Below are 144,179 nucleotides of genomic sequence, written 5' to 3'. Positions count from 1 at the left end.
GAATTAATCATTCTCTAAACACACAAAACAGCACGAGTCAGCTAACAAGAGGCCCCTGCTGCTTGACCACAGCATGTCAATGTCAATAACAGCAACATTTACTGGACTCAACACCAGCGCACAATGAGGGCTACAATTTGGAGGCTGGGTACTCCTTAAGATACTGCTACTCAGAGTCTAACCTGGGTTCCTCGTATGTTAAAGTGTCTCGTACGTGTTAAAACTCTGAGCACACAGCATCAAGGCTGCGGTCCACCTAAAGTCTCACCTAGCAGCGTGTGGACCTGCAGCAGGCAGCCTTGCTTTAGAAACAGATGATAAATAAATCAAAGTGCACTAAGCACTGCTTCCACATGGCAATCGCCTCCTTCATAGCGTCTGCACCTCATCAATCACGCCATTGTCTGCTTGAAAGGCGAGCCTTGTAAATGTCATATCCACTCAAACCCAAGGAGAGGCGGATCAGAATGCAGCTCGTTTTTTTTTTCCTTTTTTTTTTTTTTTTTAATTGGATAGTGTAATTAAACTAAAAAACCCAGCTAGGCTGCCTTCTGACAGGACGGATGAAGACCCCTTTTAATAGGGCTATGAAACATATTTGTTAAAAGGATGAGGCAATATGTACCATATGATTGGGTGCCCTTATGTGTCAGACTTTTCATTTATGATTAAAGCAGCAAAAAAAGGTGTCTTAAGGAAAAAATGTGGTTCTTAAATGTGATTCTGTATGAGAGTAATTAATGCATTTTTCAGTCCAAATTATAACATTCTTGGAGCCAGTTGAAAAAGTGAGCCCTCATATATCCTCTGCACCAATCAGATGCATATATCAAAGCATATGTTCAGCAGCATTTGTGAAACATTCATCTTGGGACCAAGCGATTAAGAGAGGTAGAGCTTGTTCTTGATTAAAGTAACAACCGAGAGAGGCCAAGCTATAATATTGATTACATGCACAAACGGGATACGGGTCACTTTGCTACCCACACATGCTTTCTATTTAATTTCATTAGCTGCGTTCTTTCCTGATGTACTAATGTTACACAAACACCACAGGAATACATGCACGCACGCACTAAACAAAAACACTCACTGTCACACGTCCGGGGTCATAAAAGCACCGACACACTCCACGCACAAACACACACAGGCATGCACACTCAATATCCGTGTGCTTTAGAGTTGATTTTGATGGTTTGCCGGTGAGAACCTGGCTCCAGAGGTCCCTCCTGAGAGGCAGAGTAAGGCCTCCGTACGAAAGATCGATAGGACAGGGGAGCACAAATAAATCAGCGTGCTCTACTGACGTCTGTCATAAAGCTCCCGCCACAGTCGCAGCTCTTAGGTTTATGGCAGCGTTGAGTGTTATTGCAATCTTTTGATAGCTTTGGTTAATTTATCTGATTACAAGAGCACCCAAAGAACAAGCTGCAGTCAACCTTTCATGAGTGTTGCATCTAAGCAGTTGTGGGGTTTTAGTGTTTATACACAGCCGTAAATGTGGCGTGGTGTTGGTTAGCAATGAGGTGTGCCACTCTCTCCTCTCAGGGAAAAAACATTAGAGGCTTACTTCGTAAATGCAGCTGTGTGGTGGAGGTTTGAAGCTGCTACAATCAAAAGTCCAATGTTATCAATGAATTTGGTGACAATGTTTAATATGACAGAGGTAGCTTGTGTAATGGACCCTTCAGGAAACAACACCTGGCCCTGCTGTTTCTATCTGCTGTACGGAGCCTGAAAGTTGCCGCTAACTCTCTGGTTTGGCTACAACCAACAGTGTCAGTGTTTTGTTTAGTAACAGTAACAGATTGTCAAGATATCAAAAACATTAAGCGCCAATCCCAAATCTAGACCTTAGCTCTTGTTTTAGCTCGTACAGGTCTGGGGAAGTGGTGTTTCAATGCTCTGTAGGATCCTGGGGAAAGGCTACACAGACCTTGAAACAAAGACAAACCAGCTCTCACTTAACACCAAGAGGTATAACAAATCACCCGTGATATCAGTATTTGTATCAGATATCAAATTCTTTGCTACTTCATGTTTTGAATTGTTGATTGTATTTTGAAATCACTCTTATAACGATCAAGCTAACTCTGCTTTAGCTAAAGCTACAGCTAATAATAGCTATACCAATGTCAGACCAGGATGTCAAATTCTCAGCAAACTGACTTCATTAAAACGAACTGCATTTAATGAATGGTTAGACTCCCAAGCTGTGTTCAGGAGCTGCATTAGCTACATAAGCTGTGAAAAGCAAAGCTACGTAATGTAGCTTCTGAATACTGTAAAGTTAGCTTAATGTTCACTTTTCATAGCTTAGCTGTCTCATCACTCGTGTAAGGCAGTACATCGTAGGGAAGTCTGTTTGTTGTGAGTTTGTCACCCTAATCTGACATCAGTTTATCATCACTTTGTAGAAATGTGTTCGTTATACATGTGAATAAACAGTCAGCAAGTTTCTAGGGGTGATAGCGTAGCAGGAATTGAGTGACTGAGAGATGGTTTTTACCCCTTCCTCTTGGCCCTATAAACAGAGGGTCAAGAGGAAGGGGGTAAGAGTGACATTTGGGAATGGCCCTAAATCCTGTTTGTGCTTTTAGGGAGCAATGCTGTAGAGTTTGTGTACATTCTTTTGCTAATCCTGCGCTGGTACAAGCCATGAATGCAAAATACGAGAGACCTCCAGTTGTTAGCTGATTTACCTCTTACATCAAACTTTACCAGTGGAGTCCTAAACATGGACGCATCTGGATGAGCACTAAACATCAACTCATCTTTCTTACAGGATAAGAAATAACCAATCCTTTCTGTGATATTCTCATTTTACACTGTCGGCCATGAGGAGGCACAAGCATTAGAGGGACACAAGTTCAGTATCAGTTTTCACCTCACTGTGCATTTCTCATGCTTTGTTCCTTAATGTGAATCACATGATAGGTTTTGGGAATTGAAATGAAGAAATAACTTAAACAAACTGAGTCTTTGACATCAAACAGTGAGTACCATCATACAACATTAAAACCCCAGCATGACTCCTAAAGACACACGGACTCACAAAGAAATGCATTTACTGAAATCAAAAGAGGATTGAGGTCAGGGTGAACATTTTAACACGTCCATGTGTGAATCGGTAATGCTTACAGTTCCCTTCTTTCTTCAGCCCTGGTTTCACACAGAGCACACGTATTCCACTTTATCATTCCACTGTTATTTGTTGCTCAGAACAGCTATGAAACCCTTTCAGACAATATGAAAGTGAAAACTGTAGACCTTATCCAAAAGGGGCACTTGGCGAAAGTGAATGAACACGTCAGCTACCTCATGGTTTTAAATGAAACTGCATAAAGGCTCGCCCTGCCATTCTGTCTGCTGGCAGCCAGTGTGAATTGTGCTGGAAAATCTATTTTAGAGAGCCGAGCCTTTCAATTCAAAGGGAAAAGAGTGACTGCTGTAGCGACATCAATCAAACCAGGACGCTGCGGTGGCTTTGCTACACAAGTGGAGGGTCCAGAGTTCACGGCTTAAAACAGGCAATATAAAAAAAGGTGGAGAGAAGCGGCTGAGTGGGGGCAGACTGTTGTTGGTCTCTGCTATCTCCTCAGTGGAAGTGCTGGAGAGGTAACCCCCCCTCCTGTATTAGCTGGACTTCATTAATCTTCATGCCATCTTCTTTAACTAGTCATGTAGAACGGCTCAATAGAAGGCCGTATAATGGGGAAGGCCCAGTGCCAATTACTAGGTTAACATAGTGTTCAGCCCCAGTGCAACAAAGGAATGAGATGGAGGAGGAGAGCCGGCTCACTGGGAGAGATGCACAGCATTCGAATTGACGAGAGATGCAAAACTGAAGCAGCTGCAGTGTTATCTGACCTGTAGAAAAACTCAAAGGTGCCAATAAAAACACATAAAATACTATATTTATGACACTCTTAATAAATCGTATACCAAGCCTTCACTGTAATGAGTTATTTAAGACTTAACTAAAGTCATCAAAAAAGTGCTGGTTAATATCACCAGATCACGTTTTATGAAGGTTTATTTTATCTACACTCACATGGTTTTGTAAAATGTTGTGACACATGCTGTGGGAACGGGTAGAAGTTTTGGATTATTGACTTTATATAGAGTGGACAGCATGGTTCCTCCATTTACCATTGTACAATTTTGAAGCCGTTTTTTTACAGTCTATGTTTGGGATCAACGTTATGAATGAGACAGCATCAGTAACTTTTTGTACATTAGCTGCGGTGAGCAAAACCGTAGATAGATGTAGGGCTGCAAAGTACGACAGAAGATTAGGGCCACCAAAAAAAAGGTTGACTTGTAAGATTAAAGTTCATAAACTCACCAGAAAAAAAGTCATTAATTTACCTCTATAGCTAAAAGCTATCAGGAGATCGCCTGTACAAAGACAAAGACCGTGAAACATTGTGTGAAGTTATACTTTAATAAAGGTTTCACAAATAAGTAATTATTATATCTTTTAGCATAACATCATAATTATTGCAAGTATGATTATGATTATGATGTTATGCTGATGTTGTGTGCTGCCTTTGCAAGGTCCTTATGGACCCTGAAAAATTAGCTAAGAAACTGGGGCTTTCTTAAGAACTCTGAGAGAGTTAGAAAGGTATTCCTAAATTCTGCTTTCCCCGATCAATAAGTCATCAGTAGACCAGTGCTTTTACAAATCAACACTTCTCTGTGAGCTACAAATGTAGCTTTATGACTTTTTTTATCGTAAATTTATGACTTTGTTCTTGTATAGGTAGAACATTTACTTTGATTTTTATGAGTTTCCTGAAAATTTCCATGGGGAATTTTAGCTCCAGATTATTTGAAATTTTCAGATGTTTTGTTTCCATCAACTCAAATTAAATTTTGCTGAGGTTTTCAAAATTGATCTTGGTTGAAACAACACTATTAAATGCAGATTCAACTGTGTAGAAAATTAAAAAGCAAACAATTCCAAGTGCTTCTGATCATCATCAACCACTACTTTATTGGTCCACAGCTTTTCCATTGAGACCCCATTTCTAGATGTGGGCTCTAGAAGTCCTGTCAAGGTAAAGTTTGATGATAGCACTGAGGTTAATGTATTAGGTGGTATGGCTCGACTTTAAGTAATGGACACAAACAAACAACAAACAAATGCTCATCAAATATGTATCACTTTTGAAATCTCGCTATGACAAATATCAGTGGCGAGGTTTCATGTCACGTTTAACGATGATTGACAGCTGCCATTCTTGTGTGTTTTTTTTTCGGGGATTGTAAAATATGTCAGGAGGTAAAGTCAAGAAGTGATTAGACTCATGAGAGAAAAAGCCTAGTTATTATTTTTGTCACCCAGCTCCACCCAGATTCTCCCAGAATCCCTCATCTGCGCAGACTCCGGCTGCAAACTGCTTCAATGGCTGCGCCTGTGACGGGGGTATTTAGGCTTCAAAACCGTACAATGGTTAATGGCTGAGTCATGCTGTCCACTCTGTATACAGTCTATGATCTTGACCTGGATGTGGGTAAGCAGTGTTTTCAGAATAAAACTCACTGTGATGCATTTAATCTTTACTTACTTTAGATTTTTTCAGTGAAAATATAGAAATATTTCTGCAGTGTGCATCTCCTCTGACCCCAGAGGTTCTTTACTTTTGAAATTACAAATTTAGGAAAATGAAATTGTTATGGTGGTGGTGAGGTTTGTTTCTGTGGCTCATAGCTCAAATGAAAATTTCATGTTATGTGGACTGTCTCCGATATGATGCTGCTTGCTAACTCAGAGCATCAAAATAACGCCAATAACAGCCGGGTTTCTTCAAAAAGTAAAGTCCTTTTGGACTTCTTTTGAGTTTTGTTTTTCTTTCACTCTGCTTCTCAGACACAGTGAGTATCACTCCTGTCGTCTTCAGCATGCATTTACTTTGTTTTTATTCTTCATTTGACCAGAGGGGAAGTTTGCTGTGCAAACGACTTGTCATGACTGCTGTCAGAACAAGTACAGTGTTAAACTGTAGTTATTTAATTCCATGTGATTAAAATGGGACTGGGTCCGTTTGGGAAGGGCCTGCAGGCTACGGCTTTATTTAGAGGACCAAGATTAAACTCGAGTAAAATGGAAATGTCACACCGTCATGGAAGATGCTGCAGGAGTTGTGAGAAGGATAATATTATTGTGATGTGAAGTGATAATTCCGCCCTGTCCACCCTCATTATCCAGCAGCCCAGTGTATTTCTGGCTCGCAGCTGTATGTGAGACCGTGTGTGTGCGTGTGTGCGTGTACATGCCCTTTCCCTTTCTGCACACACTCACTGCAAATTTTCTAAACAGGAAACATGAGGATACGTTTGGCATCATTGCTGCTTTATACTTGTCAAGGCACTCAAACCAGGGTAGCAGTGCATGTGTGTTGGGAACAACAAAGGGTGTGGCTTTGCATGAGTGTGTTTCTGTGCTCATTTACTTCATCATACTGCGTGTGCGTCCACTCAAATACACTTGGTGTCAAAAGTAGTTCCCTACATTCCTTACACCTTCTGCAGCGACCATGACATGAAAACAAAGCAGAGGAGTCCCGTCCTGAATTACATGCAGAGGAGCGACCAAACCGTGGAGTAACAACACACAGCAACAACACATCCAGATACAACACAAAGAAATTGAACAAGAGGATGATCTGGAGAGGCTCCACATTCATGCAGACCCCAGCAGGATGAGATAAGGTATATTTTTGTCTGGCAAGATAAGAGAGAGAAAGCAAACATATTACAGGGCTCAAAATTCTATATCTATAGCTCCTTTTGGTGAGTCCAATAATTCATTCATTCATGGCCTCTGTTTCCTCTGTGAACATGTGCCTCATACATACATCACTGCGCTGATAAAGATCGCAGACAGAATTGGTAATACGCTGTGAATGGGACACTGCAGCGCTGATTAAATAACTTCGGTGGCACACTAAAATTGAAGCGGCCGCGGGATGAAAGGGGACTTATCGGGGGCTTTATTAAAGGCAGCAGAGGATGATTTTAGAGTTAGGGTGATGTACACAATTTAAGGCTCACAGTGCTGAGACACTGCGGAGGGATTTAAAAGAGAAAACAAAAATGGCCTTTCCTGACCTCTGTCAACGTATTTCCCCCCAAAGCACACACACATAAAGCAGGAAATATTATCCTATATGTGAGGGGAATGAAAGAAATCTGAGACTAGGACAAGTGAGGAGGACTCTGAAAGTGTCCTGAATCTGTTTTTAACATCAGAAAGTTTTTTCTTGGTTGTATTTTGATTTATAACTTTTCTTTTAGCATCTATTCTTATTAGAAGTTGTAAAATATTTTTCTTCTTGTAGAAGTTTCAAAAAATTTAACTTAGTTTACTTTAAATCATCTTTAATAATTTATGTTTTGAGTTGATTTTGGCACCCCCTCTGGCCAACGTAGGTACTGCGATTTCTTGTCCTCTACAAATGTAACTAGTCCTCTCATGCCAAAATAATCTTTCTGCTTACATCTAACAGTGAAATATAACACTCATTAGGCCTCATTCACTAATAAATGTGTAGAAATGTTCTTACTCTGCGAACAAGTTCAGAGTTTACTCAAAATCACAGTCAGAATCATGACACATGCGCACCAGACAATTTCCTTTTCACCACCGTGCACAAGTAAGTGAATCAGAATCCTTCTAAATTGACAGGTGTGTGTCCGCAACCTGCAATCAGCAAACTACCACAACACAATTCATCTGTATAAGGACAGCCTACTCCGCCATCCCCTCACCAGGAGTCTTTACCAGGTGATCAATAATCAGCTGGCTCTCCTTGGTGCTGAGAGGGAAATCGCAATGGGTATCCAAAACATAAACCACACATATTAAAATAGTTGCTGGATATTTTTGTAAACAAATAAATAAACATGAGTGAACAGTGATGCTGTGTGTATGTAATAAGTCATGAGGAGAAACAGTTTTTTCATGTCTTCATTCAGTTTGCATTTTGAAACGTGCTTTAAAACTGATCTCCATTAGAGACGCTGCATTTGCCATACCCAACGGTTTAATTAACTTCAAAACTGTGACACTTTAAAATCAACATTGTGATTTTTTGAATTAGCAAAGTAAGTATTTAATTCATGATTCATTATTATATGTATGATAAGGGTGAATATGCGTCAGTTTCATTTCTATTTAATACATTTAGTCAATTCACTGTTGTCATTATTGAATTCTATTAAAAGCAGTTTGCCAAAATTAGTTAAAATATGTCATGCATTTAGTTAAAAGAGTATGTGTTTACATTATCTGAGAGAGTTGGTCATCATTATTTGTGTGTACCCATGGTCTTATGAGGTTCTTCATTTGTTTGCAGAGTGAACAAATTTAAGAAAGCAAATAATGATGAATCACAAACATTCGTACGTACCATTTAAACACAAATTTGTGCGTATGCAGTGTTTGTGAATGAGGCCCACTGAGAGCCCACTGTGTGAAAATAAACTGTGTATGTCTTTGTTTGGTGACAAAGGTTTCAGGCTTGAAGAAAAGATTAGAGAAAGATTGTCTTAAAATATAAAGCATCATTGTTTGAGAATCCTCCCAGTTAGGGATGTGTGTGTTTAAGTGGCAATATATATTAATTTGTTTAATAATAAAATCTCAAAGTTTTTCAATTTGGCATATTTAGTCTTCAACATATAACCTTACAATGCTGTGCTTGGTACTACAAATGGAATTTGGTCGGTACCGGAAAAATTACCTAATTCTATGCCCATCCCTACTCACAGTAGTTTTTAAACCAACCTTTTGATGCTCTTACAGTTATGATTTGTGGTATCACTAACTTCACAACCAGAGAGTTGAGGCTCCTTTGAATTAAACTCATATAATCTCATCTAAACTGCAGATTCCTTCTGAGCTCACGTCTGATTTCCTGAGTTTTCACATTACAGATGAGAATGAGTCAACCTTTATTTGATTTTGTGTGGTAATGACCAGAGTTGGGGTCCGTTACTCAAAAAAGTAAAGAGTTACCCGTTACTCGTTACTATTGAAAAAAGTAGTGCCTTACACTACTTGATTACTCCATGGAAATAGAAACAAAGTTACACTACTCGTTACACTACTCGTTACACTACTCGTTACACTACTTTATCCCCCTGATACATCTTTATATGCTTCAAGAGATTCGCGGTTGTGTTCCATGCAGTATTCAGCCTCTTATTTCCTGGGCATAACTTGCATTTTACGGTCACGCTCTTCTCCTTCTGCTCTACAAAATCCAAATAATGTGCATATGAACTGTCACAGTAAAATTGGTTGCCTTATATAAATCTGTGCCCCACTGACAACACTGCACTCCCTCCCACTGAAAATGCCCCTTTTAAAGGATAATTTCATTTTATACAGCTTTTACATTATTTATAGAATGAAGTAGAACAAAATATTCACCCAGAAGGCTTTCCTGATCCAAACAGCGCTTCGGGAGATATTTAGATCCAAAATCGTGCAGCGGACGACCATATAATGGGATCCATCGGGGCATAGACAGCGCCGCTCCTAAAACTGCATATATCGTCCAAAAACTTGTGTTTTTCACCAATATTCCATCATTGTCTGCTCCAAGTTCGTGCTCTGTTGCAGCAGTGTCACTCCAGACAGCGCTGTTTGGCTGTAATGACCTCTGGACTCACGAAGACTTTGTTTACGCTTGTCCCTCAACGAAAGGACTCAGCTCTCCAGAAAGTACTGCGCATGCGCAGTCGGCTCTCCAGAGTACTGCGCATGCGCAGTACTCCTTCCTTTGAGGAGCAAATGTAAACAAAGTCTTCGTGAGTTCAGAGGTCGTTACAGCCAAACAGCGCTGTCTGGAGTGACACTGCTGCAACAGAGCACTAATTTGGAGCAGACCATGATGGAATATTGGTGAAAAACACAAGTTTTTGGATGATTAATCTAGTTTTAGGAGCAGCGCTGTCTATGCGGCCCCCGACGGATCCCACTATACGGACGGGCGCTGTATTGCAAATGTACGTCTACCACAGTACTAAAGCAGAGGCAAAGATGTTTTTTACAGTGTTTACAACATTTTTTTTTTTTTTTTTTGCAATTCCTGTTCTTTACCCAGTTTGACCGCAATTTCACCAAGGATTGCCAGGAAATGTTCATCACACAGTTATCATGGTGATATCTGTGTGATGAATCATATAAATGCCAGGACATTAGGAGCGCCAGTTTTTCCGAGCATCTCTTAGAAAATGTCTGCATGAAGCGGCGTGGACATGTGAAGCCAAGATCACGCTTAACACAACCTTCTTTACTGCTGTGGTGTTTCTGAACAAAAGCACTTAATTCATATTTCAATGGATGTACAGTTTCTGCAATGTTTTTAAAAGTGCATTTAGTCTTACATTTTTCAGTCTAGTTGCTTTTGTTACCTGTATGCGGCTTAAACTCATAGATCGGTGCAGAACAGTATTAAAAGCCCTTAATCCTTAGATGTTTATATGATAAGAAACTTCCAATGAGGTAACCTCAAATGGTGAATACAGATAGACACCTCAGAGGACTCGCTGTCATGATACACATGTACATTTACTACTGGATGTCAAAACACCTGAAGTCTAACTGCAGCTTCAAGCTAACGTTTCAGGATGTAAGAAAAAGCATGAACGTTATCCTCAGCACTCTGGACTTCAGCATTAAACATTTTAATAGGAGGCTTTTCTTCCTCTTCTTTGTGCTTTATTGAATCCGGTCCCTGTAGAATTCCTGACAGACAATAAAAGTTTAAATTTTTTATTTCCTTTTTTCTGCACAGAGCCAACGTGTAAAATTTCACTCAAATCAGAATCTATTTACACTGAAGAGAGAGAGAGATCCTCAGTGGAGTTTAGCGGCTGCAGTTAATCTGCTCTGATGGTCTAACAGGGTTTGTCTGCACAGTATCTCCACAGCCAAATCATACAGTCTGAGAGTGCATCAAACGAACAGATGGCAGTGACACGAATTAAAAGCACAGAACAATAGTAGAATATAAACCAGAAATGACACCCAAAGTGGCTGTTGATTTATAGCCGCAGCCAGTTTGGTACTGGGCTTCCATGTATATTAGTGCTACAAATCTGGGTCCATTTAGCAGGGAGATGCTCATACATACATCACCGACTCCTGCTCCAAGCCAAGGTCAGTCCTTATTGCATCAATCTTTTCAGCAGAGGCTACTCCACACAGCAGCAGTTTTGTAACTGTCGCAGCTGTAATGGAATCTTTTTTCTTGCGCTTCATCTTTCTCTTATCACATGAAATATATATTCAACTTCTCTTCTTTCCCTCATTCTCCTCCTGATTCTTTTTATTTTATCTGTAAAACATTCCCCGGGACCTCATTCCTTTTCTTGGGGAGGGGGGGTACACACTCCAAGAAGCACAGATTTTTAACCCTTTCAGGTCTTCATCCAAGCAGGACTACAGACATATGAAGAAATCATAGAGCACATAAAAAATGAAAATATGCTTAGTTTGTGGCCGAAAAAACATGTTGATGTCTGCAAAGATAGTGGCTAGTTTACCTTAGCATAAAGATTGAAACCGGAGGGATTACAAATTGTTTATTAAACTAAATCAGTTCTATTCATTGCCCTGAAAATCTGCAGATTAATCACAAAGCAAAGTTTTAGGTTTCATAAGTTATATGTGAGGTCATACAGCAACTATGAATCTACAGCCAGATTCCTAGTAGCTTGTTTTATGACTTATAACACAGGAAAAAGTTAGCTTAGCCCAATTTAAAGACAACAAAATCCACCTACCAGCAACTCTGAACTACTGACTGTGTCATAGCTTATTGAAGTGTCTGTGATGTTAATTTTAATGTCCTCAGCTCAATCTATGAGACACATCACCCATTTGTTAGACAGGAATTTACTCTAAGAACAGTTTTTTAACCCCTTCAGCTCTCCTTTCGGACATTAAAGCATTATAAAGTAATAACTAGGGCGATAAAAAAGATGCAGAACAGAATAAACAAACAGTTGTTGCTTTTTTGCAGAGATTTGTACGATAATTGAGTTGTATGTGAATCCATAGACGCTCATTGGCTAACAGAGGGAAACTGTTAGCATGTCTCTGAAAACAACAAATATCAGCCTACCACTCCTCTGAATCATTTATGTTGTTTAATCTTGTTTCTTAAAACACACAGCAAACAGACATGACAAGTTAATGTGAATCAAGTCAAACAGTCAGGGCTGATTGTTCCTAGTCACTTCAACCAAACCACAAAGCATTAAACAATCTGCAGAGTATGATAAAAGAAACCATTCAGCTTTTGAGGAAAACATGTTGTTGAATTTTTGCCAAAGTAAATAAAAAGTTGTATTAAATTAAATTAAATTAAATTAAATTAAATTAAATCAAATTAAATAATTAAATTGAATTGAATTAAATTAAATTATATTTAATTTAATCTAATTTAATTTAATTATTTTGTTTTATTTTATTTTATTTTAACACTTTTATGTTTTAACATCATGTAAAAGTAGATGCTGCTTAACTTAACTTAGCATTACTCTTACTCACTGTGGGACTACAATGTTGCACTTTTCAAGAGCAACAAATCAACAACACATCTGTTGTTTTCTTAGTACAGCTTACAGAGTTTTTTCTGTTTTTGCTCAAAAAATGGGGAATGAGCTCCCTCTCTATATAGACAAGCCCCCTCACTGTCCATTTTTAAAACACTTCTTAAAATTCATTTTTATTCCTTGGCTTTTAACCCAATTTGAGACTCTGCTCCAGTTTTAGTGTTTTACTGTTTGTTTTTAGTTTTTAGTAATTGTATTTATCGTGCTTAAATCATTTTTAAGTACAATGAAACAATTATTTTGTGCCTGCACCTTTGTTTTATTTATTTATTTATTTTTTATTAAGTCACTGATTTATGCCTGCACCATCTTTTATGAACAGCACTTTGTTTCGGGTGTGGTTATTTTTAGAGTGTTTTATAAATTAAGTTAAGTTGAGCTTATTTTGTATTTCAAGTACAGATAACTGAAACATCACACTTTTGTATTCAAGCAACATTTATGTGATCATGACCACAACGTTATTATTAATTTTTCACAACAAATTATTGAAGATTTTCTAGTCCAAACTGTTTCCAAAGAAAATGAATAACTAATCCAATTATTGTTTCTTAAAAAAGGAAAATTATCCCTGAATGGCAGATTTTTCTTGAGACATCAGGAGTATGTTTGTTTTTGTCTGTGTGAAACAGTTGGATGTTCATAAACATGTTATTTTCAGAATAAGTTATGATATAATGGTTATTATTCTCTCTTCAAACAACCACAACAAAATGAAAATGTTAAACGCATGTGTAAATGTAGATTTGTCTCATTTATAAGATGCTTTGACTCAGTGACAAGACGTTTATTAAAATCCCTCTGCCCTCGTCTGTATACATTATTCACAAAGTCATTTCCCAAAGGTTTGACGTACAAAGAAGCACTTAACATCCACTCAGAGTGAGAACTGGGTCTTTTTTAAAACATGAAATGTCACTTTTCCTGGATTTTATCTTAAATGTCATAAAAACAGAGCTTCCTCTGTTTGTATTCCTGCCTGATGGATGAGGCTGAATCACTCATAAAGAAGAGAGGAGTTAAATGTGAGGTGCCAGTGTGAGACGTTCATGCTGAGTCAGTTTCTGTTGTCCTGATTACTCACGCTACAGCTTCACGTAGTACTTTAATAAATGAAGAAATAATCAAATCAATCATTTTAAATAGCGCTGGACCATTTACAGCGACGGCAGGAGGAAAAAAAAGAGCAGACTTTTAATTGATGAACTTGACCTGCTTTTCCCTGATAACAAATTTCATTTGTTCTATAAAAATTATGCTCGAGTGACATTATTTGACGGGATCTTTATCACCTGCAGAGTAAATAAGAGTAATTTATGCTGTTTAATTTTGAGCGTGGATTATAAATCAGGCTTCTATCGTACATTACAGAGCTTGCATTGATGAGGGGAGAGTGAGAGCGCTGGCCAGCTGATTGGGTTGTTAAGGTAGCAGTGCAAAGAAACAGCAACAGCAGAGCCTGGTTCTCTCAGCATGGGTCTGTGCTCGGGCAGATTGATGCTCATGATAAATGATGATAAACACCCAGCACAGCCGACTGCTGAAAGATAGACTTCTAAATAAATTATAAAGTATGCATCATTAAAAAGCACACACTGGTGTGATGCAGACACACATTACAGGTGTGTGTGTATTGTCTCCCCTGCAAATAATGTGGTGCAGGTACATAATCATCACTGTAAATCCAGTTGTGCGTTCATGCTACATTGCGTTTGCAGTAATAACAACGTGATCAAATGACATAATAAAGTGCAATGTGTAATAATAATAAAAAAAGCTGAAGATATATCGTGCTCTGATGTGACAGAATGTAATGTAAATTAATACGGACATAATTCCATCTGCACAGGCTGATTACAGGCGTCGCTCTCCTGCAGGTGAAGCCTCGCAGCGTGATGAAGCTCTCACACCGGCAGAAGAAGAGCCTCAGATCCTCTGTCACTGAGATGGCTTCTGACAAACATCAGTCTGCAGTGATGAAGACATGACAGCTGTCAGTCATCGCTTAATGATGGGAGCAGAGCAGCCTGCTCGCTGGGAGTTTGACCTGTGAGGGCCACAAAGACACACACACACACACACACACACACGCGCACACACACACACACACACACACACACACACACACACACACACACACACACACACACACACACGGATTGATCTATCAGCTTTTATTAGCAGATGCATAAATATAACAGTGGGTAGGAGGTTCATGAGTTATAGTTAGAGTTCAACACTATGGTTTGCTTGCTAAGGATGAAAACACAGACTGCATAAATCACTGACACAGTATCAGAGGTATCAACTACTGGTTTCTGAAGAGGTTTTAAAGAGCTGAGAGACGGCTGGAAATATTGACTTGATCTAGTTTTCTGCTAAGCTAGAGATCAATTGAGTTGTGTCACTGTGTTAGGAGATTGTGTGAATTCATTTGTGTTTTTGTGATTACACTCAGGAGTAAGTGCACAGCAAGAACAAGGCAGTGTGTTTTGGTACGCTAACAAACAAACAAAAAAAAAAAATTGAAAAAAATTGAAAAAAAACTGAAATTGAAATTTCAGGAAATTCATGAATAGATCAGACAAATTTGCCCTGATAAGTAAAGATCTGAGCATAAACTGTTTTCATATTGCATCACTTCTCTCACAATTGTTTTCAGTGTATATGGATAAGGAGCATGTTTTGGTTATTTATTACTATCATTTAGCTTAGATTTCGGAAGAAGTATCTTAACCCCTTGATGCCTGTTGTCTCAAATTTGCAACACACCCTGATGGTCTCGATGCAGCTGAGATGACCTTTGTATCCCACTAATACCTATTGATTGACATTCTACACATAACAAGGGTCATATCAAATGCACTATGTCACAATACATTGGTCAGAGGGTGAACTTGTTATATCTCTATATACCATATAACTTATTTATAACTATTGCATGTGCTATATTCAAATTCACAATCTCCACTCAATTCTGTAAGAATGCAAAAACACACAAAAATGTTTTTATAGATGTAAAAATCAGTTTACACGGTGAGGACTTCAGGGACTAGTATCATCTTTCAAGGGTTAGCTGCTTATTGAGCATCTTAGCAGGAAGCACAGTGGCTGAGATGAGGCTGTAGCCTGGTAAAAAGCAACAATTGGGAGGTTCATAAGTCAGATCAGCCATCCCTCTGTAACTCCTGTACAGTTAAGTCAAAATGTCTGGATGATTTTTAAACCAGCTGTGTGATATTCAATTCTGTTGTGAAAATACACATTACAAAATAGACTCCTGTGAGTTTACCTCTGTGTTTGGAGTCAGCCTCAAATTCATTTTTTTGCCCACTTGGCTTTATCTTTTAACCCTGGAGAAGATGCTGCTTGGGTAATCAACTGTAAATGTTAATCATAGCTTTTTGTTATTGGTAGCTTTGTTAAATCTGTTGTTATTAGGATGGTAATGTCTATTTCAAAGATGGAGAAATATGCCTATTAATTTTTCTACCAAGGGTTGAATAGTTACATTAAAACCACCAACATGTTTGTGGCTCATATATTAATCCACAGGCAGCTAATAAATTAGCTTAGCATAACTCAACAACTGAGACTTAGCATTGATGATATTGATGCTCAGATGATTAATAAATAATGTGACTTAAACACACCTTCTTGTGTAACTTTATATTATATACCTTATATAATATATTTATATTCCTGCTCTATAGGTCATTAACTGTGATATAAAAATTTGAGCCAAGTGTTATTCCTTCTGGTTGGGGGAGAATTAGTGAATGAATAAAAAATTGAATTAATCCAATAAAACTTAAAAATATCAGATTGTGTTCCAAACACGAGGTGCCTATGGCAGATTAAAGGAGATTGTTTTGGTCACTTGTTTTGTTTTTGAATTGATTTTTACGGACTGAACAAAATTCTGACATGTACAATTCTTGACTTTTTTCTATTAATGTGGTCAAACTCAAATGAATTTTTAACGGAGCAGTGGTTTCAGTCTCATCATCTAAACCATCCTATTCCAAAAGTTGTCTCCTAAAGTCCTTTCCCTCTCCCTTTCAGACCGTCCACCATGAAGACCACCATCTGTAATCTGTTAATTCTCTGCAGCAGAGTCCTGCTCTGAGGTCTGGACACTGCCGCAGCACAGAGCATTGTGTATTCAGATGAAGAAGGATTAATAACGCTCTTCCTCCTCCCGTCTCGTCCTGCAGAGCTTTATGAGTTCCTTCGATCCCTGCCTTCAGAAGCCATTAGCGCTCTTCCTCTTGAGAGATAGAAGGCAGAGAAGCCTGCAGCCACAGTGAGAGTCCTCTTCCTGCTCTAACTAGAAATGACACAATGTCAATAAGTATACTGATTATTCTGCCCATTTGTTTTGCGCAATGCAGTTAACGAGCTTTATTATACAAAAGACATTGTGCAAACCCAATAACCATTCTTTATCATTTGCTTTGATGAGAGTAATAGAGTGGCTGATGTGGACAGCCGGCTCTGTGGAAACTTCTGTTCAGGAGCCCACGATGGATGGTTTCACCCGTCTGAAGCTGCTGTACGAGGATAAGGCAAACAGGATGTGTGTGTTGGGATAAAGAAACCGGCCTCAGTCCACTCCATCGTTTTGAAGTGTTTGTGTTCTAACATCAACTGTCCTCCCAATCCACCATTTATCTTCCCTGAACTGTCCTAACCTTTTCAAGCTCTCACTCATGACAGATCTCAGACACAGCGGGCCAAGCCTCACCATGAGCCTGCTACAGTATCATACACACAACTGTCAGTATAAAGAGGAGCCTACACATGGCCTGGCACGCTGGATTGGCCTCCTCGTATTCAGCCACATAAATCTGAGCAGCATCAGACAGGTGGGAGGAGGCTCTGGCAGATGTAGGCATGAGGGATGGAGGTAGTGATGCTTCAGACAGGTCCTCTTCACCACCTCTGGCCCTGATTCCCCGCACAGAGAGGAAGGGTGGTGGGAGTCAGAGCTTCAGCTGCAAAATCCAGGTCCCAAGTTCTACCTGTGAGATGTTTGATGAAGAAGATAATATTTAGATGCTGTTTGAAAAAATAAAATAAATAAAAATAAAAAAATGTATTTAGAAAGAAGGGAAGAAAAGAATAAAACACTATTTTTCAGCATTTTACAACAAAGAGGAAAAATGTAGAAGAAACTTTTGGTCCCACTTTACTTCAGAGGTCCGCAAATTTAATCACATTTAGGTAATAAATGGACAAAGTTTTTTCTTATTTCTTTGAAATTAGCCCTAAAATATTGTGATAATTTGGTGCACACAACACATAACATAACTTGTGGCCAGATTCTGTTTTGCAGTGTGCCTGTCTATCATAATCACGTAAGGCCAGTTTACAATCCCACTCATGGTGAATATCACATCTGAAGCCTTCAGTTGTATCATGCAATTATAAAGGTTTATCATTTTGTATGTGATCTCAATTATGCATATCAACAAACTGGGTACTCAAGAACTTAGTGAAATTAAATAAATAGTTAACTATCAACTGCTTATTAGGAAACTGAATTATTCACTTAACATTTCAAAGGTAATTACCAGAGGAAACAATGAATCTAACTTCTGTATTCAAGAACTAAGCAGCTATTTATCACCTGCTTCTCTGGAAAACTTATGCAAAAAAAAAAAACTTATGTATTGCAATTTTTTCAAAGAAAACCGGAAAAAACAGTAACTCACCAATTGTTACTCTTGACAATAAATGTGGATATTCTTTTAAAGAAGTTATGTGCTAATTTCAAAGAAGTTATGTCAAAGAAGTAAGAAACAAAATTGTCCTAGTATTACCTAAGTGTGATGAAATTTGTAGTAAAGTGTAACCAAACTTTTCATGTGAAAGTGAAATCTTATGAATATAAAGGATTGTGTATTGGTATGGAATTAGATTTGTACCAAAAAAGAATCAAACAAAACTTATTGAATTTCAACCAAAAATAGGATTTTGAGAGATATGATTTAACTCAAGCTAAAAAATAAAAAGTCACCTCAAAACTACAACTTATTACTTGCACTGCCTTACTTTTGTTTTGCGCTGCCTGAGTTTTTGTTTGTGATTCTGGCACAAACCTCTCTGGTGGGTGGGCTTTATGAGGAACACCTCCTTATTGGCTAATTTGGTTTTGTGTTTCAGATCAGTGCCCTGGACGCTGCTGTTAACAGGATGACAACAGGTAGTGTTAAGAGACAAATGTTTCATTGTTTACATTAATTTCTACCCAAGAAAGAAAGTCTAACTTTCATGTAAGTAAATTTGTAATATCAGCACAACAGAAGTAAATAAAATGGCTATTGTTAGCATGTACGACATTAAAGCTAGCAGCACATCTTTAGTAAGTTATTACTGTACTGTAACCAGGGGAGCTGAACACAGCAAAAACTCATGCAGCGCAAACAACAAAAAAGAGTTTGCTTGAGTTAAATTATAGCTCTCAAAGTCCTATTTTTTGTTTGTAACTCAAGAAGTTTTGTTTGATTATTTTTATTTCCACAAATCTGATTCCTTTTATTGTGAGTGGTTTGTAGTGCAAAAATCAACCCTTACATAAATGGCTGTGCAGTGAGAGCCATTTTCACTTTTACATTTAGATTTGATATCAGTTGCAACCTCAGAGACAAGTATTTAGCACAGTCAAACATACACTTGATGTGTCCAGCGAATGCATCACATGGTTCAATATTGAATATTTAATCTCATATTGTATCATATCATGTTTCCCCATGTAGTATTGTATCCTATTCTGTCATACTTTGCAATAAAATACCATACCATATTTTTACTCCTTCCTGTTGAATTCCATCGCAGTGTATCGATTACACTGTATCATACTGTATTCTAAATACAGAGTCAAGTTTTCCTTATGTCATTTTAATGTGTATACAGATGGATGACATTTTGTCTGTCATGATCAGGCCAGCTGACAGTCTGGTTAATATAAACCAGAAAAATAACCATGACTATATGAGGTTAGAAATACAGTGCAAAACAAAACTTAAGGTTAAAGTTGCAAAAGTAGCAGAACAACTAGGCACAGTAGTAGTAGTCACTATGTTGAAGTACATATCCATACACACAGTAAACAAATGCCAATATTTCCTTAAATGTCTATTATTGGAGTGATATTAGTGGGTTTATCCAGTATTTACCCAAGGAATAAAGAAATAATAAGTCATTTTTCCTCTCTTTTCTCTATCTGTATAAGACCATCTCTGAGACACGTCAGGTAATTAGTTTAACATTTATCACTTTGATGCAATAATTCTCATTCATTAACAACTTCAAACAGCCAATTGAAAATAGACGTGAATTCATCTTTTTTCTTTTTCATTAATTAAAAAGGAAAACTCTTCTTTGGAGCCTTTTCCCTCAGCTCAGTATTGTTGACTATTCTCAGCAGATATTTTTATTCATTCATTTTAAGTTTTTGGCCGCCTGCAGAAAAGTTGGAGGCTTCATTTTTGAGCTGTCTTTGAAATGAAGTGAAAATTCCTTTGTCTACTGTACCAACAAGCTGAGAGAAAAGATAGAAACATGAGATCTCTTCTTGGATTCCTGCTTTCCTGTGGGGATAGCTGAGAACGTCATTTCTAACCGGGAGCCTTAAATGAGCAGTTGTGAAGCGTGCTTGATTGACCGAACCTTACAGCTTGTCATCTAATCAGCGAGCTAACCAAGTCCGTGCTCTACTTACCTTGTCTCTCACTCTCTGCTGTTGTTGTTGTTGGAAAGCTGATGGACCAATCCTCTTCTCTTCTTTCACAGCTACAGCAACAATGCCAACGTGTGAGAGGTGCGGATGATTCACTGGACTGGATGTGCCAATTTTAGTGTGTGACTAGTTTTTCATTACATGTTAAGAAAAATAAGAAAGAAATGAAAAGGCCAAGAGGAAGTGTTCCAAAATAACCAAGATCTTAATGTGCAAGGCCATGAAATGTAGCGCGGCTCCATGTCACTTACATTCACATTTCACAACGTGGCAACTTGTCATGCCGCACAGCTCCAGTCACATGCGTGGTCCTCTCCTGTGGGCACAAACACTGAGTGTATGTGGGTGAGTTACAACAGACTCTGGCTTGTTTACTTATTTTCATGTGAGCGATATGACAGGCTGACTGACAATGATCTACTGAGTTTCGTTGGCCCTTCTCTACCGTCCGGCAACTATCTGACAAACTTAATTAACATTATTAAACCAGGCTATAGGCCTTTTGTAAAAGCTCTTGTTTGACAAAGGCATGAAGATAACATTCATACTCTGAGTCAAGTTTGGAAGAGAAACAGGGAGTGAGACAAAGAAAGTCACATACTCCATAATATTCAAACTCTGAAATCATTGTTTAAATATAAAATAACAGATGTAAAAACACAATGATGGAATTAAACGTTTACTTTGATGTAAAAATATTTACAAGTAACACACTTTCCTGTCTTCGTCAAAACATTCTGTCTTGTTTTTTTTCTTTTCTTTTTTTTTTTTTTTTTTTACTAAGACAGTACCAAAAGTCTTGGGAATAAGAAAAAAATTGATGTTTGTCTTTTATTTGACAAACAAACAAACAAACAAAACTATTTTTGAACAAGGAGCTGTACATTTGTCGAAGCTTATGAAAGCAGCCAAACGAGTGGTGTGCCAGTTTGAAAAATGTGCAAAGTTTAACTTCTTTCCTTGAAATCTTTCATCTAGATTTCCTTCTCGTGAAATCTAGGTGATAATTTTTGGGGATTAAATTCCCTCAAGAAGATTGTTTCTCATAACGTAAGACAGGCATCCTTTAGTCTGTCATTTTATTTTTAAGTCATACATTATTGTGCTATTTTTCCATAAGTGGAACCAAATTCATGTTTTGGGTTTTTCATTAAATTTTGTTTAATGTCTTTTGGTCGTATTTTCCATTATAACCATTATCTATTTTACAACCAAACATATGCTTCAGTGTGAACTTAACTTTTTTATTTCCTTGTCCAACCAAAACAAACTTAAGCAACAAACCAAACAATTACTTTCTCCTCTTTTGGAAACCATTAACAGCATTCACTAATGTGTGCTTGTGTCATAATATTCAATTGTTGCCACAAAGCTCTGTCACTAAGCCAGTTTTGCTCTCCTCTTTTTAAAACATAGCTTTTTTTTATTTAATGTGAACCTCACATCGTCCATTAAATCAAGAGGAGATTTTACATCTATGCTGATGATATGCTGCTTTTTATCACATTTCTTGTTCATAAATATGCTGGCTATTATTAGATTTCTGCTAACATACTGTAAACAAGGGCCACAGGTCAATCATCATGGACAGAATAATTCCTAGTCTCAAATGTTTATGTCATTAGCCAATCACATCTTATGAAAGTTATTCAGTCTTTCATTGATCCAGTTTATGAAGCTGACCAGCACTTATCTACACTTTTGAATTTTGACATGTGAAATTATATTCCCCTGGAAAGCTGCATTAGCTCCACAAAGCACCAAATGTGTCAGGTTGGCAGTGAGGATGTTTGCTCTGAGGCGTGGTGGGGGGTGGGGACTGTTTCCAGCCATCTTCTTGATGGGTTTGCATTTCAAAAGACCTTGGTTCAATCCATTAGGGGCACAGGAAAACAAGATGTTGCTCTCCAGTTGGACTAATTAGGTTTTTTTAAGGGAACCTTCCATATCCTGAAATTGCTGAGGGGATCCAGATGTGTAACTAGGCTAATGACTGATTTGCTAACAAAGAAAAATGGGCTTTGATCCTAAAGCAGTTCAACAAGTCACTTTCTGTGAGGTGGTGGTGAATTGTCAGTGACTATGTGGCTCCACAGACCCACAGTACACAGCCAGCCTCATGCTCACTGAGTTTAAAGCATATGCAAGCCTACCCTATCAGACTCACGCTAAATAGTGTGATTACAAGTCCATTTACATGGCGCTACATCCTCAGCCCGGAGATGGAGGAGATGAAAAGTGACCACGAGAGGATGGGAGTGGCCCGGGGGGTGAAGGGTGAGAAGGCGCGGCAGTGTTGTGCTGAAGCCGTGTGTCTGCTTTGAGGAGGAGTAGAGCTGACAGAGGCCACCTCAAGAGACTCTTCACTCTCCATCAAAGCGCTGAGAAGAAGAGGCAGGGTCTGTCAGGGGTTCCCAATTCCTAGCGAGCACCCACATGCTGCACCTCCCACCCTAAACACCTTTAGTCAGTCTCGCAAAAGCTCTTCGTGCTGCCACAAAGCCTCCAGACTCATTGGCAATGCATGACCAATCCCCAGCTCAGGCTCCCAAACATCAGCAGAGTTTAGCACCTAGAACATGACAGACACGTCCGGGGGCTTCGTTTCCTCTCAGTCTGCAAACAGTGGGATCATATGTAGCTCAGCATGCACAGTGCCATACAATCTCATGATCGTATATACAGTGCTGTTTGCATTAAAACATCAAACTATATTATACTGTAATTGATAAAAAACCTCGACTACTGAGATAGAAAAGATAAGATTTCTCTCTGTGGAAGCAGCCTGAACATATCCGGACAACCAATTTGACTTGTTCCCCCTGCAAATTGAGATTCCTTCACCTGCCTCCACCCCCTCCTCTTGAACAGGGGCCATCAGTTTTAATTTTCCTAACTTTCGCTTTTCCGTCAAAATTGGGTGGGAGGGAAAAAAAAGGAGGGATATAGAAGCCGAGACCACCATTCCAAGTTTTATCTGGTCCACAAAATGCCGTTATCTTAGCGCGGTGTCAAGAACTCTATCTCTTTTTTTCCAGGTGACAGGCCCAGACGAGAGATAAGATTGGAAAAGAATCCCACTCCACTGAGTAAATAAATAATCAATACTCATCTAAATGTAAATGAGAAAGTAGCCCCCTTTGATAGGAGGGTTTTTATCAACCAACCAATTTTCTACAGGCACTCACTGGGCCTCAACCAAATCACCATCATTCAGCTCCCATGTAATGGATAAGAAAGGGGGTGGGTGGGTGGGTGGGTGGTGTTGGTAGGGGGAGGGCTACTGGGGGGAAGAAGAGAGGAAGGGTCATCTGAGATCAGCCGCGATCAGAGGGCTGCATCAAAAGCACAGCACCAGTGTCTACTGTATGCACGTGTTCACTTTGTGTGGGGACTGTTGTGAGCATGGTGGGATTGTTCTGGTTATTGCATGGGGAACAACGTGGGAGGCATGTGACCTAACAAAAGATAAAAATACAGAATGTTGATTTCTTCAACAGGAGACAGATTCTTCATTTGGGAATGAAATCTAGCATGCACTTTTTGTTGCTTTGTTGCAAAAATCACACTTTCTACAGCAGAGGTCAGATGTTACAAGTTTCATAAGGCATCTTCTTTACATTTACTATCAATGTGAAATCAAACATAATGATCACACACGATGCACCAGACTTAGTGAAATCTTTTTCATGCCAGATCACAAAATTCGGAGTAAAAAAAGATTAAGAATGTGGCATAACTTGATCATTTGGCCTCAACTAACTGTTCCATAATAATCTGTAAAAGGTAATTTTCCCATGTGGACCTCACCATTCACATCCACCGCTCTCAAGTTGTATTCCAGCAGGATTTCCATCAAACAACAGCAGACACAGGTCTGATTATTCCCCCACACTCTCTCCTGTTAACATTTTTGATTCCTCTGCACTTTTCCAACCCCCTTTTTTCCTTTTTTTTTTCTTGATGTTCTTCATACAGGACAACATTTGCATTTTGCTGTCATCAGAAAACACTGCTCTGACTTTAAATTGATCCAATAAAAACCCTCAAATACCATTTTCCTCATCCTCATTGCATTAGGTTTTATTTCATAACTCATAGATGTCAATAATGGAAACCATTATAAAGCAGTATACTCAATAACAGAATTTCCCTGCTTGAAATGCATGCAGTATTGATTTCGTGTTTTTCTGGGTCCATAAGGGCAAGTAGCGTGGCGGAGGTTGTTTTACTGTACTCGGTAGAAAACAACATGAGAGCTGCACAGCCAAGAAAACACAACTTAAAGACTCTAACAAAAGAAATATGATTAAAAAACTCTTCTTTAAAATCAAATTAAAGCTAAATAGTACATGTCAATAATAATCTGTGGTGAATTAGTCCATTTTAGAAATAAATGCATATACTATGCACATTATTTTCAATTCAAAGTCACATTAAGCAATCAAACAAAATTCTCCCTTGCAGATGAAAAGTCAATCACATGCTACTTAAACTGTCCCCACTCCTGTGTTTGAGTTTCTGTAGCTGCACTGTGTGAGTTCTGAAGAAGAAAATGCTTATTTTTCAATTACTGTCCACTGTTTGATAAAGTATAAAATGAAATAGGACAGCAGTATTTTTACAACATCTGTGCAGTGTCTGAGACGGGTACTGTACTGATTTAGGCTCCAGGTGAAGCTGTGGTCTGTGGCCCGGGCTGCGTTTGATTTTTATTGTGCTGAATTGGAATGACAGAGCAAAGCATTTCACAGAGTGTGTCTTCCATTTCTTCCCTGGGATCCCTCCAAGCTAGCCGCTCGCGTCCCAGGGGAAACAGACCCATCCAGCTAATATGCCATAAGCTGACAGGCCTTCTCTGAAATGTGTGTTAAAGAGGCGCGTTTGGAAACATAAAGGCATTCTTCAGAAGCTGACGCAATTCCTTAAAAAAAGAAAAAAGAAAATCACACCTCTCAGTGCATGCAGAATGCTCATCTGTTAAAACAGGGCTGTGAGTTTAAGCATACCCACATGCAAACAATACCCCATTGTCTTAGTGAGCTGATTGAACATTTTCGATTAAAACAAGTGATATTAACACACAAAAAGGTACGAAATGGGCCTCTAAATTCAGCACACGGAGGCAACAAAGTCACAGTGATGCTTTAAGTAGAAAAAAACATCCAGCAAATGGACTTTGCAGTATTATATGCCTCTGACTCACTGATATCTATGCAATTTAGCAAGTACACGAAATTGCCCCAAGTTTTCCAACCTCAGCTGTAATCCGCTCAAGACGGATTTGCAGACTATTCCTCCAAACCGTTTTAAATCAGACAGAAATGCGAAGGGGGGGAGAAAAAAAAACACTTTAAACGGAAATCTTGACAGGATGGTGCAACATTAATGTTACACTGCAGCTGCTTTTGTTTAAATCCAGCGCATTCACACCTCTTAAAAACATTGCATCACTGCCGGTTTATAATCTGTGTGCAGTTTTACTCTTTGATGGGCTTAAAGAATAAAAATGCAGCTTCTTGACTTATTTTCATGAGAATTACAGAATATGAGTATTTATCACGCAACACAAGACGAGCTGAAGTGTAACATTTAGACTCCATCCACACCCTCAGAGACATCCTGCTGTGCCGTTATTGAATTTACACAAAAAAAAACATTCAAGCCAGAACTTTTAAGCACAAGGGGCAATATTGCTGTTTCATGGAGCAATCTTTCACAAGCACATTGTTCAACAACAGAATCAGCGGCCGTTTAAGGACCAATACCGCAGACCATAACGCCTTTATCGCTGGTGTTGTCAACTCAATTTTCAGATTCCAGCCCACACTCTGGCTCCTCTATTGAAGTGTCATCTGATCTGCTGAATTACTGACAAGGCCACAGTCGTCACGGCATCGCTCTGCCTTTCTGTCTCAACAGCAGCCATCAGCAGCTGCATTACGCTCACCTTAGAGCAGAAATAACAGCTCTGTGCATGGGAACAAAAAAAAAGCAGTTTGTTGCCATTGTGCAGTCAGACTCTCAGTAAGTGTCTTTATCTGAAAGGAGGATTTCTGCTGATTTCTGTGCTCATAAGACAAAACATTTTTATTTGTTAAGAAATCTGAGTCTGGATCAGGACGGCTGAACTTCTCAGTATCCAGTAACTTTTGACTACTCAAGTTTTTCTTACTTTTCTCTTTTCCAAACCTTGAGATTAAGTTTTAGCTTGGAAACAAATCGGAACACTGATGTCTCTTTGTGAACTCCCAAAACAATCAAGACCAACAGCAAAAGGCAGAAAATTTCAATCTGGATATTTCTAATGCATATTACTCCTGGAACCTGGGGTATGCCTTGTTTCCACTTGTGTATGTGCCTTCTCAGCACTTAAAGTGCCTTTACATTGCATTAAATTACAGTGTAAGCAGATGTAGCATGGCCTTAGACCCAGCTCTCTTATTAGGTCAACATATGTGAGCTTACTTTAGCCCCCGTTTCCACCGAGCGGTTTGGTTTGGATCAGTACAGTTTGGTTGGGGTTGGTTTGGTAAAGCACGATCCTGTTTGCGTTTTTACAGCCAACCGTGCCCCCTCATGATAGGCGGTGTCTAAGCCCGATGCCAATAGCCCGATGCCAATAGCCCTGTTAGTTATGTAATAGTGTGACGCTATGGCAGCGCAACACAGTGTACTCCGCTGATAAATCCAATGAAGAAGAAAAACACAACACAGTAAACAAAGAGCAACAATGGAAGACATCCAGCAATTTGTCTCCTTAGTGATTTCTGCGTGACTCTTTGTTAAGACGCACAATCAAGTTTTGTTTCAGTGAAGGCTGTATCCTAGCAGGAGAAATACAGCAACTGCTGCATGTTAAGTAAAAGTGAAAATGTAAAGTGACGATTCTTTCTATCAATAAACAGATTTCAGTGTTGTAGCTCCACCCTCTGGGGTCAGATCGGTTTAGCCTGGCACCCAAGTGGAAGGGTCCCAAAAAGTGGGACAGTTCGTGCCGTGCAGAAACGACCTGAACTGAATAGCTAGGTTGAAATGGCGCTTGTGTGAGCAGAAGAAGTGTGGCCTTGGACCCAGCAAGTCCTCTTAATAGGTCAATGGTAGTGAGCTCTCATTAAGACCAGGATGACCCATCTCCTGAAAGATTCAGCAACATCACCTGCAGCTTTGGTCCCACTGGAAGCAGGATTACTGGGAGAGACCCTCTGGGAAAATATCGCCCTGAATGACAAACAAAATCCAGGGACAGCCAATGTGACCCATAAAGATCACTAATATGACTGCTGGAGCGCCAATAAGAAAAAAACAAGGTAAAGAATGTCAGCAATCAATCAAATCAAGGGTAAACTTGTCAGGCACTGGTTGGAAAAAAGTTCCTGACAAGGATGCTTGGACTGTTATGTTTGTTTACTGAGTGATATCTTCATGTCCATATTTTGAAGCTTATGTGACTCGTTCTTTGACAGGCTGGATAGAAGAATAAGCTGCTGTTCCCACCACAAGGATACTGTGGTTAATGGTTTGACATTTGGCACAGTGACATAAACACACTGAACTCAAACACTTCTTACTTTGTGCAAAATGACTTTCATCACAAAGGAGAAGAGTTTAGCTTCCACCAGATGAAGCACTTCCTTAAGATCTCTCGCTCCAGCTGTTAGAGAAGCACCCTGAGCTCGAACCACAGTTTGCACTCTGGGTAACAGGTTCAGGTCAGACAAGTTTAAGACCTTTGCAACATGCAGATCAACATTTATTTTGAGACTCGTCTGCTCAGTGCCGCTTTGTAAAACCATCTCACACAAGTTCAGTCCCATTTCTTTTCATGTGATAATCTGGAGGAGTTCTCAGATTAGGGGTGCCCTCTGTGCCTTTTTCTTTTTTTCTAAGTAATTGCACTTTGTGCCTCAGGCACCATCACTTTCACATCTTGAGAGACCTCCAGTGTGTAACTCACTTATAGGCTCAAATCCCTCCAAGACTGTTAGCACCTCTATTATTCATTATGAGACGGCCAGTCTGTACGGAGGCACTTAGGCTGAGAGAGGTTCAAGACCTTGTATGAAAGACCAAAATAAGTACCAAATGCTGAACATGCAGGAAAGCCCTGTTAATGTCTCTCAGTGCTCTAATTTTACCACTGTTTCCTTTGTTTTATCTCTCAAACAAAACTTGTGTTACTTTCTATTTCAAGGTTTTCAGTGATCCAAGGGCCACTGGAAGTGCTTAAGAACGATGTTTCAATCACCCACTGTACATTGCCTTTCAAGTTAGGACAGTTACACCTCTGTCGTGCTTTATGTGTAATGCCAACTGGTGGGGAAAATTCTTTCTGCCCCTAAGCCGGGGTCTGGACAGCTAGCAGCTAGCGATTGGTGTAAAATTTTGCAGTTGTCTGTGTAATTGGGTGTATCTGAGTGAGCGAACCCTGAGTGAGTATCCTGCTGTTTGTTGACCTGTTGTACCAGTAAGGTAGTGTAGGATCTCACACCAAGTCTCCAATATTTGACCGCTCTGAGGTACAATGCCAACAAGAGTTAGCTACTGTTACTTTAGACTGTAAAGTAAATGGACATAGACTCCGTAATGTCACCTGTTTGTTTCTGAGACAGATTTTTGAAGCTGGCGTGGCCATATTGGAAACGGGGCGGGCTTTGAGTCTCCACAGTAACAGCTATTGGGCGCCCGTCAGTCATGTGAGCTGAGCTGTGCCTCTGATTGGGAGAATTTGCGATCTTGATATCCTCTAAACTGCCGAGTTAGAACAAAAAAACCCTCACGCCCCATGGAGTGTGTGCTGATACTGAAATTAGCGATTCAAATGGGAGACTTTTTTTGTACCAGGCTGTCATATTGATGTGTTGTCACCGTGTTCATTTGAAAAGTCAGATCTACAAAATGTGCACGTAGCATATCCCGTCCCCGGATAAACGGGAATTCTCTTTTCCGCTCATTCTGGGATTTACACGAATACTTTCTCTTGTACTCATTTCTTCTTCTGCTTCTTCTTCTTCTTCTTCTATTCTGTTTGCTGCGCTTGACTTCGAGCCGAGGTGTAACCGTTATTAAAATGGCGCCCGGTCAGAAGAGAAGGATGGTGTGGCAATATTATTGTCCGGGTGGAAATCGGGAGAAATTTGTGAGAATTGTGGGCCTGGGAGATTTTCGGGAGGGGCACTGAAATTCGGGAGTCTCCCGGGAAAATCGGGAGGGTTTGCATGTATGCTTTAAGATTCCATTTTTTGTAGAAAGTAATTTAAACATGTAAAAAGTAAACAGTAGAGTCACTAGATAAGGAAAACAGTGAATATAGGTTTAAAGAACATTACGATGCCAGAGTTCTTCTGATCAAAGATTCCAGATAATTCCCTGTTAACTTCTGTTTCAGCGAGGTGTCGAGAGAAGTATGGAAGCTAACTCAAAGCCTCAGGTTATATAACTCGCAGTATCTACAATTCTGGGTATCAACAGCTACCATCAAGATGGTCTAATCTCATTGGGATTTGAGTGAACTGACCCTTTAAGTCATGTTTCTGTGCGTACAGAACTTGTTTCACAGGCGGTTCCTTCTCCACACCTCTGCTCCTGGTAATGGCGTCTCCTCGCAGCACTCCTGATGCTCAGGTGAGTGTTCTCCTGGTGTGAATTGCAGACCTTGTGCTGAACATTGATGCACTGCCTCCATTACCGCCCTGCCTCCTTCCGAGGAGTCGACGCTATTGTTTATGACACTGACACATGCAGTAATGGGTATTTCACTTCTGCACCTATACTGAGTGCGTGTTGGAACTGGAAACACAGATAAATATGGTGCGTATCCACAACATCAGTAAATTTCTGTTTCATCAACTGAAGCATTAGACTGATCACCAGAAAAACCAGAGAGCGGTGGGAGCTGCTATTATAAAACTGAAATCATAACATTGTCTTTAAAGAGCAGAAACGATCCCAGGGGTAAAACAGCAGCTTCAACAAAATTACTTTTACTCAGTGCTTGGCCTTTGTGCTATTTCTGTGGCTTAAACATTCAGGGAATTCAAGGCGCAAAACTTCTGAAAAGATCCAACTGGAACCTCTCTTCAGGAAAATCATCAAACATGTAAAGATGTGTCTCCAGGGATTTGAGGAACTTCACACGTACTGTACGAGTCAGATGAATCCTGCTGTACAGTGCGTCCCTGCAGACTGGGGGAACATGGCAGCTGTCACTAACAAGGAAAGTCACATGCCACTCTTCTCCTTTATGTTCAAATACAAACACAGGCTCTGGTGTATTAGAGCCAGATATTTTCAATTATCTGGTGTCAACCTTTATCTCCCGCTGTACGGCTGGATTGATGCTTCTCCGTTTTCATATTTCAAACGCCGTCGTACTTCAGAGGGGAAGGAGGAGGAGGAGATCACAACAGTTTCATCCAACTTTTATGTTGGTGTTTTTAGATTGTGCTAGCCTCGGGGTATGTGCCGCACACTGTAAAACTCTTTAACAATGCTTTTAGCCGCACTGTGATTGTAAATAAGAACGAAAGCTCTCAGGAAATGTTTGTCTTGAAGAAATCTTGTTCACCACACAGGTCATTCATTTCAAATGCAGGAATTATCAGCACAGATAAAAGAATGATCAAGTTTACAGACGGAGACAGAACCCTGTGTAGTCACAGAGTAAATGGTATATATTTGTATTGCTGTGTAGCTGCAGCACAGCATGCTTTTACATCTCCTCAGTAGTTTTCTATTAAAGTACAACAAAAAGCCTTTTTTCCTGTTTACATAGCCAGCTTGTGCACATACAATTACAATAATAGGCAGCCACCGAGTCTGCTAATGTGCTCCTCTGGATGATGGGGCATGCAGAGACTTGCTGAGGAGCAGACAACGTGGCATAAACAGAGAAAGCTCCAGAATATCCTCATTTTTCCCGGCCCTGTTTAGTACACGGGTGTGCAGCCACCCCAGGAGCAGAGAGGTTACCCCACATCTGGAGAAATGAGTTTGACCCTCTCAAAGGGCACAGGAAGTTGCCCCTGAAAGCTGCAAACAAAAGCAGCAGTGGCGAGCCGGAGCCCAGAGCGCCATTCATCGCGGCTAATGACTTGTTCATTAAGAGTGATGATGGATAAAGACTTCTCACGCTGAGATGAAATCAAGATTTATATGCGTTGTTTCCTCACCCAACTTGTGGGAAGATCATCATCATTTAATTCTATCTCTGCGGCCGGTGATGGGCATCCAGAGAGCGGGCTATCAAACGGTGCAGTCAGCTGGCAAAATCCAAAACGTGCCGTTGGCACATCTGGAGCTTGCCGTCGCAGCTGAGGGTGAGCAATGGCTGCTGGCGGGAGGCCAAATTACAGGCAGAGACGCTTCAGGACTCCACAGCCTCCACCCTGGCTTCTCCTCGTTTAGATCATCATCATTATTTATTTGCTTATTTATTATTTTTTTCCATTATGTGTGCTGTGTTGCATTTCAACAGCACTTTTTATTTTTTTTTTCTTCAGCATCAGCGTATTATCACAGAGAACGAGACCCTGGACCCACCTCTCTCTGTAGGTTCTTATCTGGAGCTGGAAATAGGCCCCAAGACACTTCATCAGTGTCCTTCACCCAGCTATCTGCTGCTCCCAACTTTTATTAAAACTTCAGCCTTTATCAGCTCCCGGGTAATTCAGGCATGACAAATTGGGCACCAGATGCCACCTCCATTTGAGGCCGCTGTACATCTCTCGCTCCCCTATCAAGACAATGGGAGGTGGCGGGCTGCAACATGGTGGGATATCCACCTTCAGCCCCCACATCAGGTTACCTCAACAAACTTCCAACATCCATCTGCAAGCGGGAAAAAAACAGAGCATGCAATTGTAAAAGTTAGGAAATGAGCATGCATCTGCTTTACTTAAATGCACTGCCACTCACTGTGGCTTTTTTAAATCTGCCATCTCATGAAGAAAGGTTACTGAATAATTGAGTTTTCTGCAGCAACCCAGTGCCAGCCTTCTCTTTGTTTGACTTGGTTCAGAATCAAAAAGGATTGTTACCATTAAGAGTAGTAGTATGTTTATTTTTTTACATTTAAAATTATGATATGGGCATTTTTCCCTTTTTATTGGACAGGACAACTGAAGACAGACAGGAAATGTTGGGGGGAAGAGAGTTGGAGGGATGGGGGCAAAGGGTCCTGACTGTGACTTGAATAAGAAACTAAGGGCTGCAACCTCTTTACATGGGGTGCATGCTTAACCAATAAGCTAAAATTACCCCATTTTATAGATTTTAACTGCAAAAGAAAATAATTTTTGGATTGGATCAAAATAAGTATAGCAGTAATTAGGCTAAATCCTGCGTCCTTAGTAACCAATGACAAACTGTATTTTCCACACATCTAAGGTTTATTGCAATGTATTTGAGACAGTAGTAATACTTTACCAAAACACAGCCTACACAGCTCGCATCTGTTTAAAGTCTAAAGAGAGCAAACATCAACAGTGCCGTGCTAGCATAGAACGTAATGCTATTTTAGCTAGCTGGCAGGTTCTTTTTCATTTTTATTATGATACCTGTGGTGGGATGTTTTTTTGTTTTTTTTTTTACAGCTGTTCTTCTCCAAAACTTAGCCTACATATACCGGTACACACCATGAACGCCACCATCAACTTCTGATTTAGCACTAACAAAGATCACAAACAAGAAAAATTTGATGCTAGCTTAGAGTATAGCACTTTCTAAGCTAGCTTTGAACCAGCTATCATTGTTTATCCTTATAAATGTTGAAACTACATTAGTAAGTAAAAGCAAAAAAATAAAATCAGCATCATGTTCAGAATCAGGGTCTCTGCTTCGTCAAGAAGGATCATGAAAAGAGCCAAAGCTAACACAAACTTAGCTCACTATATTAGTTGTTAAACATAAGAGATAACAAAGTTAATCTCTTTCACAGGTGGGCGGTGCTCTGTATCAAGTGATACTCAAGTTGTGTGGATAAAAAAATGGTACCAGGAAGAACACACTGTTACAGAATACATTGCCTACGCCTATGCTTTTATACTATGTAGTACAGAAAAATGTAAATCCATTTTTATATTAAAGACTGACACGTTTTATTAAGCCACATGAAATTCATTATTGGATGTATGAGTTCCTCAACGTAAAGTTTTAAGCAACAATCTGTCTTTGTCATGAGAGTATGAGCCATTCAATCACTGGAAACCACAAATAAACAAAGACTCCTTCGAGAGCACTGTGTTCCCGGGCCAGAAATCCACAATTAGCTTTCCATGGTGCCTCTGAATGCACTCATCTTGATGACATGGACAAGAGGAGCACTGGACAGCTCATATTTACTGCCTCCTCCTCCTGCACATTTCATTTTAGGCATGTTTAAAGATAGGACATAATTTATGATGCATTTAAAAAGAGGGAATGTGGAGCACAGTAGTACGCTCTGTTAAATAAAACCACAGCAGCTCCAGGGTATAGAAAAAGAATCCGTCAATGCCATTAGTTCATTTATATCACAAAGATTAATAAACTTAGAGCTGACTGTGATTCCTGAAACAGACAATACACATCCACTCACATGTGAGATAACCTCATTCTTACTTTAAAAAAGGTTTTCAAGTCGACAGCATTCATCACCCTGCACATGCTGGAGCTGGTGGGATCACTTATGGAGCTGGTGAATGGTATTCATAGTGATGGGGACAGTATTCATGGGATATGCTCTCTACCTAGACCTGCACATCATCTGCTCCTTGGGGGATTGAGCGAGGGTCCTGCCTGTAAATAAGAATCCATGATAGAGGGGCAGCGGGCGTGAAGCATGAGATTGGAAACCAAAGGCATCACACTGGGCTGTTGGATCTTAGTGATGTTTAGCAACACATAACTCTGCACACGGACCCTGAATTTGGCATGAGCTTGCACACACTTGTGCACTTGTGGGGCCGGGACTGGGGGTGGGGGGGCATCCATGTGAGCACCATCTCCCACATCATATCCTCTCTTTTACTAATATATAAAGCCATTCCAATTAGCTTGTAATAATCAAAGCCTGATGAAAAACGCAGCAGCATAGATCCACCCTCATTATTCCAACTGGGTTCCATTTTAATTCCTCTCTAACATCCACGTTTGGTCCTTCCAAGCCCAACGCAGCAGTGCGGGCCAAGATGCCAGCTGTGTATCAGGGCTAAAATGTGTTTTAAGAGCTGCTGCAGGATGGTAATGTGTTGTGCAACCTGCCAGCCCATGAGCATCCTGAGGCAAATGGGAGAAGCAGTGGTTAAAAAGCAGGCTTTTTTGGGCTGGAGCCAGGGAGTAATCTACCACATAAAGGCATGGCATAACCGGGGGCTATCATACGGGATATGCCTCCCAAAAGACATAATTTCTCTTTTTTGTAGGAGACCTCCCGTTATTTGGTGCCAATGGAATTTGGCAACAAAGCCTGCTTTAGTCAATTAACATTTGAAATTAAAAAGCACTTTACATGACCGTGTTAAGTAAATTAGCAAACAATAGAGTCATTTGTCAGTAGTGTTACAACCATCCCCAAAAAAGGAAAACACCCACAGTGAAGAGGAACTGCACACTGACCTCAAACACAAGACTAGGATGTGTTTCTCTTTGCACACATTTACCTGTTTGTTTGAAAAATATACCAATTCCCTCGCTGGAAAGCCTTCCATTTTGCCAATTTGTTATGTCAAATAAGTTTGCTGGGTGAACTGGACTTGGGTACAGAAGTGTGTGATGAATAGTGTCCATTAAGCAGGAATCTTGCAAACCTTAAAGTGAAAACATACCTAAAACAAGAACATCATTAGGAAAATGAGCAAAGACCTGAACCTGGAGTGTTTCTGAGCAGAGATGAATGATGGCATCACACCTCAGTCCATTATAGACTCTATTTATACACAGGGACACAGAGGAGCAACACTAGTTAGAGGCTTCTCTCCAATTAGGTTATTACTGGTCTGGGAGCCTTTTTACTCAAGGAAATTTCAGAATAGAAATTGTGTCTTTAATCAAGCAAGGGGATCTGTCATAGAATAGGACTCTTTATTGCTGTTTCTTTAAGGTTGGATTCAACTTGTTCACTTCTTCAAGCTATATATAAATCTCTACTTTTGCATTCCGAACTGAACTCAGTACTCTACTTTGATAAACATTTAATGCATTGATTGCATGCTTAAGAAAAAGCCACAATTAGTTTTATTATGTGAGGAATATATGTAGCTGTAATGTCAGTGTTACTTGTTATTTGGGTGCGGTTAGTGCAGTGGGCATTAATGCACCTCACATTTTAAGAATGGGGTCAACACTGGGAGCAAATCATTGAATAAACAATGTAGGAAGGCAGAAAATGAAGAAGTTTGGTGAATTTACAATTTTCGTTTAACTTTTCCTTTTGCCTTTTATTTCCCTTGAGCATCAAAGTTTTAAACCTTAGAAGAAGTTAAAGCATCTGGTCTGGGTTCCGGTCCAAACTGCGGCCTTTTCCAGAATATCACCCTCCACATTGACCCTTATTCCTGCTTGTCCACTATCCTGTCCTCTCTAAATTAAACACATATAGAAAGATAAAATCAAATAGATAAATAAATATATAAATAAAAATGTAGGCTTAATCCATTTGAAAAAACAATACAGCAGTTGTTGCTGAACAGGCCGTAGTGGTTAACACTGCTGCCTCACAGCCACAAGGTTCCAGGTTGGGCTCCCATTGGGCAGAGCCCATCGCAACCCCAAAAATGGAGTAGAATGCACCTTAATAATCTCCAAAGGGAAATTTAGTCACAGCAGCAATACAAGAAAGTGTATAATACAACAAAACACTCATTGATATATGAATAGAGTAATTTCACCAGTTAGCAACAACATGCTACAGGCTGCTGACAGGTGAAATTTTCTGTGAAAAAAATGCTACCATGGTTACATGTAGGATCTCTGGACAACCAGGAGTAAGTAAAAAAGAAAGTAAAAATACCACTGCAAATGCAATGCAAAAAAGAGAACCAAAAAGAGAAGAAATAAAAATTAAAAAACCAACAAGGAAAAGAGAGCTGCTGCAAGGGGCGATGCCTATCACTGCCTGAGAAAAAAAAAAGAAAGAAAAAATATAATGAATAGATAGATACATAAGTTAGAAAGTTAGATTTGCATTAGCAGGTATATAATATATAGGAATTACATGAGAATGAACACAACATTGAGTATGGTGTAGCATATTGACATGATTGAACAGATTTTGAGCTGTAACCATCCGGCTCAATGGCACTAAGGAATAAAGTCAGGCTTTTAACAGACAGACAACACATGTTAGCAGGATCATCTCAGTATCTATTTTCATTCTTTCATGGTGTTTAACCATTCATGTTCACCACTATCTTAGTCCATTTATATCCTTCTATCAGCAGGTTATGGTAAAGGTTAAGAGCAGCAGTCTAAAACCTGGGGGTGATGGGGGATATACTTTGGCCCCTCTCACACAGTCTGGCTGACAGGTCAGCGAGCTGCCCTGGAATTCCCCACTCCCCTCCTCCTCCTCCTCCTCTTCCTCCTCCAGCAGGACATGGTGGCCTCAGTTGAAGTGGAGCGAGGAATAAAGGATTGCCCTCTGTATTTTTTCATTAGACTTTTCTTTTGTTACTGAATACATAAATCCATTGTGGCAAGATGCAATATGTATCATGGCGCTCCACCTGCGGACGTCTCATAATGGCTGCCATGTCCCTCCAGTCAGGGATGATAAGTGAACCCCCCGTGAATGTTAATGATAGTGATCATTCTGAACCAGCCCGCCTCTCCGTCTTCGCTCACAGCCCGGGTGTCACACGCAGGGTGGCAAGGTTCAAGGGACTAAAATGAAAACAAACACTCAGGGAGATGTATAAAGAAATAAAGATGGAAATGAATGAATGAGGGGCTGAATGAATGAATGCAGAGCAGCACCTGGGAGAAAACCCTGGGTGGTCATATCATGCAGGTGTTTGGTGTTTTTGAATGAATTTAACTTTACACACACATTTAGTTTCATACCACCGATTAATTATTGTGCAATTTAATGTAAAGTCCACGCTGCAGTAACCCGGCTTATGCAGTGATAGTAATACGACAGACTTATTTCATTATTTACAGGGCCAGTAAACACCGGGGAGCAGGTGGGTTCAAACAGATGTGGCTGTTTACATGAGCGCAATAGTCTGGCCTTCATATCTGGTCATTGCTCGTAAACAGCTTTGACAACATGCACACTTTCAGGGCCAGACAAAGGCTCCAGTCAGCTAATCAAAAGTGACAATACTGAAATCACAATGAGCCTTTTTCTATCAAGCACTACAAGGCAAATAGGAGATGAGTTTAAGTATCACAATAATCCTCAACAGCACCCCAACAACACAGATAACCTGCAGGGTGGGAGGATGCTGCTGCTTGTTATCAAAATTAACACTTCAGTGGTCTGATGTGCAGGGGCGTGTCCTGATTTTTGGTGGTGGCCAAGGAGATGCTCTGATAAAGGCAAAGGTAGCATGAAGAACAGTATTGTACAAGCCTGCCCTACTACATTTAAAGCATTTATTGTCCTTATTTGTAATTTTTGCAGTATTATAGGTATCATAAAGTTTTTATTTCTCTGAGTAAAGTAAGGCGCAAATGTCACAGCAGAGGGTACAAACAAAAGAAAATGTGCAACAAATTGCTGGTTGAAGAGGTTTTACCACCATTGTCTGGGTTTAGCCATTGCAATATCATTAGTTTGTTTCTCTGATGCATACATTAAGCTTCAGGTTCAGCAATTTGCTGCCACCATGATGGCTTTACCGAACCAAAAATTACCTCATTGAGCCTGTTAATACCACGATGTACCTTTGCATTACATTAGCCAAGGGCTCACATAGCCTGTCCGGCACCTCTAAGAGGGAACTACTGGGGTGTGTAAGAGCCGAAATTTGATTAAAAAATTAAAAATAAAACCTGAAGTTTTATAACTGTTTAATAATGTAAAAAAAAGTGCTGGGCACAAAGTGTATTAAAAGAGTGTAATAAAATCCAAAATATGAAAAGAGGCCGAGCCGGAAATGCAATAACTTTTTGGGTCAGTTATTAAATTTGAAGTTTTACTACATTTTTTATACAACATCTCAAGCTCAGCATTTGTGTTACACTATCCGTCAGTTGTTAAATTTTGGGTTTTATTCCTTTTTTTCTCTTTTTAATTCCATTTTGGGTTGTTGTCATAAATCAGACACTAACAGGGTACAAAGGCCGAGCAGTCTGGGAGAAGCCCCCAAGAGGGTGGTGTCCACCCTGTGGGCTGTTGTGTGGCCCTGTCATTTCCCAGTCTCTCCCTGTTTCCTACTTTATAAACTGTCTTCTTCTGTCTGATTAAAGGAATGAAAACTCCCCCAAAAAACAAACGGGAAAAAAAAAAGACTATTGATACAGCAACAACGTTTTGAGTGTGTTTGTCAAGCTGCAGGTGGGCGGGCCTTCCAGGACACTTGGCCAATGGCTAACAAGATGCGTAAACTGCAGTCTTGACAATCTGAGGCTAACATATCCATTCTTTTAATCTTCGCAATAATTGCAACTGCTGCACAAGATTTATCAGCTGACAACTTCAGAGAGTGAAGCAGAACTGGGAAAAGCTTCCAAGTGAAGTAGAAAGTTTGGCTCTTCACCAAGACCAGTTTTATTTTTTCTATAGGCTGACAAAAGGAGTGTCCAATCATACTTGAAAAGGGGGCTCATGCCACTCTTGGTCACCCTCAGCAGCGCCCCTACAAATGTGAAATAGACTATGAAGTTAAGTCTGTGCAACTTTCTCTATATTGTCCCCCTCTAAGGTTGTCTGCTTGTTCTGACCAACTCTGCAGCCTCTCCAAGCAGCACACCCAGCTCAAGTATCAGGCCGAGGGAGAAAGCAAACATGGAGTCCATGCCAGCTCATCCCCCCTCTCTACATCTCATCGCTTCCTCCTTGTCTAACTTTGCCAAAGTCCTTGTAACTTGCCAAATCCGGTCATGCCTGCTTAGCTTGCTGGACTGATTGTGCCAGAAAAGAAAATAAGACACAGATGTATACAAACTCTTGGTGGTGCCAGTGGAGAGACAGCTAATGGCTTCATCTCGACCCTCCAATTGTAGCCGGGCACAGGTGGGGATAATTAGAAATCTCCCTCTCTCCTCTCACAGTCCATTGTTTTACAGTTGTGACAGCCCAAACTGAGGCTACACTACGAAATCCTTTATGAAATTCAGGAGAAAAAATATCCATAAACTCTTTGCTCTTTAAACAAACCATTTGTCTGTCAGAGAAGCTAGCAAGATTTTCAAGTAAAGTTTCAGTTTTTAAGTGCTGGGAAGTCAGACAGTTCATCTGTTATTTAGGAAAATACCTGCTTCAAATCAGACTAAAATAAAGAATGTCAGGCAGTCTTAAATCTTAGTTTATTTTAACACAACCATATTTATACTCAAAGCTCCTGTGAGGAGTTTTTGACTGACAAAGGTTTCCACAAAGTAAAGGTCACATTTTTCACTAGAGCTTTCCAACAGTTGACTGTTCCCATGTAAGAAAACATGGCTTTGACATCTAAAGAGCAAGATCAGGAAAGAAATCAAGGGTGTCACTTTGTCCACAGGGGGCGCCAAAATCAACACACACTAAAAAATTCTTCTCAGGAACTCAAAATTAAAATCCAAATGTTTGACTGTTGCATGACTGTGCTTGTTTTTTAAATGACTAACTTTATTGTATTGATTGAGTGTGCTTATACAGTTTCCGTCCAGAAAAGGGAAATATAAACAGCCCACTTTTACATTATCTTCGTTCAGTTTCTCTGCTGTCTGGAGTATTTTGTCACACATAAAATGTGAGGTAAGGAAAACAAGTCCATAGTTTGCAGGTCGCGTCTGACAACACACAGCCTGACAGTCTGTTCAGAATCTGCTTAGCCCATGACGTTAGTGTAGGCGAGTTACTGTCATTATACCCATGCCCCTCACCTGATAATTCCACCTCCACCTTCCAACCCACACTTTTGGAGCTACACCTGTCCTGGATTTACTCTGAGTTCCTATAACCTGTGAGTTTCTACAAGCTAACAAGGTAGATAAACACATGTAGGACTTCACACACACGTTCAGATCTAAATAAACTTAAGTTCCATGTCTGTTTGCTTGGTCTGACCTTTAGGAGTCCTCAGAAATTGATTTAAAAACACACAAAAACTGAGTGTGTCAAGAAAGACATTTTAACCCTGAAACACCAAACTCACATATCAAACCCCAATTTTGATACATGAGTTTCAAAGACCTCTGTCTCATCAATAAAATTCATAGTTTCCTTAAAAACCTGTTAAAAAAAATCTGAAATGTACTCTACCCTATGAAGATTATCATAGTTGTTTTGGCTCTTTTTGACCCCCTAAGACTCCACGGTCACATAATTGGACATTACATTTCTGCCTCTAAACCCATAATACTCCATTCTTTAAAACTTTGACCTATCAGCCACATTTAGGGACACTGCCCATGCCATCTTTTGGTGATATCACAAAGATATTTCCATTTCAGTTAAAAAAGACCCATGTATGTAAGTTCTTAAACATTAAAAGCAAATAACTAATAGCACAAATAACCAAACTCCCCGTACAAAGACCAAGTTTAGTTATTATACTTATCAGCTGTTACCCACCCCAAATAGCAAGGAAAAATAAAAAATAAACACCAGACAACAGTTCAGGTCTGAGGTGGTTAAAGTGGCTGCTCTCAAGAAATTACCAACAGTTTTTGTTTCAGGAAATCATTGTTAATTTTCAAGAAGTTTCAGTAAAAATAAGATCTAAATTGTTGCTCATTTTTTAGAATTAGTATTTTCTGCTTTAAAAAGAATTGATGTTGGTGAAGTAAAAACTTAACTAAAAGAGTTGCCGAAACTACCCAATGTTTCAAATGTAACACAAATATATATATATATATATATATATATATATATATATATATATATATATATATATATATATATATATATATATATATATATACACTAGAGATCAAAATTAGAGAACAATTTATAAACACTTGTTTTTTTCAAAATAATGTAATCCTCATTGCTCAACATTTAAAGGATTCTTTGTGGTGGCAATGCCATACCACTGGAACAGTGTTTTACATCAAAACATAAAGCATTAACAAAAACAACTTAATTTTGTAAAAAACATGATGATCAAAATTAAAGAACAGCAATGCCTGTAGTACAAAGAAAGATAATAACATCATTTTATGGAGGTTACAATGATCAAAACTTAGTAGGAAGTGTACAGGCCTCTGCTGTGAATTACTTCAGCACATCTACGACCACAGGACATAACCAGTCTCTCACTCTGCTCTGCTGTGATTTTGGTCCACTCTTCTTTCAGTCTCTTCCACAGTTCAGTGATAGTAGTGGGTTTCTTGGTCATAACTTTGTCTCCAAGGATTTTCCAGAGGTTCTCTATTGGGTTTAGATCACGACTCTGGGCTGGCCAATTCATTGCTTCAATGTTTTCACTTTTAAGGAACTGCTTTACTTGTTTTGCTGTGTGACAAGGGGCGTTGTCCTGCATGAAAATTGCTGGCTGATTGGGTGATGAATGCAGGTAAGGAATCAAATGCTGTCGAAGGAGGCTTTTATACACATTTGCATTCACTCAGCCATGTCGCTGTATTAAAGGCCCAACTCCCCTTGCAGAAAACACTCCCCACACCATAACACTTCCTCCTCCACCTTTCACTGACTTCTTTACACACTTTGGATTCAGTCTTTCCCCAGTCCGACGCCGAACATAGTGTTTTCCGTCAGACCCAAACAAATTAAACTTGCTTTCATCACTGGAGTGAACTTTGGATCAGTTTTCTTCTGTCCACACAACATGTTCCTCAGCAAAGGTTAGTCTAGCCTTTTGATTCTTTCTGCTGATGAGAGGTTTGGTCACTGCAGAGTGGGCTTTCAGTCCAAATGTTCTCAAACGTCGAGACACTGTATGACGAGATATTGTCTTACCCTGTTGGTCACTGAACTGGCGAGCAATTTCAGCTGCAGTGTTAAACCTATTGCCCATGGAGGTTCTCCGTATTATCCTGTCCTCTCTTTCAGTTGTCTTTTGTGGACGACCAGCCTTCTTGGTGGACTTCAATGAATTTGTGGCTTTGAAGAGATGTAATATTCGGGATATCACAGATTTGGAACGGCCAACTTCTCTTGCTATTGCTGACAAGATCATCCCTTCGGTCTTCATCTGGACAACCTGCTGCCGGAGGGTTTCTGTGACTTTAGAAAGGCTTGCCATCTTGTGAAGTCAGTGAAAACTGCAAGATAGGCTGCCAGTTAAATAGGGTTTGTCAGCTAATTAAGGATATTGGCACCAGGAGCCAGACTAACACCAATTACTGGGAGGGATCTGAAAGTGTTCTCTAATTTTGATCAGTGTCCTTTTTTGAATATCTGATTTAAGTTTTTTATTCTGTGTTTCAGAATAAATTTAACTCGTGCAATATGCTCAAAAAACTGACCTTGAACTTGTGTTTGAATACATTTATGAGAGGACAACGGAATGAAGTTTACATTTGTAAAATTGTGTCGTGTTCTCTAATTTTGATCTCCAGTGTATATATATATATATATATATATATATATATATATATATATGTATATATATATATATATATATATATATATATATATATATATATATATATATATATATATATATATATATATAGACAAAATGTTATGGAAAATATTTTTGTGGATTTTTTTGAGAGGTTAATAAACATATCAGTTCCAAATAATAATAATAATAATAATAATAATAATAAAAAGGAATCTGCTGGCTATTTTTTGATGGGTCAGACTTCACGCAGTCAAAGCTGGTTTGAAACCTACTCTAATACTGGATTTATAAATATCAAGACCAAAACAAGTTCATAATGTTTTAATTACACTGCAGGGTGCTTCCTTTTTTTATTAAAACAAACAAACAAAAAAAAAAACTAAGAAAAGACAGAGATATTTAACAAGACCTGCAACTGAAATATGGGAAATGGTTTTCCTCAAAAAAAAAAAAAAAAAATCTGCACTTTTAAAACAGATTAATCTTGAACTTTTACCTAAAAATGAGATTTTAAGACTTTTGCTGTTCAGAATTGAAGGTTTCACCCAACACAGCTTCACCCTCTTCACCTCCATCACATTCTTGATAAACACAACAAATCCTCATCCATACAGCTTCTCCTTTATAGCCAGTGACACTTCTGGGCCCCGGCCTCCCAATAGTTAGTGTTGGCAGCAGAGAAGGAAACTCTGAGTTCTCCAAATATACACCAAAAAACATCCCATTGGAAAAAGAGGCTCCAAAGCAGAGCGTCTCCTGTCAGGCTGGGATGTGTCTGTACAATGAAAGAAATACAGCAAAACCACAGACGGGGGGAATCAGGGAGTGTTTTAGCCAAGACTAATCTACCACTCAAAACAGCTCAAGCTTTGTACACATAGAGACTAAAGAAATGTCAGGAAACCTAATGTTTCTCAGCCTCTGGAAACTCAATACCTCAAAGTGCTCTGTGAAAAAAAACATTCAGGTGTCTCAATCCAGATTGCTGCCTCATTTAATAATTTATGTTCCTGAACTCCAGATGTTTGAATGAGCTCCAGAGTGTGACCTCTGTCCCCTCTCTGGGAGACTCATAATGAAATAATCCCGCATGAGCAATTCCCGATGCAAAGCGAAGCCTCTATCATATACAGCCCGTGTGCTTCAAAAGGCTTGAAAAGCCCTTTTTCCCCCGTTAGCCTGAGTGACAGCAGAGAGACATGTGTCTCCAGATGAGAGGAGGCGAGTCTCATTACGCCGTATTTGGTTGACACTGAGTGATTCAAGTGTTCCTGGACAATTCAGACACACTGATATAAAACACATTAAATGTCTTTCACAGCACTTTACCTGACACTGTTCATCTGCGCTCATCTGTTATCCCTGACGAGACGCCGTTTGTCGCTGCTTCAAGTCTGGGATCAGGATGGAGCTGAGCTGTGAGTGAAAAGGAGCCGGGATGAAATGCACACCTACAGAGATATCAGATATTTAAGATCTTAAACTATCAAACCTCCCTTTGAATTTCAGTTTCAAAGACAATTTGCAACTTTTATGTAGTTTAAAAGAAGAATAAAACAGCTCATAAGCATAATATCCTGGAGCAAAAATGACAAATTTGTAATAAAAATCAGGACGCGGTGGAGGTTTGGTTTTGTCAAATCTGATAGACCACATGCAGATCAAATCAAGCACATTTTGTAATCTTGGCTGATAAAAATGAGCGTCTGACAAGGTAAACCTTCCAAAAAATGATGTTTCTGGTGGCACAGTAATCATACATGACATGTTAAATATTATTTTGACATCCAGCGTCAAAAGAAAAGAACAGTAACGGTGTACAGATGTAGACTTTCTCTTGGAGTGACAGGCTCAGAGATAGGATGACACTGTGAGAGTTACCTGAAAGACAATCACTGTGACGATGATGATCTGCAGCTTAGCCAGGAGGAAGAGGAGGAAACTTCATCTACATGATCAGTGAAACTCAGTGAATGACATTTATCAAGCTGGTACCAAAGTTTTAACTATTTCAAAAATATGGTTATAAAGTGCACACTTTCAAACTTGTGTTTTCAATTTTCTTCATCTTTGTAAAGAAGCAAAAGATTTGGAAAGGTAACTTACGTTCAGGTGGAGCTTTGTCACTTCTTTCAGACTCAGAGATTGATCAAAATAAATGAAGAGTAGTCAGCACCAGGAAGCCATACTGGTTTAAGTCCACAGTCAGAAATAGTTAGCCCACATCTCTTCCTCCTGACATCCAGACGTTGATCCTCATTCTCGCTGCACAGACTTTGAGGTGAGAGCGAGGCGAGGATGGAGATACGGTGGAGGCGGTGATAGGGCAGGTGAAGCTGAGAGGATGCCAAGCCCAGTGGTCAGCGGGTAACAGAGAGAGGGCGGCTGTCACATCCTGCTGACTTAGCCAAGACAGATGAGACAATCAACAACCCGAGGCCCGGACAGTTCTTCAACCCCGGCCGCATCCTGAGTCTGAGGGCAGCTCTCCACAACATCTCAAACCTGGGCTCACACTTCAGTCTGATGCAGGGGATACAGGACACCAGAAATGCTCTTCACTTCCGAAATTATTAAAGGATGTTTGATTGTTCCTGCTGACTATTTAAGATGAGCAAACTTTAAAATGACATTAGCTCATTTAAGTTTGATTCGATCGATCATAGTGGCAGAAAATCGTCAGCAGACTCTCAGTTTCTCTCAGCCAAACTTTTGCTTGATGCCATAAAACTGCCTGGAAACTGAAAGTATTTTAACATCTTATTTGTAATGTTCACCAGGAAATTTGTCTGCTCACAAGTTTTATAACATTCACACACACATGCAAGTATTTGCAAAAATTTAAAGTTGCATTCCGTAATGTGACTAATATATATTGATTGGAGCACGTAAGAGCTGGGTGGATCAATCCAAATATCAATAATATTGATACCAACGTTGGTATTGATATTAAATGATACCAGTGTTTTTTTTGTGTGTTTGTGTTTGTTTGTTTTTTTTCTTACCCTTTTTTTTTTCTTTTTTTTTTCTTACCCATATTTTTTTTTTCCTGCATGCACTTACTACTGTGGTTCCCTCCTGATATTAGATGTTGCACCATCATGTGGCTCAGCAGCACCAGGGAAACAAGCAAGCAGACTCCTAAAAAAAGCAGTTTGTTTGAAAAGTTTTATAGCATTTGTTCTGGTGTTTTAATTCTTGATACTTTACTATCTTAAAAAATGAGTGCAACAACATGAGAACTTTAAATTATTTATTTTTTGCATTGTTGTCTTTAACTCTGTACCTCAAAAAAGAATTTGTTTTAATTTTTCCTTAAAGTGATCATTTTTTTGCACTTTATTTCCTTAAGAAAAGAATTCCACACAACAGTGTTTTGGGGGAAATCTGTTTTGTTACTGTTGCATTGTTTCTGAACAAAAATGTTTATCATGACTAAAGTAATTTGTAGTCACCTTTAAACGTTGCCTAAATTCTGTCCCAGGTTTTACCAACATGATCAACGGGAAAAAATCACAAACACATCTAAAGGTCAGCAGTTTGATGATACATTAGTCTTATATATTAAAAAGTATCGGTATGGGCGATATTGGCCCTGTATTTACTTAGTATCACCCACCTCTAGAGCACGTCACTGTCACCAACAAAAAATTAACAGCAAGCCAAAGAATTTGATCTTACTGCTTTTCACCAGCACCAGCCAATCAAGCTTTTTCAAACGATATCTTCTGTCGGGTATGAATCACCCGCGTCAGCATCCAGGAGTCTCTCTGCCGCTGTTATCAGAGCTGCACAGATTAAGTACTGCTTCTGTGGGGAATGTTTAAAACTGCTCCCTTTACGATGCCTCTGAACCTTCTAGTTAACATCACACAGGAACTTGATGAGACATGATTACGACTCTGTTTGAAAACAACACATAATGAAATTATGTCTTTGCACATCCTGGGTTCAAACTAATGCTGAAAGAATTCTGTCACAATAAAAGTTTTTGTCCTCACATGACTTCACAAACAAATCACTTTTCAACATGTGAAGACAAAATGTGTTTTCTGACTTGATAAAATCCACTCTCTGACTTACATGGAGTTAGATCACTCTCAAAATTTACAAATGCACAACAAGATTATTTGTGTGTTTAAATGCATACACAAATATGTGAATTCATCCACAAATGTGTAAGTTGATTCATATATGTTTAAACAGCTTTAGGAACATGTAAATTATATACAAATGCATGCACAGATGGCTGAAAAAGTATAAATGTTCCTTTTCTACAAGACCTGAAAATTTACAACTGAAGCTTCCAATTGACTGTTTGTGTACATGTGATTTTTGAGACTGTCCTGATGTGCGAGTGATCTGCAAATGTGTAGAGGAAATTTGTCTTTAAGGGGCAGGTTAGTTTTCCCTGAGCTCAGGCTTGCAGGCATAGGCTGCCAGGTATGGAGCTATTACTGTAGCACAGTGCCTCAGTCTCTATGCATTCCACATTCCTGCGGTTGGCATGTACCACCCTATTTGGCTCTTTTAGATTATTTAGCAGACGTAGACATTAAATGGGTTTATCCCACAAAGATAGGCAATGTTAATTTGGATTAAAAAACTCAAGCTTTTAACTTCACCAGGTGATAAACAATCCATCCTTTTTTCTGCACCACACCAGCAGGACTGCCCGGTTTCATAATTACTCAAAAGAGTCAAAAGCCGCATATGTCTCAGTACAGCACATTTTGAGGCGTTTCCACTGACTTATCTCGGGACAGATACCCAAATAAGCGAGAAAACTCCTCCCACTTTTTAGGACCCTTTCGTATGGGTGCCAGACTGAACTGATCTGCTCTAGGAAGGTGGAGCTACAACACTGCAGACCATTGATTGGTCAGTAAAGTCGTCACTTACCGTAAGACAGCGACTGCATTCCTCCTGGCGCCACACTGCCTCCTCAGACAAAGCTCTTGCACTTTGTATCAAAGAGCTACATGCTAATCACAAAGAGGAAGAAATGCTGCATGTCTTCCATCTGTGCTCTTGGTTCACTGTGTTGCGTTTTTCTTCTTCGTTGGATTTATTAGCAGGGTACACTTTATACTGATTGACTCATACATTTGTGGATGAGTTCACATATGTGTGGATGTATTTACACACTCACACAAAAATAATTTTTCTGTGCATTTGCAAATTCTGAGACTTATCCGACTACACAGACTTATTATTGGCCAAACCTAAGTCTGAGTCAAGTCCTGAAAGACGGAGTTTGAGTCAGACTACAGCACTGCCCAGGACCCTACAGATAAATTTGTAGTTTCCAAACACAAACAAACACTGAACAAATTGAAATACTGAAGCCTAAAGGTAATCCTCAAACCAGACTGAAAGGTTTTGTAGCTCAGAGCATGATGGGTAATGTGGTCTTTATTGTGATAAACACCAAAATCAATAAAGGTGGAGTGAGACAGGGGCAACCGATCAACCTGAGCATTGTCTCATTTGTTTGTGGTATTTATATTGAGATGTCACGATTAATTTGACACTGACAGACTGATGTTTGAAGACTCGCCACACTGCTGCTTTCAGCACAGCTTCACATGCGCGTCAGACTTCTTTCTGAGCATTCAGTGTCACTGCTGATAATGATGACCTCGTCGTGTCCCAAATACATTTTCAAAACTTTTGGTCTAAGTGTGTGTCTGCGTCTGTGTGTCTGTGTCAAAAATGTGCTAAGGACCCTGCTGGACCCCAGGCCAGCTTCCAGCCTCTCTCCTAATTGCATTGATTTTTAGCACAGTAAATCTCGCTGTGTCACAATCTGCCCTCCCCAGGCATGATGTAGAGCTCCGGCGCCAGCCTGCTCGTCTGCTCCCCAACCTGCCGGCACAAAGTTTGAACAGTAATGGTGTGATTAATGGTTAAATTAATTAATAGCTAAATGTATGCTAATTGTTTAATTGGTTGCCTGATCTATATAAGATCATTTATAAATTAAATGAGTTGATTTACAAAGTTTATTGATTAAATGTGACAATGAGTTATACGGCTGACTACCTGATTTGCAATTTTACCAATTAAATTCCCAAAGTGTGGTTTTTCAGAGTGTGCCCCATCTGAGTGATCTACACCACACCTGACATGCCCGTACTTATTTATGAAATCAGACAGCTGATAATGATACATTAATATTAATGCCAACTGTAAATTTTCATATTGCACTACAGAAACCAATCCAAGAACATTTGTCACTGTAAACCCGTCCATATTTCACATTTTTAATGCAGATTAAAGTGGAAGTCCTCAGAAGGTCAAGTATCCGGGACGAGTCCCAGGTTTTGGTTCTATGAGCTACAGGTGAGTTATTCTGAGAAGACGTGTGAAGGACAATTTCAAGAAAAAGTCAAGAGGTAACAGCAAAATTTAGAACTGAAAATTTTTAACTTTGACTAAATATAGTTTGCTTCATATTTGACACATTTTTAAATCACACAACTCTGAAAGCTTAAATCATTCAGCATATCCACCATCAGCAGAAATATTTCCCTCATTCCCTCCCCCATTTTTACTGAAAAGGGGAACAAAAAAAACATCTCTGTCAACATTAAGTCTAATAAAATATCACAAACTATTTTCAGCTTAGCTTTTTTGAACTCTGTGTTCTGAACTTTTGACAATATTTTTTTTATTGTTGGATGTGATGTACATTTTGCCCAAGCTGTTTCCTCAGGTCTGACTTTAAAAGACTTTTTTACAGATAAGCTTATGTTGATTGACCTTTTGCAACAAAGACTGAGCACAGTCACCTGCTGTCTGATATTGCAATATCGCAGCACAACGCTAGACTCCACAGTCTATCTATGAATTTACATTGTTGTTGTTTCTCCCTTGGGGGGCTGGAGGACATGCAGGGATAATAGAAAACAAAGCATTATGACAACACGCAGAGCAGACCTCTTCAGGCCTGAGGGAGGGAGTGTGTTTGGCTATCTGCTCCAAACTCAGTGACAGACCAACAAAATCTTTTTTCAGCCACTGCATATTATTAATATGATTATTAAAATACTATAATAGGACATTGGGGCAGGGGCACATCCAGGAGTGAAGCCAGAGGTGGTGTGGAAACTGATTTGGCCAACCTGAAATCTATGATTGGTCATTTGGCTTGTCAGAGACAGAGTTCATTAAAAATTTTATTATCTTTATTTTTTAAAATAAAGGTAATAATAACAATAATCACAATAATAATAATAATAATAATAATAATAATAATAATAATAATAATAATAATAATAATAATAATAATAATATTTTTTATTGTTATTATTATTATTATTATTATTATTATTATTATTATTATTATTATTATTATTATTATCATAAATTTAATCATTTATTCTTAGGGACCTTTTGAAGCACTAAAAGCACTTATAAGATAGGTAGATTGAGGAATCTGTCCATCAATAGCTGCAGGCATACGCACAGGATGATGCTAGTACTTTGTTTTTGATCATCAATGAAATAAAGTGATGGTAAGGACAGCTAAAGAAGTTATAATAAAAATCTGAAGCAGATAAAAAAAAAAAAAAAAGATTCTTATTTTTTCTTTTAAGAAGTTAAACACAGTAAGTTTTGAGTATTTTATGAAGTACATTATCACCAAATAATGGTGCAAAGCTAATGCTAAGCACCCAGTGTTGATGAGGGTTTCTGGATTTATCGATCTAAACCTCAAAATAAACAAAAACCCTTCCCTGAAACTTCTTTCTGGGCACAGCTCTGCACACAGAAGGGACAGGACTGACCATTACTCAAACTGGCCCTTCAGTGCGCTGTAAAAAGTTGTGATAAGATGAGGAGCAGCTGTCACTCTCTTGGTTATGGCCGTCCTTGCTTCAGTTATATTAGGCCGTCCACTCATGACTGACAGATGATACTTTTTGCTGATGTGCGCTGATGTAAATATTTTACATAAATACTGTGGGTAATAAATAAATCTGAGGGCCAACAGAGCTTGCTAAGCTCAGCAATAGATTGACACCAAGGATGATTTACAGTATTGAGCTACAGGAAAACACTTTCAAATAAACGCATGGGCGAAGTGTGTGTCTGCCACAGAGCAGGGGGCAGCCGCTGTCTGCTGCAGGGGGCCAACAGACGGACACAGAGGTGGAAGTCAGAGCAGAAAATACAGAGGGCACCTCAAGCATCCACGTATCTTTCATATTTAAGGTAGTTTGATCAAAATTTGAGTTGGTAAAGTTTTCACTTTTTGTTAAATGGTGAAAGAGAAAGTACAGGCTGTACAACCAGGAGGCTTCTCAGAGGAAAAGGACGTTAAATAACATTTTTCAAGTTGTGTTTTTGCCTACTATTTATATTTTGTATTTTTGTTCGGAGCTGGCAGTGGACTGAAAAAGATAAACTAGAGAGAGGGAGAGGGAAAGAGAAAATCACTTTGTCCACGATCAGTTTGGCAAACTTCTCCTCCTCCATGGCCAAAACTTTACTGCACAAAGCTTGCTAAAGTGCAAGTCTGTCCGTGCACAAACACTCAAGGTCTTTTTCATGCAAACACATGAAATTCAAAAATGAAATCCAGGTTTTTTCCCTGAATTTCCAACTGCCAAGAATCCTACCTTTCAGACACATTCATCTTCTTCTTTGTCTTGTCTCCCACCGTCTGTTTATTCTGGCATTCATCAGCGCCATTACTGCCACGGCCGTCAGATCTGTTCGAGGGAAATGAAAAACAGCAGTCATTTTAAAGTGCGGGCTAAAGGTTAGTTCATGTAGAGGGAGTCTGGCACATTATTTCTTGTGTGTGTATGTGTGTCTCCTATGCTGGTAGATTCTGTATTGCGCTGTGCATACCAGAGCGATGAAAGTTCATAAAAAGCCTCTGAATTTAGTGTCTAAAGAAAAGGTTTCGGGGGAAAAGACAGAAAAGTGCAGCAACAGTTCTGAAAGTAAGAGACCCGCTGGGGTTTGGTTTTATAGGCTGTCAGGATTAGCTCATAAAAGTTAAAATCACTAAAAAGGTAACACAAAAAGCACATTTTCTACCCCTGAAAACCTCCTTGAACCTGGCACTCCACACTCATGAAGAGATGTCCTTTTTAAAAGTCTCTCCATGTGAGAAAGTTGCATTGTGTGCCTCAGATTGCTCATTAAGTTGCATCCATCACCAGGAGTTAATGAAGAGCAATTAGCTTTGTTAAATTTCCAAAAAGGCCACACTGGCAATAAAAAGAAATGAACAGCACAGGTGGAAAACATCGGCCGGTCTTTAGGAGAGGAAGCCACTCATGCTTATTCCAGGGCTCTGGGTCTAGAGGTTACATTGGTAGCTTGTGGTGAATTTCTTTTTATTTTAGCTTTTTGTAGTTCCTCGCAGGTGATGAATGGCAATAGGTATAGTGCCAGCAGCGATGTCTCTAGAAGTAGCTTATTCTGTGCTGCCAAGCATGATTTATGACAAAAAGGGAGGGGGGAATCTCTGACTTCACCATTTGCCCTCCTGCACTTTTCCACATCGTCCAAGAGCAGTTTTTTTAGAGGGTCGGATTGACACAGCAAACGGCACACATCTGGTTTGGAGATACAGCAAAGACCACTCTCCAGCCAAGACCAGTTGAAGGAAATAGGTGGAAATGGGAAAATGGAAATATGATGTGGCAAAAGAGGGAATTGTATCCATGACAAAGATTATAGCTGTTCTTTTAAAGGTCCCACATGATCATATTCAGCAGTTTGTTGTCAGGGCCTCTTTAAGTCAGAATAAGAATAATGTGCTCGTGAGCTTTTTCAAGTTAACACATATTACGTGGAGGATATCTTTTAAGCACGTGTTCTCAAACAGGAATCTAACATGCTGACTGCTGGTTTAAGTAGCTTTGCTGAGCGCAGGTTTTCTGTTGGGTGTGTCATCTGAAATATTACTGCAACCTGACTGAGTGAGAGATTTAAGTCGTTTTTTTCCTCCTCAGATGGAAAACATGTCAAATTGTGATGCATTTACAGGAACTGAAGCGAGCCTAAATCAAACCTTTTTTTTCTCCTTCAAAGAAAAGCAAATGTAAAGCAAATAAGATCACCTCTGACATCTGTAGCAATATATTCAAAGTGCTGATTTTCAAACACACAAATGGCAATGACACTTTTCTTCACCTCTTACTTATTGTTAAAAATACCAGGGGAAAAAAAAATCAAGTTCCCTTTTCAAAACTTTCAGCAATTATTAAAGAATCTTTTCAGGATTTTGATCAGCAGAAAGATTGAAAGTAAATTTTACATGTGCACACTTGTTTGCATTAACCAATTACAAAGGTGCTGATCTCTGGTTGAAATTTGTATTTAAAATCTTAAATAAAGTCTGTCTGTATGACCCCAGAAATATAAGGGCTCCACAATAACTTCACTCTCAAACAGACTTCTATAAAGATAAGACCATGTCTCATAACTCTGAGCCATTATTCCACTTAACATATGTGACCTTGTTTTGTTTTCCTGCTCAGCCTTAAGGCTGAAGCATCATCTGACAAAGATCCAAACAATCCATTGTATACAGAAGCTTTATGCTAATGATACAGCTTGAGTCTGGAGTAATTGTGTTTGAGCGTTTTATTGTTCAGACCTGCTTTTAAAGACCTCTGTCTTCTTAAATAATATTCATATGAAATCAATGCGGCTAAAATGTTCGAGGAGCATTTTAGCACCACGAGGATGAATCAGACATTCAGAAACTCTATTAATTTCAGCCTGCGTGGCATCATATTTAGATTTAATAGAAAGTTTTTAATGAAGCAGATTGGAGAAGGGATCCTTGCCTCCATTACCACATGATGGATAACTGAGAAAGGTTAGCACCAACTCATTAGCACTCTCTTAAATTACCAAAGTACTCCCTGCTTTTTTTCCCTCCTCCACCACCACCTTTCATTTTTCCCTTAAATGAGATAAAATAATATTGAGAGGATGAGCGTTGAATCAAGTCCAACCATAATTAAACACACTGACGGGGTTAGAGTGGTCTCTGCTGTTTGAAAATGTTGCTATGAGTTAAGATCACACCAGAAACTTCTATTTCAATCCAGCCGGCTGTCGGTGCCAGTGAGATGGAAAGAGCAGAGACCAGAAACGATGGTAGGAGGACTAAGTTCAGTTTCTTCAGCCAAAAATACAGCATAATCAAAAAAATGATTTAGTATTATATTATATGTACATTTGTATTATATGTCCCTGCAGATGCTTTCATGAGACACATCTATTAACAGCAGGAGAATGAGTCAGTTGCATATACATTATATATACTCTCATATTTTAGCCTATCTGCATCTTCTATTTGCATCAAATGTGATTCACCTTTACTTTGCTTGACGGAATAAACCAGACTGTTGAAAAATGTTAACTTTTTTTTTTTTTAATAAAAAGTTGCACTCAAGAACTTGAATGGATTTTACACAACGATGCAGAACATTGTTTATCTGTAAAGAAAATCTGACAAAACACACTTTCCCATGATGCCAGTGTGTTAGATTGGATAAGTAATGACACAGTGAGCTGAAATCTAAACAATCAATGACATTTGGAAGCTTTTAAACTGACAGGAAGTCTGTGCTTTTACCAATGGCCACATGGGCGAGTAAATGGTAAATGGTAAATGGACTTGAGCTTATATAGCGCTTTACTAGTCATGGACCACTCAAAGCTGCTTTACACCACAGGTCACACTTACCCATCCACACCCATTCGGTCTCACATTCATTCACTGATGGATCCAATCTTTACTATGATAGCTATCCATCAGTACTTCTAACACAGTCACACCCTTTCATACCCATGCACACACCACTGACACAGCAGTGGGAGCAACTTGGGGTTAAGGACATATCGCCATGTGTCGCCCAGAGCTGGGCTTGAACCTACAACCTTCCGATCACCGACCAAGCGCGTTCTCCAACTGCGCCGACGACGAGTCATTAGAGGGATATTGATTAACTTTTACAGTATGACAAAGTTAATGTTTCATTTAGCAGACAGTTTTGTCCGAATCTTGAAAACACGAGAGTCCCTAAAGTTAATAAAATATTAATAAAAATGATGCTATGCTCATCTCAAAAACTTTAACTAATCACAGTTTTTTTTTCAGTGTGTAAATAAACAGTATCATATCCCCTAAATGAGGAGCTGTCGTTTATTTATTTATGTTTTTGGTTCTTATTATCTTCAACATGAATTAAGTTCTCTACTTTCATCGAAAAGTTCTTTCTTTCTATCTTTCAATTTATTTTTGCTGCCTTGTAATCGATGCTCATCATTACTTTACTCTTAGTTGTTTTTTTGTTTTTGTTTTTTTTTCGGTCAACTGAGTCCTATTCAGGTCTGCTGAACTGAAGCTTGGATCGGAGACTTTCACTTCTCTTTTTTCAGTTTCTCATAAGGGAAGATGAACTGTGGTGGACTACGTCTCATTGAGGTTTTTGTCACTGTTGGCTTCAAAAAGACTCCCACTTGATGAAAACAACATTTTCTATCTATTATTTTACAGGGTTATTTTTGTCATTGAGTGTACTTTGTAGTCCAAAGTTGTTTCTTATGAACATGTTTCTTGATGATGCTCAGTGTTGGCCTTTTGGGTTTCTATGATTATTTTGATGATCTTCTTTTCATCTGTTCAGGATTTGTCATATTGGAGCAGTTATATAGAAATGGTTCACATCCATGCAGTCAGTAGCCACGTATACATGGACCCAAATGTTCTGCTTGCATTCGGTTTATTTGCTCAAACAGAAATAATTTAACCTTTGTATACACCTCATTTAGAAAGAAAAGTGCCGATCCGGACATGGACATTTGATCGGTTTCACAGGGGTGGATTATTCCTTTCCCCAAACCGATTGAGGTATCATGTATCCACTCAGACGGAAAGTTGTCAGGGTACGGATTTTCAGCGCACGCTCAGATATGACGTAAGATGCAACTAGAGACGTTCTTTGAAAAAATCACGTGATATTTATGTTTTTCTGCACATGCCCCATTGACTATTCTGTTTGATTATAGCGGCACATGTAGACCAGAGATTAGAATATTCCTTTCTATGTTTACTATTGTTTTCGGAAAAGTCATTCAGAAAGATTCCATGTGAAAAGACGAAACACTCCTCATGTAATCGTGGCTGATGATTAAAGCTTCTGGCTGAAAAGTATTTTAAAGGTGTTATTTATGTCTTTACGTACATCAGTAAAATACAAACAAATAAGGAGATTAGTGGGACCAACATAAGTAAGGGCCAAAACAGCAGATTTAGCTGAACAAAGTAACTCATAACTCTGGTCTATATGAAGCTGTAACTGATCAAAAAAGAGAATAACTACACAGGGAGCCTTTTCTTTTCTTACATTTTCTTTAGCTTTGAACCTTAAAAAGCCACAGCTAAACTTAGATGCTTGCATGTTGACTGGATTCTGACCATAGCTCATAGTAGTAGCAAGGCAGTCAGGCATGATTACTAATTTACTGTCAGTGTTATGATTGGGAGTGAATTAAACCAAGTCATGCACAAGCCTCACTGTGGTACGCTGGAATTTATAATGCCCACATTGATAAAAGTGAGTTTCACTCATGTCCATGTTGATGGGCTTGAATGTCATTTCTTAAATCATTGCTGTAATCCAGTATTATCAGTACATATGGCAATGTTTCCCTGAACCCGAAAAATAAAGTGTTTATTGGACCAAACATTCAAGCTATCGTACAAGCATTGTGCATTCTTCAATGATATGGCAACAAAATGAACATCATAATGAATATTAACAATCATTAAGCTTTTATTCCAGTGAAATATTCAGTTTTAATAAATGGGTGAGACAATTAAAGAGTAATTAAAGAAGAAAAGTGCTCCATTTTTAATCATCTGATTGGAAATAAGATTAAAAACTGGAAAACGACGAGGCTTTAATGTTGTTTTAAAACTTTTGAATAGAAATGTTACGTTGGGTAAATCTGTCAGATTAATCTTCACGCTGGGTTAAGAACTCCAGCAGACACAGAGAAGAGTAACCGCAGAGACAGAGCATCAGATAAAAATAGAGGTCATAAGGTATTCTTCATTTCGCTGAGTGCTACAGAATTGGAGCCACTTGGGATGTTGGTATATAGGACACCCGCTGCTAAAACACGGCCATGCAGCTTCATGATTACGACTTGATCCTTCCTCCTCTGAAAGCTCACGCTGGTGGAAATCAAGTACCCTGAGGCTTACAGCGCGCAGCCCAAGGCCTAAAAGGTAATAGCATGAAATATAGATATGGAGGTGACAGATGTTTACAGTGCGTCACGAGGTGGCATTGAGACACAACACAGTGGCTCCCTCCATTGGAGAGGAACCTGATGATGGCGAGGAGATGGAGTGATATAGGAGGTGCTGCAGCAGTGTTTGCAGGCGGATCATTAGGGCCCCTCTTTAACTCAACCCCCAGTGACAATCTATTGCTCTCCTCCCCTGTCAGCGAATCATTATGGGCTGATCATTAGTGACATCGCCACATGCCCATCATTCAGCTCAGTGCCATATTGGCAGATGAACAGCCTCTGCCCCGGGCCCACTAATCTGCAGCCTGCAGACAGCCAGGATGAAGGAATGTTCACTGAGAATCAAAAAGACCGGACTCCCTCACTACAGTCAGACCAGATTTAAAAGCCTAAGCATAGGTGTGTGTAAGGGAGGGAAAACAGCTGCTCACGTTATTATTCAAAGATAAGAGCAAATAATAAGTTAATCCTTCAATACCTCTAAATGAGGCTGCTTCCATGCTTGAGTCACACCTTTGGTAAAGATAAAACTCAAGAATCTAATTTTCAAAATATGTGGAGTTAATAATTTTATTCAATCCTCAGACTTCACCAAACCCCTGATTGTCAGTGTGAAATTTTAATAAAGATCCAAAGAATCCAAGTAAGTCAGATCAGATGTTCAATCTTTAAATGACCACTTCAAGTTTTGATTTGATGGGGAGGTGCAGCCATAAAACACTCAGCATCTTGTGTTTTACTATATCAGTAAAAGCATCAGTTTGAGTGAGAGGAAAAAATATGTAAACTTTCAGATATGTTGAAATAAAATGATGGTGTTCCACTTTAAAACCTACTTTAAAAAAAGCAAAGATGGCGTTTTTGATGATTCTTTGTTAGTTTACTTGCATCACAATATCATTGGAAAAAATCTTATAAAATGATGATACAAAACGATAATATAAATATGATACAGGTTAAGATAAAATAAGGTAGGATATGAGTGTAATACATTAGAGAATAATTTTTTTGACAGAACACAATGCATTAAAATAGGGTATGATAAGATAAGATAAGACAGGATGAAACCCTACAACTAGATTCAATGTCATATGAGACAGTGTTATACAATACCGTACAACAGGTTTACAACTCTTCGATGAGTCCAACCCACATGCAGCACTTATTCTGCAGTGGTCTGTTCAAAGTTGAGAGTCTATCAATAAAATGAAGAGTGAGGTTACGTTAGCTCTGCTTGGTGGGGTTGGAGCTGGTAGATGAGCTCTGGTAGGACAGAACCAGGATTCACCAACATTATACGACAAGGATGCATCTTGGAGCACCGGACTGTAACACTTAACAAATACTGAAACACTGAACAATGTTACACTGAGTTTAGGAAGTTGGCTTGTTTTTTCATGTTTCTAACATTAACGCCACATAATTGCATATGAAAACATTACCTTATCACTTTGAATCCAGCGAAAAGCCGTCTTGAACAAAAAACAGTCGTGTTAAAAGGAAGATGTGCTCTCCATTCATTTGCTTCCAAATTAAATGCACATCTTGGAAAAAGTCACAGTTTTATGACAGTGGGTGATAGTGCTCATGGGTAAAACCGCTACAAATTCTGGATAGCCCTCACAGTTTTTTAATCAAATAATCCTTATTCACTTCAGTGGAGGAAGTTTTATTCAAACAACATATTGAGCAGTGTCAAACATGAGCTGATTTACTGATAACTGACTTCACTGTTTCAGTTCCACATGTTTTGTCTTTTTAAATTAGTATCAATAATTAATGTTGTCTCTAAATCAGAAAAAGTTTTTCAGGTGGCAATAAAGTTGACTGATACTCATTTTCCTTTGATAAAAAGTATAATGCAAACAAACTTTAATCATCCTTTCATACTGCATTCTTTGTGTTGTAAAGCTTCATTTAGTCACGTATGAGGTCCTCGTCTTTCTCTCATCATTTCACTCTGAACACAGGTTATAATTAAACAGTAATGTGTGGGAAAAAAAAACATACTATGAATTCTAGTTCAAACACGAACAGAGAAACCAGCGTAAACAGTAATTAGTTTTGAACATAATATGCGTGTTATGATTGATTTCATGAGGAGGAACTTCAAAGATGCTCTCCGCTTGGTGTTGTTTGTTGGGTTTTTTTTTAGACGATGATGCAACGAGAACAGAAATGCATGGCCTCTGCTCCATGACCTGTAAATAATTGATAAATCAATTTTCTCGACTAGAACACCAAATAATGAAGCAATGCAATTCTTATCAATTACATTTTCGTCTTAATTGTTGACTTCACTTAGCACAAAGCAGCACAGCGAAACACCACGCCATTTTTCAATTAAAAGGTCCAGATGTTTTCTGAGGCTTCAGTAGACACAGGCAGTGGTGAGGAATGCTTTATCTGCATTGTAATAATCACTAGAACATCAGCTCCAGGCTGCATTTACATACTCATGTTTTATTCCAGCCCTCCTTCTAATGCACCGCTTAATTATACCGAGCGCAGACAATGTCAGACCCCCATAGCCCCAAATTTATTATTGCACTGTGTGAAGCTGCAGCCATCAAACCCAGAGCCCCTCATCACAACACTCCACAACCATCACTGCACAAACAACATAAAAACATACCATGATCCACAGCAGTGAACGAAGGAGTTCCTGATTCCAATTCGCTTTAATAAAAGTGTAATTCTTTCCTTTTTTTCACCTTAAACAAAAGAATGAAATAATTCATGTATAGTAAAACTGTGGTAGATTCTAACCTCTAATTAGGCTAATTAAGCCGAAACTTCAAAATCTTATCATTTATTCATTGTTTGTACCGTTAGATAGATTTTGTGAATGATTTAAACACTAGAAGCATGAGCTGCACAGAAAGACCTGACTTTAGAGTTGACTGATTATGTCTGTATGTATATGCAAGATAAGAGAAGCATTTCATGAAATAGGATGCAGAGACAACAATATGACTAACTGTACACTCATTAACGTCATTAGGTTGTCTGAGTAATTACACAGATATTTTGAGCTGTTAACTTAAACAAGTTGTTTCTCATAAAATAGAAGAAATAGTTATGAGTCTCAGAATATGAATTGGATTTAGATGTAAAATACAGAGATCAGTTAATTAAGAGTCTATTACAGGAGACTAATGTGCATAAAAACTGTTGTTTTATTTGCTTGAGTCATTTCCTGTTAAATGGAGACTTTCCATCATTTTATTGCAGCACATAAAAACATTTTTGTTCTTGCTCTCCTTCATACAGCTGTCATGTACCATGTGGTATGAAAGAGGAAGATGATCAGCTGCTTTGCTAAGGTAGAAGTTGTGCCATGGTGTTACAGCAACACTGTTATGATGTAACCTGTTGGAAACCCTGTATCTAAATGAACTCACTGAAAACCAAAAACACTGCAAAATATTGCTATTTTTTTACTATTTAGAATAGAACGGACTAAATTACAAGTCTATGTCAAGGTATACTGTGCCTAACAAAATCCATAACTTTTTACATATCTATGATACATGACTCATTTACTCATTCATTTACATATCTAGAGATAAATAGTGCTGAATAGTTAGCTATGATCAAAACCCACCACCACGCCGCCTCTTACCTCACAGTAGCTCAACCAAAGCAAGGTTGAGTGCTGTTTTTTTCGATTATAGCACCTGACAACGATAGGCCTCAAAATTCCACATCAGAAACAGATAAGTGTTGTCACAGAGACTATGCCACTGTATTAGGGTGCAGTCACACTGGCCTCAAGCATGATTGCCCCCCCTTAGCATTATTCCTCCCTGGCCAGTACGGCCACATGCATGGCCCACCCACTTCATTATGAAGCGTCTGTTTACAAGTAGCCCAGTCTCATCAGAGTCATAACAATAGGGACCACTGAGGACACTGCTACAGCTTTTGTGACTTTTTGGCATATGTAAAGTCATTTTGGTCCGACAAAGAACACTCTTCTATTGTTCGAAACAACTGTTAAGAGGAACAGTAGCAGTGGATTATACACAAGGTCCTTGTTGTATGCCCTAAACTTGTGCTTGTGCATGAAGTATACAGCACTGAAGCTCATCCCGCCAAAGCGTACCAAAGCAGAGACTTGATCTGTGCCTGAGCATGGTACACTTGCAGCCACACTGGCCAAACGAACTGGACTTTAGGGTTGAAGCGTGCTTGGTTCAGGTGTCAGTGTGACCGCACCCTTATCCACTCTATTACTGTGGTGTGTGCTGGATCCTGTGGAGTAATGTTGGAACAGTAGCCACGTATACATGGACCCAAATATTCCACTTGCATTCCGTTTATTTGCTCAAACGGAAATAATTTAACCTTTGTATTCACCTCATTCTGAAAGAAAAGTACCAATCTGAATGGACATTTAATCGGTTTCACAGGGGTGGAATATTCCTTTCCCCAAACCGATTGAGGTATCATGTTTCCACTCAGACAGAAAGTTGTCGGGGTACGTTCTTTCAGCACATGCTCAGATATGAGGTAAGACGCAACTAGAGACATTCCTCAATTTTAAATATGGCAGCGAGCCGTCAGCACTGGAGGAAAGTTTGCTTTTGATCCAAACCTTGAAGAACTCAACATCATTTCAAGACTGGACGGACACTCACAATACGGAGTATTACAATACCGTGATAAAAAAAACTGTTGTCCTCCATCTTTGATAAATCTCGTGATGTTTACGTTTTTCTGCGTATGCCCCATTGACTATTCTGTTTGATTATAGCGGCACATGTCGACCAGAGATTGGAATATTCCTTTCCATGTTTACTATTGTTTTTGGAAAAGTCATTCAGAAAGATTCCATGTGGAAAGACAAAAAACTCCTCATGTAAACATGGCTAATGTAAACAATATGAAAGGAAGTTTAGTCTGGACTTGTCCAATGCTAGCTTTTTCAAGATGTGTTATTTTTTTGCTAACTCACTGATCCATTATTTGACGGACAGAATAACTAAGCATTTTGAAATGCTTTAACATTTCATAGACACTTGACAAGTGGCAGAACATTAAGTCTAGTAATATGATGTCAGCACATAGCATCCTCTATGCCATAGTTGATAAACTTCACTTAGGTTGAGAAAAATATTTTACTTTGGTTCACCTCAGGTAGAAAATAAATGGACTCAACACCCACAGACACACACAGGCATAAACAGACCTTTAAGTGTATATATAAAAAAGGATCATGTATAGGGCTTCTCCTCATATCTAAGAATAAAACAGACATACTAAGTGCACAGCTTATAATATAAAATAAAACAGAATGAAATAAAAAGTTCTACTAGCAATACAAGCAGACATCTCAGGTTTAGTAAGGTCACATGTTCCCTCACAGTGAGCAGGGAGCAACCCCCCTCCCCCGTACATCCAACAACCGAGCCCTGCTGCACACCAATCCTTCTGAGCACAGCCAAGCATGGAAGAAATATTCTTATTTAGATGAGGGCTCTGCGAGGGGCATCGTCCGGGATAACAGAAGAAGAATACAATGTAGTGTGGCACGCATCGAGAGCGACTCCGACACGGCCCCCTTTTACAGAAGGCAATCAAATCTGGCAGTCATGTGTAAAGATACTTATCTGCCTGGAGAGGATTTCAACAGCATATTTCTGCGAGAAATGGAAATCAATGCTGACAGCGGCTTGTCAGTGTTAGATATTCAGAACATCTGATCTCAATAGAGAAACTTCCTCGTGAAGGGGGGAATAATGAAGAGATGTTTGGTAGTGAAAGGTCAATCTTACAATGTGAAGAAAGTTCAAACAGAAAAATTTTCTTGTGTTGTAAATATTTAGATTACATTGCTATGAATTAGGATACACTTTTCCAAAAAATTCATACCTGAGTACCTGTCTTTAATTATGTTGTAGTACAGAGCTCCTTTGACATTTTTGTAAATTTAGTATCGAGACAGTCCAGTGTGTCTCCTTCTGGGCCCTCCTGAAATATGACAATACTCCTGTAAAGTCAGACTTTGGCATGGACAGCAGCACTTTACGAGCGTGTGTTCCTCCAAATGTGGAATTATCGCCCAACCAGCGAAAATGACTTCTCAATTCCAGCAAGCGGCGTTAATCAGATTTTCCCACCGGAGCTGTAGTTCATTGTCATTGCTAATGGAGCCTCCTCTGCAGGTTGTTGCTCTTCACTAAATTAGTGTGAAGCCTTATCCCAAAAACATTGACTAATACTGCAGTTAATCTTAGAAACTCTCAACTCCCGTGAAAAATCTCATCTGGAATGACACTGATGCATCGGAGCGTCGGGCCGCACTGCATTCATCACGTTCCTGACAAAATTAATCTTGATAGACTGAAACCAAATTACACCTGAGCTCACACCCATTGCTCACCATAACAACTGAATAAATATTTATTAATGATATGTGTGATTTCTACTGCATGTGCTGAAGTAGTTTTAGGAAAGAAAGAAGAAATTTTAAAAAAAGAAAAAAGGAGCCAAGGGCATTTCCTAAGGGTGAGAAACTGGGAAGACCTCATGGAAGGCGAGCTGAAAGTGAAACAATTATAAATTCAAACACGGCACTAAGCACTGATCATGGATGTCAGAGTCATAAATTATTTCAGCATCCTCTGAAAGCAGTATTCTCAGTTTTTATCCTTCAATATGCTGCTTACTTTGTTGGCAGAAAACGCTGAATTAAAAGATTCTTGCACGCTTTAATTTCTGGAATTTAACCACTAATGTAAATTAGGTCCTGAGTTTTCTGTAGCTGCCTTTAATATGAGCGCCTCATGGCAGATTATGAGTGTTGTTGCACTCACACAACTAGAAACACAGTGTTAAGTTAGAGTAAGGGTGTGTGAAAGGGAGACTCCTCATCATTAATTCAACATTGTATGAATGTGAAACTACTTTGTTGGCCTCCTGGAGCCAGAATTGATCCTGTATTGAGGAGTGTGCAGGCTTTTCCAGGGGGTTGTGCTTGGTTGAGAGGTTAGCAATGCTTAACAGTTAGCACTTTTGTGAACATGTGAGTGAGTTTTTTAAGTTTTCAAAGTGAGATTGTGTTTGTGGGGAGGGTTGACCACCACCCAGCTGATAATTTATCAGATTAGAGAATCTGAGAAAAGTTTGTGGAATATGGTGGATTCCAGTGTTCGTGGATGTCTCCTCTGTATTCCTTTCAGTCGCCATCTGTAGCAGCTCTTCTTCTGTGTACTCCGGTTCATACACGTGTACTCCGGTTCATACAGGTATCCTTTTGGTTCCAAAGTGAATGGGACTTCATCGTCGCTGTCATAGTCACTCATTTTGAATTTCCTACGTTGCCTCACAATCCTTAAGAGTACAAACAAAATAATTACGATACTTGATCAAACTTACACAAGGCTAAAACCAGCGCCTGAAGCATAGCTTGTTTACATTCCCTACAGCTGAAAGGAGGAGGGGGGACGGAGCGCACTAGCGCTGCGCGGAAGGACACATGACCAGTTAGTTAGGTCCAGATAAATGTTTATATTTCCGAAGACTTAATGCACTTAAAAAATATTTTATGTAGCGCACTATTAAACTGTGGTATTACTTTTCGATTTTAGTTTTTGTAGGCAGAGAAAATAGCCTTTGAATTTGGTACCGTCTGTCCCTGTTAGCGTCTATTTCCTCGTCACCATCGATTACAGTTTGTGTCTTACTGAGGGAGAGGAGACAACTTTCTACTGTATCTAATGTCCTTAGTGGTCACATAGAGCTCATTCAACCCCACTTAAAAAAAACTGAACAATCCCTTTAATCATAGACTGTATAAAACATGGACATAGTCTCACTGACGTCACCCGTCTGTTTCTGAAACAGAAAATGAAGCACATCGGCTATAGTGGCCATACTGGTAGTGGCAAGGGCTTGGCGTACAGCCATAGGGCACCTGTCGGTCATGTGACCCTCAGCTGTGCCTCTTATTGGGGAAGCTCCCGACCTTAATATCCTCTGAACGGCCAAGTTAGAAAAAATTCCATCCCCCATACAATGGGGTAGTAAAATCAGCAACTTAGGCAGGAGATGTTTTTTGAACCAAGCTGTAAAAAGATTAATTTCTGCTTTTAAAATGGCTTGGTGTGTACGTGATTTCCGCTACTTCTGGAGCCAGCCTCAAGCGAACACTTGAGAAACAGCAGATTTTAGCACTTCCGCATTGTCTCATATTCTTAGACCAGAGGTTGCCACCACAACTAATCAGTTACATTAATATAAATCCTGCTTATAAATGTTACAAAAAGAGATATCAATATTATAAATCTAAATGGATCATAACTATATAGGCTATAAACATGTTTATTTTTGATGTAGAAATGGGCATTGTATTACCCACTATAATTGACTCACTTTTGGCACAAACGCCAAGTGGACACTTTGGGAAAAGCAGGTTTTGCACTTCTTGGGGAGACTTCATTCTCTAAACTTTATCTTAACATTATATGGAGGAGTCCATAATACTAAAACAGAGGTACAAAATGCAATATCTGAGGTGAGGTGAGTCATATACAACCCCCTCTCTAACAGTTATTCATATGTTTATCTCATTTTCTCTAAGCGTATGTATTTGTATATATCTTATTTTTGATTTTTCACCGTTGCATGCACACACTTTTATACTCTTAATACTATTTTATTTATGCTATATGTTTTTTTTATTATTATTTTCACCAACAGACAAGGACAAAACTGCTGATTCTGATTCTGAGTAGCTAAGAGTCTTAATGTGTACGAGGGAGCAGGTGGAAACCAGCCTGCTTTAAGTCAGAGCAAAGTAACAACACTGAGAAATGAAGCCAATGCAATGAAAGGCTCATTTTATTACTCGTAGGCAACTCACAGTCGTTGATTTTTTTTTTTTTTTTTTTTTACAACTCAAATGTTTGTAAGATATTACTGCCAAGAGCCAATCATCAGTTTGCATAATTCGGAGTTCACTGAAAGGCCGCCTGTGTGGCAGGACACCAAAGGTGTGCCTGAGCTCCACCAAACCAGATGTTTGGTTGAGACAGCATTTTTACAATATTGTGTCCAGGATGGCTTTGCTTCATCACACAGAGACCAGGCATGTGGTGATTACAGGTCATGGGTTGAGCAGAGTCTACCTTACGTGTTTACTCATGCCCCCTTCTGGACCACATCTGGAGTTTTTAGGAGGGCAGTTCATGTGTGACAGTGGTTTAAGAAATTTGAGCCAATTTCAAAATCTGCTTTTTCCGGCATGTCAGAAAAGTTAGAAAGTTTACCTTCAGTCATTTTAAACAGAAATGTATTTGTTTAGTATGTATCACCCTTGGTTATATTACAATGCACATGTGTTTATACTTTGAGGCTGTTTTCAGTAAATCTTCTTCAAACACGGCTGCTTTATTTGCACGCTGCTCCATGTTATGTATTATTTTGAAGGATTAAAAACCATCAGTGCTTCTCTTTAAGTATGTTAATTGTCTCCCTCTCTCCCTCCCTGTGTGAACAGGCTGAAAAACAGCCATCTTTAGCCCTGCCAACCTAAAACAGACATGCACGGCTCACGTTATTTATCTTCCAAATGAACTCATTTTTCACCACTAATTAAAACATGTTGAGATGAGGAGGGACATGGAGGAAGGAGGCATTTGTTTAAGAACTGCACAGTCATTCATTCAGACACGTATGTTTGGCTTCTGTTTAAAGAAAGCAAAGTGATGTACGAACACAGAGCCCGTTGTTGTCACTAATGGCGAGCGCGGGTCGTTTGTATCTTAGCACTGATGCTAACACACAAAGCAGATTGACAGGCCTTAAAAATATTCAGAGGTCGAGAAACCTTTTCAGGCACCGTGTTTTAAAATAGATCACCCCGTCGCTTCTTTAATGTACCTTAATCCATTAGAAACACGGCAAACCAACAAGAATATTTTTAGATGATGGCTTTTATGGCTTTGTGTTGGTGATTAATTGAATAAAAAGACGGCACTGCACAAATCATCGCTTTAATTAGTCTGGGAGCGTCAGAGTGACGACGGCGCCTCCGTCTGAAAACACAGAGAGACGAGGCCGGAGGAACCAGCCAGAGCTCCAGCAGGGGCCGGAGGCCGTTAGGGGGCTTTGAAAGGAGGGGGGGTGTTTGGAGGTGGTGGTGGGGTGGGTTGGGGGGACAGCGCAGCCCCCAGGCAGCCTGTGCCGCACACCCAGGTGCTGTTGTCAGCTGGAGTCCTGCTCCAGCTGCTCGCCAAAGATTGATTTAATTATTTCCATTCCCTCTGTCCCTGTATTTCTGAAATTCTTTGTCTTCTCCACCTTGTTGCCTTTTGGCCTCTCTCTCACTCTTCTCTCAATGCTGAAATGAAACCTATGGGTCTATTGTGCTGAAAACAATACGTGGTATATATTCAAATCTATACATCTGACTTCATGCAAATATGAAGCACTGGGCCCTCCACATTTTTAAAGTCAAACAGAGAATGTTAAATTGAAAAACACTCAATAACTCACATTCTCAAAGCCAAATTCTGACTTCCGTATCACTTAATCTACTTCCTTTCATGCGCTCCATTTTCACACATAATGAGACAGATTCATTTTATAATTACAGATGTACTGTATTGTTACAGTCCATAAGTGCTGAAGGAGATTTGGGCTCTGCTCGCTGACTTTGAGGTCGTAGGACTCGTGTTATCAATTCTCAATGATTTAAATGACTGAAGTTCTTTTTCTCTTATCTGATCTTTTAAAGGGCAATGAAAAGGCCCATCTTTTCACTGAAACCCGTCCTCAATCACTGTTAATGTTACCTCCATGTACACATAAGAGGCCTGATAAAGAATCATTAGTCTCGTTAATGGAATCACAGGTCCAATCCCTCCATCCTTTTCTATTGAAAAGCGCTCTTCATTTCAAAGTTGTTCTGCTTTATTAAAGCTCATTACCATTTCTCTTTTAATAAGCACTCTTTAAAGTCATTACCTGCAGTGGAGTTAAAGGCTCCGCTATTAAAAGGTTACTTTAATGTGAATAATGGCCTCCCGATATACTCAAGTTAATTACTATTGGATACTGGATCTGGTTTAATCTAACACTTAAACCTTAATGAAAGATATGTCACAGTACAATGAAACGGCAAAAAATTGTTCCTGATCAACAGAACTATTTGTGCTATCTGCCCTCACACATTCCTCCATCTCCAGCGCCCAATACATTGAATCGCAATGTGCACTGTTTTCCCAGAATATCAATAGACACATGGTTAGCATGCTAAATTGCAATTGAAGTCAATCTTATTAACGTTGTCTTCATCAATCACTTTCTCCAACATTATGTTGCAGTCAGTTACAGCTCTTTCATTTAATCTCCAGGTGAAGACGTTATCATTTTTCATTCTAATAGCAAACAAGCTAACTTATTCTGGATTATAAGAATGGTGCAGGCACAGCAACAGCAGTTTTGAAGGATTAATAAAACATGCTTTCTGTTTATCAGCAAATGACCATTATATTTCTATAACTTGGAAGAATGAGGTAACGGGGACTTTTTTGATCAATGTTTGGGCAAAATGTTTATTAACAAAAAAAAAAAAAAAAAAAATCTGATTAGTTCCTCTGATAGAATCAGTTTTTATTTACTCTCAAGAATGAAAGTCAAAAGGTCCAAAAGGATGGAGCGAGCTGCTCCCTCTGCTTCCAACATACTTTTTGCTCACATTTTTGGTCTTTTAAAGGCAAATTTTGTATTTTAGTTCAATCTTGCAGCTTTAACAGTGTTACCTCTAGTCTCACCAGAATGCTGTTTAATGCCAAGTGACCCCCATTATCCACTTTCTGACCAGTAAAAAACTGATAAATTCAAGCAACTAGTTGTTACCAAGCTGCAACTTGTGGTGTTAGGAAGCCAATACAGAAGCATAAATAACTGATGTTCATCAAGTGTCCACTTGAAGCTGGCTTCAAACCACAGACTGTGTTTAACATGAGCACAGTCTCTGTGGCATCACCCATTTGTTTCTGATGCAGTTTTGAAGCCTGTCACCCAAAGGTGCTTTATTGTAAAAAGCTGACTCAACATCATTACCATCGAGTTTCACAAAAGTTTCAGCTGAAGTCAGTGTGTCACTCTGGCTCTGCTCTGAAGCATTATGGCTGCAGCTCAAATCCATGCAAGATGGTAAAGCAACAGTGCATCCCTGAGCAGATCAGGTGGAGCAGGAAGTTAGGCACTGAAACAACATAAAAACCTCTGACTGACTTTCCAAATAAAACACACCGTGTCACCGATGCATGTTTGTATGTTATTTCACTTTATAACAACAGCAAACTGACATAGTGAGTGAAGCCAGGACAGGTGTCGAGGTTTAGGGTTTAAGTTGTATTCTTAGTATCTTCAAAAATAAGTATTTATATAAAAACACACACACACACACACACACACACACACACACACACACACACACACACACACACACACACACACACACACACACACACTATTTAACATGTGCTGACAGAGAAATGAGCTTATCAGACCAAAAACAATCTTTGAACCAGGCTATATGTGTTCATTTTTTTCTGTTGAGATTTTTGCTTTTTGGCACTTCAGCAGCGAGGCTGAAACAGATGCTCAATGCAGGTTTCAACACTTCTGCATCAGCTCTGTGTTTTAAGGTTGCCACTGACTGTAAAGCCAAGGAATTAGAGGCCCCATCTAAATGTCAAATATCAAGCATTTTAACAACACAGTAGAAATAATAGTTCTAGTCTTGGCACCTGATCGCTTTGCTTGTGACAACCATACAAGGAATAGTGTTTTAATAACTCATCTAGTTGATTATATTTATGCTAAGAGTGATGCATACAGATTTATTATGAGGGGGGTGGTAAATTTGACAGGTGGAAGCATTGCCTCAACTCCAACTCTGTCCCTTTTTTCTAGGTTAGTCGAAAGTGTGACTTCTTCCCGAATACCCTGGCTTCATTTCTCACATTGATCACTCTAAATTGCCCATAGGTGTGAGTGTGTACTTGAATTGTCTGTCTCTACATGTTAGCCTGGTGATAGACTGGTGATCCGTCCAGGACGTGCCCTGCCTCTTACCCAATGACAGCTGAGGCTGCGGCCCCCATGACCCAAAAGGGAAAAGCAGTAAAGATAATGTATGGATGGATAGTTGGAGTCAGCATTTCCAATACAGCAACCACCACTGTTGGGCTTCATAACCTCTTTTGAAACTTATGCGTGATATCACTCAGATTATGTCCATGTTTTACAGTCTGATACAAGTGAATATGATATTCTGGCAGAAAAAGGAAGAATCCTCACCAAAACAGGAAAAAAAATAGAAAAATAAATTAAAAAATCATAAAACTGGCGGCAATTGCTTGAAAGCCAGAATTGGTGCTGGAAAACGGTTGCATTTCAGGCAGTAAATTAATGCAAAATGAGACTGCCCACACACATATTTTCAAGAAAAAAACGGTCAAAACCAAAAGTGTCAAATTATTCACTGCTCAGACTTTAACCAGAGCCCTGTAATATAAAACCTTTGAACTCCGTGTTCGCCCCCCCTTCCTGAGGGCACACGGTCAGACGATGAAAGCTGACCTCTTCCTTTCATACACTTTTAATTCACATGTGAAAAGCCTAATTGCTGTGATCTGCACAGAAGGGCCAGAGGTAAAGGCTCCTGAGAAGCATTAACCTTGAGATCTTAGTGCAGAACACTTCAGGGAGAAATTGGTGCCACAGGTTGTGGAGAAAATGAAGATAAAATGTGGAACAAATTTTAACCAAACTCATCAGGTTAAGTGCTGTTGGTGTGAATACATAATATAAGATAAAGTGCTCCAAAAACAACACTTTTCAAAATAACTATCTTTCCTTTGCTGCTCTGCAGAGACTGACTTACACACATTATATAATTACTGAATGCCAAGATGCTCCCACTGACACACTAAAATCCTTTAAATCAGCGTTTTTATCAAAATTGAGTATCGTTACAAGAAAAATAATTATAGCCTTGATGATATACCCAGTTAACAAATGACATGTAACCCTAATTGCTGAAGAGTAAATTCCCTTAATGTTAGAAATGAGAAAAGAATGCATCACTCCAAAGCTCCACTTTTATTTTCCCTGCTGTGAAATATGTGTCGTATTCACGCCCAGAATTAATGTGCACCAAATGCACTACATTAGCATTTTCCAGTGATACGTTTCCCTCTTTCTTAAGGTCATGTGGCTTTAACGGGAGGCTTAAGTAAGACTCATATGCATGTGTGTGACCCATTTCATAAATCCCATTGCCTCCTCCGTGAGATATCAGATACTAAATGTCACAAACCAGTGGGTCACCTAATCCCTGTTCCTCAACAAACTGCATTAAAACAATGATAAGAGAAACGAAGCGGCTGAGTTTGAGGGCTCCGATGTGCAGAAACACACTGATGACAACAAACATTTTTTCCGTCATGTCGACAACAAACGCTGCATTCATGAATAGGTTGGTTGAGATGTGCTGGACGGATGTTGTTATAGTCACTGGTCTCCATGCTTGACAGATTATTTGCACAACTTCAATGTATCTTTGAAGACCAGGGGTCACACACTGTCAGAGAACGGATGGACAAGCGAGTTTCTGCAAAGAAAGCGCTGATGAAAAGACACAACATTGTTTCTTGATCAAGAGCACGAGGCTTCTGTTGAGCATTGGCTTTTAAGATCAAATATTTCAGCTGAAAATTGGCTGAAGCAGAGGCTGTGTGCTGGTGTACTTCATAAATATTGTAGTGTATGTTTTCACATGAATGGCTTGCTAACAAGATGAGCGGGACACAGACAGACATACTCACCTGGAGATGTTTGAAGCATGCTGACAATAAAAAGTGTAATCTAGTGACTTCATAGAAGCTAAAAATAAAGAATTTTCGCTTTTAGCATTTATTAAGATGCTGCTGATTACAGAAACCGGGCTGACTGCTGAGAGGCACCTGATCTTTCTCTTACTTTCTTTTTGTTTTCAGTTGTCTTCTCTTTGAGCTCTCAGTACCGGACACTTAAGAGGGAAAAGAAGACAGCTATTGGCGAGTACGGTCACACTCGCACCGCTGCTTGTCACAGTCCATCGCTAATGAACTTACTGCTGAGCGGTGAGGTAGCCTACAAGAGGATTATTTTCTATTTGGCATGTTTTTTAAGAGAAATACAGGCTGACAAATGTTTGGAGAGAGGAACAACAACTGTCTTAACTTCAGTTTGACATGTGTGCTGACACGTCAGAGTGAACTCTTAAAAGTTATCCGCCTCATTACTGATTAAAATTATTTCATGCTTATATTACATTAGTTTGTACTAACCCAGGAAGCACAAGTTTTACATGAGTTTTTATGTTGTTTCTCATTTATTGTTATTTGGCTAAATGCATTATTTTGTGGGAAATATTTGCAAATCTCAGAAACAAAAATAAGATAACATTTTAGTAAATAAAAACAAAAACAAAAAAACACATTAATTTTTAATGCTGAATTATTCATTCTCTTGCTTAAACTGCCTTTTTTTGAGTTAAATGAATTATTTTTTTTAATAAATTTCCTACTTTTTATTTTTGTCTCTTGCTCACGTATATACTTTATTTGAATTTTGAATGCTTTTGCATTTTTACCTACAACCTGCTTATGATCTATGTGTGGGAAACTCATTTCTTGTCATTTCCTCTCAGCTCTTAAGGTTTTTTCAGGGATGCATAATGTGCATAGCTGTGATTTAGAATAATGAGCTATAATGAGCATAAACATGTTTAGATGGTGAATACACAAGGCCCAATCATAGAGCCTTGGGGAACTCCAGCTCTGACTTTTAGGTGTAGATATGCCATTGTTTGACACAGATGACTACATCACCTCTCAGGTGTTGTGGAAAAGGTCTGCTTAGAGTCCCACTATACGGGTAAAAACTATTGGTTGTACAAAACATGGATGTAGCCTCTGTCACCTATCTGTTTCTGAAACAGTGAAATGAAGCCAATCTTCTAAACCAACAAGTTAAAAAAAATCATCCCCTGTACAGTGTGTGCTAATAGTAAAATTAGCGTTTCAGACCCAAGCTGTTTGTGGACCAAGCTGTAAATAGGCTTTTTAATCCTGTAACAGTCTGTTACTTTCTTTTTTTTTTTTTTTGGCTTGGCGTGTTCATGACTTCTGGTCTTTCTGCAGCCAGCCTCAAGTGGATTCTCGATGAAATGCAACTTTTAGCTCTTCAGCTGTTGTTGCCCATAGGTCAAAATGCAGCTTAGAGACGCAGCTTCTGGTACTGATACACTTAAAAAAAAGAAACTCACCCCCATTTTGTTTAAACAGGGCCCTTTGACTTTTTTGCCACTGTTTTTATCAAATAAAATTTTATACCATTCTTTTCAGGTCTCTGATCTATTATATAGCTTGTTTTTCTTCATGTTAGGTGACTCTCATAAGACTTACTGAAACGTTTCTTTTTTATTGCCTTGTGCTACATCCTTTTCTTAATGTGGTTTGTGTCTTTAAAGAGCCCTCTGCATTACCTTGTCGTTGAAAGGTGTTGTACGAATAAACTTGTCTAACTCTTGGCAAGAAAGAGAGCTGTCAAAACTTGAACGCTGTACTTTTTCAAAGTCAAAAACATTGTGCAGATCACAAAAGAATTCCACTGAGCCTCTTTTTCCCATTGTTTCAATGATTTTAATCGTAAGTGTGATGTTTTTGTACTCCCCTCCGTTCTTCTATGCACCAAGGATTTCAGTTATAATGACATGTTAGATAAGACGGGCCATCTCTAAACAATGCGCCGCACTTTGCTCGTGCTACACACTTTCTCTCAATCCAGAAAAAAGATAGCAGCATTTCGCCTCCATAAGAGCCTCATAAAAATAATGAAACCCTGTTGCTAGCTGCTCCCTCTGCTTCCAACAACACTACATTTGAACTGCATGTCGACAAAGCAACAAAGTCATCACTATCTACAGCCAGCGCTTGCTTTTTTGCTGATGAATGGAGAGCCCTGCCAGATTACTTGATTTGATAAGCAGTACAACCCATCGGTAACATAATACATCACAAATTGTTTTGTCAACAATTTATGATACCATTTATCAAATGACCATCGCAGTGGGCTGAGTTATGGTGTCACAGCTGGCATAATGTCAATACTGGAGCTGAGTTGAGGGCAGTCTGGCCGCAGTGATTTAGACACGCTACACCCTGACCTCTTCTGAGATTTTCTCTTCATTACCAGACAAATTGATGTTGAAGGGAGGAAAAAAGTTGTAAAATTTAATGTTAAAATCTTTACAATTAAATATATGAAGGAGATAAAGCGCATGAGATAAAGTGTAAAGTCTGTGTTCAGTTAGCCGGGCCGCAGCTCGATGAGGAGAGAAGATTCCCAGAAGACACGCATTTGAGCCTGGATTTACTCTTAAGAGTGAAGCAGTCTATACTAAAAAACATCAGAGATATAACTGAATACTTGTGCAGAGATGGTTTCCATAAAAATCTTTAGTTAAAAGATTTTATCTAAGATTTTACATCACCCCTCATTTTATTGAGTGAGCATGGCAACCAGCTCAATCCAAACATCCTTTTTCACAGCAACTCCTCCGTCAAACAAACCTCTCACATGAATTTGCAGTTAAAGCCCCGCATTAAGGCCCAGTTCTCTTTCACGACTGAGGATCAATTTCAGCTGCAGCTTGGATGACAATTAAAATGTAAGGCCTTAGTATTGACCACAGTATATGAACCGTGTCCAAGCCACCACCACCACCACCATCACCGCCACCTGCCAGCCCATCTTAAAGGTTACTGCAACCAGTACATGTAGCCACATTAGCAGGACACTCACCTCTCTGGGTTTATGGCCTGTGTAATAATTTTAAGCAAAGAGAGAAGTGCATTCAGTGGAGACAGTAACAGCGGGAGAGTCAGGGGAGGACAAGTAGAGTATGATTGATCGTGGTGAGCGGTGTAGCTGTGTACCTCACCCCCCCTTCACCCCTCGATTACTGGCGGCTCCTGGTCTCTCACATCTGTCTTGACTTCTTTAAGGAACAGATTCCTTTCGATATGATACTTCTCACTCTGGGGATTAGAACTCTGTCAAAAGGTCAAGTTTGTGAGGAAAATCCTGATTCTCATTCATACACATGGATGAAGAGCACAGTGGAGTGGCTGAGGTTACTGCAGGTGTAGTGTAAGGACATTTCGAAACAGTTCAAGAAAAGGAGACTTCTCAGTTTGGATGTTTAAGTTGAAACATCTTTTTGGTTTAATCCAAACCAACAAAATATACAGTAATGATAAAAACCAGACAACGTCACCAGTTAGATTCACTCCTGTCCCACAAACAACCTGGAGACGTATCAACTCTCTAACTGTGCATTAAACAATCTTAACAGTTTATTAGTTTCCCTCCCACACTAACACTTGAAATGATTTAATCACCACAAGGGGAGTTAACTACACTCATTAGCAGATGCAATATTTCCTGCATCGTTATCTACCTTTCAAGCAGCATGTGCAACCTGTGGAGGGACGTGAAAATACTGAATACTAAGGTTCCTTCACTTCAATGTTTCTCTTTTCAGAGCTCTGCTCACATTCACCCATTCACACCACATTCACACAGTGACGGTGATGTCACTTGGAGCAGTTCAGGGCTCATTGTCTTATCCAAGGACACTTCAACAAGCGACAGGAGGAGCTGAGATTGAACTAACAACCTAACGTGTGACAACCCACTACACCACCAAGTCCTAATCTGTGGCTTACAGAGGTATCAAAACTTTGGAGAATCTATTCAAGGATATTAGAGATCCCGAAATCTGAAAGCTCTCTTCTCATCATGGGCTGCCTCATCATTTCTTCAAATACCTTCAGGTTAGACATGTGAATTTGACTGAACAAAATAAGCAGCTGTAACCATTCAGAGCTGCCTTTGGATAAACTCAGAGAACAAAGGAATTCAAATCTTATATTTAATCTGGAAGTTTTCTGCTTAAAGGATTGAAAGGACAAGGAGAAGAAGCCTAATCTAACAGAAGAGGAATGTCACTTTGATATTTAGTATATTTCATTTAATGTCGAAACTAAATTTACACAATAGAGCCCTGTCCATAGAATATACTGAATCCTGAAGGCCTGGGATGAATGCTCCTGGTTCTTTCTGAGGTATGGGAATGCTGATAGTCCGGGGTCTGCCCTGCTCTAAAGTCATGATGGACCTGTATATTGGCTGTACTTAATGGCATCACAGGTGCAATGAGCAACACATCTAATACATGTGAGTCCAATATTTACACCAGTTATACCATTGAGGGGACTGGAGCCTATCCCAGTGGTTAATAGGTAAGAGTCAATGTAAGACGTGAACAGGCCACCCACCCATCACATGGCTAACATAGACTAAGAATGGGAACCAAGTTATGTACTTTTATAGGTACCAGCCGAACTCCATCTGTAGTAATGAGAACCAATTCACATGAAATCAAACAGTTCCATGCTTTGATACCTAAACACATCCTCGTGACTGTGAGGGAGTGGAAGAGTGGGTGATTTTCCATGCTGGACATGAACACTGCATTGCAAGTTTATATATTAAAAAACACATGTTGAATAGAAAAACTTTGAGATTTTATCATTACACAAATTTATATTTGTTACCACATAAACACAAATAAAAGTACTGAAAATTGTTACCGTTGAGTAGCAATACTAATTGCCGGGTATTGGAACTGTATTGTTTCAAACGTGAAAGGTATCAATCCCTAATACTGACACACCCACAAACAATGTTATAGTGACCAATGGACCTAACCAACAAGTCTCTGGACCCTGGGACCAAGATCTCTGTTATGAAGAGATAAGGAATGACCTAAAAAGCAAACTTGGAAAGTTTAAAAATACTCTGTTTTGATTGATTTAATTTATCTGCTCTGCACTGTTCTTAATTATTCTTTGTTTCAATTTATTTTCCTGTATCGGACTCTCTTTCTTAGAAAAAAAAAAGCTGAACCTGATTTGGTTGGAGATTTGATTTGATTGGGGGTTTGATGGGGCATCTACGTGATCACACATTTATATACAGACATGGATTCAGCTCTTGGATTGTGAAGAGCATCAGAACCACTACAAAGAATACCTGCACAGTTTTGCTCTTTCCACATCAGCTTTACCAGTTCATTGCTTCTCTCAGGCCAAAGCATCACAACATAATCAATGCTTTAACTTACGCAGTGTATTTTATGTCCACTATGCTGATTCTCTTGAAAATTTCAGTCTGTACTGCTGGTTAGAGATCCAAAAGTTTCTCACAACACTGTCAGAAATTGAAAAAAAGAAAACATATAATTGATTTATTAGTCTTGAAACATACACTTGTCTTTTTTTGGCGCCAACACATGGATATTGTTGTACTGTACAAAATAAAGCAGCAGATTCAACAAATATTCGTGCTAATTTTTCCTGCTTTCTTGTACACATTAGTAATGAAGACAAAGTGAATGCATGCCAGAAACAAATAAATATGTCCAAAGTATCCAAACCAAATGAAAGACTCTTCACAATTGAAATAGTTATGTCTCTGGCACCGTCTGCGTGGCCATTTCCTCCTATCTCCACAGGGACCAAATAGGTGGCACTCGAACCAGGAGCTCTCAGAGCTACGTGACAGCCTGACATCACCGCCTTCAACACCAACTCTGATGGAAGGAAGCTCGACGTAAAAGCCGAGCCCTGTCTCGTGATGTAAAACACGCAGTGACTCCACAGATCTTTGAATGATTTGTGACCCTTTTGTGGACAGCGAAATTGTGAAATCATGCACCCATAACTTCTCACTTAATCTGTATTACTCTCATCACAACAGAGCAAGCCACTCTATCAGTAAATGCTAATCTGCTAATTAACAAGCTAATTAGGCAATTACAGCTTTGCAGAAGGATGCCTAAATGAAATATGACAACACAGTCACTTTCTACAGCACCTGTGGGTCTTTTCAGATGTCACAACGAGAAGCATGATGACAAAGTGTTGTCTCTGCACACGTAGGTGCTAATTCCTATGCCTGGCTCGGCTCATTTGTAAAAATATTGTCATTTTATTTAACCTAATGTACAGAGCACGCAGACAAAACTTGTCAAGTTACATGTAATTTATTTCCTCTTCAAACAGAGTGACCTGAACAGACCATGAGGCCAATTCTTTTACAGGAATATGGTTTCAAAATGGAGCACACGGAAAATAGTGAGTAGCACATCTCAGTGGTGACGTAAACAAGGTTTTGTGAACTTGTGAACGCGCCACAGCGTCTGACTGTAAGGAGCTGTCACATGTGGAAATGAATTATGTTGACATATGGCTGAAAACAGCGGTGAATAGGCTCTGCTATGCAATGCAATGAAGAATCATGCACTGCAACAGAGGAGAGGAGCCCGAGCTGTACCTTTGAGCCCTGGCTGACAGGTATGCAGTGTGACTTGACAGCTCAGTATTTCAGTGATAAATGCAGTAGTCCTGGGACTCCCAGTCGCTAAACTCAAATGTGTGCTGCTCCCAGACTTCAAGGTCAAATGTACGAGCAGAACACACACACAGGATGCAAAAGCCAGTGTTTACCACATATTGAAAAGTTGTGATATGGAACTAACCAACTTTGCATTTTACATAAATATAATCAAGCAAACTTTGAACATCAGGAAAGTCTTAAACTGTTTTTAATGAACTTAACCTTAATTCAAATATGATACTAAATAAAGAGTTAAGACTTTCCTCATTAAAACCAAACATGCCACAGATAATCTTTGATTTGTTTTCAATTCGCTCCTGTACTACAAACTGACAATGAGACAAATCCCAGCAGGGTGATTTCTTCCCCTGATCTGGGAAGATGACCACTGACTGGGTAAACAGATGTCTTGTTAGGAGCCACTGGCTCATGACTTTAGTTAAACTTTGGTAGGTAAAAAATGCCCACATTTTCTTTTTCAACCACTCAGTGTCACCTTGTGAAGATACATCACATCCTGTGAGCAGGTGGTTGTTTATCTACATATCTAGAAGTCAGAAGTGTACATCAGAGGTGCCCAAATTCTTTCAAATGAAGGGCCAAAAACAAATCAGGGTGGAGGGTCACGGGCCAAAACTTAACAGTCATGTTACAGTGCAGGAAATTACATATGCCTATAGCATACCTGTCCAAAATAAATACTCATACAGTTAATTTTGAAAATGAAATCACTTGTCTTAACTGTATTTCACATTTATTCAAAGTTCTTTATTTCATAAAGTTACTGAACATCCATATGGAACAAATACTAGGCCGATGTCTTCAAAGACATTTAGTGCACTACAACGTAAACAACATAGGACACAACATGTTCCTATGAAACAAAAATAGTGCATTTGCAATCATTTAAATATAATATTATTAAAATATATATAACTGGACACCTGCTTTAGACTTTCCCCCCGTTAAATTACAACTATATCTACATTAATTTGTATTAACCTAAAAATGTGATTAAGAAATTCAAACATGGGCAGCGGGCCCAAAAAAATCGCTCACGTGCCAACTTTGGCCTGCGGGCCCCAAATTGGACAGCCCTGGTACACAGTATTCAGGGGGCTGCTGCCTTAAACCCGGACTAGAAGAACAAGAAGATTATTTCAAAAGCAAGTTTATACGTGATTAACTAGAATACAGTGTGTGAACATCACTACTGACTTTCAGTAACTATCCTGCAATCTGCACTTGTACAATTGTGCTGCAAAATCAGGAACAGTGCAACTTCTTAATTATATGAAAAAATCCCAAACAACTGCACTGACAGAAAACTTTCTGAGGCAAATCCAGAAATGCGCAAAAGACAGAAAAACGCGCTGTATACAGAAACGTGACAAGAGAAGTGTCCCAGGCCTCTGGATTTGTTTCTGAATTTTCAGCACATGAAAAGTTTGGCCTGACACTGGCTATGCTCTGTAACGCGATACTGTGGCATGGAGGAACAGACATAAAGAGGGAATCTCAGAAACTTTTTTTTTTCATGGCACTTTGTTGGTGTTAGAAATGAAATTTTACATCACACCTAAAACTCTGTCATAGAGATGATCCCTCTTAATCTCAGAGTCTCCCTGCAAACACAGTGTTACATGCTTTTTTTCATATTTTTCACTCACTCCTATTGAATATTTTTTATTGAGTTTATTAACTAAGCCAAAAACACAGTGCAGAGATAGTAACAGGCTGCTGGTGACATTGAAACTGTTCCCCTGTGGGTCAAGATCCTCAGACTACACTGTGGTCCATGAGGACGACGCGCATTCTTTTTCGTCCCTGTTTGGATTGAAGTAACAACTATTTACCAACTTACATCATTAAAAAATGTGAGACTTCATTAAAGATTAAATAAAGATGTTTTTTTTAAGGAGATGAATCAAACTGTGTCACATCTTTTCATGATGGCTATTTCTCCCTGTGTAAGGGATGGTTTTACAGCCCTTAGCACATACAAACATTCTTTTTTTTTTATAACTTCTTGAAATCCTTAAAAAATGTATTTACATAAAAGAGATCCCACAGAGGGTAACTTCAAACCCTTAAACTCTGCGTAACATAGTCATTGACTCTCTGGAGATGTGATTCACTCCAAAAATAAGGCATCAAATGTTTATCTGAGCTGCTCAAGAACACTCTTTTTAAGGAAGCAGCATGAAACGGCAGATTAAATGTGGACTTTATGAATTTATCTGATGGTCATTAATCATTAAACACATCTCAAACTAACCTCCTCTGTAAAAACTTCATGTCTGAGGCCTTTTTGCTCTTCAGACAGTCTGCTGAACTCCCCTGCAGGAACACCCCACCCCCCAGTGTGTGACACCGCTCTCTTTTTTCCTCACATAGTGTCACAGATATGAATGAGAGTACATATTTTCAACATTTCCTTAATGAACTCGTGCTCTGCTTGCTTGTTTTGGAGGTGCACAGTATTTTTTTGCTGCCTTGCATCCAGCTCAACAACTTGTCTGCTGCCATAGCAACTGCGGAGGAGCACGGAGCAGCGCCGCCTGCTTGTGCAATGGATGTCACTCGTGGCAACGACCAATCAGAAGTTCCCATCCTTTTGTACAAGCGGTGTGAAGATGGAGGGATGGAGTGGGTGGGCTCCCAGCATCATGCATCTGCCAGTAATAGGACACGCGGATCGTCAGTCTTCGTCACTCCGGGCTGTGATTGGTCGACGAGCTTTACTTTCCAATAATATAAACATGTCTACTGCCTGCCTGGCTTGAACCAGGGCTTACAAGGGACTATGCAGTTCTACATCAAACTGTATAAAAACTCTCATTATGTATTTGCCTGTGTGGTTGCAGGACTAAATCTTTGTTATTGCTAGAGAATATGCACATAGCTGCACGTGCACGCGTGAGGAAACGAGGATATCGTGCTGCTGCTGCTGCTGCTGCGAGAAAGAGAGGGGACTGTGGCGTGCTTTCATCATTATAATCACCATCCTAAGTACAAGCTCTTAACATTTTGTTTTTCGGTGTTCAGGCGAGAAGTGACAAGAATATAGACCCCTCCTCTGCAGGGCGGAGCGTGCATTTTCATTCCGTATTTTGTATTTTTTATTTTTTTTCTAGCCCTGTTCCCTGCTCTGACACGTCTGCACTGAGTGAGTGGCATTGGCACACTGTCAATCGCTCACTACCGCTGCCATCAAACAACATAAAACACACACAGGCAGAGGCTGGAGCTCATAAATTTCAGCAGGGCAACATATTTTTTGCGCATCGCCTTTACACAGCGTTGTGTCCTCATTAATTTCTTCTTCTTCTTTTTCTAAACACAACTTTTTTTTTTTACATTTCATATTTTTTATAGCCACATTTGGACACCTTGCGCTGCTGATTCTGTATTTTTTAAAAACACTGTCAGTTGTCGCGGGAATCATTTCTGCACATTTATAGTTGGCAACACCTGCAAGATTTTTTTGTATTTGTTTACACGTTTCCACATTGGATATTTTTTTTGTTGCCGGTGCTTCGCGAGGAGGATTTGGACATTTTATTTTGGAGAGGGAATGCGCCGGGAATCCCACGAAGAGCGCTAATAAATGAGAGATCACCAGGAGCGTTTCTGTCTCTAGCAGCCGTCAAATCTCTGAGAAAAGACAGATTGGCACGAGGATCCGCGCGGGGAACGATGGACCGGCAATTTTGACAAAGAAGTGTCAAAAGAAGAAAGAAGATTTATGTGTTTTTCTACAGACACATCCACGCGTTTTGGCACTTTGGACCGCGCGTAAAAAACCGAGAGGACAGCGAGAACTTGGACACAAGATTTACGCGTTAACACCACTGATAGGTATTTTTTCCTCAAAAATAGCGAAACGAAACGTGTGCGCGCTGTCTCGGCGAAGAATCCCACATCCGTGCATCCTTTCTGCCTGCGGCACATGTTGTAGCCCATTTCGTATATGAGTTTTTCAATTTGTGTGGCTCAGTGCACAGACTCTTTAGCGGCTAATATGGACGATCAAGCCCGGATCATGCAGTCGATCGGCGGCGTGAGTCTGGCCGGCCACTCGGTACAAGGAGGCATGGCACTGCCGCCTCCACATGGACACGATGGGACGGACGGAGACGGAAGAAAACAAGACATTGGTGACATTCTGCACCAAATCATGACCATTACTGATCAGAGTCTGGACGAGGCGCAAGCAAAGTTGGTTGATTTATATGTTTTATTAACTTGGCCCCCCTCCCTGAAACGCTGAACGCATCATTATTGAGATGTGGCCCGCTTAACTTAAGTCCCCCATGCATAACAATAGGCTGAAGTGGCTTTAATGATAATCTTACACTGAGGTGTGTTTAACACGTGAGAAAGTTGTCAGTGAGGGAAGGAGAGCATTTTAGAGAAGGTGCCTGTGTGCCTGCTTTGCCTTGCTCAAAAAGTTTGTGCACACATGTCCTGTAGTAAACCTTTTTTTTCTGAGCTAAAACTACAAGTGTGGCTGGAAATTCACCTTTAAAGCATCCCTTAGTGCATTAGTTGGCTTATGGTTTTACATTTATGAAGAAGTAATACTACTGTCCAACCAAATTCATTTTCATCACTGCTCTAACTTTCAGCAAACACTGCTTGATAATGAAAATTGACTTTAGGAGACATGTGTTTGTTGGGACACACTAAGACATGACTTATAGACAAGTGAATTTAAATTCTTAAATTATCTGTATCCTGCTAATGTCAATCATGTGATTTTTCAGTGAATTTATTTCAGTATTTTATCTTGTCTTATACTGAAACAGGAAACATGGACTGAACTGTCACAGAATGAAACCAGCTCTCTTCAGCGTTCTCTGTGAAATCAAAGAAAAGACAGGTAAGACTTTTCAATAAAACATTTTACAAACACAAGACAAATCACGGTCCAGCCACAGAACACACCAGCACACAGACGTGTTCGCCTCCCAGTGATCTGGTTTCATCCAGGTTACAGGTTACCTCTGCCCAAATGAATCAGTGTCTTTTTTTAAACATGTCATTGTGTCAAACAGAAACAGCATGTTGTCACAGCAGAGAGAGGTTTCTTTCTTTTTTTTTATCTGCTGGAGATGCTCGTGTGTCTGCAGCAGCATCTCCTCCTGCACTGGCTGCTCAGATTGACACAGAAAGTGCGCTCGAGCTTTCACACTCGTCACCCTGGTGCTGAACAGGATTGAGAGGTGCTGCAGCACATGTTCGACATATCACAGCAAATAGCTTGTAACCTAAAATATCAACTACGCTCTCAATCTGTAATTGTATCGTAGTGCGACAAAAACTCCTTTTATGCCAACAGCAACCATGATAAAGTGCTGTGAATTCATCAGGTTGCAAAAAAAGTTTAATTTTTTGTTTAAAAAAAAAAAAAGAGAACATTTTGGGAAACGTTTGAATTGTGTATTGCACAGTTACAATTTATTAAAATCAGGGTTGCAGTGTCCAGGATCGTAATCAAAAAATTAAGTTTTTGAGCCACTTATACACACACCAACACACACACATATATCAGGGACCTACTGAAATCAAATTATTACTTTTTTTTTCCTTTGAGTTTTTCTAGTTTTACTTACTAAAGTCACTTTTCAAAAAGCCACCTCCTACACACACACAGATCAGTTTCTACACTTCACCACGACGTCTGTGGAACTTAAAATGAGCTGCAACATTTCTTATTGTTATATAAAAAAAAAAAAAAAAAATCCTGGTCTTTAAACACACCACAGTTTATTGTGCCGCGCATCTACCTCTTTTTCTGTCCCTAGAATTTAAATCAGGATTTATTGACACCAACACGACCATATTTTTGTTTATTTTTACTGAAGTGTAAATATTTCAGCCAAAGACAAAAAAAGTGATGAGACTACTAAAATGATGTCGTGGGTTCAGTGTAAATGAGCAGGTCAGCTTTGTGACCTTTGTGCACTTTATGATGAAACTGGCTCAAGAGAGATCATAAAAGTTTATGAACTTCCTCAACACAGGTGGTGTCCACAGGGGCAGGCAGAGGGTCCACAGTCTAGCAGAGATTTTCTACTCTGAGTGTGTGTTTCTCTGTGTGTGTGTGTGTGTGTGTGTGTGTGTTGTGTTTAGACAATGAAAGGGACAGATAGGAATAGATATTTTTCTGTGTGATTTGATGCGAAAGTGTTTCTTGGTTCGGACGCATGTGAAGAGAGCAGATCTCAGTGAAACAGACGTAAAATAAGTGTTTTAACTTTTAGCCACGAGTTAAAGAGACGTGTGTTGTCATGCCAGCGTTAATCTGGAAGTTTCTACAATCAGACAGTTTATCAATTCTGAGCGTCTAAAACTTTTATGATGCTTTGACTTGGATGTCTGTGATGTGAAATAAGCTCTTAATTTTAAAGTGAGGAGAAATATGAAGTCAGTATCCTCACATGTGGATGTGTTATTGTTTGTGCACCAAGAATAAATGTTAGTAAGTCACAGATGAGACAGAGGAGAGGTGGAACAAGTGTGTGTGTGTGTGTAACTGTGTGTGTGTGCATGGTTAACCTGTGGTTTAGAGTCACAGCTCCCCCCTCCCTCAGTCATTGACAGAGCTCAGCTGGTCTGGTGGCCTTGTTGACCGGCCTGTTCCTCTGCACACAGTGAGCCTTTCACCGGCTCCTGCAGCCCCGTTCTCAGGGCATCCTTGGCCCTTTCATGTCCGTTCAGATGGCACAGGGGGGGCTGCTGTCTTTTTTAGCCGTGGGATCCAGCTTTGGCTGAAAATGGCTTTTAATAATAAATTTGAAAGCGGTCCAAGAATCATGGGTGTAATTACTGCGCGCATGTATCATGTTATCGAGCCTTATTGTCTGGCGTGAAGATGAAAAGCGAGTCCAGGGTTCAGCTTCAAAAGCTGCAGAAGTGTTTGTGTTGAATTATTTTGTGATCAGTGAAGAGACGAATCAAAGTGGAGGGATTCTCTCTTGTTTTCTTGATTTTTGAAGAGAGCAGAGGTAGAGGAACGCTTTTTCTTAGTAATAGCAACATATTTTGAAGTTTCAGAAGTTTCTAGTCCTCTTCTGAGTGTTATTGTAGAGCTGCAGCATATTTCTGCATTGCTAATGCCCTAGAAGTATTAATTCACTTTGATATGCTAATTAGAGAGCATTATGCAAGAAATGAGATTAAGTGGCAGCATGAAGTCATTTGCCTGTCACTAAATTGAGTGTTTTTAGCAGGAGGCTTTTTTTTCCTCCTAAATTTTCTTGGTTTTGCATTTAGATAAGCTAAATGTGAGATTGGGCTGGCGTGTGCTGCTCTTTGTCCTTCAGTGTGTGATGCTTTCCTCGTGGTGCACATGTAAAAAAAGATGGAATTAAAATGTTTTATCCCCTCGTGTTCAGGACAAAGGATGCATTCATGTTGTACCTTTTTTCCCCGTAGGCTGCATGTGAGAACAATGAATGCATTGAGGTAAAAATTGCCTGCCATCCCGATGAGTTTTGCAGTTATTCCTGTGCGCTGGGTTTGTTTTATCCTGCTGCCCGCTCCCTCGTCCTGTGTCTCATGCTTGGCTTGGAAGGAGGAGGAGAGGCTCCCAGCAGCAGCAGCAGCGGGAGCGGCAAGAATAACAAAGGTGAAAGATTACCTCCATATGGTATTTCTGACCAGGAAAAGAGAGGTTCTGTAGCAGGACTCCTCTTTGATGTGAGGTTTAATCAATAGAAAGAGATTACAGAAAACTATTACAGGCTAAATCACGGAGTGCCACAGAGAGGCTTAGCCTCTCTCCACAGCTCTCTCAGCTGCACGGCGCTTCTTTTGGCTGCGTATTGACTTGTTGTTTTGCTGACCTTTGACTCGTCAGGTTCAGAAACAGGGGGTCTGGAGAGGTAGGGGAGGGAGAGAGGAAGAGAGGAAGAGAGTGTGTGGCAGATTCAGGCTGATAAATGCTGCGACCCACTGTTGAGAGCAGTGGATTAGAGGGGGAGTCGGAGCCAGTGTCGCTGTGTTTGTTTCACATGTTCTGCAAAGCGCTAAACATGCTTCCATGGGTTTGTCTTGGATGTATGTGATGTAGGGGTAGGAAGAGACTGTGTTAATTAAATAGAGTTCAGGATGAGCCTGTAATTAACCACATGCAAGGCTGACTAAAGGCATTACCTGCAGTAAATAGAGTTAGGACTGAGGAGGTAAGCATTTCTGAAATCTACAGGGAACATTAATTTCAATATTTCCTGACAAACTTAATGACCCTTCTAATTCCAATTGGGTTATAATTATTAATACAAATTCATTATTATCATTATTATTATATGTAAAGCAGCTGCAGTTAAAGTGGGAAAGAGTGGGAACAGAAATATGTTTGACTTTATTTGTCCACCTAAGAGAGAGGTTTTTTTTTTTTTTCTGCAAAATCTCCAGTAAATGCCTGACAGAGAACAGAAAGCCATTCAGCAGGAGAGACAATTGACTTTGGCTGCTTTTTGTCTCGCAGAGCCCCAGTGATGCGGCTGCAGAGACTAGATAGTGTTGTGCCGAATAGCTCGCGCACAGCTGGGTTCCTGACTGGCTCAATGGCAGGGCCACTAGTGCTTCCTCCTCTAAAGCACGAGGGGGACCGGGGAAGATGTGGCTATTATCTAAGTAGCTCCCAAATACCCTCCATTTCCCCATCAGCAAGGATGAAAAGAAGTCGAGCCAGACAGAGGAAGAGAGGGAGAGGAGAAAAAAACAAAAGTGTACATATCAGTTTCATTTGGAAGGGAAAATGCTTTTTGTGCTGTGCAGATAGATGCCTCTGCTCCGGAGCTCTCTGGTATCTGCACGCACGGCTCCTCAAATCAGCCTTTTTTTTTTTTTTTCCTTTCTCTCTGCACGGTGATTCAGTGCTGTCCCTCCATCTGCACACACGAGCCCCCCATCTTGCAAACGTCTCCCTCGCTCCCCCTCCATCGCTCGGAGCGCTTTCCGCGGGCTCCTGCACGATCAACAGCTCATAATTGTTTTTTGCACATACGTTATGCAAATGAGTCTTTATGGCAACTGGCATAACAATTAGCATCCTCCAACAATATTTTAGTAGGTTAATTGCGAAATTTCTGAATTGTACATCTGAGTTGTTAATTAGGCATGACAGAGGTGGTGAAATAGTTATCTTCAGGCGGTGGCAGCCAGCAGAGGCTGCTTGGGATGCAAAAAGGAAGGATTGATTGAAATGAGTTTACAGCAGGAGGAGTGAGGCTGTCGGAGGCTCTTTGGACGCCACTTTCGTTTTTTGACGTTTCTGCCCGTCGCCTCAGATGAAAACATACACCTGAATCTGCTGTAAACCCTGACCCTCTGTAGAACAGATACACTCATGTGTCCACTGGAAGAAAACCTGCGAATGGGGACATGAATGATGCCGTTTGTTGTCTTGTCAGTGTGAGTTAGCAAGACTTTTTTTTTTTTTCTGCCGCGCTGGGACTGCACTCTCGCCAAAACAGTCAGTGACCTTTGACCTGTCAGAGGTACTTAAACCAATATTTATGTTTTTGCATGTTCTAATATTGAGTTTCACTGCTTCAGGAAAAAGTGAACAACCGACAATGCCAAGTTGAATTTTTTTTCTTTACTGATCTCATGATGCAGAATTTGAGAAATGGTGCGGTTTGTGCTCCTAATTATTGTTTCATGGTTATTCATAGCATCTTAAAAAAAATAAAAAATAAAAACTCACAAATGTGTATTTATTAAGCACTTTCAACAAAATTAAGTTATGGTAAATGTGGTTATAATTTTTTTCAAAATTATGAGCAGAGTTTAAACTGCTTTAAACTCATTTTTTTTGCAACAAAAAACTTTTACACTTTGTTTTCTAAGTTTGAATCAAAACAAAAAGTTTAATTGTTCGACTTTTCAAACTTAAGTATCATAAAAAGAAAAAAAAAGTTTTCTTTATAGATTTATTAAATCAATATTAAATTGAGATAGAGGTTAAAAAAGTAAAGTTATTTTAAGTGTGTGCACTCAGTCTTAAAAACACTTGGAGATGTTTACCTGAGTCTCCTGCATCATGATCTTCATTCCTGCGTGCGTCCATGGCCAACTGTCTCTTCTGCCATAGAGGCGGTTATTAGTGTAAAAAGGGTTGGAGTGAAAGACTGGTGCAAACGCTACTCCTCTCCCTGTAATGACTCTGCTATTTATAGGTCCCTATTTCATTAGCTCTAGTGTTTCAGGGAAGAGTTTTCCTCCTGGGACAATAGACACCAGCATGTTCATTTACTCTGTACACATTACATGTGGACAACTAAATGACCCGTCGTTTGTGAGAGCAAGAGCACTGAAAACAATACGGCTTCTGTCACTTTTTTTTTTTTCCCCCACCAACCTCGTCTGTATTTAATCCTGATGATAGATATTCTCAAACCTACACTTTTTGGTCTCATATGCGTGTGTTTTTTTGATGTGTGTGTGTGTTCTCAGGGGTTACTCCTACAGGTGATGGATTTCTGTAGAAAAGTGGAGATGGAATTAGAGGTAGCAGTCGGTAAATGTAGAGGTTTTAAAATTGATTTGTAATGTTTTGACATGGTGGCAGTTTGCAGCTTGTTACTCGAGGAAAACCTTCTTTTTTGGGTGCTCTAAAAGCAGATAAAAAAAGAGAGTCTGTGCTTTTTCTCTCCTCATTTACAGTCTTGGAAAAGAAGCCTCACACTCTTTCTCTCTCCATTGTTCCTTATGCCATTGTTCCACATGTTTCATACATTAGAATGATGTATTGAAGGCAGAAATGGGAAAAAGACTGCAATGCAATGAAATTTTAATCAGCGTCTTCTGCTGCTTTAATAAGGCAAATAATTCTTATTGGCTGCTGTGTTAAGATTTCTAATATTTAATTCATAACAAACCTTGCATTATTCTGCTTTAGCCCTGAGACAAGCTGCACTCTGCTGCCTGCCAGGAGCCAACTGTGGGGACAGAAGAGATATAAAGGGAACTGCACACTGAGCATTTTTCTCTCCAGATGTGGCAAAATACAATCACATCGTTTAGGGATTCTGTGTGAATTAAAATACAGATTTGAAATAGTTTTAACCATTGGATAGCAAGTGAAGTGAGGAGCTTCTGCTGTGGAAAATACCAAAATGATCCCTCCCTTTTTAAAATTTGTGAACACTCACTAAAGTATGAGCATTCACCATAAACCATCTTTTTGTTTTCTTAAGTCCTTGAAGTTGATTTTTGTGCCTGAAGTAATGGAAAGATGGCGAGGGGCCAGCGGCTAGGTGCTGGCTCATGTTACAGAGAAACGACGGGCCCTGTTTTCGTCTCCCGGTGAAACGGCTTAATTGGTGTCAGAGCCCCGGGGATAAAGGCCTCTTGCTCTGAAACGCAGCCACACAGGCCCCTGTCTTCCCTCAAACCAGGAGGAACGGCCGGCGTCTGCTGCTCAATGAGGACTAAGCCGTGGACTAACAATACCAAATGATGTTTGGGATGACAGAAATTAATATGCGCTTGCTCCCAGAAAGCGATGATTAATGATGGTGAGCAGGGGAATGCTGTCCCTCCTTTTTTTTTTGCTCCTCTTTGATGGGGATTGAAAAGCAAAAAGAAAAAAAAGAAGGAGAGAAAAAGCTGGTTTCCCCTCACTTTAGAAAGTGGAGGTCATCCAGAGTACATTACTGCTATTCTTCTCCTTTTTTCCCTTTAACAGGAGGTGACTTTTGGCAAAAATTCGGAGACACAAACTTGTGCCCCTGTGCAAACAAACCCCATCTCTACCTTTGATGTTACATTTTTAGTTTCACCAGCATGAAACCTGTCCTGGATTTTGCAGAATGTATTCCTCCAGTATCATTTTAAGTGTCACTTTGTGCTAAAAAAGAAGCACTTCACTCCGTTTCCATTATTAGGGACAGTAATAGAGGTTACTCTTGGATTCATATGGAATTTTCTCCCCTCAGTGATACGCAGCCAAACGTGTGAACAAAATGGTGGTGTGCTGTTGCCATGATAATGATCTGTATCTGTTGTGTCCTAGGAGGAGACGCATGAATATTTAATTGTGTCTGCTCGAGAGATCCCCAGACCCTTCTGTTCATTTCTTACTTTCTCTAATGCGTTTCCACCCTCCCAGGTACTTCCTCCCTAAGTAATGGAGAATTAAAGCGCGCATTAAAATGATATAAATTGCAATGTAAGGGATTTTCTAAGGACATTTGTCTACCACACAATACGGCTGGAAATTCAAATGGCAAGTTTTGACACGGGACATTCTGCTGACACGGCGTATTCGCTCCTCAAATAAGCACTTCCTCCGTCAGAGTGATTGATATGTATTAAGCGTGCGTTTTGTTGTTCTTCTTTTGAACATCATGCCGCTCTGGAAGATGATGTGGGTGCGAGGATATGAGTTTTAAACAGTGAGCCAGTTTCCCCTCATATTGATCTATTTGTGTTGCCGGAGTGGCAGGTGCTATGCGGAGACTGTGTGTCAGCTTTGATTGTTTGTGTCAGTGATCCGAGCCGACACTGAGCTCTCTTACTGTTCGTCACTGCTCCGGCTGCCTCTTGATGAATGGCAGCAGGCTGAACAGATCCTCAGAAAAACTCATGTCTATGCTGTCTCACCAGCACTGTGAATCAGCACTGGTCTTCAGAGGTTATTCATCAGTCATATACACAGAGAGCTCTGATGTAAAAAGACTTTACACACCTGGATTCTTTGTAGGAAAACACACTTTTTTCAAGTCATGCAATTCTGTAAAAGCATCCAAACAACAGGAGGAGGGTTCCTCTCTGCTTCTTAATGCTCATTCTCAACCTGTGTGTGTGTGTTTGTGAAGGTGAGTTGCTCACGGTGCTCACAGCCTCTGTAAGTATGCAGGGCACGGCGGGCCTCTCGCGGGTGCTGAAGGAGAGCATGGAGTGGCAGAGTTAATTTATTTAATGACTGAGCGTCTTATATCTCCCCAGCCCTGATTAGAATCCATGCTTGATGAGGGAAGCGATAGCAGGGTGTGCACTGCCCCTGGGCCCTCACACGTACACTCATGGTTTTCCTCCTCTAGTGCAGTTTTTCCTCCGTACCCCCAAAAATCAACTAAATAAATCAAAGCTGTGTGGAAAAAAAGCACACATTAATGAGATAACCTCCACTTGTTTTCTTTTTTTGATATTTTGTGCGATCATTTCGTTGCCCTATGAAAGGAAACACAGCTCTAAAGCTGATTGACTGTATGTGTGGGTGTGTGTGTGTGTGTGTGTGTGTGTGTGTGTGTGTGTGTGTGTGTGTGTGTGTGTGTGTGTGGCGTGGCCGTGATAAAGACGAAGTGCCGTGGAGCTCTATGAACGTGGGAAAGCCAAACAGAGTGTGTCACTTTGGCAGCGCGGCCCTGTCAGCATTGGGGAGCTGCAGTTGTAAAAACCATGACCTTCCTCTTTGCCAGCATGTCTCTCGCAGAGCCAGAGCGCTGCCCCGTAGATCTGGGCCGTCTGTGGGAGGGAATACAAACAGAGAGAGGGAGAGGGAGACGGTGACGGGGGTAGAGAGGGAGAGGGAGGATGGACAGTGGAAAAAAAAAGCAGTAAGAGCCATAATTGTAAAGAAGAAGAAGAAGAAGAAGAAGAAAAGAGGAGGAGGAGGAGGGGTCGGTTGAAGTAATGAAATACTTCTTGGAGCTATCATGACGGAGAAGGTGAGGGAGGGAAAGCGAAGAGGGAAAAAATACTCCTCAGCTTCTAACATTTCCATGAGCCATCATCAGTAATGCCGCAGCAGCCTCACAAACCAGAAATTATTTCTTCAGGCGTCGCTGTCAAGTGTTATTCAAATAACACCAGCCTCACATTTGAATAACAGCCGACATTTTGAATTAATTAATCAGACAAGATAGTCTGGGCCTTTTCTCATTAGTCTACAGGTCAGGCTGGGGAAGATATATGCGCTGGTGATGATATACTTGTCTTTAATAGTGATTTATGGAGATTTTGGATTGTACTCGATTTGTCAAAGGGCCCGGCAGCAGAAAAATAGGACGGTGCATATTTCATTACCTAATCTTTGATACGTTCCTCGATGCTTAAAGATACAATCCTGCTGTTTAGATGCACTGGAAGCTCCTCTACGCTCACTCTTCTTGAGTGAAGTACACACACATACACATACACATACACACACACACTGTGTTTTTTCCCTGCATGCACACACATGCACACATTTAATCTCCTCTCATAGACCTCTCCCATTTTACTTTTCCTATGCAATTAAGCGAGGGCTGTAAATTATAACTGTGTCGTACTTTAATTATCATGGTGTAAAAATAGAGTTCCTGTCTTTGAGAGGATTTCATTAACTTACTCAATATTCCATGTCAGCTCGGAGAATCACAAGATTGCACTGGAGCTTGTGTTTAACATGCTGTGAATCATGTGTGTTATTCAATCAGACACGGGAGGAAATAATAAGACGACAAGATTTGCATCAAAAGATAAATGAAATATTTTTATAAATATTAATGGGGAGACCTTTTTATTAATGTGGCCTTTTTTGAGCATGTGTGAGGTTATAATTTTGGTCTTCACTTGGTAGTGTGTGAAGTCACAGGTGTAAATGAAAACGGATATTTTTGAAAGCTTAACAAGTGCTAACAATGTAGTGTCACCTGCTTTTTTGGGTGTTAAACATAAATGAACACACTCATTTTACCAACACTCTGCCTATTTCTGCTTCTTCTTTTTACCTACTCAGGTTTTAATTATCCAAAGTAGACATGCGGCTCGTGCAGTGTACATCTGCTAGTCTTTGTGTGTGTGTGTGTGTGTGTGTGTGTGTGTGTGTGTGTGTGTGTGTGTGTGTGTGTGTGTGTGTGTGTGTGTGTTGCAGTAGAGTGCATGTGTGCGTTTGTGCACACGTGTCAGGAAGCTACGAGCTGTTGCCATTCCGGTGAGCAGCCCACACAAAATGCACCAACACCAGTGTGACAAAACATTCAAATAAATTGCTGTCAGGCTGCCGAAACACCAAGTGCAGCGATTTTTATCTGACATGTGGAAGACCCAGACATGCAGTCCTGACAAGTAGCGCCCGAGCACCTGTGAGAGACGGGCGATAAAAATCAGGATGTGCCTGATCCTCGGCATAACAATACCTATCATTACTTGATATTATTACTCTTCTTTAAGGGAGAGCTCAAGATGGAGAGATAGGACGCACGTTTTGTTTTAGTGCGTATAATAAATGATCACGGCTCGTAGTTTGCATAGATGCACTTAAAATTTACAGTGAGATTGAATTATGCAGCCTGATGGCGTATCAACAAGTACTGATCTGTTTTTTTTATATTTACACACTGTTGTTTATTACCCCAAGCAAACTGCCGTGTTTTAAGTCTTATTGTAAACAGAGTCCAAGGTTAGGACAATTTGTTAATCAATGTTCACAGGTGTAACATTGAGAAGACAACATAAAATATATGAGCACAAAAACTGCACAGGACTTTTATTTTGTCATTAAAAAATAACTTTTAATTTCTAAAAAGCAAAAACGAGAGTCTCTAGAATTTTAAAAATCTCATTAAGCTCATCTTCATAACGACTAGTGACACTGATGGACTTTGTTTCTCAGCGGCGCACAGAGCAAATAAATACTCAGACAGCTCGTATGACTTCACTTGCTTTCAATGAGTCTCCAAAATTGACTCTGTAATTCTTAAATCCAATTGAGGAGCATTAAAAAAAATGCTTTTGAGAAACTCAGAGACAAAGGACTCACTGTGGAACGCGCCATCCATTCTCTGCTGTATTGTTATTTTCTCCCTTATAGGTTACTAATGAGGAATCGGCCCTCATTATGATTTTAAGGATGAGAGAGGAAAGCTTTTAATTAATGATATGTAAATGGTTCTGAATTGATTATGTTAGAATATCAAGAGAGATGGGTAGAAGCTGTGGTGTAATATATTTTAATTAAGAATTAATTAAAAATGATGGCAATTTTATAGCAGCTCACAGAAAATAGAAGAATTTATTCTCTGTCACAAGTAAATCAGGCCTTGATTAAATAAACAGACACATGCTGTATTCATGGTAGACTTATATTTATACTATGCCAGGAAGAATTATCCAGTGTATTAAAAAAAAAAAAGATCAGTGTGGTATGTCAGTGGTCGACCACAAGCTGGGTTCTCTGGGGTTAATGGTGATTTATCTCATTCCTAATTCATGAGATCCTCCTGCTCTGTGTTAGGTGGATCAATAACGCTGTGTTTCCTTTTTGAATTCAGCGTCTACAATTAGATTTGTAACGTGGAACACAATTAGAAGTAAGACATGAATGTGGGTTTTTATCACTTGTGGCAAGCCACCGTGCATGCCCCCCCCTCCAAAAAAATATCAATCTGTTTATGAGCTAAAAGGATTTGTGTGAAAAAGATGAGTTGTGACGAGACGTGCACCCTCGTTAACCTTTTTAATTGCTATCTGCTTTCTTTCATTCATTCTTCAGGGCAGGGGGAGACACGAGACGTTAGCTGCATTAGCGGCATGCGCCACTATTAAAGGGAGAGAGGTCTTTGTTTTCTGCTAACGGTGGCATGCATGCTCTGTGCTAAACTCCACGATCAATGGCAGAGAGGCTGCTATCACAGCACTCGGAGCAGGCGTAGCTCAGGGGGGGAGGGGAGGGGGAGGTGTGTGGGGGGGTCCCTGGTGGTTCATTTTGATTGGAGCGCAGAGTTTTGTGTTGAAAGGCGAGGGAGAGACAGGCTGTTGGAAGCAAATCCCCCCGGATCAGTTAGAGCTTTGCAACAAAAACACCTTGATATTCCTGGGAACATTTGCTTAGGAAAAAAGAACGAATTTAAATAAACGGTCGACGAGAGAACGCAATGATCTAAAGCATTTCTGAAGGTTTGTGTGTTCAGAGAAAGCTTGTGTATCTCCAGCTTAGAATTAATTTAGAAACCACATTTCAAATCACAGTAAATGGCTGCAGCATAAAAGGGAAAATCAATGCTACCGTACTCTGTCGATATGTTGTTGCACCTTCTCAGACAGCTTTTTTTAATGTGAGAATCCATACGTTAAGAAATGGCCTGATTGTACCATATACAGACTAACAGACAGAGAAAGTATATCTGTGTATGTGCTAGCGTTTAGCCTTTATGAGCTAGCAGATCTGTTATGGGCGGCAGGGAGGATGTGCTGCTTGAGATGGAGGGAGTGTTGAATGGATTATTAGTCCAGGTCCCCCCCTGTTGCAGGTCGCGTGTAAAGGCTTAGAGGCATCATGGACGCACACACATGTCAAACATCTGCAGGCGCACACCCACGCACACACATACATGATGTGCACATTGAGGAAAACATGCAGGGGCACAGACGTGTGCATGCATGCATATACACTGTGCATGCACGCCAACGGCTGGCAGAGCATCTTCTTCCTGACACCTGCAACTAGTTGCAATACATCACTGTCAGGATCGCTTTCTCCACCTATCCGCATTTGTGCGTTAGTTATCCGTGGAGGCCTTCGTCAAAAAGTTGAGCGGTCTTGACACCAGCTCCCCAGTGGGAACAGAAAAGGTGAAGCTGTGCTGGGAGGTGCCACGCGGGTGTCTTTGCTGGCTGTAGTCTCTGCACCCAACAGCATCTTAATGACACCTGAAGAGGAAGACGATGGTTTAATATCACGAGTTGTGCCACTGTGTATTCTGGCAGTGACGTGTGAGGGTGAATCTGAATGGAAAAAAATCAAATGACTGATTTTCTTACTGGTGTTTTTATGAAATACAGGCCTGTGGGTGACATGATAAAAGCTGGACTGAGGCTTATTTTGTGGTGAATGTATGAGCTTGTCTTATTGACTCTGAGTGCAGCAGTTGAGGAGGAAGTGAGGGCACTGCGCCTCCCGTGTGAGCTCACTGTGGAGCCGAGGAGAGTCTGCCAGTGGCACTGCTAGCCGTGAGCCCCGACAGCTCCGGCCACGACAGAAGAGAGGAGGTGGGGAGTAAGAGGAGAGTGGAGAGGAGAGGGGAAGGTGGGAGGGGGGGTTGGGTCAGTGTCTGAACTGGCTGATGGGAGCCAGAACATGAAACAATGCCGGGGGAACGTCTGGTGGGTTCGCTGCACAGAATTACAAGCGAGGGAGCAGGCCTGCTGAGGCAATTACAGCTTAATGGGGTCATTTGGAAGGCAATTGCCAGGGGTTAATGTAGTATGGAGAGATGAGGTGAGATTGAAGTGAAATTTTTGGCTACAAAATGTGTTCGAATGAAAAGGGGAGCAGGCAGACAAGTTGTGCGCTGATGGGGTGGGAGGTTGATTGGGAGGAAGTGGAATGCAGGCTCGCACTGCCACACAGATAGACGTGAGGCCTGGGTGCTACATCAGAGCAGGAAGATGCATGTTAGCATGTCTGCACAGGTGCTACTTTTTACTTCCTAGCCTGTGCTAACTTATAAGGCTGGCCTAACAAGAGCTGCTCTTTGCTGCTGCTTGGAAACATTTGTCCTACCCTCAGACATGCGTTGTGTTGGTTTGTTTTAGGTGAAGCAGGAAGTAAAACGATCCGGGTAAAGATGTGTCAGAGCGACTGCAAGAGACACCTTGGAGAAGGAGGATAAAAAGGATCATTATGTGTTGTTACGTTAGCCAGTTCATTACCTTAATTGCCCGACATAATCCGGTGTTGGAAGGGGGCACTGAAGCTTTGGGAAGGAGTCTTTGCCAGGACCTCCTTGTCCAGGTCTCATCCACTCCCCCCTGATCCCCTGACTTGCAGCAAGCAAAGCATTCGTGCTAAACTTTGATCAAAGCCAAACTTATTTAAGGTCAGCCATGTGAAATCCCCTGGGAGCGGCCGTGTTCGCCGAAGCGGACTGCAGTATAGGAAGTAGTACAGCACTTCTTGCCTTGCTGCTGCTGCCTGTGACCGCGCTGGATCACTGGACAGCAATAGCATTATCATCAGCCCTTTCAAGTCTTCAGCATTTTTTTTCACGATTATGCTCAACAGTGGAACTTAACATCATCCATGGGTGGAGATTCCTCCAGTTTGCTCCCCCTCTCTGTCCGTCTTTTCCCCCCTCTCCCTCACTCCTTCCATTTCTGTCATCTCTGTGAAGTCGAAGCCCACTCCCCCCCTCTTCCCCTCTACACAGGGTTTTGGCCAAGAGCCGGCCACTTCACTGAGGCAGATTTTCCCAGGCTCCCCAAAGGCTATTTTACCAGGATTCCCATTAGGTCTTTACCCATTACCAATGTTCCAAATCATTTACAGAAGAATCTATTTACTTTATCTGGTAATGGATTCATTTGACATGGCTCTCTCTGAAAAAAACTCAGCACTTAACACGCACTTTCTCCCATTTGAATGTCTTACTGCGTTTTCTATCTGGTTTATTTTTATGTTAGAGCTGCAGTTGTGCCTTCAAATCGTCCTCACACTCTGCTCCCCGTCACAGCGCTGTACTGTACAATGTAGAGGTGGTGGAGCATTGTGTCACCGCTGCAGGAAAAAAACAAGTATGATGCAACTGTGTTGTCATTTAAGAGTGACAAATAGACAGTGGCAGACCATCAGAAAGGGGGAGAGAGTGGGAATGGTGTCGCTGACAAACTGCTATGACCTTTGGGTGCTTTGGCCTCCAGAGTGCACGCCACATACAGTGTTTACCTCAGGTCAGCAGCAGCATGAACACGCCGGTCCCTCCCACCATGGAGAGCCCAGACCAACACACTTATCACATCTGAATCATTGGAATCAATAATCAGTCAGGTTGTGTTCAGTCTGAGTGCATGCGTGTGTCTGGAGGTGCAGAGTCTGAGTCTTTTTACATGTTAAAATACTATTACTCAGTGATGCTAAATCATATTTACTTCACAAATGATACATAAAGCAAAGCCTCAACAACAGCCAACGAGAGGCAATGTGCCTAAAGCTATACAGCACACTCCTCCTGCCTCTATTCCATGTCACCAAAGCATCCCATCAAAGCCTGCCTCCTTCCTGTTGTAAGGTAGGGGGAAGAAAATCAATGGCGCAATCTTTTCTTTTTGCCTCCTCCAATCCGTAATTGAAATGGAAAATCAAATGAACGGCAAGCAGATAATTGTTTTATCAATATTCCCTGCCTGCCCTACAAGGGTCAGTGCAGAATGATCATGAGTCGGGGATATGACGAGGACAAAATGTGAAATTGAACAGCTAGGAGGCAATAAATCAGCCTTGACAACTAAGAGTGACCAGCATGTAGCTGCAGCAGGCAGCTCTCCCTTCAGAATTTGTCCTGAAGCTGTCCACACTAAATGGAGAATATTCATCTCATTATTGTTGCACTTAATATTGCTATCAAATATTATTCTTAGAGTCCAGACGGGAAGTCAAGGTCACTCCTGCTATTATTGTTGTCATTGTTAGTGTGATATTGAGGGTATAATAGAGGGCAAAGCCAGATGGTGTGCTGAGCTTATGAAGAGGAAAAGAATAAATGCAGTCATTTGTTATTAGAGGAAAGAAGTGGTTTGTGTTTGGTTTCCATTTTGACACATTTAGAGTCTAACTGCTGCTGATGAATAACAAAGAATTTGGTGAAACCAAAAACAATATTGGTTGAATACGATCAGTGAAATCAGCAACAGTCAAATAAATCTTAGACACATAACCTGTTAGTTCCTGTGCTGGCTAGTGGATGAAAACGTCAGAGTCTAACTCTTTATGTTTTGTCTTCAGTATGTAAACTAAAGCTGAAAAAATAGAAAAAAACACTGAAAAAGAATAATCCAAGATCAGGTGATGTGCTTGATCACGCTTAGATGCTTGACACATGTTTATCTGAGCTTTGATTGTCATCATGGTCTTCAATTTGGAGGATTTGTTTTAAGTTTGGGACAAATTCCTGTAGTGCTACATCTAATAATACTTCCTGTTATAGACAATTAAGTTACAGAATATTAAAGAAGCACACTCTTTAAGTATGTTTTGTTTAAACATCAGTCACAACAGCAACATTTTAAGCCAAACTTTCAGTACTTCTTTGTTTCAATAAAATGAATGTAAGAATTGTAACCCATTATAGCTTGAATCAATTCATAATTATATAAAAAAACGTTTTTTGTGTGTTTTTTCATTGTTGTTTAAAAATAGCACACACAATAGTTAAAAAAAGGTTATATTATATATGTATAGATATAACAAGTTCACCCTGTATCATCGAGACCTGACAGGGTATAACGCAAATTCGCAACAACAGGCATCAAGGGGTTAAGTTTGTAAATTAATTAACTGTAAGTTCTCATTAGTGTGTCCTTAAGTTCAAACTGGTGTTTACAGAAAAAAAACAGTGTAGCAGAATTCACTTAACTTATACATATAGATTAATATATAAGGAGTTGTGGTTGTTAAACACTGTTGTGTTTCAACATCATACGTCCTTATACGTAAACAACTTCTTTTAAGTGTGTGTTAAACTGTTGACTTTATCTTTGTACACCACTTTTAGTTACCAAATAAATTCAAAACACACACAAAATGTTTTAGTACGACATGACAAAGAAATGTACTTGTGGAGTTTGCAGGCTTAGCTTCATATAATTTAGCATTTGTGCTTGATTAACAAATAAACAACTCATAAGATAGTTTCTCTCTCAGTCAATCGACTAACTGAATCTTTCTACCACGCAGCAGTTTCTTTTGGCTACTCCTCCATTCTATCTCTAAATAAACCCCATGGTGCCAGTTTTCTAACTCTTGTAAAAACTGCCGATGAAACTGTTGCCAGAAAATCGACATCCTAAATCATGTGACGTCCCTTCCCATCTGGCTCATCCAGTTGTAAGGCATTGACAAAAATATGAAATTGATTTGGTTGAATGGTGTTAAAGAGCCGACAGGAGAATGTCACAAACAATGAATGGTCACAGCTTGGAGGAAAATCAATGGCAGAGGTTGAAGCCAGTCTCGAGTGCTACTTGGCAGCGTTACACTCTTCCTGGAAAAGAGCTGTCTTCTGGCCGTGGTTGTCTGATCAAAAGGAGAACTTGATGGGTTTAATGAAGGGGGCTGTGATAAAACTGACAACGGAAATATAGACATTGTGTGAAGGATTGTTTGACTCCAGCGTAGGTGGCGGCTATATGCACTGTTTGAATTCATTTTTAATTTAGCCTCTGTGGGATGACTCTATTGTTCGTACATGTATGGAGGATTCTGAAATAGAATTACATCAACTTTGTGGGAGTTTATAGGCTAAAAGCTGACCTATAAAAGCCTTTATGTATAGTGCACCATTACGGCGTCTACAGAGCTATTTTAAATTTTGAGATCTGTGATATCATTGACAGAGAAATCATCACGGTGCAAAGTCAAAAGGTGAAAGAAACACTTTTATCGAGCACAATTCTTGTTAATTTTACAGGGTAGATCATGATCCTTGGAAGAAGAAAAAAAATAAATTGGCAGAGTGTCTTTCAAGTGGACAAAGTGATGAAAATCCCCCCTACTTTGTTGGGATTGCAGTTGTAAGCTTTGCACCATATGCTACTTTCCTCTTTAGCTGGGATTATGCCATCATTATTGCTGATAAAAGCTGTTTACTGCCTTGGCTCCAAATCGATGCTCGGGGCGCTCTGAAACTGGCATTCCCTCTCCAGAAGAGTTCATTCCATGCCAGCTGCTCAGGATTCAACCCCCTTTGTTTAAGATTTCACAGTTTTTGTAATGTTTATTTTCTATTTAGATTTACCCCCCTCTCTTACACATGAGGCTTCCCCATCCATTAACATATGTTTGCAACAATTTGACATTTACATTTGATGTGCTTTAAGCAGATTGAAGGTGTCTGAAACGTGGTTAAACAATGCTGCTCAAGCCACAGAGCTAGTTAACACAGAAGACACTGGAAGATATAAACAAAAGGACCTTTTCACAGCAGATGTTTTTTTTAGTATCAAAAAGCAATCGTAGCACTGAAAGTACAAGCAACGTCCAGGGCTTCCTTCTTCACAGTGTTACCAATCAATGCTATAATCAGTCAATGCAGATTCAGCTCGACAGCTGTGTTAAGATAACAACTGGTTCTCATGACTATAGCGGCCCCAATGACCTTGTGCGCCTCAAATTAATAATGTAAAATCAACACAAGACAACCACCCCCCTGGTTCCCATCCAGACAATGATGAACTACCTTTTTGCCTTAGCATCAAAGGCCACTCAGACTAAGTCATGTTTCAAGGCATACACCATAATGTCACGTTTCCCCCCACTACCACCACCTCCCCCTGCTTTTTTTTCCTTTTTCAACCGAGCCTCCATGTCCCTTAAATAATGTCTCTCACTCTTCCTCTACAGCTCCCCAGTACCCAGGGAAATCACACTGATCAATATTTCCCATTTTAGAGGAACTGCAGCAAACATTCACACAGGATTTACTGTAGCTCTCTGTAAGGCTTTAATCAAGCTATAATTTAGGTCCAGCAAACAAAAGGTTGTGTTGGAAATAAATGAAATGCCTTTATGTAATTTCACTGATTTTGTAGTTTAACATGTTCATTACCCAAATCTGTCTGTCTGACTATCTGTCTGTCTGTCGGCCTGTCTATCTCTCTATCTATCTTCACTTGCTTATTTTCACTTACTGTGTGTTGGTGTTCATGCACCAGCACATGTGCTTGCATGCATTCATAATGTCTTCACAGGGCATAAATCAGAACATGCTATCTCAGTACTTCTTTATATTGGTCAAGGGCCATTGAGCAAAACAGCTTAATGCGCCCTTAACCATTTCAGTCGTGGCAGGAAGTGGAAAGACTGCTGACTTGCTGACACTGGGGCTGATACATCCCCTGCAGTCTGTTTTTTTTTTTTTTTTTTTTGTTAAATAACAAAAACAGTTTTCTGAAAATTACTCTGGAATAACAGTTGTCAGAGTCCCTTAAGATGGGATAGCTGTGTGACTTTCAGTAAGCTAGCTGTTATTTATTTATTTATCTATTTTTTTGTAACCTATTTTTTTTCTGTGAGCAAAATCTCTTAATAAATGAGGTGTTTTAGAGGTAGCTGTTATAGCTAGCTAGCTGCCTTAGTAACCAATATTCTAAAAAAATAGCTGGTTTTCTTCAGCAAGTAAGCTTTTATAGTAGCCATACTTCTATAATAAATTAGCCCTTCTAACTAGGCTAGCTGTTTTAAACAAGCTAGCTAGCTCTCTGTCTGAACTAGCGTACTTTGCTGTGCAGGTAGTACTATGAAAACAGCACTTTGATGTATTAAGATATGCTCCTTTCTGTAAAGACACACTCATGAAAAAAGTGGATTACTTAAATTGTACCCTTTAGTATGCCGAAGACTTCCAATGATTTCAAAATGTACAAAGTTTACAGGTTTAAGTTTAATTTTGAATTTTATGTGCCAAAAGTACAAGTAGTATCGCTACTTTTTTATTGGTACATACCTACAAACCAACCACCAACCAGGACACACAATGATAATTTGAGTGTTTATCCACTGTTGTAACACAAAGGTTTGATATTCCTGTCAAACCTTCAGGGTATTGTGTTGCAGATCTTTGTTCATGCATGACTGTCAACACACAAGCCCAAGCTTAAACTTTATCAAAGAAGCGTGTCCCAAAGCTCCCAGAGGTTTGGCAAGTTCAGACAAGATGTGCAAGACTGGTGAAAGCTGAGGCTAATCCAGAACGAACACACACTTACATCACACACATACAGTACTTTGTAGAAAGTGTGACAAAAGTGATAAATGTGAAGCTTTTCTTTAAAACAAAACGTACTGTTGCAGCGTGTTTGATTTCGTGTCAGTCGCTTTAAAAGTTGATCAGAGATATTTACCTAACCTTTGATTTGTCTTGAACTTGATGCCGACTGCATACCCTGAGTGCACACTGTTGTTGACTGTTCTCTATGGCAGGTGGTGACGGAGCATGTGTGGTCCCCATCACAGGTGTGTGCAATTAGCCTGACAGCTAGTCCTGGATTGCTGTGAAATAAGACCCTCAACTGTTTATGTGACTGTGTGTGGGGGTGTAAAGGGGTTAGCATTTGCTCATGGTTGCATACTACCAGCAAGTACAAACTGCTGTACCTCTAAAAGATCTTTTAATAGAGCACAGCCAGGCAGTGTTGTATGATGAAATAGAGTAGAAAGTGTAGATCCAAACTGAGTGGTTGTTGTAGCCAGCTAGGAGAATCTGTGTGTCATTTATTCAGCCTTCTGTAATGGGGAATGGACTTGGAAGAGAAGAGAGGGTAATGTATTGGAAAATATCCCTTTCAGCACCTCAGCATTACTTGTCATAGGTCAGGCTTAAAACGTAGCTTGATACAGTTATTAACTCTAATCCGGGCATAAACACAAATCCTCAAGCACCAGCCCAATTAATAATTTGCATAATTAACATGCATTTTAAATAGAGGCTGCTCTTGTCGTTGCCAAAGCGGGGATGGGGGTAATTAGGGCTAACGGAGCAGCGCCTAGGGCCCTCGCCCGCGGACGTGCTGCAGTCGTTTCCAGCCAAAGGGATTGACAACTGCAAGACAAGCTCTCTCGGCTTAGAGCGAAACCCCCTTTGACAGAATTAATAGTTGACAAACTGCTCCTAAAGCCCTGGCATTGTTTCTGTCAGTTGTTTGGTTTGATGTCACTGTTAGACATTATAAATCAATAGTGTCAGGATTTAGTAATGTTTATCGCCATCCATGGTTTATTATTTCATGTGACTGTCATGGACAAATAGTATTTATCATAGCCGTCTATAAATTACTGCAGACAGACTGTTGGTTTACCCAAACCCACTCTGCTCTTACAGAGCCCATTCCTGCATCTGCTTACATATTTACAGTTATTTATTTTCTCAGCCGTGGGCCCACATTAACCCTCTGCTTCCTCACTCTCCTCTGAGACTGATTGTGGCTCGATAGCGGCGCCTTTGTTGACGCATTAACACATCAAAAAAGCTGATCAAAGCATGTTTAAAACAGCTTGTCGCATCTGTTTTGAGAGCACATTTTATTTGAGTTTGTTTACTGAAGGTCTTAAATTCTGGTTAGCAAAACTGACATGGAGATCCTTTTTAAATTTGTGTGGTTTAAGCTGTCAGAGGCAGAAAATGTTGGTAACATAGTGATTTTTATTAGAAATAAGTCATTCTTAGTAGGAAAAATCCATTCCTGCCTCATCAGTGTCACACTTTTCCATAAGAAATTTATAATCTTTTCATTCAACCAGTCGCCTTTCAATGTAACAAAATGGTCTTAACCTTTGCATCAGTTCTACACTCATCAAAAACAATTGGAATCATTAGTTTTAATGACGTGATTGATTAGTCGGCTCTCGCAACACTTTGTCAACACAGAGCAAGAGCACAATTGCTGCATGCGGTGATGGATGCTATCAGGTAACATTACTTACATTAACACATGGATTTGTCTTGTTTACATTCTCCATCATAATGAATACGTAACAATGAGACGTTATTGACCAATGTGCTCTGTGTTCAGCAGTTTTCCTTCCAGGTGTATTGATAAGCTCCAACTTTTTTTTTTCTCTTTATTTAAACATTAATGACTGTTTTGAAGCTTTGGTTTAATTTCTTATTAAACTGTTTTTTTTAAAAACATATTTCCAAAAGCCGTGAAAGGATTTCAAGAAGAGAAAAGAGAGAGTAAGCCAAGCTGAGGCGGTGATATTGATCAGCTGTGCCATGGATTATAAGGTTCACTTTCAGCAGGGAGGTCATTAGTTACTCCTGTGTGCTAATTCATCCCAGGGTTGAGGCGTATCCGTTAGAATGCTAATTCACTACTATGATTTGACAGCTGGGGTAAAGAAAGGGCCAAGCAGGCTGCCGCAGAGAGAGCCGAGCAGAGCAGAGGAGAGGAGAGGAGGGGTCTGCAGAGGCCTACCAGTCTGCTCCCGTGTTTTGGTGAAGAGGAGGACTTCTGTACATGGGATGTGGCACAGAAAAAGGGGTGCAGAGCTGACCCCTGCTGTCTTTGCCCCCCAGCACTAATGATGTAAAAGAAAGATGACATTTGGTGTCCACATTTAACTTGCATTTTCAGTCCACTTGAGAGGTCCAGTATGCGTGACCTACCTTGATTAAGCCCGGGGCTTCCCAGGACTGTACCCTTTAGACTGAAACAAAAAGTGGAAGCTCGCAGGAGAAAGCTGAGCCTGTATAATTGGGCCAAGTAGAGCTGCGGGAGGCAGCCAGTCTCCGCTTTGCCTTTTGTATATTCATGACCCCCTCGACTTGATTGATGGAAGGATAGCATTTGGTGACACTGTCATTTGCAAGTTGAAAAGGTAGTGCAGTGGCTGGAGCGGCGCTGTGGCTGTGCCTTGGAAGGGGCATAGAGAGGAGGCTCATTTCTATGCTGATGATATCCAGCCCCCTCTCATTTTCTTTGTCTCCGTCAGAAGGACATCTGCTGACAACACCGACTTTAAAAAGAACCAAGTTGAAAATGAAACGGAAGGAAGGGAACATGCTTCGGTTTGCATGTGAAAAGCACATGGTTGAAGCGTGATTTTAATCTGTGGTAAAGTTTGCATTTTGATATCTGTGTAATTGTCGTACATTTCTGTGAAATGGAGCATATAGAAGCAGATGGTTGAAAAACATGTTAGACATGTTCATAATGTGAGGACTCAGATGAGCAGTTTTTGAAGGTTTGGACTTTGAATGTGTGTAAATTAAGTTACCAAAGAAGAATCATGCAACATGAGGAGCAGGTTTTTTTGGTGTTTGACAAACTAGTATCACAGTTTGTTTTACTTTACTGCCTTAAGCAGCTTGTGGTGTATATAATAATGGCGATAAAAAGTTTTTAATGCAAAATTTAGAGTGATATTTTCATCATAAACTTGGTGACTACTGTTTGTAGGGATGGGTACCCTTCACATTTGAAACAATACAGTATTGATACTTAACGGTTCCAGTTTTTGGTAGTTGTGTGTGTTTATGTGGTGATAAACATCAATTTGTTTGATAATAAAATCTTAAAGATTTTCAAGTATATAAACTTGCAATGCTGTTTTCATGTCCAGTATGGAAAATCACCTACTCTTCCACTCTCACAGTCACAGTCACAAGGATGCATTTGGGTACCGAAATATGGTACCATTTGACTTAATGTTAATCTGTACTCGGTACTACAGACAGAATTCAGTCAGTACCTATAAAAAGACCTAATTTGGTACCCATCCCTAACTTTCTGTGGTCTGTCATGCTGAACTCATTGATATTTTTTTGCTACACCAGTTGCACGTAGCTTTACATGTTCCATGTCATGATTACAAAATGTACATTATAAATATTGACATCAGGGGTTGAAGTTTTCAGGTCAAATCAGTTCATATGGATCATGACCTGGAAATCTTTACATCGCAGAAGTGTCAAGAGGTCTTATTGTTATATTTTCCTCTCAGCAGTGCAACAATTTGCTAAATATGACGTGATACCACTCTGAAAATAGTGTTTACATATTACCGTAATACACCTAACGAAAGGGCCACCTTCACAGCGCCACTGCAGGAGCAGCACCTTTTATAGGTAATATCACACTTTGAATTACTAAAGGTATATAATTTGTTTGATTATAAATAATAAATCTGTTTGAATAGTTCACTAAAGATCTGATCAGAATCACACAGTGAATGCTTACTTAATCCATAATGGAAACAACCTTGACAACTTGGTCTAGAAATAGTATCTGTGACATTTGACATCTACGTTTAATGAGTCTTTCAAAGCCACACCATGTAAGGATGTCTTAAACTGTCCAAATATTGTTCAAGCTGTACTTTGCTTTGAATGTGTAAAGAAGGAATGAGGTCTTGTGGCAGAAATATCAGTCTCCTGGAGACACTCCTGCTCTCCCTTCATCACTACAACCCACATTTATCAGAGCCACAATTTATAGCTGCGGTGTGAAGTGTTCGCCTGCAACTCCCATCTTTGTATTTACACCAATTAGCACATAAACTCTAATTACCGAGATCAAGGCAGCCGGGAGTCCATAAATGCAAAGCGACAGAGAGTACCGAGTCAGCTGACAGCGAGGGAAGGTGACAATAAATAGGGAAGTATCAATTAAGCATCAATGACGCGATGATGCATGTGCGTGCAGGGAGGTGTCACACGGAGGGAGGTGGGAGTGTGAAATGCGTGGGGGCAGCAGGGTCCACGTAAAGTTGCACCGGCTGTGGGGTCTTGTAACTCACAACCTGACATGCAGCACGGTGACACGCTGACTGTTCAACACATTTCAGCATTAACACCACACAACAATCAGGCTATTCTCCTGTGTCTGGGTGAAAAGTAGCATTTATCACAGCGCTAAGGTAACAATTAACACGTGCTAATTTACGGGGCACGTCGCTGAAGGCAAAAGGTATTAAAAGTTGGTCCAAAATAAGAAGAAATTAATACGTTCCGGGGAAAAGAACCGTCATGGTTGGAGGACAGATTTGACAGTTTAAACTTTAATTATAAGGGGTGGAAACTCACTCACAGCTGGAGAAAATAGAGGCTTCTTATAATGACTTCAAATGGATCACAGACCATGTTTGAAGCTCAGGTTAATCCCAATAAATTGAACTTGATCAAAGACTATAGCTGTAAAAAAAAGTATGGCTCTGCACATTAATCTAACCAACACATAAAATGGGACTGGCTCAGCTCTATAAATTTAACTCTGGCTGCAATAATGCTGATCAGGAGAAATTCTGCCAGCACTGGCTCAGGCCGACTTTCAGTACGTCTGAAGTCTTGTTATCCTCTTGTCTTGATGTGGAATGGTGTTATCTGTTCCCCTCTCCTTGTGCAGCGGGGATTTTTTTTTTTTCTTTGCAGGATGGCCCAGTGATGGATTTGCAAAGAGGCTGTTTACAAGAGAGTGTAGAGCATTAAAGAGCTGCCAGAAGGCCCATTTACATAAATGTTTAAATCAGACACACAGACTTATGCGCCCAAAATGAAGATGTTTCCTGCATTAATCTGCCACCGCCAACAATTAGTCCCCTCCCATCCCAAACACCTCTCACTCAGTGACCAGTGTTTATGGGAAAGAAAACACAGAGGAGCAGATATGTGGTCACTGCTGAGCCTGCAGCTTCCACAGACCCCCACCAGGGCTGGGGAAATTAATTGTCAGAGTTGTATATTGTGATAGAGTTTGTGGCATCAGACCTGGTATGACCCAGCAGACAGTTTACTTCTTCTTTTTCTCTCTATCAACACATGGCTCCACGGCTGATTTACAGCCTTGTAAAAATGCCTCATTTTTAAATACTGTTTGCATGCTGGCCCCCTGGAAGGCGTTTCATACTCAGCAGATTTACATTATGACCATTATTATGGTTTTATGATGCTGAAGCCTTTACAACTTCTCCCCCAAAATGCCTGGGAATCACGCTGGAAAGTGTAAATATTTGCCAATCTGGAGTTTTCTCCCACCAAAGGCAGGACGAACCCAGACTCAGACAGCAGGATTTTTGTTTTTTTCTGATCTTTAGATGAGATAAGAGCTTACCAAGGAGTGTATTTCTTCTTAACCCTCAATTCCATACCTGTAGGTTTAAGTGGACAATCAAAGGGCAATTCAAAAATGTGGCATCCTAGCATAAGTTTGATAGCATTTTTTCCAACAAATGATGAAAAACAAAGGAAGAAGTCCACCAAATCCTGAGTTCTTTAATTTTTTTCTGCAATAAATGATCGAGTGGATTTATTTTCTGTAGGTTTAAGTGAACAAATAAAGGGCAATTCAAAAATTTGGCATCCTAGCATAAGTTTGATAGCATTTTTTCAAACAAATTATAAAAAAATAAAGGAAGAAGTCTAACAAATTCTGAGTTCTTTGATTTTTTTTCCGCAATAAATGATGGAGTGGATTCATTTTCTGCCAAAGGAACAAAATGGGATTAGCATTCACTTAGCCTTATCCCTTCCATTATCTTGTTTTTCTAGGCGGCACACCCTTTTCATCAAAACTTTGCAGCATCTTCCATAAACATTCTTCTCTGTCTGCTTCATTTCTCGTAGAAGCACTCCTGGAAGCGACCGAATGTTTCTGAGAGGAATAAAGCATGCGAATTGATTCCTCCATCACCTGGATAGGCTGTTGATTTTGGGGAGAGTTATCGCTGTTTTCCTAAGTGTGGCGTGGAGATTTGCTGGAGGGCTGAGTGATCGATTCAGCAGCCTGGAGCATCCTAGTGTGTTTATACATGGCTTGTATGGCAGCTTTCATAAGACATTTACCCCATGATTTGCGATGAGCTTATGTGTGAATAATTAATGGCAATTAATCCTTAATTACAGTAATTAGGCAAGTCACAGGAAATTAGGCTGCAGCTGGAGAAGCCCGTGCCGAGGAAAGGGAGGACTGGGGCTGAGAGAACGTGCCATTTAGTGACAGCGGAGCCGTGCTACTGTGATTGTGTGGCAGGGCCTGCACCGGTGCGCTCGCTTGCCAGGAGAGATAAGAGTGCAGGAAGACACAGATGCTGCTGGCCAGAGAGGGTTTGAGTGCTAGACCAGGCCTGGAAAGTAATCACACGCACACACACCCAATAAACCTGCCTATAAAAGTCCCAGCATGGTGACCTCTGACCTTAAAATCACTTAAATTTCTTAGTTTGCCCAGAATCACACACTAAGAGGTGCTGAGCCACTCCAACAAGTTGCGACTGATAAGCTAACGGTAATTGGTTACACATCGAGCTCCTTTTTTCTCACTTTTATACAACTAGATTTACCACTTATTGGGGCCCTGAGGCTGCACACTTTAGCACCCAATGTGCTGTTAACACCAAGTTTATGAATCTGCTGTGGCTGCAAGGAGAGGACAGTCCAAGAAATATTTATTTGCACCTCTAATAAAACAATTAGCCTTGCTTAGAATTATTAAAGGAAACTACAGCGGGCAGAGTTGTTTGCTGGCTGAGTTCATTGTTTGGTAATGGACAGAGAGACGATCTGTTCTGAGCGCAGAGCGAGCAGAAGAATGGGGACGAGGCTCTCTGTGTCTGGCTCGGAACTCATTTGTGCTTTTCCATGCTTGCCTTGATGAATTTCCGCTTCTTTCTGCTCCTGTTGCTTTCAATTACACTCTTATTCACAATCCTAATTGATATGCCAGTCTCAGTAGATGAACCATGGACTTTTTACAGTCCATTTTTCTATTCTTAGACCAACGTTTCCCCATGACAAAACGGGACTTTGGAGATCACAGATGTGCATTTTTACATCCCTTTGTTGTCTGAATACATTTTTAATAACCTGTAATTTCATCCTAAAGATTGAGAACACTTTCTCCTGATCTCTCAGAATAATTTCCAGAAAAAATCCCATTGTGGAGGACTTAACCTGGACTTTTGCTCAGCTGTCTGCGCTCCCACAATCGTCACTCCTTCCATGCATTACCGACTTTCCCTTTTTTTTTTTCTTACAGAAGGACTTTTAAGCTAACAGGGAATGTAAGTGAGTTGAGGAGGCATCCAACTGTGATATTACATTAACCCATAGTGCTTGGCCATGTCTGTCAGTGAGTGCTGAATAAAGAGAACATGCTCTGCTCTACTCTTTAGCCTTCACAAGTGCTATTAGAAATAATGAGGATTTATGGTAAGATAAAAGACGCTCTCCTTGCAGTTGAGTTTCTGAATAGGCAGTCATATTCCGGCATGGAAAGCTAAATAAAACTCATTGGTGATGCATACACAGCTGTAGTAATCAGATTAGTGTTTGCATTATAATAAATATTGCATTGCCTCTTATTATTAAACTCAATAACGAGCACCAGATATGTTCAAAAGCAGATATTGCTTCTGCTATGATATGCACTCATGTAATAAAATCTTTTAATCAGAGCTCAGTGGGCATGTTATGTTGCTCAGACATCCAATAAGCCCTTAGTTTCTCCTTTATGTAGAACACGAGCAGAGGGTGCAGCGAGCGCACGGGTAGCAGCACCTGAACACCAGCAAGGCTCCTCAGCAGCACACGGAGATGCTGCTAACAGTGACAAGGTCAGCATGTTCTACACGTGCATTCCTCACTATAAGTAATATAAATGAGCTTGTGTTAGCCATAAACTCACAGCATGTTGCCTGTAAGCTAAAGGGTAACTGCGCGAGAGCAACGCCCCCAAACTTCCCTCTGAGCATGTGCGGGGAGGGACTGCAGCAGGAAAAGATGGAGACACCTGCTGGAGTTGCATCTGCATTGTGGACATTTTGAACATTCTTCACAAAACTTGCAAACCTCAGTTCAAATGCATCACAGAATATATATAAAAAAATTATACATCTACATTTATATATGCACGCAAAGAAGGTTTTCTGTTATGGATGTGACAGGATGCACGTTGAAGTGCAACAATAGCATCCTCCTGGAAACTCATCTGGATTTGTTGGGCATACAGCTTTAAGTGGGAGCAGCAGAGTTTGTGTTGTTAGGGGCATTCTTGTATCTACACTGGTGTTTACTCACATTGGCAATTAATTATTAATGCTGAAGCACTGAGAGGTTACAGCGATATGGCGCTCCAGCTTTCCAAGCACTGTCTATATATGAAGAGTCAACACAGTGAGAGCTTCAAAGGAGCCCTCTGAAATGTTTCAGACTCTCATGGAGAAAGCTTATTACAGTTGAAATGTTTTTCTAGGAGCCCCAGATATTCTTTGTGAATGCTGGAAAATATGGGGTATTTTTTTTGTTTGTGTATATCAAGAGACATGTGAACAAAGAGGCAGTCAGCATTTGCAGCTTACTTGGCGTGAGTGTTGCGGTTCACAAGCAAGAACTTGTTTGTGCAAAAAAAAATTGTTTTGCTAAAAAAAAAGTGTGATTTGAAATCCGGCAAATATGTAGGATTCAATTTAGCAGTCTGGGTTTTTTTTCCTACTAAAAGTCATCACATGTGATGTGCACACAGTGCCAGGATAATCAATTTTCCTTTCTGATTTCAGAGCCTCAATGTCCACCTGTAAACATGGGCCGTGAGAGTTTTTAATAATGAGTCCTGAGATAAACATCAACAGGCAATTTGCTCTTTTTTAGAGGCGTCTTTGTTGCCTTCAGAGCGCTCCTCATGACACCTCTGTGGATCTGCTAATGGAGGAGGACCTGTAAGGCTATCCCCTGGCCTTTGTCTGACCCCTTTGTGGAGCTGAATTCTTCAGATGTTTGCAGGATCAAGTCACTTAATCTGTAGCTCAGACTCAGGCAGAGAAAACAGGAGAAGAGAGGAGCGGAGGGAGGAGGGAGGCAGACAAGCGCCCTGCTCTGTCTGAGGGCAGAGCGTTCACTCGCAGGGTAAAGAACTGCAAATGTCTGCCTGTTCTGTTATGCACCATTGTTTCATACAGAGCTGGAAATAGACAGAAACAGTGTAGCAGGCGGTGCGTTTTATTACCGTTAGACTTAGACATTAGTGAATATGGCTCATTAAATGGCATGGAATGTTACCATTTTACATAATTCCTCCTGTATCGTTGTTGTAAATGAAATCCTGTTCCTGTCTCTGACTGCACTCCAGTCACTCCACAGCCGTTACCGCTTTCCCATCATGCCCTGGCCCCCTTTGAAAGCAGCTATCTATAATTTCAGGTCCGTGTCACACACAAAAAGCATTCTCTTACAGGCCTTAATGGTTTAGCGTGGCTGATGTGGAAAGAATATAGCGCAAATCTGGAGAAATATTTGAGAATTATAAAATGATGTATTCAGATGACTGGTGAGACTAGGGTGGGCAACAAATATAAATAATGGATGTGCCAGGGCTCCCAAACATAAGCTGGAATTTGCCGCCACACTTTTTGTTCTCAATCACCTTGATGAAACAATCCTGAAGCGATGGCTGCATGAATGAGACCACTGACAAGCTGATTTTCCACCCCGGGCATGAGGCTGCTTTCTCCACTTAATGTTCTGCGATAAAGTGTTGCACAGAAGTAAACCAGAAGAGCCTCCACTCCTGACACATGTGACAGTATTTGCATCAATTATGCAGTCTGCGGCTGCGGCTGGGAGGGAGGAAGGGGAGAGGCGGAGGGGGAGATGGGAGAGAAAAGGGTTTGTGACAAGATGCAGAAGCAGAAATGAGGACTTCTCTTTAAAATGCATTCTTTAGAAAAAAAAGAAAATAACGCTCAAGATCATTTACATGAAAGCGGCTGCAGCGGTGAACCTCGACAAAGCAGCAGCAGCAAAGTCTGCAGAGTGATTTTGACACTAAAGACTTTGGCAAACAGAGTACAGTAGAATGGAGTGTTCTTTGTCTCCTCTGAATTCACTGTACGCTGAAAAAATCTAGCCTGAAGAGCAGCAGAGGAGACAGTGAAATGAGGAGGGAGACGCAGAAGGAGTTGGGTGTAAACGGCTGCATGAGAAAAACTAAAGGAGAGGCAAACTGAGAGGAGAGAAAGTCTGTACTCAGCTGCAAAATTAAGTTTATTATCAGCTCAAAAGACAAATAATCAGCAACAATGTTATTATGTGTTGGTTCAAAAGTCTTAAATGTGAGGACTTGCTGCTTTACTGGGTCATTTATTCAAAGAAGTTTGGGCTTTAAATGAGAATAAGCTAATATAAGATGTAATGTTGTGCATGTATGTTATTTTCCCTCATTTTCAAACATACAGGTTCAATGTAAATGTGATTTAAAGGTAAATCTGATTAAAACCATTACATTTAGTAATGAAACATTGTAAATAGGGATGGGTACCGAATTAGGTAGGGCTAGGAGGAGATGTTTTTCTCCCAATTTGAATCTTTTAGGATTGGGGTGTAGATTTGATTTAAACTGCAAATGTTCAATATTTTTGATTTGGGGGATTTTTAGTTATTATTATTACAGACCATGTGAAAAAGTTGAATGATCGCAATGATGTCTACAGACTTTATCAGGAGCCATATTTTCCCAAAAAATGCACACCACATGAGAGTCAGTGTTCAGGATTTGTTCAAGGGATCTGACATCTCAACTTTTTTATAACCCAACTTATAAAAAAAGACTGAAATGAAGGGTTTAGATGAAAAAAACCTAATTTATATATATATATATTACCACATAAACAAACAAAAAAGTAAAAAAAAAATATACCAGTAATTAGTACATTGAGTACTGGTATGATTGTCAGGTACCGCCGGTACCGTGCAGTTCCAAATGTGAAAGGTACCCACCCCTAACTGCAAACAAACCTGGAGATAAAGTATCTTAACAATGGTTAGGATCAGAAAGAAGTATCCAAATCCAGCATGGAGGTAAATCCTGGCTTTTCACTGTCACAGACACAGAGGGTTTCTTAAGATTTAATATATAACTGGTACCATTTAAAATAATAGTTTGATGAAAAAGATTAATTACCTACACAAAGGTAGTTTTCAACAGGCAGAGGCCAAATGCAGAAAACAAAGAAACCCAATCGTTATCATAGTTTTTTTTGTGGGGTTGCATTTGAGGAATTTATGTTTGGGTGGCAAACAGATTTTTTCAGACTGTAACCAACATTAGGAGCAAATCCACAGGGTTGTGGTGAAACTTGCACAAGCAGAGGGAGGTTTCTGCTTATTGGCAGAGGGAATAACTTTTAAAACTGTGTCCCAGTTTCAGCACACTCCTGCACAGCATTTTATGTCACTGTGTCCAACCCTATTTCCCATCCTAGTTAAGTACACTTTACAAATCTGCTGTGCCATGGTTTCTAACCTCTCTCTCTCTCTCTCTCACACACACACACACTCACTCACACACACACACACAGAGTCACATCACTAGGCCTGTCACTGCCTTTTATCCATCGTCAACCTTCAGCTGTGCGCTTTATCCGGAGTGACACTATAGCAAAGTGCTTGACTGCTTTTTGCCAACAGACTGCAACACTTTAACTGTACTTAGTCATGCATCATTATGGCAGACTCAGAGCGGTGTGTCTGGGAACGCCTGCAGATGGTGGAGGCTGAACCGTTTGGAGAGGAAGCCTCTGTGACAATGATGCTTATTGCATGAGTAAGTGTGTATGGACACCGCAGTGTATCTGCGCTGAGAGAAAAACAGCAAACAGTGTTAATAGAAAAAGGAGCACTGCAGCTAATTCAACAGGCTGGAGGGAACATGATGTGTTTGTGAGATATGATGTATGAAATCTACATGCAGGTCTTTGTTAGAGGGATTCTTTTATGTGCGTATTGATCAGTCATTGTTTACTCCAATCGATGCTGACTTGGTGAAACGCTGGCTCCTCTCTCTTCCTCGTAGAGCTTTAACCCTCTTCTTCGCATCACATCTCACCGCTTTGTTCTCCTCTTCAAACCTTCCTCCAGCTCAAAATGTGATAGCATTACTGTCACTTGTCACTTTCTCTTTATTTCAACACATGACAAAGCTTTTACATTCAGTATTCTGCTCCACGCATGGGTGTCTCCAACAGATCTCTCCGGCGCTATTGAAAGATAAATGTTAACTTCATTCATTGGAAACCTCATTCAAGGTTCATTCAAAGCCGACTTCTTTATTCTTTAAGGGAAATGAAGAAACCATTAGCGAAATATTCACTCACACGAAGAAAGAGAATCTTATCTTTATTCTGCATGACCATGCAGAGCCATATTCCTTTTGACATCATTATGTAAAACCAATTTCTCTTTCATATCATTTCCGCTGTGCTGCATTACCACATCTATACACTCACTGTTCTTTATTACAAAGTAGGTGGCCTGGAGGAAAATATATGCATTCGTTCCCTATGGCATAAAATATGCATATAGGTGCCTCATTTCATCTCCAATCTGTGTTATTCCTTTAAAAATTCACTGCTGCCTGCAGACCCTCTTTAATATTTAATCGGACAACTTTTTAATCTGTCTTTATGCGATGATGAAGTAATCGTCAGCTGTCACAGAATTGATTGAATTGTACAACCGGACTGAAGTGACTGGTAGGTTGAAGGCTCTGGTATTTGTTTTGCCTCAGTCGAACTGTGAGCTGGAGGGTAAGAATATATTCCTTCACACTCTAATTTATCTTCCATCTTTATTCATCTTTTCTCCCAGGCCCCCCACACAAAGCAGAATCATGTATAACACTCATACATCATTCATACTTTGTTTACCCGCTTTTATTTTGAAGGAGATCAAAATACGAGCGCCGTGCTGGTGGAGTATTTCACAGAAACAGAATTTAATTGTGCATCTCTGCTACTTGCAAAGCCCCTCACTCATTAAGATGCGAGGATAGTTACTCCCAATCTTTCCTTCATTTTTAATGATCTGAGAATATTTATCGAGCAGCTTAGAAACACGCAGGTCTTCAGATTTAACCACCAGCGTGGTGAACATCAGTGACCAGGAGGAGGATTATTTGGGAAATGAAGTAAATAGATAATAGAGCGGCGTTGCATCAGATGAATGATCTGCTTCTGCTATCTCTGGAGCTGCACCTCTGCCGGCCTCTCTGGCAATCTGGCCATGTTGGGCCCCCACTGTGGAACAGCATGGCACTGGGAGTTGTGGTAGCCAGTCCCCCCATAGCCCCAGGCTGCCTCTACCTTTGGTTTGCTACTCAAGGTTAAAGGATCCCAGTTGGGTGTTTAACAGTCTGAACGGCTTTTTTTTTTTTTTGACACTATCTGAGCAGCAGAAAGGGAACCTGGAGAACTGTTCATCTTTGGGGCCTGTTTTACATCCACAGCTCCTCGGTCACTCTTCCAGCTGTAGCATTCCTATAGCAGACCTTTAAATCCTCACACCGCTGTAATGCTCTTATAAAGTAGCAGGGGTAAGTGATTTGAACCGTTTTACTGTGAGGATCTGCTGTTTGCCGAACACGTGCAGCTTTTGCTGACATTCATTTTGAAAGCACTCGGAGCACTCGCAACTCGGGGTAACAATGCTGAGGGAAAAGTGCCTGCTGAGCTCTACAGTGAATACACCTCTGACCCAGCCTGAGGAGAGGGAGATTTATGAAATCCACATGTTTAATACATTTCATTTTGTCCAAGGGATTTGTATTGCTTACCACAGTATTTTAGGGGCTGAAACATTCTGTATAGTCACAGCTTGTATTGTCTGAGGAGAATAAACCCTGTCCGCTTCTGGCTGCTGAAGATTTGTTTTATAGCACCTCCCCTCTGCCTCGCACACGTCTCAGCTATTGCATTTTGTTGTGCTGAGGTGTTAGGTATACACACCCTTAATCTTTCATGCATAATCCTCCGAAAATCCGGTACGTAAATGAAAAAGATAACCCTCATATCAGTGCGGTGACAGAAAAGAAGATAGCTAGGTAATTTAATAAAGGATTGACGCTGGCCCTGCTGTGATATTGTGTGTGACCTCTGTGTATTCATTGTGAGACGAAGAGTAGGTGAGCCTGCTGTGTGTAGAGGAGCGGTTCCTCCTTTTTTTTTTTTTTTTTTATGAAAGTGCAACATCTGTGGTGACAAACTGAACACACCATATGGATTAAAGCACAAGGAGGGGAGTCACTGAAATATTTGCTTTCCCAAAGTGTTGACACAGGCTGAAAAAAAAAAAAAAAGGGAGAAGCACAGCTGCACTTTTTCCTGCTGTAATCAGGTAGCAGTTATCACAGTGAAGTGTTTGCCTACATAATGGTGTTTCCATTTTGTGTGAGTCAGTGTCATCCACTTCCCATTTGCAGGCCAGAGCAGGACGGATCTGGGTTTTTTCACAGGGTAAGCGGCAGCTTTCAGAGGCTGTTTGTTCTGCACAAGGGGATCAACAATAGAGGACAAACTTAAAACAGAAGTGCTAAAAAATAACCGGTCATTGTGGGAACTGTTCAGTTTATTCAGCATCGAACCACATGAAGTCGTAAATACTCTTCCTAGAGAGCCCTTGTTTTACATCTAAAAGCACCTGAGTGTATTATTGACAGATATAGCTCGTGACGAGTGATAGTCAGAATGTATGAGCGCCCATTATGCCTCCTGTCAAGCACTGGTGCCAGACTGAAAATAAGCAGTTCACCTCTGTTTTCATTCAGCCGAGTGCAGCAGACAGCACCGGCTTCTCCTCTGTATTTATTGACTTGTTTTACTAGCCTGAAACAGGGTGCTTTTATACGGAGGCCTGCTCCGTCTTAAGACTCTCCAGACATTTACATTATTCCTGACTGAGTTACACACACGTATAAAGCAGCACGTCCGCAGGCTAGGTTAGATATATGCTCTCTCCTCTGCTTGCATTCATACACACCCATGCACCATTTTATGACCCCACCATTTTGGATATTGTTACGCTGTTGTTTACCTCTATTCAAAGCTTTAAATGTTTTGGGATCACATTCAGGCTAATTAATTAGCTCTCTATGTCAGCGCACGGATAAAAACCAGCATTCTCTATTTGTAGCTTGACAAATTGAACGTTTGCATACTGCATGAGAGGAAAAAAAAAAAACACTTTTTCTTGTTTATGCTGAAACTGATTCAGTGGTATAAAAGCACAGATTTCACAAAGCTCTAAAAATCATCTTTCGCTGACTAATCTGCACAACTGCAGCGGAAGATAATGAATGCAACACCCGAGTCACAGGCGACGCGATGATCCCCCACCACCCAGCCTAAACCTCCAGCAGTATTTAGATGATATTTCATTTTAGAATAAACCTCTTTTCTCTCCCACTGTGAAGATATTGAACTCTTTCACACAGATGTCATCTTAACCAAAGCTTATTAAAAAGATGGACATCAAAGTTGCGGGTGCCCATTTATCTTATAGCGCTCTAATTGGCCACCACAGGCAAGAGAACAACTAAGTCCAAAATAGGAGGCGTCGAGCGGTTGGGCTAAAGAAGAGGATGTCTAAAGACCTCTCAGTGGATTCATTGCCAATAAATCCCCCAGAATGAAAGCCAGGCTTTTCTGGGAGGGTATGGAATTTCACAAATACATTATGAAACCTGATACGCTGAATTAAGTGAACACTTATGGCCATGGGGTTCGGCGTCTTTGTTCTGTCGTGTTTTGTGGCTACCCTGTCCCGCGCATGACCTGAAAGTTGAATGTTTGCCTGACATCCACCGTGAGGCAATACGCTGTGAAAAGGTCAGCCGGTGCAGCAGCCATGAGTGAACTGAGATTTCATCCGGCTAACTCCAACGTAGCACGCTGCATTGTTTTGAGAAGACCATTCACCACAATGAATGGACCCTGATTCTTCAGCCAGAGTCACCGCCACTCAATCAAACGCCATGCCACACCACACTCAGGCCTGAGGTGAATAATGCATTATGTTTTCCACTCAAGTGGGCAATAAAAACACAAAAACAAAGTCATTAATTGCCCACATACAGTAACCAAATGCCATCAAGAGCCTGTGCTCTCATTAACCTGGCACCTAATTATCTGCCTCCAGTCTGAGTCCTGACAAGCCCCTCCGTCTGAACCCTCAGCTCGGTCGCGTTGTGTTGTGTCAGCACTCGCCAACCGCAGCCAAGGCACCATTAGGTACAGAGGAGACAAAAGCTTCTCGCAGCAAAGGTTCCCTCTGCACGTGCCGCCACAATGTTCCTCCTGTTAATGCCTTCCCTTCCAATTAAATCTGCAACTGTTAATTATTGTAATTATGAGAGCGAGCTCCCAGCTCTAACCCCTCCCTCGCCGGTGTGTGGAGACGCTACGGGAGCTGTTGTGTTGCTTCAGCGGCGCCTTGTCTCTGCTCCACTGAAGCCCTAGTAGGGGAATACAGCGCGGACGGGGATTTGGTGCTCATGACAGGGGTGACGTGAAGGAGATTGCTCGGTTCATCTTGGATAACTGGGCTAGCAAGTTGCAGCCAATGGCAGTGCCTGTAGTCTGACTCATTAAATGGTGTGTAAAGAACATGCTGGGAATAATTAGTGCTAAATAACCTTTTTATTCTACCATGTTTGCAGGGTATCACAACAAAAAGGAAAGGTAGAGGATAATCTGAGGGTGAATGATAAAACAAAGATGATTTTGAGTGTTGCATTTGAGAGTGCTCTGTTCACTCTTTTCTTAGAGTAATGTGAATTTCCTCCTGCCGGGTTCTTTGAGAGTCACTTGCGATGGATCCGAAGTGATGTGTTGAGTATAAGGAGAGCTGAAAAAGAGTGGATGGCAGGCCGGCTGCCTGTTAAGTCTCTGCGTGTCTCAACATCCTCTTTGGCCTGCTTCTGTCACAAGCTGTTGTTTGGCCTGGACCTGATCTGCCCAGCCACTCCTGCACTGCACTCTGCAGACCTAGCACTAACCTGCAACATCAGGAACAGGATGCTTGATGCTTGCAGAGGCAGCACTCTTGTTCAGGTGCGTGCAAACCTAAGACACTGGAGGTGGATGTGTTGTTTTGTGAGCTTTATCAGTCCTCACCCAGAGATGTTTTTGAGAATCAGCACGTCAAGCGCAGTCGTATTCCGGTCTCGTAACCTCAGTTGCCTCATAGCTGAGTCCTTACACGCTAGCACAGCTAGCAAAGGATTCTGGCTCCACAATTTGAAGCTGAATTCTCTTCTATAAAAGACACTGAAGGAAAGAGCAGCTCCTTCTGCTCCAGGCAATGCAGCCTTTTCGTGGATACACTGCAAAATCTAAATGATGGACTGTCAACTCTCTTGCAGAAATGCCACTGCAAAGAATAATCTCTCTGGCAGTGGATCATGGTTGGCTGTATGCTACCAATGCCGTTTCTTTGTTTATGCGAGCGTGTAGCCTTCACATGCACACATGCAGACGTGAGCGTATGCACATACACACACACACACACACACACACACACACACACACACACACACGCACAGACACAGGGAAACATGCAAATACAGAGCACATACACAAAACGCTTCAAGCCTAAATCCTTTCTTTGGGAGCATATAGTGAAATATATGGGATTAATAACCTGAATAGCATTATTTTTTCACCTCTAGCCTTTAAAATAATGCATGCTCGGCTCAGTGTCTGGATGAAGTTTTTGCCGGTGTGTTTGCCTGGTTATCGGTGTGTACAAGACCTGCTGTGTGACCTGGTTTCATGCAATCTCCATCTTCTAATTAGGAGGCTGCAGAAAGGCTGGAACGAGAGGAGGAGTGATTAGTTGCCTTTGGGTATTTCATAAGTGGCTTTCAGTGCCACATTTGCATTATTTGCTTGGGGTCTGAATAACAAATCAGCCTACCTTTGCAGCAAATTGAGGCTAGCAGCTAGACCATCAATACATGAAATATAAAATGAAAGTGAAGAAAAGGAATAAGCTAAACATGCTAACACAATATAGAGGGATGAAATGAAATATGGGAACACAAGTCACAATAAATGTCCCAAGCTGTCTGAACTCCAACCAACAGATGTTTAAATATTCAGAGACTTTCTTATTGAGCAGATTTCATTTATGTTCACCCCAGATTTGTGATGTCAGCCTCAATAAAACGCCAGTTCCTCAGTGATGGTGGCTCATTCTGTGACCAGCAGACCATATGAACCATGTGAGCCCTAACGTCGGAGCCCCATGCTGTATGAGTCCTGTCGGGTCAGTCAGTGTGCTGATCTGTAGCGGAGGTCCTGTCCACTCATTTGGCCGGTCTCCCCCAACCGCTGCGTGCGGCCGCCACCGCCAGGCCTGGTCAGCCATCACTGCGCCACTTGGCCGTTTGCCCACATCGAGTCTTAGAGGGCAGGAAACAAAGCAGGCACTCACAAGTCCACATACAAACACACACTTGCGCACACATGATCACAGCGAGTGACAGTGGCCCTTGTTTACCCAGTCCCCCCCCTCCACCCCCACCTCACCCTCCTTTCATCCTCTCCCTCTAGTCTGTCATGTTGTGTGTCACTTCCCACAAATGTCAGTGCCACCATGGGACAGTGATTAATTTTGGTGTGCTTGGCAAAATGTCTTCAAGATGTTTGTTTGGGTTGTCTTTTCCCACCCCCTTTGCACACCCCCGCTCCCCTGCATGTCTTCAAGTCGTGGGTCGAGAGTGGCATGCCCCCCCCTCCTTCTCCCATCACGCCCCTCACCCCTGCTGTCACAGCCTCCTCCTTTGAGTTAGGGGAAAGAGGGGGGGCTCATCATCATCATCAAGGGACAAAGGCTACCTGAACTGACAGAGATCTTCTTTTCTGACCAGAGCCACTTTTTGCCCTCCCCACACCACCACCACCACCCTCACCTCCACGCGCTGTCTGTTTAGTGTGTGCTGGTGGTGTATGATGGGAGAAGTCTTGACCCGGCACTGAGGGGCTGTAACACTTCACTGTCAGCGCGGCTGATTAGCTTATCACTCACTGCACTGGGAGGAAATACATCATCGTTTTAGACAGGGATTCCCCAGTTTAGGGACCGTTCCCCGCCTGCTTTAAGTCCGCATTTAATCACCAGACTCCCTGCCCCCCCTCCTGGATCTTGGACCCTGCAATAAAGCCAACTCTTTAATCTGTACGATAAAAACTGTTTCTTTAACTTTTTAGTAATCTGAAGTTACTAACCTTCCATCGAGTGTGACTTTTTTTTTCTACTGCGTCTTTTTATAGATCTATTTAGAGGGAAGTATCTGTGATTGACAGGTGCTACCATGGCAGTCTGTCAACATGATCTATCGAATCACAGCAAAACAGAACCACCCTGTAGAAATCAGTAACTACTGGTTCCAAAAAAACAAGATGCCAATACCCAAATAACCAAATGTGAGGCTCAGATACAGAGTTTACCAATCAATGGGTAACACCATGAAGTGCACCCGCTCTGTGTGAATGCTAACATACACACAGACATAGATAGTGTCTGTGAGGAGGAAAGCTACATGAGCCATCCTCACATATTCCTCCCTTCATCTCACTCAATAAAGAAAGTGAAACACAAAGTGGCAAATGTGCTTTGGCCTCCCCACAGTGCGGTATCAGGTATGGTAATTACTCTGCCATTAACATTGGGAATAGTTAATGTGTATTAATGTGTTAATGGCATGTTAATTACTGTACATGCAAGAGAGGGCCCGCAGGCATTCTCTCAGATTCTTTGTGCCATGTGGATGTAGGCCAAGCTTAAAAAAGCCTTTAAGAACGTCGATGAAAGAGGATCCTTATGTTTCATTTGTCAGAACAAAAGATTTTCAATGGTAATTTGATCCCGCCCCCCCTCGCTTCTGCAGCTGAAAGTCACTGATCCAGGCGCCACGACAAAGGAGATGATATGAAGTCAAAGGAGACGTGGAACGCGGCTGTAGTGACACTGGCCTCTTTGTGAAATGGATACTCTAAGCCCTCTGTAGTCTCTAGTGTGTTGCTTTGGCAGCGGGTTTTAATAACATGGTGGATTAGAAGCCTTGGATCCTGAGTGCCAAGCCGGAGTTAAAGCTCACCTTGGACGAGCCTCAGTAACAGGCTAGATGCCACGGTTCTCCTCCTCCTCCTTCACCTCCTCCTCCTCTTTGCACACATCGTCTACTCCACAGCTTTAAGAGAGATGACCTTTGCAAATATTGACACAAAATAAATTCTGTTTCGATTGGTTAGCTTTGGGAGACCTTTGCGGATCAATGCAATTAGATGAACAGTGTGTCGATACATGGCCGGGGCCGTTCACTGGAGGCACCGGAGGTAGGAGAAGAGCAGTAAGAGGTCAGGGTTACTTGTAATGAATGGGATGTTTTGGAAACAGTTCTGGTAGTAACAGAGTCGTAGTGGTTATCATCAAGTACAGCTAAATCACAGCTGCACTTAAAGACACTAACTGTAATTTCAAGTGGTTTTGAGAGATTTTAGTGATGGCCAACAGATTTTGGTGTAATTATGAGTATTAATTTGTACAGGCATCAGTATAAGCTGTATTAATGATTGACGTCTACAGACACATGCTAAAATTGAGGGCAGATGTTCTTCCATGTGTCTATATTGCAGGTATCAGTACTGGTATCAGTATTGACTGATGTATTATATACTATCAGCACTGAAATTAGTGATAATCAATAGTGCCACAGGTGTGCATATTGGCTGATATTGGTACAGGCATCAGTATTGTGCTGGTATAAGCAGATATCTGTGCTGGTATAAGGGATGGGTACCTTTCACTTTTGAAATGATACTGTACTGATGCCAAGTACCTAATAATTGGTATCGGTACTCAACAGCACCAATTTTTGGTACTTGTGTTTGTTAATGTGGTAAAAATTATTAATTTGTTTAACAATAAGATCTCAAACATATTTATTTCTGAAGATACAAACTTGCAATGCTGTGTTCACATTCATTATGGAAAATCACCAACTCTTCCACTCCCTCACAGTCACAATGTGTGTTTAGGTACCGAAACATGGTACCATTTCATTTTATGTGAATTGGTTCTCGGTACAACAGACAGAATTCAGTTGGTATCTATAAAAGTACCTTATTCAGTACCCATCTTTAACTGATATGATTATTGGTTTTCATTTGCACTGAAATGAGTCAGTTGGCGTAAAGAGAAGTCAGGTTTTATTTGCAAAAAGCACAACTCTTCAGCTGTATTGTCAGGCATCTGATGATGCAGTCAGTGCAGCAGAATGAGCTGGAGCAGCCCAGAGCCAGCCCTTCCCTCTTCAGCAGGCCACATTAACCCAGCAGGGCTCTGCCTTTATGGCTCTCCTGCTCACACTTCAGTGATGAGAGTAAACAAGCAGCGGGCCAAAGGTCAGCTAAGCCCACAGAATAAAAGAGGGCACAGGGGGGAAAGGAGGTGGGAGGAAAAAGGAGAGCGGCCCGAGGCGGTGCTCAGATCACTGTCAGGGCTTCAAGCAGGGAATGATGTACGAGACAACAGCCCAGGACCGGAAATGATTATAAACAGAGAACAGGGGAGAGTATATGAGAGAAAAGGGGCCGCATTGTCTTTATCTGTCAAATTTGTTACTTCCGCGGATCTGATAGCGACGGTGAAACCTGTAAAAAATGAAAAGAAGAACCACCCCTGACTGATAGGGATGGATTAATCACAGCGTCTCCTTTTGTCTCAGTCACACAGGAGAAATGAGGAACAATCATATAGGCAAGTGCTTTCTGCCCAGCTCCTCCACCTGTATTGTTGAGTGACAAATGAGGCTGATTAAGGACAATGTTACATTACTATTACAATTCCACTTTTTTCCTCCCTTAACATCATTAAGTTCTGGTAATTAAGTGGAGCCAGCATCATCAGAGCTGTGTGAAATAACCAGACCACATATAGATTTTTCATTCTTAAGTTCCTATCGCTCCCAGGCTTTACCAAGGTGACACGACTCCCGCACTCTCCCTTTGCACTGAGATTAATCCCACTTTGACTGTGGAGGTGGATTAGAGCTAAACTCGGGTGCCCAAACTTGTTTTAATACCCATATCATCAGACAAAAACAGGATAAGGATTTGAGCAGGCGAGCAGCATCGCAGTGCTAGAATGTGACTGTGGCTTTGCAAGTTACTATACAGATTTGTCAACCACACAGCAAATTAAAGATATTATCTCGCCTGAGCCTATTTTGTGGAAGTTGTGTGATGATTCTGGGCTTAGACAGTGAATCCACAATCTTTAGCTGCTCTAACAAAGGTGCTGGGAAACAGACAGCCAGACGGAGATATACAGCACCTGTTTTTTTTCTTCTTCTTCTTCTTCTGTTGGCTGTTTTCCTTTTTTCTTCTTCTTAATTCTTAGTATTTATCCGCCTGAGACAGACACGCCATCCCTCCCAACATGTGCGTTATGAATGGCCAGCTGCAGCTGCTGTGGCACAAATACACCCTGGTGGACTCCTGCAGGGCCGTCTGCTTCTCGGGGCAGCACAGTAATCATTTTTATCCCGCTGATTTCCCAAATAGAAATAGACACGTATGATAAAAATGTCACGGCCACTCCACGTGTCACCGGACTAACAGGATTACATGTCGCTTTCTAATGTCTCGCTCTGGTTTTTCCTTTGCTGTGAATGGACACATTATTGCACACAGGAAGTTTGCGGTAATATATGGGAAAAGACTGGTAGCTGTTTATGGCCTGTGATTATTTAGTTTGAATGAAACCGGTGATTTATGCCCATTTAGCTGAAAAGCCCTGTAAATTCCCCCAGCTGCATTTCCCCTGGATACAGAGTGAGTGGAGTGAAAGTGACAACTGGGTTTGGTGTGGAAATGTACGCTGCGTCCCAGAGTTATATTTAATATACCTGACATGAAAAACATGCCTACCTACTTACCACCACCCGCAGCACGAAGCAAAGTGCAGCCTGCTGAGCCTGCGTGGAATCAGAGAGTGGGAGTAAATAGTAAATTAGGGAAAAAATGAACTGTAGTGGCAGACAAACCAGCAGCTATTAGAACACGTTGAGATATGTAGCCAGGAGTCTGGGCAGCCAACATTCGAATCATTTTGTTTCCTGCTGCACAAACTGGAATAGAAACAGTCGAGCCGGTCCAGAACGAGAGCTTTGGGTGGAGTTAGGGTGCAGATGCATTGTGATGTGGATCAGGGTTAGTGGAGCAGTGGCATATTGTCCACATGGATAGGCTTGGCTCTCTGCAAGGCTGATGGAGCCTTGTCCAGCATCTCAATGTCTCCAACACAAATAGCCACATTCATCCACTCCTCTCACACCATTACACCTAAAAGACTCAAAGCCAGCCCATCCATAAATAGAGTCAAATTTGTTTTTCAGCTGCTCTGCAGCCGAACAAAAACAGCAACAGAGATGAAAACATCAGAGGGGCGGCTACAATATGATGTGCTTCCTAATTTGTTTTTATTCAGGAGTATTTTCTCCCCCTCGTGTTTACTCCTGTGGATGTTTGCAGGGTCAGTCGGTCAAAGCGTGCTAAAAGGGCTCCTCTGATTGCATGCCTACTGGCTGACACAATAAAGCCACTAATCTTCTTATTTAGAATCCAGAGGCTGGCCATATCTTAATGAAGCTGTAATGAGCTGTTGAAAATCCCTGAATTGCGGGAGGGATTATTGAATTGAAACAACTCTGGTAATCATAACGTTCGAGTAGCCACTCAGTATTTACTGCCCATTGAGCCACATTTATATCCACTTATTAGAGTGGATTGCGCCGGCTTGTTTTTTTTTTTTTTTTTTTTTTGAGTAATTCTGACCCGCAGAGTGTTTTTTGTTTGTGTGTTTTTCTATGCTTGCATTGCCAGGGTATCAAGGTGTGCATGCATGCTAACTGCAGGGTGATTATGACCCACTGACAAACTGGCGAGACAGAAAGACAGCAGGGTCTGGGAGCAAAAACTGATTATGTGAATGAGCACTTTACAGGAAAATGACTCTGAACTCATTTGCCTTTTTATTTCTCCAGCACATTTTTATTACTTCTCAGCACAGAGCGAAATCAGGATTGAAAAATAATACGAGACTCTTCACCTCGTAAGCCAATGAAAAAAGGGGAGAGCAGTTGTTCCTTTTTTTGGAGCTCTCAGCATTCACTGTGTCGCAGACAGAGACACTTACTCGAGGTATAGTTTTCTGTTTAGCATCCTCTCACAGAGTAGAAGTGCCACTTCACCATTGAGCATTTGTCAGTTTATGGATGTTGCTGTCATGTCAGCCTTCCCGTACACACAGTGTGCAGCGCAGTGTGTAAATAAAAGAGAAAAGGCAAAGACACGGGGCGACAGAAACACAGTACATGCACAAGAGGCACCCGGTTCTTACCTGCAGGGGGAACATCTCCCAACAGCACACTTTGCAGACGAAAGACTTTTAACGGCAGGAAGAAGTCAGCCTGGACTGAAATGAGATATGAACTTCTATGTTTCCTGTTGTTCCACATAAGCTGATCATCTTTCTTAAATTCTGTGTCTCTGCAGGTCTAAGCATCCGCGGTGCCCAAGAGGAAGACCCCCCAGACCCCCAGCTCATGCGCTTAGACAACATGCTGCTGGCAGAGGGCGTGGCGGGGCCAGAGAAAGGTGGCGGTTCTGCTGCCGCAGCAGCTGCAGCCGCGGCCTCCGGCGGTGCGGGCGACAACTCCATCGAACATTCCGACTACAGAGCCAAACTCACCCAGATCAGACAGATCTACCACACAGAGCTGGAGAAATACGAACAGGTGAGGGGGGAGTCCTCATTTGTTTATAATGTAGTGGGTTGAATTGTTTCAATAACCACAACTCTTTTTACACTTTCTCTCAACTTCTGAGTTAAACCTCATGACATGAATTCCAACTCCACCATCAAGACGTTTAAAAGTCACCTAGTTTGAATATCGCTTCATGTATAAACGTCCCTATTGAGCTGTACGTAATACCCCGCATTACTTTTGAGCACTACCAATAGCTCAATGAGTGCATTAGTGTGAAAATTGCCGTGAGTATGCATGTGTTAGCAGCCAGAGGAAAAATTGCAGCATTATTCACTGGGTTGTACTTGATTATAGAGATCCGAAGCTGCACCTTCGTCATGGGTGTTAAATGAAAGTATGATCAGCTCCTTCACCTAGCACTTTGAGCCTGCCATTAAACACAGAGGCATTATGGGTGAAAATAGAAGGTGTAACAGTGATGCCTCAGCAAGCCGCTGAGGTAAATTAGACTAATTTACTCACCGCTCTCAGAGAGAGGAGGTGGGGACGCGGGGGCACAGAACACTTCTCTGGGAGTAAATGCATCTTTCTTAAGGGTGTTTCCAGGTTTTAATTATCTAAATGTAAATACTTAACGAATTTTACTCAGAGTAATGAGCTAAAGTGTGCACTACGTAAATGAGTTATTCTAATTAATCATGTATGAACTACTGGTTTACCGAAAAGCTGTTTAAATTCGCTCTGCATTAGGAGAGCAGCCAAATTGCAACTCTGCATTGATATTCTGAGATGACTTCACCGTTAGGTCGTCAAAGTCACATAAAAACACACCATGTCAAGCTTTTCGAAAAAGGGCCTTGTTTCATGTTTAAGAGCTTTTCTCTGAGTTGTAAAGAGCTCTTGGATGTTATTACATGTACAGCACTCACTTTCTGCTGTTGTCTCTTTGCACTTTGCAGGCATGTAACGAATTCACCACCCATGTGATGAACCTGCTGAGGGAACAGTCTCGCACGCGGCCCATCTCCCCCAAAGAGATCGAGCGTATGGTGGGAATCATCCACCGTAAGTTCAGCTCCATCCAGATGCAGCTGAAACAAAGCACCTGCGAGGCTGTCATGATCCTGCGCTCCAGATTCCTTGATGCCAGGTCAGTGGATTGTGTGTGTAGTGTGAGCATGTACGTGTGTGTGTTGGGTATCTAGAAACTTTACTTCTTCCATATGACCCATATAAGCTACCCCAGCGGGTAAGGTCATTTTTAGACTGTGTGCAGGTCTGAACTTTGTTTTTGCTCCCACTTTTCTGGCACAACACCCAGTATGAGCGCTGCAAAGATGCATGATTTTAACTGTGTTCATGCTCTGTGCATTATCCATTTTCAAGACAATCATGCCCCCTGCACCTGATAGCAGTTAAGACCAAATGAAACAGGGGGCCCAGTCCTGGGTAATGGATGGAGGGGAGGTCATCAGCAGGTGTTTTGGATTAATCTAATCACTAACAGCATGGTGCAGTGAGGAGCTCTGCAGAGAACAGGGCACAAGTTGGAGGCCAAACAAGCCAAGTGGAAGCACATTTGCTGCCCGCTGCCTGTGTGAAGCGTGGTAAACAAGGCAAAATAAGCAAATGCTCAACAACATGATAAGTAGTGCCCTTGGGAGGGAACAGGGACCCAGATCTAGTTAGAGTTTGCTTGTTTCTGCTGCAGATCCCTGGGGCTGTGGCACTTCAGGAACAATGCTCAACTGTGCATGCCGTGATTTCTATAATGCACCGAGATGCACTCCGACTGGGCTTTGCGCTCCATCACAAAGCCCACCCATCCGCTGCACTAAACTCTCCACATTACACGCTTGGACTGGAGATTGCAGACCAACAGACCAAATTAAACATTGTATGTGTTTTGTGACTGTGTGTTTGTGTGTGTGCTTGTTATTGGCTGAAGTCTGGTCGGTCTTCCGTGTGTTGACGAGGCTCTTGGAGCAGGACACGATACCCAGCTCCTGAGGGCCCTCACAGCCCATTCCTCATTATTTTCACCATTTATGTGTGAGATTGATTGTGCAATTTGTGCGATCCAAATGGATGAGTTAATGCTGGTCCTCACTAATAGGGCTCGCTCGGCCTTGTCTTTCATTTTTTTTCCTTTCTCAACCCAGGCGGAAAAGGAGAAACTTCAGCAAGCAGGCGACGGAAATTTTGAACGAATATTTCTACTCGCACCTCAGCAACCCGTACCCAAGCGAGGAGGCCAAAGAAGAGCTGGCTAAGAAGTGCAGCATCACAGTTTCCCAGGTGGGTAGTTGCTCCTCGTACAGTAGCTGGTGGGTAATCAGGGTGGGAAAGCCCAGAGGGATAGTTAGCGTAGGTCGCACCATCGACAAGACACAATGTCCGTCCTTAGCTAACCTTGACATTGTGGCTGCCTAATGATGCTTCAGTCAAGGCTGGTCCCAGTCAGTCAGAGCAGGGCCACAGGGAGGGGAGGCCTATATCATCTTGGCCTCAATCAAAGCTCTATGCTGTCCTTCCTTACACGGGGTCCCCTGCCATTTTTACCCCTCATTCCCATCCACCATGTGTGCTCTCTGTGGTGCCTGGCCAGCCGCGCAGGTCATAAGCCGGGAAGAAAAATGGCACCATCCATTATTTTAAGAAAAGCAGTTAAAGTCTACTGCTTCAGAAACACTGGATGATATTTATTAGGATGTTTTCTGTTCAAGTGACCTTGAGGGGCTGCTAATTCACAGTTATACTTTAGAGTTAAAGATACCACTTTCCCACGTATATGAGTATATATAGGATAGCTTTCTTGTTGGGTAAACCTGGAGGCAATATCTCTCACACCTAACCCCCACATCCAAAGCATTATTATCCTGTGCTCTCTTTTCCTCTTGCTATGATTGTGACTAGACTTTCATACTCTATTGTTTTATGGTTGTCCTCATGAGACACGATATGAGAGAAACATGAATCTATACAATAATCTGCAGTGTTTTTTGTGCTGTGTGGGGAGGGGGTGTTGAGGGGTATATTGAGTGTAGCCATGAAGAGTCAGATACTGTAAAAGCCCATTCTTTTTTGCCTTCAGGGGGTGGGAAGCACCATCACAGTATCACAGGTATGTCATGACTTCTCCTGATCCACTGTTTTCATTTTTTTTGTTTATGTATGATGTATTAGCCTCACAGTTTTTTGCACTACACAAAGCCTCCCTCCCTCACTACTGGAATAATGCTAATGCTATCATAAACTGCAGTATTTGAAGTTTATTTTACTTTTTTTTAAAGAAGAAGATGAGATTTTTTTAGCTTTTGCATTCCACCTTAAAGTCACCCAAGAACACAGACTATTGTTGATTGATCCATATTTTAAGCTACTCTCATATTATCACCATATTATGTGTGTACTAATGTGAAACTGTACCTTTTTTTGCTTTGGTTTACATTTGTTTGTTGTAGAATTTTAACTAACTGTGTGGTACTTTTCAACCTGCAAACTCCACTCTGAGTTTATCTACACCCCCTCAACCCAACTCCTGACCACTGTGTGCTTATAGCGGTAAAAACATGGCTGCCAACCTTCACAAATGGAGCTCCACTTTGTTATCTGAAGGCCACTGTGCCGGCTCCCATGAGAGGGAATCAGTCTGAGCAGAAATTAGAGGGCTTTTAAAAATTCACTTGAACTCATCTCAGGCCCCATTAGTGGCATTCTCAACGACGAGCAGAGGCCGCCGCAGACATTCCTATTGACTCATTCTTAGTGCTTTGCCTCATTTTAAGTGAGTAACAAAGTCAAAGGCTCGACATGATGCCGTAAGTGTGTTATCCCTCATCGGGACCCAGCCCCCTTCAGACTCACAAATGCTACTTTGAGGGCTCGGTTAAGTCATTTTTCAAACACACCCCTAAAACGCTTGTTTTTCCAGCTTTGTTTATTGCACAAGCAGTTCATTAAGTAAAAAACCATCAGTAGTGAATGGTATGCCAATATCTGTCTGCAGCTAGGCTCAATACATCATCACTGACGAAACCCCCTGCATCATTTTAGTAGCAGGGGTCATTAGAAATACGAGTGATGCACAAACGTTGTTCCCTGAGAGGAAAGCCTCTTTACATCAGGGGGTGCCTGCAGTTGAAACTGAGAGTTTTTGATTTAAACTCAAGTGTAATAGCACTGAGCAGTCATTTTGGATCAGGGCTGGAAATCACCAAGAGCTTGGTAATACAATATAACAGTGATACTTGGTGGTTATTCAGTCCTAAATGTATTTTTTTTTTTTTTGGGACTACTGTGGGACCCATTAGTAAACATTTGTAGTGATTCCAAAAACTTTTTAAATATCAAATTATGCTCTCATAAGGAAAAATAGCCATAATCTAATCATTTAATGAGATAAAGTTTTCAGTCAGTTTAACTCACTCGATATTTTTATTGCACCGATACGGGAGTGTAAAGCAAAAAGACAAACTGTGATTATATGACCCACACAGGCCAACAAGTGAAAATGTTTATGGCCTTTTTTGAGTTTTAACATCATAAAAAAATTACAAAAATAAATTGCTATGCCTCTAACAAGGGGAGAAATGCTTTTTAAATTGTTTTAAATAGGGATGTTGGATACCACTTCTTATGTAGACCTATACCAGTACGAGTACTCCTTCTTGAGTACTCACCGATACTGAGTACAGATACTACTAGCACTTTTGATACATAAAATTTCAATTTACAGTGACAGATCATTTTGATCAAAGACAGCACAGTCACTCTGCACTTAAGTCTAAATAAAACACAAACAACTCTCTCTGAGTTTAGAATTTTTTTTGATAAATATTAAAAAATTGTATATTAAAAGTGGACAATAAAACTAACAACTGTCAGAGTTTAAGTATTTCTAAAGTAAACTAAAGTGCAAATTAAAGAAGTTTGACTCTTAACTCTTCTAGGTCATTCATATTGTCTGAACAGGACCTGATGCACATTTGCTGTGGTGTTAAACCGCAGCAATTAGCAGCATCTAGTGGTGAGGAGGACTTGCTCGACGTATGAATTTTTTTTGCCTACGGTATCTGCGGTATCTCCTGTCATTTTGTTTTATTTTTGCACTAAGAAAATTAACTAAAACCTCAAATGTGTCTTCGATGATCAAAGACTGATCAAAGATATTCATGTTTTGACACAACATTGCTGAGTACAATATTACAATTTATACAAAACCAACATTTTCTCAGAGCCCTTATTATACTAAATGTTTATAACAAGACTTAAAGCTCCTGTAAGAAGTTTTCAGTTTGATGTGAAAACAGACTGAAATTAGAAATATCTCTATGACCTATAAAAGCTAACAAGGTCATTCTTTACAAGAGTCATTATTGCTTAATAGTTGTTGTTAGTGTTAAAGCTGCTGCAATTACGCAAAAATTGCCTGTGTTTTAGATTCTAACAAAGTTTCTCTGCAAAACTAGTAATTTAGTATTTGAAAAAAAATAAAAAATAATAACTAAAATAAAACATCAGCGTGTGCAGGACGCGACTGGCAGTCCACAGGGGGCGCCAAAATCGACACCAATGAAGATATTCTAAATACAAGATGTCATATTTTTGCTTCTGTGCATGCACTGTTCTTGGGTCTTTGGTAAAGGCCTGTGATTGTACGGTTTGTGTTCTCAGAGGCTTTTTTAGTTAAAGTCAATGTGTGAGGTTAACATTTAAGGCAGATTTCAGGGCTAAGATTCCTCACATTTCTCACCAGAGTGCTACTTTTCAATATTTCAGAACATAGTGAATTTAGAGAAGCTAAGACTTGAGTTCTTATTCATTATTAATGCTGTCTGTATAATTGATGGTATCACAGCCAGTGAGACCACCTTTGTATGTGTGTTTAAGACTCAGGGCGTTGTAACCTCGGATATATTGAGATCATACACAGATCATGCATTGCCTTACATTGACTAGCGAGCAGTATTGACCTGAAATAGGGTGAAATAGTTTGAATTATTAACCACAGCAAGGCGGCCTCTCTCGTGGGCAGCAGCAGTGTAGGCAGCGGATATCGTGTTCTCGCACAGAGTCTGCATGGTCATTATACAATCGCTGCCTCTGAGGCTGCTGATGTCAGGTAATTCAATCTCACAACCTGGTTCTCACCACACATAGGAGTCAATTGAATGCATGGCCTGCCACAAGATAAAAGGGAATTAGTTCTGTAGATTGGGTTGTGCTCCACACCTTCCAGAGCAGTGCATTTGTTCAATATTTAGCTGAACCCCAGAATCACTAAAGCCAGAGTTCAGTGGGCAGGAGAGAAACGTGTAGGACGGAGAGGGGTGATGTAACGTCCAGAATCTGATGCCAGCAGAGTCTGACCAGGCTTATAAAACCATGCAGTGGTGGAAGACAGTTATTCAGGATTAATGTGTTGATAGCTAATCAAATAGTCACATAGAATAGATATGAAGCGTTGATATGATTTGCTGACATATCAGTGAGAAGTTAACTAATCTACAGCTGTCAACTTTCAGATTTAATGACTGAAGTATGTCTCTGTGTGCAAACACCAAAAACTGACATATTAATGAATGTAGTTCTGTTTAATACACTGTTTGCACAACATTGTTTTACATCAGCTAGACTGATGAGCTTTAGAAAGCAGTTTCTATGATTCCCAGGGTTTCTCTGCCTCACTATGTGAGCTGTCTGAAAGAGGAGAATATTGCCTGGTCTTTGGCTCCACAATCCACTCTAAGCAGGTTAAGTAAAAAGGATGATGGCCAGGGCTTTCATTGCTTCCAATTAAACCTTGCTTGTTAGTTTAACCTCTAGGTAAACCCATCAAACAATTGATGTCAAGGAAACCCTGCCAACAGTGGGCCTCGCCTGAATGGTCATTAATTTTAATTGCCTAGATATTAAAGATTTAGAGCACAGAGACGTGCAGGATAGAAATGATCTGATGTCCTGCAAATCCAGTCAGTTTTCACGCCGCAGCATCGGCGGCTGCTGGGGATATTAAAATTTAAGCACATGGGTGGAAATTAAATAAAGCGTCATTAGGGGCAGCTGCTCTTTGGCTGGTCCAGCCGTGGGCTGCAGGGCCTGAGAAGGGGGGTGGTAGTGGTGGGGGGTGGGGGGGCAGCGGTGCAGCGACAAGACACTCTAATTTATAGAACCATTAAAAACAAGCATCACCTCATTATTATTCCAGGGTTATTGCAGAGCCAGCATTCACACATAAGGTTCAGCCCTGTACAACTTTGCAGTCTGACTGATGCTAGATGTCAGCATTTCAATCCAACAGGATTAACATTTCCAGCTGCAGGAAATCTGAATATACCCACTTTAAGACACTCAAACGAGTTTTTTGTAGTGCATAAAGATTTCTATTCCATTTTAATAGGATGTTTTCTTTTAGTATACATCTATTAACACTGACTGCACTGTTTACAGTGTTTACATGTCTGCATGTCTAAACTCTGTTTTTAATAAGAACGACACTGAAAGAAGCTTCTGTTGTTATTTAGTGTACATTTAAAAGAGTTAAATGTTTCATTGCTGTATGTTAATGTTTGGTGTTAAAAATAACGCTGTTAAAAACAGCTGCCTTTGCCAGCCATCACTAATCATTGACTGTTTATCTGAATGAGGGGTGATATACAAAGGCTTCAGTCCAATATGAGAATTTAATACAGATAATGTTTTACACTTTTTGTTTTTATCATTTTTATGTTAAAATATCAGTGTTATAAATAACTGCCCTTGCTTTTTCTTGGTAATATTTCATAATGCATTTACATAAGGTGTCAATCATGCAGACTCACTGATCTGGAATCAGTGAGAATTCCTCAGAGGGTGAAATATGAGCACTCACATATTTCACTGAGGGATTTGCATCTTTAACAATCAGCTCTGATAGGAGAAATACTCTGTATATCTTACGCTGACTTAAGTGTGTGCAGGAGGAGCCCCTTGTGTTTTAGTTTTGTCAGGAGACACATCTGAGAGCATGTCATGCTCCCATCCATGAGAAGACACAAGTGGCTCCTGATTACGGCTTAATTAGCTCGTGTACCCGGCGGACAGTGCTGCAGGGGCTGGGAATTGGGTACTTGATGGACCCAAACATGACATCTTGAAACAATCACACTGCTCAGTGCACGCTGCTGTGGCTGCTTGACGTCTGACTCCTCTGCTCCTCCTCCCTCTGCTCTCGCACACAGGTATCCAACTGGTTTGGCAACAAAAGGATCCGGTACAAGAAAAATATCGGCAAGTTTCAGGAAGAAGCGAACCTGTATGCCGCCAAGACCGCCGTAAACGCAGCGCATGCTGCAGCCGCTGCAGTGCAGAACAGCCAGGCCAACTCCCCTACCACACCCAACTCCGGTAGGCCTCTCTGCATATAGACAAAAACAGATCTGCCCTTTACCTCAGCTGTTAACCTGCTGCCTACCTGCCTCACTCTCTCATGCACCATTCACACAGAGAAGAGTGACAGGCTCTGCTCCCAGCTCGGGGATCACAGTGTCTCCTGTCTATAAGACAGTTGATGCCAAGAAAACTCATGCATAAAGAGAGCGTTCCTGACTTGTGAACCGAGAACATATGTATTTTTGGCAAAAATAGAAAAGAATCAGAAAGATGCCATGGGATTTGTTTTCCCCTTGACTTTCTGTCAACTTCCTGTCATTTATAATGTAATGGTATGTAGTCCCACTGAATAGTAGTGTTTTTTTCCGCAAAATAAAGTGAAACATAACTGCTGGGAGCATTTTAGTTACAGTTACATAGTATCAGAGTATGCATTTCACATTGAATGAGAGTCACAAAGGCATATGGAGCCTCAGAGGGCATGTTTAATCCACTTTAATGAGTACTGTAATGCTGAGTTTGGACTTGGTTGACCTGCGTCTGGGTGTGGTAAGCTTATGAAGTGGTCCCTTTTTCTTGCACCCAGGATTCCAGATGAAAGATGAAGAGTTTCAGCTGGATTCTGCCGAGAGCAAAAACACTCTTTTAACCAACATGTTTACTGGTACTGGTCTTTTCATAAGCTTCTTATTGTCCTTGTCATTTACCATGTGATACCTCCCCGCCAAAACCTTAGATTGGAAGTAGGTGATGTGGAACAATTGGGAGCTTAGGCGACCGGTCCCCTCTTGTGTCATGTGATTTTCATTTCATTTGTGTCCTCCGCATTCGTAAAGAAAAATAGATCCTCCTGAATCCTTCTGCATCTCTTCCTCTTCTGTTAGTTTCTTTTTCTTCCTTTCTTCCATCCCTGTAGTTGCTTGCTTTATGGGAATCATTCTTTAGTGTACTTTTTGGTGAGCGTGGTGTGCGTGTCTCTTGTGCGTCTGTGCTTTCCTTTTATAGCCTTCTCATGTATTCAGCTACTTACATCCTCCCTTTCCAGGTTCTTCAGGTTCTTTTAACCTCCCAAACTCTGGGGACATGTTCTTGAGCATGCAGAGTCTGAATGGGGATTCTTACCAAGGGGCACAAGTCGGAGCCAATGTACAGTCACAGGTAGGATCCACAATCGGGGGACAGTTCCTGACTCTTAGCAGTGCAGAGAGCTGTCCTTGTCTTGCCTGTGTACTGAGCCATCCACAGTGCAGTCTGGAGCACAACCAAAAATAGACAAACAAGAAAAAAAGACGCTGCTGTATGTGAGGGCAGTTCAAAAGAAACATCGAGGCCTCCTTAAAAAGTCCGATTGGCTCAAGTGTTTACCGACTATTTCGCTTTGGATGGAATATTTTGGCAGCCAAAATATAATCCCACCCTGCAAAGCAACTCACTGGTTTCTATTCCAAACACCTCAAACAAACATCTAGTGAATGCATTTGGCTTTGACTTGAACTCTTGGGTTGGTATTGGGTTCTTGGTACTGTGTTTTCCCCTTTTTTTCTGTACTTTCTATCGCTATCTTCCTGTTTCATCTCGTTATTGTGTGTTGTTGACGTCTTCCATTTTGTTAGTTTCACGCAGCTGCACAACTGACACACAGTTACTGCCATGCACGTAGGAAAACATCATCCAGTCACTTCAAAGACAGAGATAATTTAAAACATCTACACATCTCTGTAACTCAGCACTGTTAGTGTTTATTTTTCATTGTAGCCACCGTAGAAATTTAACAGACACGAGCATGCTGCTAAAGTCAGTTTGCTTTTTTCATTAGAGAATCTGTTAGCAGAGTTAGTGCATCTGCTGCAGGACACCTTTTGTGATTTCACACTAGTCACTACCTGTAACTTCACAGAGCATGTTCACAGTTAGTGTCGGCCGGCTCGGAGACTCTGAGTTGACCGGCTTGTCCACCTTGTCTGTCCCCTTAGGTGGATACCCTGCGCCATGTTATCAGTCAGACGGCAGGATACAATGATGCTCTGGGGGGAAATACCATGTACAGTCCACATGGCTTAAATGTAAGTACATGTTTATTTATCATGACGGGGGAAATTCTGAGCGAAAGGCTTTGAAGACTCAAGACCTGTACTGTGACTTTTATGCTTATAACACTGTGTGGAGAATCTGCATTATTTCACATTACATGGAGGATGGTGTGTCTGTCGCAGTAAGCTTTTCACCAATGTATTTAACAGCTCAACAAATAAAGCTTGTAGAGAGTTTCCTCTTAACCACTGTGTTTAGGGATGGGTACCTTTCACACTTGAAACGATACGGTACCGATGCCCGGTACCAGGCAATCGGTACCAGTACTCAACGGTACCAATTTTTGGTACTTTTTTGTGTTTATGTGGTAAAAAATATAATTTTTTTTTAGTAATAAAATATGCATTTTTTTCAACTTAACATATTTATTGGTCAATATGTAACCTTGCAATGCTGTGTTCATGTCCAGCATGGAAAATCACTTACTCTTCCACACCCTCACTGTCACAAAGATGCATTTAGGTACCTAAAGATGGTACCTTTTGATTTTACGTGAATCGGTACCCGGTACTTTTGACAGAATTTGGTCAGTACCTATAAAAGTACCTAGTTTGGTACCCATCCCTAACTGTGTTAGATCAATTTTTTGTTTAATAGAGATGCAAACCTCCAATAAGTGATCAACAGATTAGCACACGGCACCTTCGTCAACAAAAAAAGTCTTCTTAGAGCCTGAAACGTAACAATGATCCGAAACGTAACAACAACCCAAAATGTGATAAAGAAAAAACGATACCAGGTCGGTAATGTAACAAAAGTGCTGAGCCCAAAATGCATACTGAGGATTTTCTGATCATCCGTTTTTGCCCACGAGTCCAAGCCATTGGATTTTGAGTATCTAACGGTACTCAGTCCCGATCTGGTACTTGTACTGCGATACATGGCACTTCCAGCTTTAAGCTCCTAAAGTGACCAAAAGTGTCCCTGCAGCAAAGTGACGTCATGCTCAGCGTTGTTTTTGTGTGGAGTTGAGACGGTCTGACTCTGCACCACCGCTTAACGGTAGTAAATCCTGAGCTGTTATTTTACCCATTTGTTTATAAATACCATATAAATATTATAGATGTGATAAAAACAAAAATATTAAGAATGAATATATATACATACATTGAGTCTGTAACCACGTAATTGGCCTCGATTTCCGATCACATGATCAGATCCGTACATAGCTAGCTAAGTTCAAACATTTTGGGTTTTATTACATTTTTTTTTTACAATTTAGGCTCAGCCCTTTTGTTACATTTTGGGTCAGTTATTGCATTTTGTGATTTTATTACAATTTTCTTTTACCACATTTTGGGTTGTTGTTATGTTTTGGGCTCTAACAGGGCTTCTTGAAGCCATCACGTTTATATCAAAATTAAGATCCTGGTCTCTGAGCTACATTTCAATCAAACTAAGATGGCAGGCAGCGTTGAACTCCTTCCAGTTAGAGAAAGACGGATAATCTTACATGTGTAGTTTATCACCTGATGTAAATAAAAGCAGGGTTTGTTTATTAGATGACTGTAAAATCCTCAGATTTATACTTCCAGACATCTTTTAATACTTTATTCGACTCAAACCTAAAATGAGATGGAAAAAAAAAACAGAGCTCCCCTGCTCTGTATCTGTTGCATTTAGCTGTTTTGAAATGCTTCACAGAATTTTCCATAGCCTTATCTCCATGATAAAATATGAACATGTGATCGCCTGCAGCTCTTTCCAGACATGAATTCCATCTTCCTTGATGAGGTTTGATATGGCGCCTTTTTGTAAAGCAGCACATAATCTGCAGCTATCAGGGTAAAGATTAATTTGGTTGATGAGAGGATGAGGAGGGAGGGAGTGAGGGAGGGAGAGGAATAATATCAGACAGCTTTCTCTGCACTATATCAGAGCTTCAGTGTTTGCTCCCTTCATATTGTCATGCCTGTTGGGTATAATGCGCGCATATTCACAGCCTAATATTATTTAAAGCTTTAGCATCAAAATGAGGCGTTAGATTCACAGCAGTGTTACTGGAAATGAAGAAGAAAGTGTTTTTCTGCAGAGAAAAATTAACACATCCCATGTAAACAAATGGTGGGGGCTGACGCCAGCGCTCACTGCTTTCGGTGTCATTTTGGCTTTACTGAAGCCGTGTTGCTATAAGCTCTTTAGACATGTCAGCTCCTACCAGGATCAAGTGTTTTTCACTTTCTCACAAGGTTTCTCACTTCCATGCGCAGTGCAGACCTGTGCCCACTGGCTCAGCACGGCTCAGTATGATCCTCACTAAAACAGCAACTGACGGCACTGAACAGCCTCGACACATGAAAAGAGAGAAACAGAACACGAGGAGAAGACAGTAATAACACACTCTGAATCATCCCAAAGCTCCTCTTTTGTTGCTATAGTGCTGAACGTGCCTATAGATGAATTAGCATAGCCTAACCTTTAGCTTTGTTGGGCAGTGACGTAGAGGGATCCAGTAAAGGCTAGGTCACGCCTGGAGCGAAGCAAAGTCAGGCTGGCTAAGACTGGCTCTCTGGGAGAGGCCCTGCCCTGTCACTTCCACTCAGCTCTCCCCACCTCACCCGGCTGGAGCCCTCCCTCTTCCTGACTGACAGCAGAATATGTAGCGACAAGCTGTCGGCCGCTGCAGAAATCTGCTTAGACGCTGATTTCAGGGAGAGCCCCCATTGGTGGGGACACGAGACAAATTTGTTTCTGAGAGTGTCTTTGCTGATGCTACTGTAATGCAGAGGACTAATCACACAGCATCAGAGTGTGTGGGACGTTTTGATGTCAGCTGACACAACCAGCATCCATGTCTCGTTTCCATTTTTGGAGTGTTGTGTTACATTTTGGAGTGAAAATGTGGTGAGATCGTGTTGCAGGGAGCGTGATTGTAATCTCAACCTTTTCCTATTTGTGTCCCAGGCTAATGGAGGGTGGCAAGATGCAACGACTCCGTCTTCTGTAATATCTCCAACAGAAGGACCAGGAAGTGTGCACTCTGATACCTCGAATTGATCCGCCATTAATGCATCTTCGCCTCCGACTGGGAAAAACAGACTCTTTTAACGACAAGAAAAAAGACTTTTCACCACCGATTTGTTTCTCTGTACCTTCAAAAATTCCACCCAAATGACACGCAATTCGACACCATCCGACATAAAGTGTTTCCTGATCGTTCGGTGGTTTCTTTCTGTCCTCATGAATCAACAGTAAACATCATCATTTCTTTGTCATAGGGGTAAGCACACACACACACACACGTGTACAAACAGAAAACAGATGATGCTCCGTAAACTTTCAGGATATGAACTTTCACAACTGGATGACACTCTCTTCAGTGTTTCTTTTTTTTTATGGCGCTTTAACTTGTCTGGTTTCTGATTTAATTACAGCTTTCCACTTCCATAATTGGGCCCTCATTCAGTTCATACCACACATAGATTAAAGCAGCTGTTTCTTTGACTGTAATGTGCTCGCAATCTTGTCCAGCAACTCAACAATGCTACCGCTGACAGCTCAATGGCAGCTTTGTAGTTCCTTTCAAGATTTATTTTTGCCTCACAGCTGTATACATTAGTCGAAGGAAATCACTATTCAAAGTCTGCAACATAAAGGAGTGTGATGGATTGCTTGACTTTAACATGACACCATTCCATATTTTATAATTTGATGTTTAGTATGTACATATGTAAACATTTTTTTGTACTGCTTATCAAACAAATTCCCCCCTCCTCCTCTCCAACAGTAGATCATCCCGTCACAGCACAGGAGCCGGCCCCGTTACACAGGAAAAGTTGTACATAATATAGCTTAAGAGTAATTATACACCCCACCAATCAATACGCAGCTTTATTACCTCATTCAAATTCATACACCGATGATTTCTGACATTTCTGTAGCTTAGAGTGCTCACTTACTACCTCTAAACAACATGGCCGCCATACTTTCTTTTGCCCTTATTTAATGTTTTTATGTAGTTCTTTTGACTCCATCTTGTAACACTGTACACTCTTCATTCTCTATGTAATCTAATGTATATTTTAATCTTTTAATAAAACGCTGTGACCGCACAGCCACATAAAATGACAAAAATAAAAAAAAGTGAAAATGATAACAATATTAATACCATGAAAAATGGACAGGGAGGGGGAGGGAGTGGGAGAGGGGAAGTTGTATGTCGGTGGCTTTTACGAGGGGCGGGAGGGTGCGCTGAACATTGTTGATAAATTAACACCCAACAGTGAAACTGTTGTAAATACTGAAGAAGAAAAAAAAACATTTTGAATGTTGCTCATCTTGTTACTAAATCATGCAAAAAAGGAAAAGAAAAAAGTCACTATAAAAAGTGTAATGCATAGAGGTTTCAGCATTCAGAACTGTACATTCTCAGCTCTGTTCAACAGGGTGCAAAACTTGTTTTTCTCTTTTTTCTATTGTATGTGATTCTGAAACTGAAAAGTCATGACAAATGATTTGTGGCAGTGATTCTAATGTATTAAAGATGTTTAGTGTTACTTTCTAACCAGACTACACCCTGGACTGAAAAGTCTTCCTTGTGGTAGTTGTGTGATTTCAAACATGAATAAACCTTTTGCTTTCATGACAGCACGTTGTGCCCTTTTATCTCTGTTCAGGTTCCTTCACTGTAAACTTCTACATCTGCTACTTCCTGTAACTTCCTTACTATGTGTATTCTAATGCACCTTTTAACATGACCAAATCAAACTCAGATTCACTGGATTATTTTCAGTATCTCATTCATTTACATACAGTTATCCCTGCACACACAGCTCCTGTGCTACACCGTGCTGAAGGTAAAGACTTAACCT

The 144,179-nt window shown here is 40.6% G+C and overlaps 1 protein-coding gene across 10 annotated transcripts; it reads left to right on the top strand.

Moving 5' to 3' along the window:
* The first annotated feature begins 81,654 nt into the window (after positions 1-81,654).
* pbx3b (pre-B-cell leukemia homeobox 3b) lies at positions 81,655-143,970 on the top strand. Of its 10 annotated transcripts, none has more exons than XM_074670455.1 (11): positions 81,655-83,094; positions 83,679-83,758; positions 128,690-128,931; positions 129,864-130,054; positions 131,067-131,202; positions 131,999-132,028; positions 137,127-137,292; positions 137,864-137,941; positions 138,323-138,435; positions 139,251-139,340; positions 142,273-143,969. In XM_074670455.1, the coding sequence occupies exons 1-11, from the start codon at positions 82,847-82,849 to the stop codon at positions 142,363-142,365; spliced, it is 1,467 nt and encodes a 488-aa protein (XP_074526556.1). In that variant the 5' UTR covers positions 81,655-82,846; the 3' UTR covers positions 142,366-143,969. The 10 variants fall into 10 exon arrangements, with proteins under 10 accessions (XP_074526556.1, XP_074526563.1, XP_074526557.1 ...); XM_074670456.1 differs by having other exon boundaries at positions 81,656-83,094; positions 83,685-83,758; positions 142,273-143,967; XM_074670457.1 differs by lacking the exon at positions 131,999-132,028 and having other exon boundaries at positions 81,656-83,094; positions 142,273-143,968.
* Positions 143,971-144,179: the final 209 nt, after the last annotated feature.

The sequence above is a fragment of the Halichoeres trimaculatus genome, unplaced genomic scaffold (genome assembly GCF_033239565.1).
Source record: "Halichoeres trimaculatus isolate MK-OKI-2021-1 unplaced genomic scaffold, fHalTri1.1 fHalTri1_scaffold_5, whole genome shotgun sequence".
NCBI classification, from domain to species: domain Eukaryota; kingdom Metazoa; phylum Chordata; class Actinopteri; order Labriformes; family Labridae; genus Halichoeres; species Halichoeres trimaculatus.
This window is presented reverse-complemented; position numbering and strand designations above follow the sequence as displayed.

Excerpts from the sequence above, each read along its gene's own strand:
- pbx3b (XM_074670455.1), top strand. The coding sequence starts at position 82,847 with ATGAGTTTTTCAATTTGTGTGGCTCAGTGCACAGACTCTTTAGCGGCT. Across the intron at positions 83,759-128,689 it reads TGAAATCAAAGAAAAGACAG|GTCTAAGCATCCGCGGTGCC; the intron begins GTAAGACTTTTC and ends GTGTCTCTGCAG. Across the intron at positions 137,942-138,322 it reads TTTAACCAACATGTTTACTG|GTTCTTCAGGTTCTTTTAAC; the intron begins GTACTGGTCTTT and ends CTCCCTTTCCAG.